At 42.9% G+C, this 142,040-nt stretch overlaps 6 protein-coding genes across 10 annotated transcripts; 3 read left to right on the plus strand and 3 right to left on the minus strand.

The window, feature by feature from the left end:
• The first annotated feature begins 2,952 nt into the window (after positions 1 to 2,952).
• Positions 2,953 to 13,597, plus strand: klc2 (kinesin light chain 2). The gene is made up of 14 exons (XM_070854800.1): positions 2,953 to 3,025; positions 5,861 to 6,106; positions 6,223 to 6,562; positions 7,577 to 7,793; positions 7,883 to 8,072; positions 8,185 to 8,358; positions 8,465 to 8,564; positions 9,162 to 9,211; positions 9,460 to 9,527; positions 10,309 to 10,417; positions 10,710 to 10,886; positions 11,181 to 11,305; positions 11,538 to 11,595; positions 12,434 to 13,597. Exons 2-14 carry the CDS (start codon positions 5,879 to 5,881, stop codon positions 12,515 to 12,517), a joined length of 1,920 nt encoding a protein of 639 aa, XP_070710901.1. The 5' UTR covers positions 2,953 to 3,025; positions 5,861 to 5,878; the 3' UTR covers positions 12,518 to 13,597.
• A 1,943-nt stretch (positions 13,598 to 15,540) lies between these two features.
• On the plus strand, positions 15,541 to 27,026 carry prkd4 (protein kinase D4). Its single transcript, XM_070854793.1, has 19 exons — positions 15,541 to 15,625; positions 15,951 to 16,117; positions 18,613 to 18,751; positions 19,470 to 19,601; positions 19,819 to 19,973; positions 20,180 to 20,375; positions 21,433 to 21,516; positions 22,339 to 22,498; positions 22,829 to 22,952; positions 23,397 to 23,474; positions 23,755 to 23,968; positions 24,359 to 24,384; positions 24,471 to 24,543; positions 24,733 to 24,839; positions 24,940 to 25,101; positions 25,459 to 25,557; positions 25,636 to 25,903; positions 26,247 to 26,332; positions 26,445 to 27,026. Exons 2-19 carry the CDS (start codon positions 15,962 to 15,964, stop codon positions 26,607 to 26,609), a joined length of 2,424 nt encoding a protein of 807 aa, XP_070710894.1. The 5' UTR covers positions 15,541 to 15,625; positions 15,951 to 15,961; the 3' UTR covers positions 26,610 to 27,026.
• On the minus strand, positions 26,921 to 60,544 carry actn3b (actinin alpha 3b). The gene is made up of 21 exons (XM_070854788.1): positions 60,176 to 60,544; positions 40,840 to 40,954; positions 40,027 to 40,146; positions 38,594 to 38,680; positions 37,396 to 37,483; positions 37,027 to 37,105; positions 36,372 to 36,453; positions 35,767 to 35,852; positions 35,456 to 35,548; positions 34,625 to 34,855; positions 33,951 to 34,098; positions 33,289 to 33,439; positions 32,103 to 32,211; positions 31,706 to 31,846; positions 31,003 to 31,185; positions 30,290 to 30,424; positions 30,001 to 30,180; positions 29,751 to 29,897; positions 29,501 to 29,566; positions 29,131 to 29,289; positions 26,921 to 28,496 (listed from the first exon to the last, which is right to left on the minus strand). The coding sequence occupies exons 1-21, from the start codon at positions 60,308 to 60,310 to the stop codon at positions 28,338 to 28,340; spliced, it is 2,694 nt and encodes an 897-aa protein (XP_070710889.1). The 5' UTR covers positions 60,311 to 60,544; the 3' UTR covers positions 26,921 to 28,337.
• Positions 60,545 to 61,147: 603 nt separating this feature from the next.
• On the minus strand, positions 61,148 to 71,188 carry rbm14b (RNA binding motif protein 14b). 5 transcript variants are annotated; one of them, XR_011585943.1, is made up of 5 exons: positions 71,117 to 71,188; positions 69,042 to 69,394; positions 67,627 to 68,698; positions 64,757 to 67,396; positions 61,148 to 64,283 (listed from the first exon to the last, which is right to left on the minus strand). XR_011585943.1 is itself a non-coding variant. In XM_070854796.1 (4 exons), the coding sequence occupies exons 2-4, from the start codon at positions 69,388 to 69,390 to the stop codon at positions 67,084 to 67,086; spliced, it is 1,713 nt and encodes a 570-aa protein (XP_070710897.1). In that variant the 5' UTR covers positions 69,391 to 69,394; positions 71,117 to 71,188; the 3' UTR covers positions 61,148 to 67,083. The 5 variants fall into 5 exon arrangements, 3 of the variants coding, with proteins under 3 accessions (XP_070710897.1, XP_070710895.1, XP_070710896.1); XR_011585942.1 differs by having other exon boundaries at positions 61,148 to 63,455; positions 64,158 to 67,396; XM_070854796.1 differs by having other exon boundaries at positions 61,148 to 67,396; positions 67,627 to 68,677.
• Positions 71,189 to 71,732: 544 nt separating this feature from the next.
• ccs (copper chaperone for superoxide dismutase) lies at positions 71,733 to 78,853 on the minus strand. The gene is made up of 8 exons (XM_070854894.1): positions 78,724 to 78,853; positions 78,400 to 78,472; positions 77,528 to 77,665; positions 75,844 to 76,018; positions 75,108 to 75,168; positions 74,618 to 74,695; positions 74,388 to 74,491; positions 71,733 to 73,404 (listed from the first exon to the last, which is right to left on the minus strand). The coding sequence occupies exons 1-8, from the start codon at positions 78,745 to 78,747 to the stop codon at positions 73,245 to 73,247; spliced, it is 813 nt and encodes a 270-aa protein (XP_070710995.1). The 5' UTR covers positions 78,748 to 78,853; the 3' UTR covers positions 71,733 to 73,244.
• Positions 78,854 to 85,644: 6,791 nt separating this feature from the next.
• Positions 85,645 to 113,859, plus strand: gal3st3 (galactose-3-O-sulfotransferase 3). The gene is made up of 3 exons (XM_070854925.1): positions 85,645 to 85,741; positions 110,551 to 110,653; positions 111,862 to 113,859. The coding sequence occupies exons 2-3, from the start codon at positions 110,571 to 110,573 to the stop codon at positions 113,186 to 113,188; spliced, it is 1,410 nt and encodes a 469-aa protein (XP_070711026.1). The 5' UTR covers positions 85,645 to 85,741; positions 110,551 to 110,570; the 3' UTR covers positions 113,189 to 113,859.
• The last annotated feature ends 28,181 nt before the right edge of the window (positions 113,860 to 142,040 follow it).

Here is a 142,040-nt window from a genome sequence, read left to right on the forward strand (position 1 = left end):
CAGCCTCTTTTCCAGCCATCACAAGCAGACGACTTAATCTAAAAACCGACTACTTCACACAGAGGAGCTGCTGAAGAGCCAGTGAACATTAATGAAGTCATTATGGACAACTTATAACATATTTTAAGTATGGTTTATTATGAAAGGGTACCACAAGTTTAAATCTGAAAAATCAGTGTCCAAACAGAAAAAGTGATGTAATGTTTTGGAATGAAATGCTTGACTTTTTTTTCACTGAAGGGTCGATAATCACGTGTCTGCTGTTAGAGACTCAGAAAGCTCTTTGCCTTGTAGAGTTGTTCGCCTAATTATTGTACTGATGTGAATTGAAACTTTTCCTAAATTGTATCAAGTCGTAGTTTATCGATGCCTCTTTCGCTTGCAGCCTCCGCGGGGAGGTTAAAGGTCAGCTGACTCTCCAGCTCCCTGATTGAACTGAACATGGAGATATTCCACTGAAAGAGAGGCGCTAAAAACAAAATCACTGCCAAAACTGAAATGTGAAGAAATTGTGATTATACTCTGATAGATTTGTTGGGTTTTTTTTGGAGTTGAAAACACATAAACAACAAAGTGATCCTTGTTCTAAAGTCATCATTTCAATGTTTGGAGGAACTGAATGCTTTTTTTTTTCCATTTCTTTTCCTGTCTTTGTCACCTTTAGACCATCTTTCCTCTCATTCTTACCGTTTACATGTTTTTCTAAAGCCTCTTTAAATCGCTGGTTGTACTGTATGTAAGTCTTGAACTTGTTCCTGTGTGTTTTTACCTGTACTTCTGTACTTGTGTCGACCTGTGTTTGTGTAACGATGGTTCCTCTGTCCTTGACTAGTCGTGGTTAGAGATTAGGAGCTGTTTGGTCCACCAATAATCTCTGTCTGTGATCAGCAGTGTCTTTTCTCTCCACCGTCCTCAGATAAATGTCCCTCTGATGATGAGAGAGTCTTTTTCACCAGGCTTCCACAAGCTTAGCTTTCGGAAATCATCTTAAACGATATTGTCCCCATTCCCTCGCAGCTTGTAAATTTGCCATCTGTCCTCACGGGAATGGGATTTGCCTACGAAAGTAGTAGATTTCTGCCCGACAAGGTTCTGCTCTGAGCAGAGCGTCCTAAGCTTGTGGACTTGTGGAGAGTATTTTGCACATGCCATTGTTTCTTCAGCAGCAGTCTTCAGCTTTTTTGCCTTTTGCCTATAATTAACAATAATTATAATAAACTATAATGCTTGTACATATCAGATAGTACTTGTTATATTGTATTCTAGTTCAGTTTTTTTGTTTTTCTTAATTTGACATGTTTTGTAGTACTGCTTTTTCATGATTACGTTTGTCAATCAAACAGATGTGGGATGAAAAGTGGAAGTGTTTATTGTTTCATTTGTTTTTTAAAATAAAAATATTCCTGATTTTTAGCTCCGTCTCTTGTTTTGGAAATATGCAAAGTGAATGCTTCATGTGTGTCTGTGTTTGTAGCTTATAAAGCTTCTTTAAACCACCAAAAAAGGTGGTAAGATTGCCATATATAAACACTAATTTAACGTTTTCCAATTAAAGATATACGAAATAAGCTCAGTTATGGAACAAATAGCTAGGAGTAATGAAAATGAAAATCTATGCTGCAATAAAAATCCACAGACCACAAACATTCCAACAGAGCTGTGACGTATCATGCAAGACAACACATAAATTGATTTTTACCTTTGCAATTATGCCAAGTAATGAGTTATTTTCATTAGGAATTTCCAACTGATAACAGGGATAGAGAACCAAATGTATAAAAGTGCTTTTTATTGGGGATATACTCTATTATCTCAGGAGGTAATATTAAGAGTGACAGTGTAAAAACATAGTGCACGTAATGCCTGTAAAGCAGGTCAGTGGTACACAGCAGGCCTCTCATTACCCTGATGCCCTCACTGCTCCCCTCCCTCAGTGTTTGGATGGGGCCTCCACTGACATCTGAACACAGAGAGCACACACAAAGCAAGAGAGTGCACTTCCATGTACATCCTGTTATGTTAAAAATACAATTATTTCATATATTGGACTAAAAGTTCATCCACACGCTGTCTAAGCCTCGGTAAGGATTTAGTTATTCAATGATAAACAAATAATTAATTTATCTTCATTAAACTGGCAAAAAAAAAAAAAATAGATTACAGAAGATGCTACTTCGTCAGAGGTTGGTTGGGAGCTGCGCTTCGACTACACGCATGCGCAAAACAATTTCCCGCCCCTCTTTGGAAAAATGCGTACATGATTCATCTTGACATTTTGCTCCGTCTTTGGTTGTGGGGTCTGGGAGAACAGCCATTTTCGCCTCCCAGCTGTTACATTTGAAGCACATCCACGTTAGCAACACTGTTTTACTGAATAAGCGTTTTTGGAGGGATGACCAGTCGGTAACGGCCAACACTGTGGACACTTTTAAAGCTTCCTCGCCGTCCTCCGTTGTCAAGTGACAGTGCGGGTAAGTTAAGATGAAGGAGAAGCTCGGCCAAGGCGCCTGATAGTTAGCTACCTTACTGAGTTTAGCGGTGATAGTAATCGTATTAAACTAAACTGAGTGGTGTGAGAGCTATTTCGGTGTACGCTGTGCTGGCCAAATAACGTGAGAAACGTGAACAAGACAGGTAACAGCTAGCTTAACTAACGGTGATGCACAGTAACCTTTACCCTTCAAAGTAAAGTAGAGCTAACGGTAATTTAACAGTTAGCGCCAATTACTATTGACGGTAGCATCCATTGCTTTGCTAAATCATAAAGATAGAAGAACATTTTTTTTTTTTTTTTTTAAGTAAGAGTGATTTCCACATCTGTTATAATCATCATTGCCCCTTTTGGCAGCGTATTTCATCCCCCTTATGCGTCGCTCCAGCGTAAAATGAGATTTTATTTTGAAAAGCCCAACCGGAAGCAGTTTGTTTTGTATTATCAGTCTTGACTGTTCTGTCTGGAGCATCACAACATTATCCTGCTGCTTTGTTCGGGGGGCAGAAAGCATCGCACCTGTCTTCGATGAAGGTAAAAAAAAAACGTAGAATAATAATATTAGATGAGCATGAAATCGCAGTTTTGTATTTAGAATAGATTTTAGCAAGCTGTCAAATTAAACGTTAAGCTACATCATCTGCGAGGTCCGTGAATGTGTCATCTGCAGTCACCTCTATCCGGTGTTTTCACTCATGAAACAGCACTTTCTAAACGTTCCTCATTAGATTCTCATCTTGTGCAGATGACAGATAGTGCCCAGCCGCCTAATGTGAAATGCACCAGTGTGGATTGTGTAACATGTCTCGGCTCGGGCCTGCACTGTTTACAAACAGCTTACATGCAGGAAGCAGACATTTCAACGCATTTGCAGTGAATGCAAATTATTTAATGAATCGTCTGCTGTAGCTTTGTCCCTTTTGGACAGTGCTCGCCATTGTCGGTCACCTTGGTTGATCTGCTGCCAAGCCTAACGCTGCCGCCCCTCCCGGCCACAGGCCTCGACCGTCCACCGGCTCTTTTATTTATTTGTGCCTTAAAATAGCCAAATTACGGACGCGTGAATAAGCGATGAGGTTAAATCCGGGGTGCCGCTTTTTGGAGTTTCATAGTCTCCCTATCTGCGTGTGCAAACGGTGCAAAGGGAAGTGTGAATATTGGTGCATTGCAGTGAGTGTGTGAGGCGGATGGGAGGGGAGGGGAGGGGTGGTGGAGGAGGATGGGTGAGGGAGAGAGCTAGACAGACATGAGAGAGGGAGAGGGAGAGAGGGAGAGGGAGAGGAGGGGGGGAGAACAGGTGCACCTCCACCATCAAAGCAGGAAAAGGGAGAAAGTCACGATGTTGCACAATTGGCTCCTCTGTCCTGCTGCTGCTGCTGTTCAGGATGAATAGTGACTATTTACTGAGCCGGATCCCTCTGCCTGCATCTGTCTGCAACCTGGAGGTGTATGTCGACACACTGATGTGGAACTTTCTGGATACTGTTTTGTTTACAGCTCAATTGTTGTCTTTCCCTATGGTCAACACGAGGAATACACACAGAGCTTATGTGTAGGCTCTAGCTGAAGAAATGACCAGTGAACGCATCATTGCTGAGGATGACTAATGACATGACTAATGATTTCTGTTTAGAAACCACACCACCCACTGATTAGAATAAAGTAGCAATCATCCTAAAGTGTGGATTTGTTGACATTTCTGAATGTCTTTTTTTTTTTTTTTTTTTTACTTTTGCCTTCGACGAAATGATTGATCAAAAAATGAAAGATGACTAGATGAAGACAGTAACTCTCATTCATTGTTTAGCATAAACATATTTGACAAGAATCCATTGCATTTGGTTATTTAAGATTTTTTTTTTTTACCAAGGGATGATATTTACAGTAGACAAACTATGTAATAGTGCCATTTTTCTGTAAATCACTTTAAACAACTCTTCGGTTGACATTTGCACTGATAGTGAGTGACAGCGTCTCATTTTAATTGGCTTTACCGGTCAGTGACAGCTGCTGCGTCAGTTTCAAGCTCTGAGGAATCCTCTTGTAGTAATCTCAGCAGGTTTTAACTATACATACACCCCTCACACACACACACACACACACACACCTTATCGTTATCTACCCAAGGGGGCATGTTATGCAATAATGAAATGGGAGACTATTATTTAGCTGTTGACCTCTTTGAAAGTGTAAGGAAAGACAGAAGGAAGAATTTGCAGCAGCAGCAGCAGCAGCTTACTCTGTGCTCTGAACTAGATACCAGCATTATATTTAATATTTCATATCCTCCATCCATCTATGTAAACTCGATTTAATGAATTCAAATGTGCTGTCATTCAGTAAATATGTCTCAGGATTCTCCGGCCGGGAGTTTCTAATTTCGTGCTCTTCATTGGGTTATTTTCTCTGCAATTTTCCAGTGTTTATGGCAAATCTGGTACTAAAACTGTGCACGGAAACACATTTCTTGTGTGCACAGGTGGATAATGAAACTGTCTCTCTGAAGCACACTCAGTCAGGACATATTGGGTATGAATGCCTCCCTGGAGGGTGTTATATTAAAACAAACAGGTTTTAACTCCTTGCTGTGACAAGATTATATCTCATTTTTAGCATCATAATGAAACCTGTAAAAATAAGTTTGTGTTGTACTTCTTCAGTTCTCCTCTGCTGTCTAACCCCAGTTCTGTATTTTTTTTCCCTCTTATCAGAGAGTATCTCCCCCCACCCCCTTCTCATCTTTAGTGTCTCATCTCTGTTGTCTTTCTTTTTCTGTCCTACTCCACCTTCCTTTCTTTTTCTTCCTTTCTTATCTCATCTGTTCTCTCTTTTGTCTCTTCCGCCTCCACCTGACCTCAGAGACCAACAGATTAAGGATTTGGTTGCACCGAGTTGCTCATGTGTAAATTGTGAGAATGTCAAGCAGGACAGGACAGGGAAAAGACGATGCACACTCAGCAAACACACCTCCCATCCCACTGATGAATTGAAAAAATGCAGCTGTAGCCCCTAAACTCTGGAACAAGTGACCTCTGCAACGTAGTCTGATGCCTACAGGGCGTGTTTTTAAATCTCACCTAAAAACACATTTTTATCTGGCTTTTAAGACAGTAAGAGAGCCTTTCTTTTCTTATTGTGTTGTTTTATCCCTTTGTCTTTTAAACAGTTTAACTCAGAATTAAAATCAGGTTTATTGTCAATAAACCTTTGTTAAATTGTTAAATCTTCACTTTACAAGGAATCTGTCTCGCTATATTGGTGCGTAATCAAGAAACATAAATGTAAATATAAAATAGAGATATTTACAATACAGAAGATGAGAAGAAAAAATATCATCCTTGTGTTGTGTTTCTTTTCTTACCCTCGCAGTGTGTATGAAACCAGGCAATGTCCACCATGGTGTATCCACGTGAAGAAGCCCTGGAGCGACTGAGCCAGGATGAGATTGTCCTCAACACTAAGGCCGTCATGCAGGGTCTGGAGACGCTGCGTGGAGAACACGCCCAGCTCCTCAACTCGCTGCTGGACTGCACCCAGCCACCCGTCGCTCAGGAGAAATCTGGGCTGCTCCGCAAGAGTCTGGAGGCCATCGAGCTCGGCCTGGGGGAGGCGCAGGTGAGAGTCCTACCTTTCTTGATGTGTGGGTCAAACAAGCCATGAAAACATTGTTAAAAGAAACTGCCGTATCTTTAAATTTCAGGTTTAAACATTTTATTTTCCCTGCTTCTCAGGTGATCATCGCCCTGTCGAGCCACCTGAGTGCCGTGGAGTCGGAGAAGCAGAAGCTTCGCGCTCAGGTGCGCCGGCTCTGCCAGGAGAACCAGTGGCTGCGGGACGAGCTGGCGGGAACGCAGCACAAGCTGCAGCGCAGTGAGCAGAGCGTCGCCCAGCTGGAGGAGGAGAAGAAGCACCTGGAGTTCATGAATCAGATCAAGAAGTTCGATGATGACGTCTTGCCCTCGGACGAGAAGAACCAGAGCTCTGGTGGCAGCGGTGGCGGGGGGAGCGGAGGAGACGCTTCAAAGGACAGCCTGGATGACTTGTTCCCCAACGATGATGACCAGGGACCAGGTATGACATCAGCAGCAGGTTTTAGACCTCAGACAGACTTCTGCTTTGGAAGAAAGGTGCTAAATCCTCACACCAGCCTGTGTAAAGCAGTCAGAACCTTAACTAGGGCTGCAAAGTAACATTTATTTGCTGACTGATTAATCTGCTAAATATTGATCATGTCCTTAAATAATTCATAGTGTTCTTTAGGTTAAAATTGTTATATCATAATGTATTGTATTTTATAGAGGGGTGTTAATATTAAGCAAAGTCCAAACGGAATCATTCTTGCCTCCATACAGTCATCTGCAGGATGCATCAGGCTGCAGAGGCCTGAGTACACAGCAGGAGAATCACTGTTTTTATTGGAGTGTCAAAATAAAATCACTCAGAGCTCAATACAGTCAAGCCTTTCACTAACGGAAATGTTTAGGCCTCAACTGCCCTGAAGCCGGAATTTAAGGAATAATTTAATCTCTGAGGCAGGAGTTGTCCTCAAGTGTTCACACAAGCAGCTCCTTGTAGTGGCAAACCTACAGTCTGCAGTATAGATATGATGCTAAATGTATTTAAAGCAAGATCTGTGGTTTGGTTAATGCTGGAGGCCTTAAATCTGGATCTGTCATCAAAGTAAAATCAGATTTCAGATAGAAAAGGTCACTTGTGCAGTTGTACACAAAGTATGGCTTGTTCAGGTTTCTGCCCCATCAGCCAAACCGTGAGAGCTGAAGAGACCAGGAGGCAATTAATAACTGAACACTCATGAACATGAACACACAAGAAAAAAGTGGTAAGAATATATTCCTTTTTAAACCTTTTAAAAGGGAGGAAATGAAAAAGATGAATCAGAGGCGCCTGTGAACGGAGCAGGACTAACAAACAAAAGCATAATGGAGGAGGAGTGATAGTGCTCAAGGAAATGAGATTCAGACTTTGTTCAGTTTCTGGATATCGGCACTCTCATGCGGGTTTGACTGCGTTTATTTCAGCCACTGACCGTTAGCAAGAGACTCTAATACCCCCTCTGTCTCACAGCCCAGCCCAGCGGAGAGGTGGCAGCTCAGCAGGGAGGCTACGAGATCCCGGCCCGCCTCAGGACGCTCCACAACCTGGTGATCCAGTACGCCTCGCAGGGGAGGTACGAGGTGGCCGTGCCGCTGTGCAAACAAGCCCTAGAGGACCTGGAGAAGACGTCTGGACACGACCACCCTGACGTAGCCACCATGCTCAACATCCTGGCCTTGGTGTACAGGTGGGGAGCAGAGAGGAAGTTGTTTGATAAACCTCTACAGTTGGTGTCAAATAAAAAAAACGCTTTAATTGTTCTGCTTTGGCCTCCAGGGATCAGAACAAGTACAAAGAAGCAGCTCACCTCCTGAATGACGCCCTGGCCATCAGAGAAAAGACACTTGGGAAGGATCACCCAGCTGTGGCCGCAACCCTCAACAACCTGGCCGTTCTATACGGCAAGAGGGGCAAGTACAAGGAGGCTGAACCTCTCTGCAAGAGAGCGCTGGAGATCAGAGAGAAGGTAAAACCCTACAGCATCAACTCTGAATGTAGAACACGTTTTCTTAATATATTGGTGGCAGTGGTTTTGTCTGGGTTTGTTCGTAACCACCAAGTCTCCCTGCTGTCTCCAGGTGTTGGGGAAGTACCACCCAGATGTGGCCAAGCAGCTGAACAACCTGGCCCTGCTGTGTCAGAACCAGGGCAAGTACGACGAGGTGGAGTACTACTACAGACGAGCCCTGGAGATCTACGAGTCCAAACTGGGAGCTGATGACCCCAACGTGGCCAAGACCAAAAATAACCTGGTGAGGACATTATGAAGACACAGCAAAGTAGAACACAGTCCGCACATACATTTTTCTACCAGTTTAGACACGTGGATTAAAGATTGCCTACGTTGCTTCTCCTCAGGCCACATGCTACCTGAAGCAGGGGAAGTTCAAGGATGCCGAGTCTCTGTACAAAGAGATCCTGACCCGGGCACACGAGAAGGAGTTTGGATCTGTCAATAGTGAGTATAGTCTACGAGCCATATCATTTAAAGTGCATTTATTGTGCGGTACTGATTGATGAGGCACTTTTATATTAGAAATAGAGAACTTAGCTACAGAACCACCAAGAAGTGAATCTTTACTTTTTAATTAACTTGCGTGGTGTTTTTTAAAATTTTTTCCATCCCACAATGGGAAAATATCCAGGAGTCGATCCATTTCCCATTGCTCTGACACTTCCTGTGTTTTGGGACTCAAGGTTTGAGTTTGCCACACCCTGTTCCCTGCCGCCGCCCCTCGGTACTCTCAGCAGGTCCGAGGATTATTTTGTGCTGTCAAAGCGTGCAGAGCGGCTTAATGTTAATGTTTTCCTCCCTCCACTGCTAAGCCTATCAAACCCTCATGTGCTCACATGCCCAGCATGAGAGAGGGCCTTGGCAGGAATTTGGCATCTCATGAGTTTGCCATATAAAGGTCAGCCATATAAAATCACATTTGTTTTGCGTGGATAGGGCGTAACTCTTTGATTCTTTCTTTGCCTCATTTGTTTGGTCTCTGCTTTCATTCACTCCTGTTATTGTCGACGTTTATCTGATCTCTCTGTTCTCATTGTGCAGACGACAACAAGCCAATCTGGATGCACGCAGAGGAGAGAGAGGAGAGCAAGGTCAGTCATTTAGTTTGACCTTTTCCATTGATGCCATCGGCTAGCAGGCAGCTTATTACGGAAACAGACTGGACAGCAAAATAAGTGATGGCGAACAGCAGACTGTACAAATGACAACAGGACATTTTTTAAAGGCTGCTTAATAGGGCAATGTTTCAGACTGGGCTCCTCCAGCTCTCCGGCTTATTGCATGTTTATCTCCCTCTCCTTCCTGCCTCTGTATCTCTCTCTGTCACTGTCTCACTTAGGGTAAGCGCAAGGACTCTGGCCCATATGTAGAGTATGGAAGCTGGTATAAGGCCTGCAAGGTGGACAGGTGAGTCTGACGTTTGAATTGAATAGAAACATGTAGGAAGCAGATCAAAGTATTTGTAATGAAGCTGTTCCTGTCTTTGGAGTGTGCAGGCGTGCTGCAGCGAGTACTCGTTTTGGCTCAGTACAGATTTACTTAAAAAAAGTTGAATCCCAGTCTTTGGCGATGCATCGTACACACTGTGGCACTGAAACATAAAATATAAAAATCAGTATTTTACTGAAATCTAGTGTCATCTGTGCCTTTTAATCTTGCAGCTAAACCAAGGAGACCATTAAAAATATATAATTCTGTGCCAGTTTAAGGATGCTCACCATAAAGCCATCATTTTCTCCCCGTTTGTCTTGGTAAACAATTAAAACCATGTAAAAGTCACACTGATGAAACAGATGTGTGGGTTATCAGGTTCATAAAGCAACATGAGAGAGCTGATGGTTTGTTCTCACCTCCAGCTGGCTTTGAAAAGTACACACTGGCCAATCTCCAATTCTATTAAAAGACACCAGCTCTGCAAACTGTGATGTATTCGTTCAACTCTGGCCACAGCTTGGCTAAACTATGTATCACAATACTGCTGTAACACTGCGGCAATCCCCAGAAACCATCAGTTCACCTTTGCCTCTTTGAAGGAGGAACAAAGTGAAGTATTAAGTAACTGCGATCACAAAACCCACCAGCTATCATAATATGCAGATGTCTGTTTATTGAGATGAATTCATGTTTAAAAAAAAGCAGCTGGTTACACAGATAATAAATAGTGTGTGTTGCTTGATTTATTTTTCAGCCCCACAGTGAACACAACCCTCAAAAGCTTAGGAGCTTTGTACCGTCGCCAGGGCAAACTGGAGGCAGCAGAAACACTGGAGGAGTGCGCCAGCAAGTCACGTAAACAGGTACTGCACAAAACACACAGACTGCTGCTGGACCGGCTGAATTACTGCCGATAAATGAGTTGTCTGTGCTTTTTTTTTCCCAACAGCTTTGCCAGTGAAAAGGCCTGATTAGTTCAACGGGCATTCCAGCTGTGATTTATGAACTCATAAACTATGCCCAACAGTACATCGTAGTAAAGAAAAGTGTTAGATTGCAGACATGCTGTGTGAGCTATTGTGAAAAAGCTGCTCTAATCTTTGGTTTTCTTTGCCTCTTTGTGTTTCTCTCTTTCTCTTTCTCCCTCTTTTATAGGGCATTGATGCCATTAACCAGAGTAAAGTGGTGGAGCTGCTGAAGGACGGGGGAGCTGGAGGGGGAGACAGACGACACAGCAGGGAAGGAATCAACGGGCCGGGGGGACAGCGGGGGGAGAATGAGGGCGATGACTCTGCTGAGTGGAACGGGGTCAGTTCATGGACACCAGTTCATGTCAATAACACTTAACCACTAATGGAAATATTAATAAGTTCATCATGTACTAGCGTATGGTACAAACTTACACACACGGCTGTTCAAGTCATATTAATAATGTAATGGTTTGACATTAAGAATTATCTCAAAAGTAAACGTAGAGGTGCCCTTCAGTAGGCCAGCTTTGATTCAACCAAAAACTTTAGAAGGAAGGCCAGTCTTTGTAGTCTGACGAGACTTAACAGGAGATCTCCTTAATCTTTAATGTCTCCAGTAAATGCTGACTTGGTTTTATGTTTCATCTTTTGTCAGGATGGTAATGGGTCTCTGCGTCGCAGCGGCTCCTTCGGGAAGATTCGAGATGCCCTGAGGAGGAGCAGCGAGATGCTGGTGAAGAAGCTGCAGGGGAGCGGACCACAAGAAGCCCGCAACCCAGGGTAGGAATACTGAGTGTGTGTAAGCGTCCATGTAAATATGATCATGGTCAGTCACAAGAATAAGGGCGCAGCATAATTATGACAGGAATTGCAGGAATCAGGAGGAGGATGACTCCTAAAAGACTTTAAAAATCATGGAACTAGTTAGTTTCTCTTACAATAAAACGATGGTATGCTGTTAATGAGTCTGTAATGGATTCAGCTCATTGTTTGATGATATTGTTTTTCCCAGAATGAAGAGAGCGAGCTCCCTTAACTTCCTCAACAAGAGCACTGAGGAGACCACACAGGTACGGCTGTTTTACACACACATCATCATACACACTACTCACAAAAAGTTAGAGATATTCGACTTTCAGGTGAAATATATGGAAAATGTAAAAAGTGAATGCTACAGTGATATTATATCATGAAAGTAGGGCATTTAAGTAGAAGCATGCATGTAGTTTTATTCATCTTAAACAATTTATTGAAAGAAAATCTACCAACAGTGGTAGGTATACCACAACAAAACATTTTCAGTGTCTCAATAAATTGGGATGTGGCCAAAGGACGTCCACTCCTCTCCTTTCTGTGACTCTTCCAGTCTCTGTATCACTGTTCCAACCTCCTGATGACACTCTGTGACCCTCTAAGCTCAGTGAACACCTCCGTCTGAGGACTTCCTGTTTGAAGCCTCCAGTGTTGAGATGCTGCTGATCAACTGTTAGGTGTCGTCTTGGTCTCATGATGTCAGAATGTGAACAGCAGGATGAGGAGGACTGTTTAAATACCAATTCTAACTGAAGCAGGAAATGTATTGGTGGATTCATGGATCAAACCTGTTGTGAATGTTGCTGTTAAGCTTCTTGTTAGAGAACAGCAGCTGGTGCAAAAAGTACTGAGACACTGAACAGTTGGACATGTGCATTCAAAGGTTTAGAGAAGGTCACATTAAGTTCACCTGGAAAGGTTAGAATGCATTTTAGGTTCATCCTGAAATTTCACCTGAAAGCTGAATATCCCTAACTTTTTGTGAGTAGTGTATATGTCATATCATATATCATCACACCTGCTGTAGCACGGCCATGATTTCCTCCAGTATCTTTTGTCCAACAGCAGTCTTAACAGTAACTGGTCTGTTTTCAGGACGCCAACTCCGGGTTCTCGGACTGCAGGGGACTAAGCGCCAGCAACGTGGACCTGTCCAGACGCAGCTCCCTGATCGGCTAGACAGAGACGGGAGGTGGGACTCGCGAGACACGGAGCGGCCCGTCGAGGAGAGGCTGTTTGCAGCTCGGTTTGGTCCAACAAACACACCTAAAGCTCAAAGCGAGATCAACCACGTGCACCTGCAGCATCTTTTTTTAAAGAACACTGAGAAAAGCATTACCAAACTAACGTCATCCTCTAAGACACGGTCACTTCTGCTGCTGCTTTGCTGTACAAACCGCTGCCCTCAATCAGAAAAGAGAATATTTAGATACACATTAATCAGCATGCTGCTTACTAGAAAGTGGAATGTCTGCACTTGAACGCCTCGTGATTTTTGACTCATAGCACCGTAGCAAAGCATCGCATCCACGCCGTGGTGAGTCCGTCTCTTCGATCTCCACTGTCACGTGCAGACACTCAACCTTAGGTAGGCTAAATGTCCTCTGGTTTCAGCTCACAGAGAAGCACTGTACATTTCACCAGTAGCATGAAGTATTTGTTGATACTAACTATACAGCGAATGCACATCACAGACGGTAAAAATGGTACAGTCCGCTTCGATTTTATCAGAGAAAGCAGAGGTATAAAGAGAGAATACAAGCAATCTTTGGGGAATTTCAAACATTAGCACTAACCATTTAAACCTCACTTTTTGCCTTCTTGTTTTTTATGTATATAAGTTTTAAATTATTTGATATTTCATTCTTTGTATATATAGTGCACATTGGTTGTTCTTTTTGTTTACACTTTATTGGGTTGAAAGGGGGAGAAAAAAACTACTCGTCTGAAGGGGGTAGACTGGAAAAGAAGAAGGAAGTGAAGGAAGGGAAGATGGAAAGGTTAAAAATGCCGATAGATTTAGTACCTCAATCACTGAAATCTGCTGTTAAAATGCACTTTGAGCGTGACAGTACTGCATATGGTAGTTTACACTGCATTATCTACTCGTCAGGCTTACAGCAACAACAAAAAAAGAAGAAAAAAATCAAATGAACTTGCGAGAAATCTAAATGAAAATGAGTTATTTGTCTTAATCCTCTTAAATACTACCTATTGTAAGTGGTCCACTAGGATGTCTGAATAAAACACTTATAATCATCGCGATCAGGTACCTTTTCCCCACTTCTGCCCCACAGACATAACTGTGAATGTCATTAAATGAAAAATGCTGTGGAAGATATTTAAATGTGGTTTGTTTACAATCGTTCAAGCGGGATACTGAAGGCATAATCAACCCTTATTTAAAACCATGGCCAGCTACCGTCATGATTCCTTTAAAGCTGATGCAGTGCGTCAGCAACAATGTTTACTTTCATTTAACAGGATTCCTTTTGGGAACTCGTTTTGTTTTTCCCTCACTTACTGTTGCTGAATGTGTGTCGCTTTGTACAAAACGATCCTCAGTGTTGCGTTTTTATTGCTGACCTGGACGGACGGACTGACTGACTGATGATCATACGTCCTTCGGTGGATTTTGTGATGCTGTTTCTTTGTTTTGGCTCCGAGCTTTTATGTTGAAGGTACTTAAAAAACGGATTATTTGAATGTTAACTTTCATGTGGATTGTGGGGTCTGGTGGCACATTTTAGTGTTGTGTGCTGTTTGCAAGCCAGGAGCAACCAAAATAAGACCAATACCAAGAGAGCTGTCCACAGAATGTACACGTCTTATTATGTGAAGTGGAAATCAGGCTCAGCAAGCTGTGGCATCACTTCCTCAACTGTGAGCGGATTGTCAAGGAATTTGCTCTTTTTTTTTTTCCCACCTGCAAAAAAAAAATCATTAATTCCTGACAACCTGCATTTGATTTCAAAAACGCGAAGACGCAGGTTTGCCCAGAAGGCATTTTGTCAACGATGGTGCATGCACACCATCGCCACATGCCTAAAAAACAACAAAAACCTGAGGTCGCCCTTCTTGAAATCACCTTTGAAGTCACGTTGCTGAGCCTAAAAAGTGCTAATTATCGTATCAGCTTCTGATTGTGCTAAATGTGCGAGGTGGCGCAGGTTTTGGATCGCAATGTACGAGATGCACAGAGGAGAAAAGTGTGTTGAAGCAGGAGGAAGTCGCTTTTAAAAAAAAAAAAAAGATAGAAAGATGTTGGAGGAAAAGTGCTTTAAGTGTTGTTTCGCAGCAAATAATGTACAGAATTATCCTTTATATGTATGTTTAGATATGTTTAATCACTCACACACAGTTTCAACTCCATTTAGCTGTGCACAAAGTTAGTGTAACACTAATTTGTAGTACAAAGTCTTCAAAAAAAAAAAAGTTCTAGAAGCTCCTTTTCCTGGCTGTGGGTTCCTCTGCACACCGTACTTTAACACCAATACTAATCAATCCTCAACTGTAGTAATGAGCCACTCATCCCCCCCCCAGGTTGGTACAGTGTTGGTGCTCTTCTGCGAATTTCTGGAATTTCTCAAGCATCTCAGACTCTGTATGAATCGCAAACTCCATAAATGCGTGAACATTAACACACCATGTTGCTCAATAAAACAGCTGAGAGAAAACTGAAATATTTATCCTGAATCTCCGTCACAAGCTTCAAAGATAAAACATGTCTTTGTTCGTCCGATGTCCAAATATTTATGGAGATCGGTGCGTTTGCTCAGAGCTGTGGGTACGAGGGTCTTGTCTGTGTATAGTTTCAGCTCCTGTATTGCTGATGCTTTGATGGATCTTATTGTGAAGGGGCCAACCTAATGTGTATTTTATCAAAGGTTCAATAAAAACAAACTTCACTTTTCAAACTGATTCCGTCTCGTACATTTTCGTCCACACCCTGCTGCTGTTGAGATGAATTTGACCAGCATCTTTTGAAATGGTTTTGACCGACTCTGTGTGTGTGTGTGTGTGTGTGTGTAGGTTTTCACAGTTGGGGCTGCAGGTGTTAACCGTGAGTTCCTCTGTCACAGCTCTCACAGAGGTGAGTAGCTCTTCCCCCTGACTTCCTGTCTCATCTGCAGCCAACCCCCCACAGAAAGGAAACCAAAGCCACCGGAGTTCATGTTAAGAATCGGCAGCACGGTCGCAGACTGATCAGCTGTCACGTCGTTCAAATACGATCCTGCGAGTTAGGTGAAAGATCGGAGTTTGAATGAACCAGGAGTAGAAATAAAGGTAACTTCAACTGAGTATCTTCAGATGTTCTATTAAAAGCCTGTTCAGATGTGACTATGTAGCCTAATAATGTCCTGATCATTTGTACTTTAATGTTTTCTCCACTTTTTAAAAAGATGTCAGCTTCTTAAACATGTTACTTGGTAAATTCTACATATTATTCCAAAATGAAAAAAACATCAGCAAACCTTTTAAGCAGACATCTAATAAAATTCACTGTAGCCTGTAATGTAACTTTTTCAAGCAGCTTTTTTCTTTCTATTCTCAGTCTTTCATATTTCTGTGTTCCTGTAACAGACCACAGACTAATCCAGTCTCGCTGCAGGATCTTTCCCCATGTCCGCAGCTACTCCCTCCTGTCCCACCGGTCTGGCGCCGCCCGCTCTGGTCCAGTTCCAGCTGGGTCTGTTCAGGGAGGTGGTTCGAGTCCCTGCTGGCAACCTGAGCTTTCGTCATGCCAAGAGGCTCGCCGCGGAGATCATAGAGCGCAAGGTAACCGAAACCTCCAGCTGGTGGCCGCATGTTGCACTGCTGTATGGAGGCGTTGGGCTGCAGAGCAGGAAGGGTCATAAGAAGAGGAGTCTTAAAGGGACATTTCATAGAATTAACTCAAGATTTGGCTCGAGACTCTTTAAGAATTCTAGAAAGTTTGCATTGCAGCTTGGAGGTGTGGGGTTTGGTAGATGTGGGCATTTCTAAGGCAGGGAAGGTCCAACGAAAGATGCCTTTGAGTTGCATTATGGACGTTGTAGGATTTTTGTCTGACCCAAACAGTAGTAGAAGTTAAAAGTCATGATACCTCTGCTGCATCGCTTTTTACCATTGAAAAAAGTTCTTTACAGAAGTGCAGGGCTTAATATTCATATGGGTGTCTGTTTTAATGTGCGTGGATGAGTTGGCCACAAAAGGAGCATTTAGCTTAGCCTGCTCTGTCCTGTACAACTCATCTGGTTCAAACAAATCACACACACTTTCTAAAAGTTAGTACTGGTTAAAACTGAAGCACTGGATTGTATGTGACCAGAATGTGGCTGATTCACATCCCAGCACCTGCAGGTAATATGTGGCTCTGAAAAATGCAATGACATTGAACATATTGTTGTTAAAAAAAAAAAAAAAAGTGCTTACATTGCACATCTGTGACTGAAAATCTGCTCTAACCCTTAACACAGTCCCACTTGGAAAGTATTCAGATGACGTTTCAAGCCTCTTGTCAGGAAGGGGGATCTGAAAGGTCACCGTTTGCACAAAGGAGGGCTGTGTAGGTTACTATGCAAAGTGCTGCTGTCTCTGCATGATGGTGCAGAGTTTGAAGTTTGTTGTAGAGGTTTAGGTTCACTAATGCATCTAATCTGACCAGTTGGGAGTTTTTTTTTTGGTCAATTTTGAATAAAATCTGCCTATAATGTTACACTGTCCCTATAAAACACAATAAAACCCTCTATTTCATGACCTCCACTCACTGAATTTTATGATACATTTCTAAAGACGTGGAAGAGAATTATGTCACAACATTATTATTATTATTAGGTTTAATCTATCTGAGTACAGCTGAAGTCCACAGTCGGTAGTTTAACGGTTAAATGAAGATGTTCATGAATCTTCACTTACAGACACTGTGTGGTCGACAAGAGTGCAGCAAACTTTCCAACCACAACCCCCCCCTCTTCTCAAACACACACACGCACACGGTCGCTCACAGCAGCTCTCCTTCCATTTTTTAAAAATTTTTTTCCAGACAGCAGGTCACCACGCTCTGAAGAATACGTCTTTGTGTTCGTGCATCTAAGTGCACTCACTGTACACAAAGCTGACAGCAGGAGCGTGCCACTGCAAACAGGTCGCATACTGTATACATATATATATATATATATGTGTGTGTGTGTGTGTGTGTGTCACTGCTGGAGGAAAGCCCCGGATCTTTACCTCTAAAAACCACACGACTGCATTTTTAAGATTCCCCAGTCCAGCCATCCACAGTGTGTGAATTTATCGCTCTCAGAATCTGTTTCCTTCATGTTTAAACTTAAAATTCACCAGAACTGGAGTTGTTTTTAAACTGTGCCAGAGATGAATGTAACTTTATGGTTTTGAGCTGCAGTTTGATTTGCATTATGTGTCTCTTATTAGTCCACCACGCTGTAAGGTCCAGGTAGAATCAAATGTACTATTAAAAAAAGTAGATAATAAATGTAACACTTGGATGGCCGTCATCTATATTTAGATATAGAGGTTATAAACTAGCTGCTTGATTTCTCTTCAGAAAAGCACAGACCCAGCAGACGATGCTGCGTATTGTGGCTCAGATTTGTGTTTCACCGCTGTGCACATGTGAAAACAGCAAAGTGACAGACGGAAGATGCAGTTTTCTTCACTGCGTTCGTTATTTCAGATTGTATCATCTTTGATCTCTTATCAACTGAGTGCATGAGACTGATTTGTTCCCACAGCGTATCTAGGTCATGGTTTGAGATGGTAGAAAGGCTGGTTACAGAATTCTTTGACTTTTACAAAAGCCTCTTTCTGTTCCCGTTGTCCATGTTGTGCTGAATTCATCTCTGAGTATTGGAACTCTGCGCACTCAGCAGTTTAAACACACGCGTCGTATCTTTATTTTGCTTCTTAAGACTCTCTGCCGTTAGGTTGAAATTTTTCCTGTACAGATTATTTGTCTCCAGACTTGAGTTGGTGGATTTACAAATAAAGAAGCATCAAACTGACAAAGCCTCCGTGGAAATGTCAAGGTCAGAAAAAAAGATACTCAGTATTACATGATGGTTTTTATTGGAGAACTTTTGTGGGAAAAGTGATGATAAAGTAATGAAGTTCTGTGTGTATCTATTTTCTGTGTTCACATATAGAGATGAATGTACTGGCCTCCACCCAGCTGCTGGATCGAAGGCATTTTAAATGTAGCTTGTTTCTCTGATGAAGACTCTCTCTCTCTTTTTGCATGCGTGTGTGTGTGTGTGTGTGTGTGTGTTCAGGCTCCAGACTGCAGCGTGGTGGGCACCGGGGAGAAGATTCTGCTGTTCAGACATCAGCCCGCCTCGGTGCAGCTGCTGCTCCGCCTCACCGACCGCGACGAGCTGCAGGATGGAGACCTCATCGAGGTCATCATCGCAGGTCAGAGGTCAAAAAAAGCTTTGTAGGGCTGGTTCTCTGTGGATTAATCAGTCGGCAGTTTGTCCCCTCGTTCCTTTTTCTTATTCCTTAGTTACATTTTGGAGGGAAACTCTTCTTGAATATGAAGACAGAATTTTACACATCGATGGCCATGTGGTTTAATACCTCTTATTACATAAATATTTGTTTTCAATATGGTGCTGGGATTCTTTCAAGTAATCAGTCAGTATTTTGTTGCCCTTATGCCAACAAGCGTATATAGGGCTGCAACTAATATTATTTTCATTGTCGATTATTTTCTTGATTAATCGATTAGCTTCAGAAAATGTCAGAAAATGTTGATCAGTATTTCCCCTCAAATGTCGCATTTTGTCCACAGCGCAAAGATATTCAGTTTCAGAAGTAAGGAAACAAGAAAAAAGTTTGTTGATTGAATTTAACAGTTGACAAGTCATCAGTTGATTGTTGCAGCTCTTCTTCATCAGTCTTATTATGAAACCCACCAGGTTCAGGTTAACCCTCTTGTTTAGGATTTTGACCGACATTTATAGAGCACAGGAAGAACGGCGCTCTCAGCAGCTGACTGCCTCTGATGTGTCGACTTTTAGAATAAGATGAGGTGTTTTTAAACACAACTGGACTTCAAGATGTTTGCCAGGTTGTTTAACTGTTAAACATCAGTGGTGTAAGCGGGCCTCTTTATTTCAATCTGACTCAGAATCAGCGTCAGTGACTGAGATGAGGATCCGCCCACACTCCCTGGTGGTCCAGTCGTACCGGACTCCCACTTTCTGTCACCACTGTGGGGAAATGCTGTGGGGCCTCGTTCGACAGGGATTAAAGTGTGACGGTAAAGCCACTCGCTCACCTGCAGCCTGCCTGAGGGCCATTAAACCTGTTCACAGTGTGAGAAAACGTTTTATTTACCAGCATCTAACGTTGAGTTTACATGATTATAGATATGAAGCCATTGACACACACACAGGGCGCTAAAAAGCTTCCCATTTAAAGTTTTTAGAACTAAAAGCCCAGCCTGACCCATCTCCTCCACCTCTGCTCCCCTTCAGGTTGTGGATTAGACTTCCACAAACGTTGTGCTTTGCAGCTGCCCAACAACTGTAGTCGAGCACGGCGTCAGGTTAGCGCCAGCCTCTCCCTGTTTCCTCCCCGACGACCGCGCACACACTCCCTGTCCAACCAGGCAGGGGGCAGCCTGGAAGAGGTAAGCAAGTAACAGCATCGTAAAAGGTGGAGACAACGTTGAAAGTCTATTTCACAGAGGAGCAAACAATGAAAAAGGCACTGGGATACATTTTCTTCTGTGTTAACCCTCTGAAACCTGTTTTTTAAGGGTTGCCCCGTCTTAAAATGAACCTCTAATCACATATTTACACCACTCACACACTCTCACCATCCGTCTTTCACCAGATCAGCATGTCCAAGCCCTCATCCAGGCCTCCGTCCTGGGCAGAGCCTCCAGTCTGGCTGGGAATCGGTAACGGCAGCAGGAGCAGGGCTCAGGTCCCTCACACCTTCCACATCCACAGCTACACCAAACCCACCGTCTGCCAGTACTGCCACCGGCTGCTCAAAGGGCTCTTCAGACAGGGGCTGCAGTGCTCAGGTGAGACGGCTGGAGGGCTCACTTCTGGTCAGGGTTTGAGTTCTTGGGAATTATCAGATTCTTTAAAGGAATAGTTCACCACTTTGGGGAATATGCTTATTTGAAGAAGATTGATGCCTCTTTTATGTCTATATGCAGCTTAGCTCAGCAGAAAGACTGGAGAAAGGTGGAACTAGCCGACCTACAATCACCTCTAAAGCTCACGAATTAACATGCTGTACATGTTTTTAAGCTAAAAATGTTAACTGGTTTTACTGGGTGTTGTTGTGTGCCGGATTATTTTTGGCATCTTCTTCTTGTCTCTTGGAAAGACATCAAATAAGTGAATCTCCCAAAACGACAGATTTTATTTTCTTCTCTAGTCCACTGTCTGTTTGGGGCTCGGTCCTTTAGGGCATGAGGATGCACCGCGCTCCATCGGCTCCTCCGCAATACACCCGCAGAGTGCGACGCCGATTGGGTGAACAGCTCTCATGACATTCGAAGGACAGCGTCTCGCTTAAATGAGAAATGTAGCTGAACAGCAACCCAGGAATCGGTCATTTCATGAAGAATGATATGATTCATTTTACCCCAAAAAATAATTGGCTTATTTCTGGAGCTCCACGAGGTCGGAAGCTCTCAGAAAAAGCTAGGAAACAGGATGGACCTTGACAAATAACAGCTTCCATCCTTTAAATCTTCAGCTTTTTTAAAAAAAAGGAATGTTTTTAGCCTCCTTTTTAAAACTGCCTTTTTGCAGCGATGAGTCATGTAATATATTAAAACATATTCCTCCTCTGTGGCCATTTTCAGCTGCTCTGTTTCAGCTTTGACTTTGATGAGCCATTTGTGGATCAGAGGTCCAGAAACACAAACCGGGCCCAAAGAGCCTAATGCACATTTGTTGCGTAAGCAGGGAGCTCGTGTTTCCCCACACACTACCGTCAGCAGAACAGACTGAATCTTGCCCGGGTGTGTCGCCGAGCTCAGTCTGACATGAACAATCTGAATTTTAACTAGAAAGTAAACTTTGAATCACATTTAAAAGTCGTCTTTTTTTCTTTTTTTTTTTCAGACTGCAGGTTTAACTGCCATCGGCGCTGTGAGCTGCTGGTCCCCAGAGACTGTCCAGGGGAGAGGAGAGGCATCAACGGGGAGGGTGAGCAGCAGTCCCCGGGCGTCTGCTTTCCATCCTGCGTAACTCTGCTTGGATCATGGTTCTCTGAAAAGACTCCGATGCTCTGATGTTCCCATAATAACCCTGTGATGAGTCAAAGCCGATTCATCCTCCTTCTCAAGAGCATTTGATAGATTCAGGACGCACTGCAGTGATGATGACTCAGTAAAATGTCATCAAAGCCTGATGAGATTCACAGCAATTTTACCAGATAACATTTTTTTGGAGCAGGGTCGTGATGTAGCGTAGGTCCTTTATTTCTACTTTACAAACCTGATAATCAAATAAACCCCCCCCCGCCGACATTTCTGTGTGTTTAAAGCCACGTTAGCTGTTTGTCAACTTCCTGTCTGAGCTAAAACATCTCAACAACTATTTCATTTATGGCAATTAAATTTCTAAGTTACTTCTAAATTAGATTTTTGACAGACATCCACTCTGGACACAGCAATCGAGCTTCACTGCTGGAGGCTGACTTAATAATTAATTACTGATTAATTGGCACGAAACCAATTTTTTTTTTTTTACAACTTCATGTTGACAAAAATTATGATTAAAAACAGATACTAAATTGATTCCATGTACACGCTTTGTTTTACATACATTTTTTAATAGAAATGAATGGCTTTTTTTTTAATAGCTTCCATGTAATCATTACCTTAAAGTGAATATTCTGGTTAATTGAGCAAATAGAGCAATTTCAGGACCTCCCTTTAAGCACTTTTCCCTTCTTTTTATAATTTTTTGAATCCTCAATATCATTTGCAACCCTAATATTGTTTGCATATGATGTCACTTTCCCAGAATGCACAGCAGCGCTTGACAGCTGCCCAGCAGACCCAGAGGACAGTGAGTCAGAGCTCACCAGTACGACAACACCAGAGACCTCTGACGATGAGGCGTCCACTGACGGAGACTCGATGGCCGACGCCAAGCAAGTGGAGCAACAGCGAGAGGCGATGAGGTCAGAGCGTTGTTCATTTATTCGGATGATGTCATCCCGTTGGCACAGGCAGTGACCCGATGATGTCAGAAGTGGCTGTCGTCAGGTGCCACCTACTGAAGCACACACTCATCTTTCCCGTCGTTCATCACCGAATTCATCTGCATGACAAAATCGGTTGTTGCCGGCGAGCGTTGGGCCGTACCGCCACCCAGAGGACACGTTCACAGGACGCATCAGTGCAGAGAAAAATAGCTTTAATTCAGTTTTTACACAGAAATCAGCTTTCTCTTCTTTTTTTCTCTTCTTTTTCATGTCTTGTCATCTTTTGTCTTGCCGTCCCTCCACCAGTCCGTGTTTCAGCAGCTACATCCCTCTGATGAGGGTCGTCCAGACGGTGCATCACACTAAGAGGAGAGCCGGTGGAGTCCTGAGAGAGGGATGGCTGCTGCACCACACCAACACTGACACGCTGGTCAGACACACACACACACACACACACACACACACACACACACAGATTAGAAATGTGGCTAAAAGCAGCTCAGCTCTGTAATCTCTCACTTTGCAGAGCCCAAAAATTTGGTTAATATCCCCTTCATGTACACATGTGGTATTAGAGACATTTCTGCTCTTCAGTTTTACGTGAGCCTGAAGGGTTTGTCCGTACATGAAAGTATGCTCTCCCCTCCCTCAGAAGTTAAAAAGAAAAACACATATCTGTAATAAAAATCATCCTTTTTAACTTATTTCTTTGCATTTTCGCTCCTCTTTGGCACATTTGACAAAAGAAAACAAGCTTTTTGAGTAATACTGACACTTTGCCAGCAGTGTTTATAAATATAAATGTCCCCGTCAAATAAATTAAGAAATAAATACATGAATTGTAATAAATAATTTCTGTTGTTTGTTTTCCCAGAGGAAACGTCATTACTGGATCTTGGACTGGAAGAGCATCACTCTGTACCAGAACGAGAGCAGCATCAAGTACTACAAGGTCATGACCGACAAACCCAGTTATTACTGATGCTTTTGTCCTCTTACAGATGCAGGTGGAAACTTCATACCTGCTTCTCTTATGTTATATTTTTAAAAGCCATTGAACATTTATAGTGAATTATTTCAAGTAACTAAAATAAGAATAAAATAAAGATTTCAAAAGGCAATAAAAATAATATTAGATGTTGTTGTTGAAAATGACACTAAACATTCTGTGATTTACTTCTGAACATAATCGTGTGCCTGTATGAAATAATGAAGCCTCTCCTCTCCCGCAGGAGATCTCGCTGTCTGACGTGCTGCAGGTCCGAGGCCCCGCCCAGCTCTCCGTGCCCTCGTTGCCCGGCAACAAGGCCCACTCCTTCGAGGTGGCGACGGCCTCGCTGGTGTACTGCGTGGAGGCCGGGGAGGACGGGCCGGCCTGGGAGAGCGCCGTCCATCAGGCTCTGATGCCGGTGCAGAGCAGCAGAGGACATGGCGAGGAGGACGGGGGTGAGCCAAAACACAAACCCCCCCCACCCCCAACACCCCCCGGATGATCACGTTATTAGATATTAATGAGAAAAAGCTTTTTAGAGTTTATGTAACCAGCTGGGACTTGTAATGAGCTGCCTTCCTATTAATAACTTATTACACTAAGTTGATGTGGGAGGTGGAACATGAAGCCAAACTAATGAATTTAGATTTTTTTTTTAATTATTTAATGAAAAGTGAAAAATATTGTTTGCAGGGTTATATAATAAAGAAGCTCGTTAATATAATTTCTCATGAGTCAGACAACCTCCAAACAAGCTGGAGTCACAACATTTTAGACCTGCTTAGACAATAAGTGCTGATTTAGTGCTGATCAGTCTGACTGAGTCCGTCCTGCTCTGATTGCAGGTGACGGTGCCCACAGAGACGGCGTGGTAAGTGATCAGCTTTTTACCGCTGACTTTATTCTTCTGAAGAGTCGCCGCCTCAGTGTGTTGCACTCTGTTGATGTGCGTTTCAGGATGTCAGCTCGGTTTACCAGATCGCCACAGACGAGGTGCTGGGCTCGGGACAGTTTGGAGTGGTGTACAGAGGTGAGATGATCCTGACCACATTATTAACAGTATCATGGTCACATGTTGCCAAGAATCAGCTAAGAATGTTTTTGTCTTCTTGGGAGGTTAAGGTTACAGGGTTTCTTTTTCAGGAGGAGGATTTAATTTTTTACACCAGTAAAAGGCACTTTCCTAGTGAAATAAAGTGACTTCTCTCTCATTCTTCAGGTACTCACAGGAAGTCAGGACGGCCAGTCGCCATCAAAGTCATCGACAAGACGCGTTTCCCCAACAAACAAGAGAGACAGCTGAGGAATGAAGTGGCCATCTTGCAGGTACTGATACAAGTTTTACCTCTGAATTCATCCTCAGATTATTTTCTGTAATATCTACTGTACAAGTGTGTGTGTGTGTGTGTGTGTGTGTGTTGCACAGAGTCTGTCCCACCTCGGCGTGGTCCTGTTGGAGGGGATGTTCGAGACGGTGGAGCACGTCTTTGTCGTCATGGAGAAGCTCCACGGAGACATGCTGGAGATGATTCTGTCCAGTGAGAAAGGCCGACTCCCTGAACGCATCACCCGCTTCCTGGTGACGCAGGTTAGATCCCTTTCCCATCATTCCCACCGAGCTTTGAGTGTGTGAAATACTCTAAAAACATCCCACTGGTTAAACTGATCACAGCTCCTAAACATTTGCTTCATATTCCTTCATGTATTTGTTTTGTAATGCCTCTTTACCTTCATCACAGGTAGTTTTTACCACTAATTTGGTAAAAGACTGTTTTTATAGATTTTATCCAGTGTATAAGTGTGTTATCGTGGACCACAACAGTCCAGACTGTTTTAGGATCTCAGCCTCCATTAAAACAGAAACGTTTCAACCTCCTGCATGAATAAAGCTTTTGCACTCGTAGATGTCATGTTTTTGCCCACTCTGTGTGTGTGTGTGTTGTAGATCCTTGAAGCTCTGCGGTATCTGCACTTCAAACATATCGCTCACTGTGACCTGAAGCCTGAGAACGTGCTGCTGGCCTCTGCGGACCCTTTTCCTCAGGTGGGATTCAGTGACTGTTTAATACTTTGTGTTTCAGGACAAGTTGTCACAGCAGTTGGGTTACTCTCTCCGTCACAGGTGAAGCTGTGCGATTTCGGCTTCGCCCGCATCATCGGGGAGAAGTCCTTCCGTCGCTCGGTCGTAGGCACGCCCGCCTACCTGGCGCCCGAGGTGATCAGCAGCTGCGGCTACAACCGCTCTCTGGACATGTGGTCCGTCGGCGTCATCATGTACGTCAGCCTGAGCGGCACGTTCCCCTTCAACGAGGACGAGGACATCAGACAGCAGATCACCAATGCTGCCTTCATGTACCCACAGCAAACCTGGGCCTCCATCTCACTGGAGGGTGAGGACGGATCCTTTGTTTCCTGTCGGTGCATTTAAGGAGTCCGATATGAGTTTCTATTCTAGTCTATATGAAAACATAATCTAGAGCCTCCACATGTTCAATGTTTACTATATTGTATAAATGCAATGGGGATACAGAGCATCTGTTTTAATTTTTCCTCCTCTTCTTCTTAAGTCCAGCCCTCAGCTCTGTGGGTTTGAACGTTGTTTCATTCATGCCCAGCAGATTCCCAGTGTTCTCCTGTTGGCCACTGGGTGACTCCAGTGGACCACTTTTAAGACAGTAACTCCTCTGAGCCTCATCTCTGTGTGTGTGTGTGTGTGTGTCGTTTCCTCTCCAGCTGTGAGTCTCATCGTTAACCTGCTGCAGGTGTCGGTCAGACGGAGGTTCAGTGTGGGCAAAGCGCTGGGACACCTCTGGCTGCAGGTCAGAAACGTTCCCCTTCTTCAGTCCGTCAGCGGGTGAAACTACACGTGAAACTGTGATTTAAAGATGCTTGTTGGTCGTAGAGGTTAGTGATCACTGCTGACTCCTGCAGGACTTCCAGCTGTGGTGTGACCTCAGGGAGTTCGAGCAGAGGATGGGCTGCAGGTATCTGACACACCGTGGGGATGAGGAGCGCTGGATGCGCTACGCCCCCGAGAGCGGCCTGAGCTTCCCACCCCACCTCCTCTGGGACCCCGACGACGCCCCCGACATGTGACCTCGGCACGGAGCTTAAAGGTCGGACAGTTTAAAGTCTGTACAGCTACAACCAGAGATGATCTCCGAAAAATCCTGAATTAGCTGTGAACCAAACTCAGTTTTAATGTTGTTACCCATGTCTGCTAGTATACAGGTCTATCTACATGTCAACAAAATGTAGACTTAAGGTTTTGTAGGAGGATGAGACGGGAAGAAAAACTGAAAGAATAAGCCGTAAACACAGTTATTCCTTTTTGTGTACTGGAGGAAAAAAATTGCAGGTCAATTTTTGTCTAGTAGTAAAAGTAATAAAAACACAAACAACTGCTGTTTAGTAATATGATTTTCCTTTTTTATTCCAAGTTGTGGTTTTTAAAATGTAACTGTTTGAAGGTGAGTTTTTGTGGCATCAGTGATGATGGAGGATGAGGGGAATGGAGCACAGATGAAATCCAAATATCGTCATCATGCACAGGGAGGAGTCCACTCGCACTGATTATCACGGCCGACCTGTCAATGGGACCGAAACCCTATTTGCCTCCTCACTGACGTGGGCCTGCTACGGTCCCACGTTCAGTATCGATTCTTCTCATTTTGTCCGCAACTTTCCTGATGCCCTGTTGTCTCTCGCTGCTCGACACCTCTCTCTCTCTCCGTCTGCGTCCCTCCTCCGTGTGCAGACGTTACACTTAGGAGAGAGGCGTGTGGGATCGTTCTCTCTGGCCATAACAGTTCGTCTTTCTGTCTTCGTTCTTAAATCCAGCCATGGCCCTCTCTGGCTATATTTACCCACAGTGCTTTGCTCTGAGTTGCTCGCTCTGCCTGCTGTCTTCATCTTAATATTCAGTGCTTCAGAGTTTAGGTGCTCCTGTTCGCCCTCCGTTTGTTCCTGAGCTTAAGGCTTTAAGATCTTCGGTTAATGTTCTCTGTGCTAACACTCAGTTTCACAGTGCTGTGGTATTTGTTTTTTTTTTTGTTTTTTTAACAGAGTGAGATGTTCAGTATTAGACTGGCTTTGTCACATCGTAGCACCTGACTTGCTTTTCTCCTCTGCTGACTGAAATGTTAACAGGCTCCTGTTACTGTTTGTGTTTTCGTATGATTAACGAAGAGTCCGAGACTCCACGAAGACAGCGTTTCTAAACTTCAACATAGCATGCATCTGCACAAATACACAACCAACCAAGCCAACTGACCAACCAGCTTTTTCATCACGTTGTCTTTTTTAATTACCCTTCTACAAAAAAATATGTCATCTGAGAGAGAGGGGGAGAGCAGGAGGCTTTGCTCAAAACGACTCGGGTTTATTTTCGTACTGACTCTCTCCCTCTTTGCCTCCTTCTGGTTAACGTCTCCTTAAGGCAGGTATGTTATATGTATGCTGATTACATAAGTTCAGTGCAATAACCAGCACATTCCTAGTTATTAAAGGCACTCTAATAGAAATGAGGGACAAGCTGGCCAGTCCAAACGTCGCTTCGTACATATCTGACATACATACAACATAGCTTGGGCAAAGTCTTCTACTCTCACCCTCTCTGGGCAGTGTTTTTGTGCATGAAAGGAGGGATGGGAGGAGAGGGGGAGAAGGGGAAGAGAGTTAAGATTTGAAAGAGGAAAAAATAATTAAGAACAAAGACTATAGGAGGACAGTGGAAGGGGTTTAAAATCGCTCTCTCCACACAGGAGAAATAGTTGGAGCTGGGAAGAAGGGATGGGAGGAGGAGGTGAAGAGGAGCGGCTGTGTTTATAAGTCGCTCTCTCCGTAGAGGGCGCTGGAGAAGGAGATGTAGTCCAGGGCGCCGGAGGGGCCGTCGGCTCCGATGTACCTGGTCATGCGGCTGATGCAGTACTCGGCCTGCTCGGGAGGCAGCTCCCTGCGCAGCTCATCCACTGTGATGTAGTTCTGGAGGAGAGAGAGGGAGGCAGGATGTGACTGATGGAGGCGAAAGGGAAGATTTGGAGTGTCCCATATAGGCTTCTACTGTTGCCATGGTAACTGATGTCCAAATCAGTAACTGATTATTTTATTTATTTTTTTTTTTTTAAATGTATGCTTCACACCAAAAAGTCCATGAAATACTAATGCAACATTATTCATTATACATCAAAATTAATTATCACAAGAGTGAGCTCCTGATCCTGGTCCCTCAGCGACCCCGTCACAGTGCATTTTTTTCTGGGCTGGCTTTATTGTTAGCATGACTAGAAATTCCTTGTGAGGACATATTGGTCAAAGACCGGCGACTAAATGAATACATGCCGACATACATGAAATTTTAACTGCTAATTAACTGAGTTTCATTCTCAAACCAAAACAGCAACAACCTGAGGAACCATTATTATTATCATCATTATTATTATAGATTAAAAAGGGAAAGTTTGCTCTTGTTTCTGTAGTTTTGGCCTCTACTCCTCTTAACACTTGACACATTTAGTTTAGTTCTAGGAAGTAGGAAGTGGTAAATGATGTGTCTAACAACGGTTCCATGTTTTTGGCTGTGAAGCGAACAGGATGTGAAGCGTTTCCGTCTGCTCACCTTGTCTGAAGCCAGAATCTTGAAGGAGGCCATGACCTGCTCTGCGGTGTCGGTCTCAGCGGTCTCGCGGGTCATGAAGTCGATGAAGGCCTGGAAGGTCACCACGCCCGTGTTGTTGGGGTCCACCAAGGTCATGATGCGAGCAAACTCCACCTCACCCTGTCAGAGGCAAAGGGATTGTATTAGTTTTATATATTGTTTCTAATAATTAGGGAATTTAGGTAAAGCTCTGATCTCTGGCTACTTTTACATCGACTCATTGTGCACAGCAGGAGAACACTGAGATTTCTTAAACAAAATGAAACTAATATCTATTTAAACAATAAGTATTCGAGTCAACATCTTCTGAAAATATTCGTGCTGCACTAACCAGATCGTAACCCATGGAGATGAGGCAGGCGCGGAAGTCGTCTGGGTCCATCATGCCATTTCTCTTCTACAAAGGAAAAACACAACTGTTTTAATTATTGGAACAAATAGATCAGATATAAAATGACAAGTTTCTTCTGTATGATTCTCTTTGTAGACATTAGCTCAGCATTACTGAACAGGCCCGATATATCCAGACAAGAGCCAGGCTAGTTAGACAGGCTAGTTTATAGGGTCAGTGAACGCCTCACCCTGTCGAAGTGGTTGAAGGAGGCCCTGAACTCGTTGAGCTGTTCCTGGCTGATGCCCTTGGCGTCGCGGGTCAGGATCTGGTTCTCCACCTCGTTGATGGTTCTGGCGATGGTGGTGAGCAGCTGCTCCCAGCCCACGCGGACGTGCTGCAGTGGTGGACAGGCAGAGGCAGAGAAAAAGCACTTGAGGCACAGAAACAAGAGGTGGAGGCTCAGCGCGCCATGGTGGCTGCAGTAAAGTCCACCGTACCTCCATGGTGTAGTTGGTGTGCTTGTTGTCGAAGATGAGGGACTCCTGGCTGAGCTGGTGGTCTCCCTCCAGCTTGTCGATGTTGGATTTGTAGTTGATGATGTTCTGCTCGTACTGCTTCAGGCTGTTCATCTGTTCCTCCAGGGAGCCAGCGATGTCCACAGACACGTGGCCGATCTCCTGCGGGCGTACAGAGGCAGGAAACAGGGAGGGGAAGACAAGCATTTCAGTGACATGTGCCATTACCTTATTATAAAGTGGCTCAAATTTCGTTACAGTACCACCGTACCTCCATCTTGGTTTGAATCCAGGGTCCGATGATGTTGGCCTGGGCTGCAAACTGGCGCCTCAGTCTCTCGTTGGCCTGCTGTCTGGCCACCTCCTCCTGGAGCATTTGGTCTCTGAGGGGAACAAGGTGCTTCACCTGCAGGTGGATAAATTAACCACACACAGTCATTAGAAGCTAAAAGCAGACAAATTTGACTTTTTGGTTGATTTAGATGTGAATGAGAGCTCCTTCGTGCTAAAAACACGTAACAAAAGGTACCAAAACAACTCTTCTCTTCAGTGAGTGTAGTTAATTAACATAAATATAGTGATTACAGATTACATCTAGTTGATTCAGTCCAGCTTGTTTAGTTATTTCATGATTCCCACAGAAACAAATCTATTTTTCCAGCACAGTTCTTGCAGTTGCAGTGTGACACACATCTGACTGACAGATTGTGTTCTGCAGTTATTTTGATTTACTCTGGGAGCTTCCAGCCTGCAGTGTTCAGTGTCACTTTAACCTAAATGTACTGTACTATTTCTGACCTGTCGCTATGTATGCAGTGTACTTATTATTAGTCGGATGACCAAATGCAGTGTGAGAGTTTAGGTTGACGTTTCCTGTTTACACAAACCAGAAATAAAAGCAGCTGCTCAGTTGTGGATACATTATAATAACGGTAAATCTATTATTTCTCATGCTCCTCCTCCACGTGGTTTAATCTGACTCACAGTGTCCCACTTATTGCTGATGTCCTGGGGGCTGAGGCTGGTGTAAGGGTTGATTCCGGACAGCTTGATGCCGTAGGTCTGGGCGATCTTCAGGATCTCGTTGTGGATGCCCATGGTGGCCATGCGCTCCTTGTCGGCCTCGGGCAGAGTGGCTTTGAACTGGTCGTGAGCGGTGATCAGACTCTGAAGGAGAACGGAGGAGATTAACAACACCAGCGAAGCATAGACAGACATTTAGAGAATTTATTTTAGGTGGCATCCGAAACATGTTTTACACTATTTCCCTCCATTTGAATGGACAGAAAAAATCTGCCAAAACAGTTCATTCATGTGCAGCTGAATGACTTCCCATGTCAGACATTTGCTCATGAATGTAATCTTGTTTTGCAGCAAACTCTCAAATGTCACATGTCAGAGCTTCCCACTCCCGTCCCATGGGGATCTGCCACAGCATATAAGGTACGGTATCTGCCCGGAGGGACCGCCAGATAAAATAGTCTGTTTTTGAGTGGATTCTGATGTCTGTACCTTGTCATTTATCTATATTTTATGAAGTACATTTTAGTTTTCTGTCAGCCATCAGGCACCTACGATGATTTACTGGATAAATAAAAATGGAACAACTATTTGACACAGGCCTGATTACAAGTATAAGACAACCACATACATATAAAAAAGCCGATCAGTGTGGGGGATGCTGTACCTGGATCTCCTCAATGCTGTGGACGATGAACATGTCCTGCAGGTCCTCCATGGCTCCGTCCATCCAGTTGTTGAAGGGCGCCGCCCTCTTGGCGAACTCAAGGTACAGCTGATCAATAGTCTCCCACAGCTTCTCCACACGCTGCAGACACACACACACACACACACACACACACACACACACACACACACACAGAGTTAAGACTCATATAACAAAAATAAAGGTGTGGACAGAAGCACTGGCTTGTTATGAAAATTAAAGATATTGAAATGAAGTCATTTATTTCTACTGCACTCAGTGGGCGTACTGCATTTCTTCTGTCATCTGATTTTATTTTTAAAAAGCACTTTGGTATCATTTACTGCTGTAACCTCAGCTGTCAGTGTTGAGGTCGTACCTCCAGTGAGTCCCTCCTCTTCTGGGTGAGGGTGCCCAGGTTGTCCCACTGGTCACAGATGCCCTGGCAGCGGGCGTTGACTGTGGCAGCATCGTGGTAGTCCAGCTCACTGGAGGAGAAAACAGAGTGAAACACAGCAACATTAATCATCTTCATCTGATGTACACTCACTGGACACGTCTGTAGGTGCACCAATATCTAATCAGCCGATCATGGGGCAGCAACTCAGTGCATTTAGGCCAAGACGACCTGCTGAACAGGCTGGTTCGACTATTTCACAAACTGCCAATCTGCTGGGATTTTCACATTCAACCATCCGCTGGGTTTACAGAGAATAGTCCAAAGAAAGAGAAAATATCTGGGGAGCGGCAGTGAAAACGACAAAAGAAACTGTGGAACGCACAAGACAGATGTCTAAAGTAATCCAGTATAGTTTCTCACTACCTCATTGTAACAATAAAAACAATGTCGCCAAAACTTTGACTTGCTTTGAGGCATAAAGAAAAAACAGTAAAAATGTCCAAGTTCAGGAAATGTAATGTTCATTCACAAACAACATACCCTCTGACCTTTAAAGGCCCTCAGACAAACTTTTCCCTAAAAGTTTTACTCATTCTCCCCCAAATATCTGGAATCTACATTAAAATATTTAATGCCATGGCATGCAATGGATTTTTATTCTATTCTGCATCTGAGGAGTCATCTGAGAACATTTTGCTTTTCAGTATATAATATCGGCCTTTGAAGTAATAAATGATAAATTATGGGTGGCACGCATACATATTCAGCATTATGGTGCTGAGCAGCTCATATAAGACTGTATATAGCATCAAAGAGATCATCTTAAAACTATCTGGGAAAAGGCCCTGAGGAGTGGTGAGGAATAAGGAAATGATGAGATCAGAGGTTTCAGCTTTTTCACGAACCATCCTTTCATCTTTTTACTCCTCTCATTAATATGCTTTCCACTCATCTGTTGCATCTTTTGTTCTTCGCTGTAATCACGTCCCCGTCTGCTCGCAACATATCCCCCCCATCACGACCATTAGGAGTTAAGAACATGTCAGTCGCTCACTTTCTCCTCTCCCGTCCCTCCTACAGTTTCAGATTAAGCCTCCCTCCCATCTCCATTTCTAGTTTCCCAGCCCATTTACACCGTTTCACCCTCAGTTAGCAGCCTTCTTACTTCAGCTCCTGGGCGATGGCAGCGATCTGTTCCACTCTGTCCTGGTGAGCGGCAAGGTCGCTCTCGAACGCCTCGTGCTTCCTCATCAGAGCTCTGATCTCCATCAGAGAGGCCGACTCGAAGTCCTTCTGGGACAGCAGGTCCTCCTTACCTGAAGCACACAGATGTTTGATCTGCAGTGGAAACATTTCACTACCTGATCCTCACAAGCTCTGAAATTCATTCACTTTGGTCCGTCCTTTGATCCTCTGTCTCCACTCCACTGCTGTTAGCCCTTTTCTCAGACTTACTACCTTTTTGTTATCCCAGGAAATGACTACAGATAGTTCTATCACTATATGACTTTATTGTGTGATGTATCATGATCTTATCAGTTTGTATTGATTATAGTTGGGTATTTGGGTATAAAACAGACATTTTGTATCCAGTAGTTAAACTTTTGAAATGAAAATATTTACATATTCATTGCCTCCATAATTGAGGAGTAGAAGATATCTTTTTAAAACTTTTAAGACTCCAAAATGAATTTATTTGTTTTGATCCCACAATGGGCAAACATAAAATGTCAGGCAATACATTTTGCTTGTATCTCACTCCCTGCAGTCCCTCTGCTCCCCGGCATCCTGGAGATTAGTTTTATCACACCTTTGTGTCGTCCCTACCTCCAGTCCAGGCCTCATGCATAGCGCACTTCTGCTTGAACTTCTCAGCCAGGTGATCGAGTCTCTCCAGGCGGCGGATCTCGGTCAGCAGCCACTCCTCGTAGCCCTTCTCCACCTGCTCCAGACCCTTCCAGGCGTTGGCAATATCCTGGATGAGAGAGAGGTGTTCTCATTACTGTATGCTGAAAGCAAGTTTTCCACCCATGTTTCCGACTTACGTTTGAAGGAACTGAGTGTTCAGGATGTGAATAATGAAATGTATGCCTTGAGAACATTTTAATATCTGTGTAAATGTCTCTGAAATTTGAAATAAGTCCATTATTTGCAAATGAAGAGCAGCTTTGCACTTCAGCTGACTGACAGACTGAAACATGTTCTGTTTAAGTTTCTTTCTTTTCGATACTTGCATGAGCTGCTCTTACATTTTTTCCATCCTTTCCACATATTTTCATTTTAACTCGCCACTGTTGGGAGGACTTTGTTTCTGCAGCTAAGAGAACAATCTTATTTCTGCTGGATCACAAAGCAGAGGGATTTGAAAGGATTCTACTAGCTTTAGGGAATGGAAAACAACATAGGAAGAGGTAATCCATCAACTGATGCAAAGCCTGAAAATCCACAATGACGCTGTGCGGCCGCATTAATACACTGAGCTAAAAATCTGTTGTGCTCACCGACACCATCTTGCCCTCGGAGGGCATGAAGGCGGGCCTGTTGCTGAGCCTCAGCTTGGTTTGCAGGGTGTTGAAGTTGATCTCCAGCTGGCATTTTTCCTGCACACGGGGCGGCTTGTGGATGCGACGGTAGTCACGGAAATCCTCCAGCTTCTGCTGCATGGAGCGCATGGTCTGCTCCGCCACGCGGTTCTCCAGCCAGGGGATGGTGCGGCGGATCCACTCCAGCAGCTACCAAAGGAAGGGAAATGTGCAGATTTATTATTTAATTCTATATTATACATGATCTGTTTCATATCCTGTATACACATATTTTCCCTACTGTCCTACGACTGTAATTCATGTCACAGGTGGTTGATTTCGTCTGTATTAAGACAAAGTTGTCGTTGACTGACTTGAAAAATCTCAACGATTCCCAAGTTTCTTTATGATTGTAAGTATGAAGTATTTTAAAAATAACACAAAGATGTATTTTTATTATATTAGCTGTTCATGTGCTCTTAATCCCAAACACTTTTGCTTTTTTCTGATGTCTAATTAATTGTAAATGAATCTTGGCATTGATACATTTCAGGATTTATGCAGATATTCTGTATATTGTAAATATATATTCTTCTCCACAGTTCTTTAAAGGTTTCTGTAACACTTTGGTCCTTCACTTACATTATTGATTTTGCCCACAGCGGTTTTACAGCCGTGCCGTGTAAAGTCAGTAGGAGGATCAGAAAGTTTAGAGAAAAGTTTAAACTGATGGAGCATTAAAGTGTTATGCAGAGGAGGACGTGCAGCACAGACTGAGCGTGGGAGTATCTGATTGCAGCGGTTTCTCACCTCGCTGGCCAGCTTCTCGTACTCCTCCATCAGTTTCTCATTCTCCTGGTTGACGGCCAACACCTTGCAGATACGGTTGGCAGCTGTCTCGGCCTGAAAGAGGGAGAGAGGAACAATTCATATACGTTTACAATGCATCGTATCGCTCACATTTATTCATTAGTGGCGCTGTTATATTATGCATCATGTGCTTTATTCAATAAAGAGTGATGTGTTAGCATAAACTGTTAAGACACAAAGAAAATAGGTCCAAAGAGCCTTTCAAAATATAAAATATAGTACTACAACATCAACAGAAAATGTCCTCTGACCTGTTCAGCACCAGCGAAGGCGTGGTAGAAGCAGGACACGTAGGTCATGATGGCCTTCTCATCAGGTTTGGGTGTGTTCACAATATCTGAGGGTGGGAAAATAATGATCACAGTTAATATTAAAATACAATAAACTGAAAAAAGCTCCAATAAAGTCAAATTATTATTAGACCAAGTGTAAAAATTACTGTTACCTTAAAGCAGCTTTTTTAGGTTAGATTTTGAAGTATTATGAAAAATAAAATGACTTGAAGATCTATCTATACTTTTGGTTGCTAACATGATCGCTAGCATAAAGTAAAAAACAATGATTTACTGTTGTAATTGTTGTCATTTTAGCCTTTCTGCCGACAAATAAACACAGTTATGGAGGTCAGAACCATCAGTAGTTCAATAGATGCTTTTAAATGTTTCAACATGCATTAATATTTTAATACAAATGGCTGAAAGAACGACCCCTCGTCCCTGTACCATCTGCCATTGTGTACTGTACTTTGCGGCAGTGGAGCTTATTGGTGTGCGGCGGCACTAACACAACAAGTTCCTGCAGAGGTTTGTCATTCGGTTTGGTTTTTTTTTTTCAGGATTTTGTTTCACAGTTTCACCTTCAGCATCAAGCATCTTGGGGATGTCCAGGAACTTCTCAGCCACCTCGAAGGCAGTGTTCAGGTTACCAATAGGGTCATCCTACGGGGAGATAACACTCACTGTAAGACACGCACATGTAGGAGTGCACTGGGTTTGTCAAGAAAGATCACTTTTACTTTGACTCCAGTTAGACAAGAATCATAGTAACAGTATCATGGTCCACGCTGAGAGGAAGAAGACGACGGAAAAGGGGATTCATACACTGTATTAAATCAGTTTTATAAAGCCATGTTGGCTTTATAAAAACAACTTTTGGACAGAATGTGTGAACATTTTCGTGTTCCAAACATGAGCCGCTGGCTTATGTAAAAGACTGTAAGTTTGGACATGTACAGGATACTAAATCGCTTGTATCACATCAACAAAAGATTAGATATAGCTTTCCTGTGTTTGAACTGGGTTATCAGATACTGGTCATGCTGGTCACTGTACTGTGAGTATTTTCACAGCAAAGCAAAAGCAAAGAAACTGGGTGGTGAAATAAAAGATCTATGAACAGGTAAAAGGAGACCGATTGTGATGCTGAGTATCAGTTGTCATAATTCAGTACCAAGAGAACAAATAAAACAAATCAGCAGAGGAAGACAGGAGAAAAAAAGGAAGGAAGGACACCTTTCTCAGTTTGGAGTAGTCAATGAGGTCGGGTCTGTGTCTGTGGATGAGGGCGCACAGAGCCAGGCCGTCCTTCCAACTGAGCCACGAGAACAGGAGGAGGAAAACGAAGAGAGAGACACCAAAGAGGAAGGAGGGAAGATTCATGAGACAGAAGGAGGATGACGAGGGAACAAGAGGGGAAAGAAAAAAGAAAGAAAAGGTAGGTAAGAAAACAGGATGGGGAGAGGTGTTACATGAAAACACAGAGTCACCAACAGATTTGGAAAAGAGAGGAAAAAAACACATGGTAAAACATATAATTTAAGAGAAACAAAAAAGGTGGTTGCAGCTCCCTGTTGATGCCACAGTTCGGCGTTGTAGACCCACCTGATGTGGAAGTTCTGCACGTTGACGTTCCTGTAGGGGGCAGTCTTCCTCTGGCACCACAGCAGCAGACCCTCCTTAGCAGAGGTCTCTAGAGAGAGAAACAGAAGGTTGTAGCACACATTAAATAAAAAGGCATCATTTTATTCAAGCATTATAAATAACAGGAGGGAAAACAGGGGCCACTTTTCAGAAAAATGTCCGAGAAGCAGGATGAAAGGATGATGGGTAAAAGAAATTCGGGCTTGTGAACTAAATGGTGAAAAATAGATAAATTGTAGAAATAAATGCCAACAAAAAAATCAGGATAAAGATTTTGTATGAAAAGGGAGACTCATTTTGTCTGTAACTGATATATCTCTCTTTCCTTTTTAAGTAGAGCTAATGCAGCCGAAGGATGAAAGGTAATTTCCTGCACTAGTGGAGAGAAGAGGCGTTGTGAGACGTTAGGAGGAGGGTGAAGGCGAAGGAAGTCAGGCTATATGACAGCAGAAGATATTGACGAGCAGGGGCAATAAAAGGAGAGGTAGAGAGGATGACTCGAGGAGGAGGGTCAGGCGTGTGTGAGGAAGGACAAGGTGAACAAGAGTCTTTAAAAACAACAATTCATTGTGGGTTTACCTGCCCGACTACATGAAGGTTAAATAAAATGACACGAGGTGCAGATGATGGGCTGAATCCTATATGATGATTTACTGCACACAACTATTCCACAAATCCAACGATGTGGTAAATATACATCAGTAAAATCTGAGCGGATGCAGAATCACATATGTTTAATGTATTTTGTGCGTGTGGTATTCTGTGATGTTTACGTTTGGCCTCTAAAGTGCAAACATTTCTTGACTTTTGTGCTGTTTGAAGACAGAAGACGTACTCAGTGAGAGTTTGAGTGCAAAAACATCAAGTGAGATTGTGATCGTGACGCGACAAACATTTAAAACTGGGTCTGTGTGCTGTGTTCACATCAGTCCTCATTTGGACCAATTTCAAGGAACATTTTGACATTTTGGGAGACATGCTTATTCGCTTTCTTGCCAGCACCACTCTCATATCTGTCGGTTTACATAACTTGTAAACAGCAAGTCAGGCTCTTTCAAAATCCAGAACCTGCAGGTTTAAAGGCCACTAATTAACACGTTATATCTCGTGTTTTTAATTCGTACAAAACCTAAAAACAAAAGCGCGCACACAAACAAACCTTCCACAGAGATGTCCTGGATGGCGAAGCGCAGGATGATGGTCCAGATCATACCAAGGGTCATCTTCACGTTACCGTCAACGATTTCTGTAAAAACAGATGCCCACACATGTAAAACAAACCATGGCAATAGACACAACATAAAAGACTGGCAGCAGGCCTCTCAGTCATGACTCTCTACGAGGGTAGAAGTTCTGCGTCTGCTATTGAAACAAGTTTAATTGTACGCCTTTTGAAGCTATTGCTGTTGAGACAAATTGAATTTCACGCGGCCTGAAGGCTCCAAAGGAATCTTGGCTGCAATTAGAGTGAGAAAAATTGAAGTCAGACAAAAACTCGCTAACTGCTTTTGAAGTGCCGTGATGTGAACATTGCACGAGAAAACGTCTCAGCGTGTTTTCATGAACTCTCGGTCTGAACATTTTCTTACCCTGCTGAGCATTTAGTCAGTTTAACCTCAGAGTCGAGCAGATTTAAAGGGCTTACAGACTGAATCAGAGCAACGAGAACACTTTCACTGTTCAAAACATGCTGTTATTATCCAGACCTTCTGGAAGGACGTAGGAACAATAATTTCAAATATTCTGGGTTTTAGTTTCAGCTCAACCTTTACATTTCTTTACTTTGGTCATATTCCTAAAAAATGGCATTTACCTGTTAAAGATTTTGCTGGCTGCAAGTAAAAAGGCCATTACAAAAAAAAAACAGTCCTACTGCTGGCCTTTTTGTTAATATTGTTAAACATCTACATCTCTTAGAACAGATGACCCACTCCATACGACTCCACAAAGAACTGGGGAAAAAAACGGTGGGAAAAATGTTGTATTTATTTACCTAATGAGACAGATGTTTAACTTTACTGTGTGTGACAGTACATCGTAAAGCTAATGCTAATGCTAAACTTGCATTGACTCACTCTCATCCCATGACCCCATATGTTCGTTCTGTATTGTGTTTGTTTACTCTTGCCAATGCTGTTATTATTCCTGTTTTGGTTGTTGCTTTTCCCTCTAGCTGTTTTTACCTCTTCTGTTCTCACACTGCAGTGTCTGTCCTCTCTCAATTTGTATGATAAACGTTTTAAATGATAACATTAATGGCAGGAAAGGTGGGTTTATACAGTGAGTTAATCCTGGAGAGCTTCGAATATAGAGTTTATGGTCATTTAGAGGTAAATATTGTAGAATAAATCAAAATCACTTAATTCCTCATGTTCGTTCCCAGTTGGATTAGCGGTAGTTTACTTTCCTGTCACTGCCAACTCATCTGAATTCTCCTGACGCTGTGAACTTCACCGGCCATCTGGTGCTCAGAAACACGTCCAAGAAATGCAAATACTGTGTGACCTTGGTATATTAATTAAAAGAGATGAAACCAGGTAGCACAGGGGGGGAAATAATCGAGGGGAAGTTGTTAGTCAAAGCAGGACTCACCCTCAGCACCGATAGACACCAGTTTGACCCCCTTGCTGCAGATGAAGTCCAGGGCTTTATTCACGTTGGCGATCTTGTGGAAACGCATCTTGCCTTTGTCGGGTTTGGGCAGCCTCTCGCCTGAAAGACAAGAAAAATATTTACTATAGCTGGAACGATCAATCAACAGAAGACTAATTTGATTTGATTCTAATGTTCAAGCTAAAATCCTTTCTGCTCTGAAAAATGGTGATGGACATTTTCTGACACTTTATTGACCAAACAAGAAAATAATCTAGATATTAATCAATAATGAAAATAGCCATTACTTAAAGCACTAATAACTATATTTTCATCACTGTTTGTCCTTCAGTATGTTTTGTTTCAGCTCAGGCTCTCAGAAAATCTGCCTTTCATAAAGCAACATGGACAACATTTATGTTGTTTGGCTAACATTGCTATGGGTGACTCAACAGTCAGCTTGTGTCTTTTCACCTTCATTTTTACCTCCAAGTGTGTTTGTTTACTGGTTTAAAAGTCACTCCTCGTCCTTGTATCTTGGAAATGATGCTAACGACTAAAATGTTAGCAGAAGTGAGAAAAATTATGGCTAAAATGGTGAAGGATGAAAGGTGAATGTGACAGATGAGTAAGACTCTACAAAGAAAATGACAAAAACAAGCAGCTGTGACAAAATAGCAAAAATCCAATCTTTTCCAATCTAGAAGACTTTCCAAACAGCATTATATCCTGAAAGAACACAGTACATCAACCACCATGACTCACTAAGTAAACAAATGTGTGTGTGTGTGTGTGTGTGTTGATGAGATGCACCTGATATGACCTCCAGCAGCAGCATGAGTTTGAGGCCATTTCTGAAATCCTCTTCAATGTTCTCGATCTGTGTCCCGGCCTTCCTCAAGTGGGAGTTACACCAAGCCGTGAAGGTCTGAGAGAAGACAGAGAGTGTATCACTGTCACCTTTGGGACTGTGTGACAAATACACTCACCGACACTGACAGCAAGCACCATCGCTTCACCTGCATCACACACACACACACACACACACACACACACACATAGCTTGATGTTTCCCTTTCGAGAGCAGGGTCAAAACTGCTTAGCGAGGCCTGAACTGTCCGCTTCAATCTGTGACCTCGCTATCGCTGTGGCCGCTGCCGTGAGAGAGCACATACACTGCGAGACATTTGTGTCAGTTTGACACGGCGCTGCTGACTCGGCAGTCCTGATGAAGTTGAACCTGACTTCTGGTATATATCATTACTTGGTTGGTTTGTAGGGTTTAAGCATCATTTACTGTCAGGAGTGTGACCTTCGCTGCAGTATGCATGAGGAGGTGTAGTTCAGAAACTTTCAACGATTAGCTGATTTTAAAAAATGAATGAATCATCTTGTTTTTCGACATTATTTTTAATGAATTTCATGATTCTTGTCAAACAAAGTAAAACAACGAACTTAAAAGCACTGATCACATAAGAATAAAAGCACATAAATCAGTTAATTAAAAAAAAGAAGAAGAAAGAACAGAACAAAGTCTGTCATAAAATCTGTTGGGATTCAGAAAGCCTGCAAACTTGAGCTCTGTGAATATTTTAGATTTTTCACTTTTTTCTGACACTTTGAGGACATAACTAACTGATTAAACAAAATGATTTAGAATAGCTTCATCAATAAAGAAAATAAACATTGGGATGAAAATATTATAATGAAGCTTTTTGTATAGCTGCTGGTTTGCTGATTATTTTTTGTATGTAACAGCAGAGTTTTTTTTTCCTTTTTATCAAACACTAGGCTATTAGTAAGACGCGGTTATAGTGTCTCTGACCAGCTGACTTCAGCTTATTTGTCATCAAACTGAAGACAGCAGGACAGATCTGATCTGACCTGAGACACATCAGGCCGGTCTGTTATAAATCTGCCTCTGTGGGAGACATCTGATTACTGGGGTTTATTCATCCTGTGCAACATGACCTCATTTCCAAACTATTTTTTCATTATTCATTTCTGTTGCCATTACAGCTGAAGCAATTAGTCAATATATTAGTCAACAGAAAATTAATCTGCAGCTACTTTGAAAATTTAATCATTGTTTGAGTTAAGAGGAAATCTGCTCTATAAATGTGAGGATTTGCTACTTTTCTCTCTTTTATATCATTGTAAACTTTTTGGTTTTGGACTTTGAAACATTTGGAGACGTCACCTAGAGTTTTGGAAAAATAATCCATAATGAGAGTAATTGTTAGTTGCAGCCATAATTGCCATTGTACTAATTAACTGTACAGAGTAACAGGTTTGGTGTTGGGTTACCTGCTATCGGGTCCCAGATCTGGTCCTAATTCTGTTTCGTGACGAGCATTTGTGCAAGAGTAGGTGCTGCGTCTTTTAAAAGCCAGATTTCTCATTTAGAAACCAAGCTGTTCATTAGGTGCTGGTGCTGTGCGTTATGTGCACAGTGCAGACGGTGATGTAAATGGCTCTTGGCCGCTGAGTGCTTCCTTTTGGTCTGTCTGGAAAATTGCCTAATGGCGTCGGTTAGGCACGTAGGGGACAATTCAATTGGTTCCATCAGGCCATTCAATCAATCGCTGAATGGTATTTTGAGAGGCTTTCATGGCGTTTAGCTTCAAATGTGACTACGGGATGTGTGTGTTCAAAATCAAGAGCAGGAGTGTGTGTTAGGGCTGCTGCTGTGGAGCCAAAACTTTGCCAGGGTTTGGAGGATGTGTGGGTGTAGAAGCAGAATAAGTACATGAGCTGAATAACTAACTACAGATGATAGTGTGGGCGGAGTGAGGACAGAGAGACAGAGCAGAGAGAGAGAGATGTATAAATTAGCAATGAGGCAGGGTTTAATGCTCAGTAGGTGACAGCATAAATTTTCCATTTCAGCAGAGTACATTAAAAAAATCTAGAAATCAAAGTGTATATGTCCTTGTACAGTATGTGGGTGTTTGTTTATATTACGTGTGCTTCCATGTCTATCGCCTGCACTCGAGCGTGACTGTAGGTCCACAGGGGTGGACAGAGAGGCAAAGCACCAGAGACAGACATACATGAGATGGTGACAGGGAGAGGGGGAAGAGAAAGGAAGTGGTGTTTTTAACTGAGAGGGACAAGACGCTAGCAACTGAGAGACACAGTAGAGAAACAGAGTGGAGAAGAAAGTGCGTTGAAAGGAGAAACTACACGTTTCTACAGAGCTGAAACGGTTATTTGATTAGTTGATCATCAGGAAATTCATAGACTCCAAAAATTACACCTCGTTCCAGCTTCTCAATTCTGCAGCTTTTCTGCTTTTTTCCATCCTTTACCATAATTAACTGATCCAGTAATTTATTTGGGTTTGGACTGTAATAATAATAATAAAAATAATAAGATTATTGCTTTTTTGTGAGTTGGATTTGGTGCCAAAATCTAATGGTTTCTTCTTTGACCCGTGCAACAGCTTTCCACCAAGTTTCATAAAAAAAATCACGCCAGACGCTTTTCTGTAATCCTGCTGACAGACAAAAAAAAATCTCTTTAGTGAAGAAAAACTGACACATAAGAGGTACATGGTATATGGAAACACTAAGTTACAGACAAGTCAGTTAAAAGTACCATAAATTGCTCCAGACCAATTATAATTTGGTATAATTTGAGCTCTTTTCATTATGTAATCTTGACTCTATTCGTATTTTGAGGTACTTGTACTTTGCTTGAGTATTTACATCTTATGCTACTTTATACTTTTACTTCACTACATTATCGAGGGAAATATTGTACTTTTTATTCCCCTACATTTATTTGATACCTGTAGTTACACTGAAGAGTATTTTAGAGAGACATAAACTAAATTACCTGCTGGTATTTCTTACTTCTTTCACTACTGGTTGTGGCTTATGAAAACATGCCGAGTTGCATTTTCTTTCACAAGTTTCACTCCAAATTTGCATTTGGACAGAAAAGCACGCTGTCCCGCCTGTGAAACATTATTTGATTCAAAGTGAATATCAGAATTTGAGGGCCAAAGAAAGACACTCGTAGAAAGAGACGGAGAGAGGCAGCCATGTGGAGAAGTGAGAGGAGTGACAGGAATGCCCAGGCCATGGTGTAATTTGAGGTAAGGGTCTGGAGAGGAGAAGAGGCCGCCTGTCCAACCAGCCGGGGTCCCAGCAGGTGCTTGTCTCCTTTGCCATGCATGACCAAATTTAGACAGGCTCCTAATCCAGCACACACAGGCCACCAGGCCAAGGCAGAGGGGAGACGGAGAGGAAGGTGTGTGACGGACGAAGGAGGACGTAGAGAGCAGAAGGAGCACGGAGAAGGGGGTGGGTGGGTGGGTGGGTGGGGGCTAAATTAGGTAGAAGAGGAGGAGAAAAGAAAAGTGGAGGGAGGGTGGCGGAGGGCAAGGAGGAGGACGAGGCGGCGGCGGTGGAGGCTAAATCGGGTTGCTATGAGACACCACCGAACAGCTGAGAAGGCAGGATTCCTGAGGTAAACTGTAAGAGTCCAAGACGGAGAGAGAGAAGAGGAGGAGGAGGAGAGAAAGGGGAGGAAGGAATGGATTGAAGAATATGACGGCACATAAAATAATAACTCGAGAAAGTGTGGGTAAGATGAGAGAGGTGAAACCTCGCCAACATCAAAGGAATGCTGTTAGAGACTAAACTGACGGTAATTGAAATCAAGGATTCACTTAACTTACTGTAATAAATCTGGAAATACAAACATAACTAAATTCAGAGAGCTTAACAGACCACCGCAGGATAAAAAAAAAAAAACTATTATCTGCCATACCTGTGATAAGTAAGCTATTATTTCTATTCCTCTGCATGGATCGCTCTATTATCTCATCCCTTGGGTTTGTTTTAATGCCTGTGGTTGTCTACAGAGTCCACTGGCATGAAGTCACCCTCCATCCTGGCATCACCCCCCTCCCTCCTCTCCTCCCCGCTCTGTCTATCCACACCTGTCGGTCTGGCCTGGTTCAGCTCAGCCGGGGCCTTTTTTTACAGGTCCTTCTTGTAAAATGAGGTCACGGTAGCCCAGTTGAATGCCGGTCATAACTACACTCCCTCTCCAATGGGGAATCAGGGCTGCTGACCCTCAATACAGCTGACACGCACATACACACATGTTCCCACACACACACACACACACCTTCCCATTTGAACAGGCTCAGAGCTCCTAATAATGCCAGCTCGCTTGGCTGTCCATCAAAGAGCTGATGCAACCACAGCGTTGCCTGGAGTTACTGCTGCCGGCCTCAGAGGGGAAGCCATGAGCAAGAATCATTTTTCTGAGGAGACCTGTTCAGTACCAGCACTTCATATTTTATCTCAGCAGAGCTGGGATGTAGTTTGGTTGGAGTGGGAACTAATATCATAAAAAGGTAGAAGGTGGGAGTAAAACACACCAAAGAGCTTCTCCAAAGAGCAAATGTTGCCCCGAGATATGATTTTAAAAAGGGATATTTAGCCCTTTTTCACTATTAGAAAGAATATACATGGAAGATCCATGATGAAGCAAATAGCAGAAAATAAGGGGTAACATGTTTCAGTTTAACAAATCTAGATTAGAGAATTTAAATATCGAACCATAATAATTTATCCTAATATATTTTTCTTCTAATTTGATCTACACAATTAGGCGGGACTAATTACACCAACTAAAACAAACTTTATTTTCATTGTGGACTCAGGACTACGCTGCTCCTTCGTTGCTCTCTCACCTTGGATTATGTTTTGTTTACCTATGACACAACTCTCACCACAGTGTGGAGACGCAAAAATGGCCTCCGCAGCTGACCTGTAGTACCAGTCCAACACACACATACACACATACTCAACCCTTCTGTTGTAGCCGACCTGATTATTAGCCCAGACTGAGTGTTACTCCTGCTATGTCAAGGTGCTCTTTACACCCACAGAGCTCAGGTTCTCCATCTCAGACCATCCTGACACAGAAATAAAGCATCAGACTTCACACTTCTGCCAAGACTGATAATTACTGTACGTGAACCTGTAGGACGGTCTTAATTTACACGTAGCCTCGTAGCAATTTTTTGACATAGTGTGCTGATTTAATTATGCTTGTCTTCAGTAGCTGATTTCCCTAATTAGCACCTTCAATCAGGACGGACGATCTAATTAGGGAAATATGCTGGTGTAGTGTTTGACTGGAATGAAAACTTGCATACCGATCTGGCTTACAGGGGACGCTGCCTGCACATATCCATCTACAGTTCCTCATTATCTCTGCGTTGCTTTATGCTCATGTGTTTAAAGATTTGGTGCACTTTAGACTCGATGACACAAGGCTACTGTAGGGGCCTGTAGTGTCCTGCTCTGAGTGAAAATATGAGGTGTATTATGCAGAAAACAATAAGCAGAGCTTTTAAGAAGGGGCTACTTCTAAAGCACATGGGGCACAAATGCAGTTTAAAAAATCTATAGTCATTGGTTTTACTGTATGAAGCCTATATCAGCTGAGTTAAGTATCTTGGAGAATCATCTTGTGTGCCCATGATGGATTAAGACAGGACACTTTTATTGCAGCTTTGAACATTAAGCCCATAACCTCATTATTTCAAGTCCAGTTAGTTTCAATAAAAGTCCTGATGTAGGACTTAGGATGCACACAGAGGTATTCTGTTTCATTCTCTACTCATTCTTCTATTGGGTTTTTTTTGTTTGGTGTTGGAGCCCTTGAACCCATTCTTATGACGTATTTAGACAATCTAAATATGTCATTTTAATAGTAACAATAACACATTGTATATATACAACTACAACAAGATGTCTACATTGTTGGAATAAAAATATCAATATAAAAATGCAATTTTCAGCACTTAAAATGCAGAAAATCTGATAAAAATCAATTGTTTATTCCCTTCCCTTCCATTTGTAATGCGTCACTATGAATTAATTGCTATGTATAAGTAAAAGGGTTTAGGTTAAATGCATGCAGTTGTTATATATACAGTAACTGTGCTCATCTTAATACAACACAAGTATTTATGTCTCACTGCCAGTGTAAAAATAGTCTGCCTGCAAGGTTAACTCCATTCACACCTGTCCACTACAACTACCTCTGTCACACACCTGTTCACAAGTCATGTCCTGGACTCACTCACGCACACACACATCCACGTGAGCCACATAAACAAATCACAGCCCACTTACAATAATAGCAGCATATAAAAACACTGTGTTCTTTTGTTTATAAGGTCACTATGTTTGTGATGCACGAGGACGCAATTTAACAAAGACCAAGAAAGATCACAAATGCACACACGGAAAAACGTTTTCAAAGGTAGATCGAATGATAACGAAAAGATGTCTTATGACGTGTAGTCTGGGATCTGAGAAAATACTGCAATGAGTATGAACATTATTAAACTATTAATCTACTTTCAACACAAACTATACCCACAAATCTCCCAAACCCAGCCTAAATAGTCCAAGTTGCAGCTTAAAGCCAAACCCTGAGGCCACATTGTAATAATAGCTCAATAATTTTGGACCTTCAGACTACCAGTCTGACACTAATGAGTGTGTGCAAAGAGAAGGAAAATGTGCACCCTTTCTCCACAGCGAATGAAACTGCAGCTCCCACTGTCAACAAATCACAGGTCAGTAGTTATTAAAAACAGACACAAAACACAGAGGAGTCTAGCTTCCCTGTATTGTTATGCCAACTCATCTGAGTTATTGCATTTACAGGCAATAAGAATCTAATTTCATTCCAAAAGGAGACAGCCAAATATCTAAATGAAAGTATTTCAGGTTTATATGACTCTATTAAAATGTTTCTAAAAGTTAAGATACAGTAAATAATTGAAGACCACCGTCTACAAAATACAAACTTCAAGTGTGTGCTCTCCTTTTCAAAATTCAGTTATAATGCTGAAAATTATCTCGCTCTTTCAGTCGTTTAAATTATTGACTGACATGAAACTTCCCATTATTACTGGCCCCTCTGAAAGGCTCAGTGGGGTGCTATGAACTGAACAAAGCTAACAGTGGAAGAAATGTAACAGGCTGTGTTCATCTGTCAGCAGATAACGGGGGAGGAAAAGAGCATAATTTGCTCATCTGTCAGGGCTGATGGAGTGAAACTACTTTACTGCTGAGCTCTACACTTCAACTGCGCTCCTCACATCAGTAAAAACTGGAACATATCAAACTCAAACACACAACAAATCAAACATCAATCCATCTGAGGCCTCCACAAAAAAGGGATGTCAAGAATATTCACGCATGCCGAGAACGTTTCATATTAGGAAAACACTCAAGAACTGCTGACGTGATGATTCTGGATTTTATAGATTTACACACATGAAGGGTTTGTGGAAAAACCAACCCTGTGACAGCACTTACCCAAGTCCTCAACCACAACACTTGTGACAGATTTGAACAGCCACTGTAAATCCATATCAGCTCTGAGTGGACAAACAACACTCCCATTAACACTTCTCAGAACAAGTGTCAATAAAACAAACAGCAGGAAACAGGAAAGTTTGCTGTGTATGTGAATTTTTGGATGATTACAGCCTCGACTTGTCGTGAGGAGATGACTAATGTTCACAAACAAAATCTACAGTGACAAAGGGCTGTTAGAGGAAGGTAATTGCCTAATTTTACAAGAAAAGGTCTTAAGGGACGCCACCTCGATCATGAGACGCTGCATTCTTCATTGATTGACAACTGTAACTTTCGGCATACGTTTACTGCTAACTTGCCAACTTCTCTGCTTCACTTTTCCTCCCGCTCTGAAACACTCATCGTCGTGCTATACTGCTCGCTCTCCCTCCCTCGCTAGCTCAACCACACACTAACCATATACACATACATATACACTGCTCTTACAACAGTTAGATCTTCACATCTTCCTCTAAAATCCAAAATATTGCCAAATTGGTGCTTTTTGCTTTGACACTGTTCATCATCCGCTGTAATGATAACATGTTTAGTATTGTGAATTAGATTTTTGAAAAATGAGCCTTCAATTTTTTTTAAAAGCAAACAAAGAAGCAAAACAAGTGGGGCGGTGGGCAAGTAATGAAACCAGTTCATGCCCAAACACTCAAACACCAACTATCAACTCCGTGAAGTAGGTGTAGAAATCTCAAATACCATGTAGTGGGGAATTTTATACTGTCGAACCTAAACTGGCGATTTTTCTATGCACCTCAAAAAGTGACATCTATGATTAACACAAACAGTAGAAGAGTTATAACAACCAGGAGCTGGGTACATTTATAATCTTTTGATACTCATGCAGATACAATGCCTGAGTTTTGGTACTGATATGACACTTTTTTGATAACTTACTTTAAGAAATACAAACATGTTTTTCTACTTTACAAGAGAAAAGTTGTTAAATGTTTAATGTTGTCTACAAACATAGAATACTCTCATATTGGCATTTTTAAATTCAAATCAGGAACCATCTGATCAAAGGACAAGTAAACAAGATTTCTTGCCCAGACATTCGATGCCAGCTTCCAGTACTCGACAGTTTTTGACACTGACACACTTCAGAAAAAGCACTGAGGTTTGAAACCCAGCAGAGCAGCTAGTTTTCTGTGGCAAAACAAGCTCTGTGACATGGTAACAACACAATTTGTATCGTTCATGTTTCTTATCATGTTTGTTCCCTTAACTGACTTCGTGTCTGACATCACTTTCTTACGTCAGGGGTCTCTTGTCAACGTCAATCGTCCTGAATTTCTCCACCGAGTTTTCACAGCAGATAAAGTGGCACGACCGTCGAGGGGGGACAGAAGTTACAGCACGCAACAGGTGTAGCTGACATTTAGTGCCAACCCCCCCCCCACCCACCCACCCAACTCCTCCTCTTCTTCCCCTTGTGGGCTTTAAATACCCCTCCTCCTCCTCCACCAGACCCCCCCCACACACACAGATCCGGGGACATGAACTTCTAATCCTCCCATAACGTCTAAACAACTATTACGTGACGTCGCATCTGTTGCTGGAGATAATTTTATTACTATTCATTATTATCTGTGGTGAATGCTGACAGAAGTATACTGTGCTTCTTTATCTCTATAAAGTTATAAAGTCAGCTAAGGACAGTGGTTTCCAACCTGGGGGTGAAATAAATCTTTTTAGAGATGATTGCCAAGTTAGGAAAGATGGAAAAAATACCTCTGTGCAACACAATCTTGTGTTTTTATGTTTTGTTTTGTTTTTTTTCTAATCATTCATCACTGTTCTTTTATTGTAAATACTGGCTTGTTTTACCTCTGTGTACCCCTAAACATTATAATTTAAATCAAAGAGAAAATCAGTCAATCAATTTTGATTGGAGTATTTGCAGTTCATAGATGTACAGAAGACTTGACAAGAGGCTGAGAGACAACAATGCTTAATTTAAAAGATAAACCGCAAATGAGCTTCACACAACAGAAAAAAGGTTGTCAGATAAACTGTAAACTCAAATAAGAACATTAGTTGAGCGAAAGCTTGAAAATTACCATTAACTTATTATCATTACTGGGACAATTATTGTTTAAATCTGCTACTGAAAAAGATCCACTTCTCTATCAACAGGAGGAACCACTTGTAATATAAAATATACAAACTGCAAAAGCGTAGCACAGCAGACTGAGCCACACAGGTGGTTATTTATATGTTTATATTCACGTCAGCTGGAAACCAGCAAAAACAGAACAACAAAGAGGAAATCGGGCCACTTTCCCCTGAGTATTGTCACCAGTGAGGGTAATGGTCTTTCAGTTCAGATGATATAGAGGTGAACCAGCGAATATCATTTGAACAGCAGTGTCGAGAGATTTTTAGCAGGTTGGACTGTAAGTGAATCTACCACCAACATCAATTTATCAGCCTTCCTTTCAACCTCTTCTCTGTGAAGGATTAACGGGGTAATATCCCAGAGACCCTTCTGACAACAGGGCCACTGCTGGCCTCCAAAGCAAGGCCCGAGTCCAAACCCATGGATTTATGTCTGTGTTTAGAGGATAAAAGGCCTAGGACACCTCCTCTAGTCTGGGTGTGTGTGTGTGTGTGTGTCATGCCTGTGCCAGATGCCAATGAGATATACTTTGGGCACGAGGGATTTCAGCTGGTGAGAGAACAGGTGGAACAGGTGATGAAAGACAACAGTGCTCCATCCACAAACACAGTGAGAACTATGACAGAGTTTTAAAGACCAACAGAACATGATATTAGGCCCCTTTCTGAAATCTGTATCCACAGTGCCATGCTGTGTTTACACATCAGATATTCCTGCGCATTTCAGTGTGCAACTCCATCTGTAGCATTTCAATGTGAACAACTCTATGAAGATATCGGATTTTCATTCCCAGCACACAGGCAAGCGGAGCGCAAGTTACAAACACACAGAGTTTTCTAAGAAAAAAGGTTATGACAAAAACAAAAACAGCTTGTGCCGCATGGAAACACAGGTACTGTGCTTGCCAATCCTGAACCACATCATCTGCAACCCAGGTACTCCATTTATTTTCTGTCCTCGCCTGAACATCGCAAGGGAACGGATGGCTAACCCGCTTCAGTCAATCACTTGTTGTGACACAACCATCTGTCTGCGTTGTCATATTAATTGCTTCGGCTCAGTGTGGGGAAACATTGTGTCCTGCTCTTCTCCATTATGCTGCCTTACATTGTGATCCACTGCCACATGGTTCCAGGTTGCTGTGCTAACCAGAATGATGATGGCTGCCTGAAATCAGAGCCAAAACTTAACAATGAGCTCCTCCAGCAGTGTCTCTATGCATATGTGCGAGTGTGTGTGTGTGTGTGTGTGTGCCTGTGTTCAGGTGTTTACCAGAAATGCAATTGGATGAGTAAAATGAGTGAAATGAATCGGAGAGTAGGTACATGACAGCAGCACAAGGACGGGAAAGACGGGGCAATGAGGGATTTGGCAATTATGTAAAGAAAACAATTACCCATTTTTTGGTGTCCCAAAGAATGAAGTGGCATTTTGTTTCCTTTAATTGACGTCAGTTCAGCTCACCAAGGATGTTCTGGAGCCTAAATTGGGGGCGGATGATTTAAATCTTTCAGCTCATGGATTAAAAAAGTCTTCAAAAATTTGAGATTCAATTTTTAATGTAAGCTTACTGGTACACCGTGAAGTAAAGGCTTAGAAGACTATGGCTGTGTTCACAATACAAGCGACAAAGTAAAGTCATACAAGTCATTTGTAATGGAAGCCAGTGACAGGAAGCAACAAACTAACGGCCGACACTTGTCACTGCTTGACAGGCATGACGTGCTGCTAATAAAGCTGAGCTGGCCTCAATTTTTTTGTGGGGAGGCATCAACCAATCATACATTTTGGTTTCACCGTTTCCGCTCCTGTTTTCTTGCCTCTAACTTGCTGATGCTATGCTAGCTAACTTTAGCTTCTGTGTACTGCACTGTACAAGGGGATGTAATGGGGCGGCGAAATGTGACGTCCTTAAATTAAAATGATGTAAAGCCCATGATGACATAACCACGTCACGAGAGTCTACAGCCATGCTAGCGGCTCTGTGAGGCTGTGCTTAAGCACAATGGTGCTGTGAGTTAAATGCTAATGTCAGAATGCTCAGAAGGTCAACGCTAACACGCTGAGGGTTAGAAGGTATAATATTTACCATGTCCACCATCTTAGCTTAGCATGCTAAAATTAGCTCCAATGAGCACTAAACACAAACCAGAGCTTAGGTTGACAAGAAACTCATTAGTTTTACAAAAATGCTTAAATTGAAATTTTGAGTTGATGGTGGCTCTAGATGAGGAGTCAGAAGTGACCGATCAACAAACCAGCATTGGCATCCTTTTGAACCATGTTGCTAGCATGGCTAAAAAATGCCATCTCCATGAAAGAAAACACTTTTTTTTTTCCATTTTTGATGAATAGTATTTTTTGATACTGTATAATGACGTCACATTTCATACCGCTGGGAATTTAAAATGTCAATGAGTTTCTGCATGCGCTGCACACACAAATAATCACATACACAGCGTCCTTATCTTTCATTGTTTGCTCAGATACTGCGATCGCCCGCTTTTGTGTTACACAAGTCAACAGATGCGCTGACTGATTGCGTGATCGATGGTGGAGAATAAAGGTGAGTGTGCGGGTTCATGGTTGGCAGCAGCAACACCAAGACTCTTTTGTCGTGTAATGAGCTCTGGACTGCAGAGACTGACACAAGAGACAAACTGGTGTAAGTGGTTGTGGAGGATTTATGACAAGGTGGGTTGGGGGTAGTAGGAGGTGGTGGTGGTGAAGGGTTGTGTCTAATTTCAGAAGGCAAGTAAGAGGCAAGACTGTGCAGGCTGATCTCGAATCAGCTAAAGCCATATTAGCAGGGACCTTGATCATGAGGGCCTATATGTTAAACTGATGTAAGGCTGCCTATAGTGACATGCAGCCCATTTCCCAGCATTCATTGTCAGAAGAAAAGGTTCACTGTCGACCTTATGATTCTACTTCTGCCTCCATTAGAAAGGCACAGAAGGTTATTTACTCTTCTAGTCAGCTGATCTTACAACAAAATGCCATTTTGTTATTTGTACATTGTGAAACTGATGCGACTCCAGATTGACCATGTGACTGTTGCTGTATGTCATTCAGGAAGACCTCATTTAGAAAGCTGCTAGCACAAAGCTGTTAACACCTAGAGCACGTTCGAGGCAACAGCTAATAAACATCTTTGACTCTACGTAACAGCTATAACAATTGCTTTTGTCATTCTTTAATTGTAGGACAACGGTAAGCTTAAACACTTCTTAGATAAAGTCAACGTTTATGGCTCAAAGTTAGACAAGCAGCATTTTAAGCCATTACAATGTACATAACGATATCTTCATTCATGACCTCAGACCTATTATAAGAGATCCATCATCTCAGCAGACTTCCAAATGACGACTGTAACTTCTGCTACCACCTTCCTATAAATATCCTTTGCATGCAGCCAGCATTCAGCCCTCACCTTTTGAGCTTGGCTGATTGGCTCAGAAAGTCAGGTTCAGTATTTTTGTCTCATTACTACAGGAAACTGTGTGGTCGACATAAATGCGGCATTTGAGCGTGACACCATTAGGACCTGAGGTGACATTGTGTGTGTGTGTTCGGCCATGTATCCACTGTGTGTCACTTGTTACAGAGGTCACAGACTTGGCAGCTTGTGGCTTTCGGCTTCCTCATAAACACAAGTCTCCATTTTCAACACTAGCACTTAGACTGAAAAATAGTAACTTAAAGTGGGATGTTGCAAATTCATCTGTTGACAGATTTTTTTTTTTTTTAAGTTTTAGTTCAGTTTTTCTGCACAAACATAAAACTGCAAATATAGCTGTAATGGCAGTAACACCACTGTCAACCATGCAATTTTCTCTAACTAATCCAACCTTTTATTCTATTTACAGACCCTCAGGATTTGCTCTTATCGGATCAAGACGGCTGCTCTCGCAGCTCATCAATCATCATTTCTACTTTTGCCCGGTGGATTCTGGCACCGCGGTTGTATTGTGTGTCTGCTTTCACCATTACAGCACTCTGAAAGAACTTTCCTGTCTTCAAACTGTGTCCCAATCCTCATAAGAACTCACCCACGCGGATACACACTTCCCTGCTAATAAAACACAGCATATGAAGAATATGTCACACGTATGCACGCGCACTCGCACACACACACTCCTCAGCCCTCTCAGGGCTCCTACGCCGGCACTAAAGCAGTTTATAGAAGCCTCCCTACATGGACACAGCTTCTGGAATAGCAACTGCTATTTGATCTGACTGCAAGCTTTCTCACCTCTCCACTTACGTTTAACCCTCATACACCTTCTCTCAACATGTATCACACAACAGATACAGTGCACTGCACTAATTAATGCCATTATTTTAACACAATTCACCAGGAACACACTTTAATAACTTTGGCAAAGCTCAAAGGACTGTTCAGTTTCAGTTGGGACATTTTGAGTTATAGAAAGAATATGCTAACTTTATAATTTAATCATTTATCACAGATAAAGTGGAGGACGAGTAGTGTGCACAGAGGGGGACAAGGAGGACTCCACATCTACTCTTTTTGTCTGGGATGCAAGCGCCCATGACAATTTCTTCTTTTTTTTTTTACCTCAGTTAAACATTTGTGCAAGAAAACATTATTGTGCCTCTGAGTCCTGTCTTTAACATTTATTTACAAATGTTAGATATTAAATATAGAAATCAGAGTATCACTTCTTTCTTGGTGGTCTCATTTGCGCCACACTGCTCTGGTGAAAATATGCTGAGAGGTCCAGAGATCAGCAGGGTAACTGTTCCTGCACTGGGATCACATGACCCTGACAGAGTGAATCATGGGAGGGAATCTAAGATGCCTCCCCCCTCTCTCTCTGCAGGTTGCATCTTGAAATTAGGTACCACAGCGCAGGCAGTGAGCACTATTCAGCGGAGCAAGTCTAATGCGGTGAATTACAAATCAGGTCTCTGCAACGTCTTCACTAGTGGTGCAAATTAAGACGGAGAGGAGGGAAAGTCTCTGAAGTGTCTCCAGCGCTCATTAAAAAAAAAATCCTTCTGTTCCTTTCCCTTCTTTCATAAACATCCATTAATATCATGTAATTTCATCCTGCAAGAAAGGACCCGACACCTGGATGAATACATCCCATCTCAGATAGAAAAGAGCAATTTAGATACTACAAGAGCATGTCCCCACCGAGGGGGAGCACACGGCAAATTCATCATCATCGTTAACAGGATTTCTGCATTTTCAGTTCAACTGTGAGCAAACTAAGGATCACTTTAAATGCAAAGAGGAGATGTTGAAATGTAGCTTTTATGTAGTGCTATGAGTATTAATAGGAAGATGAGACTATTGGGCCTCAAGGCAAAAAATGTCTAGCACTCTGAAAGATTTGTGATGTCGTTTTGATGGCTTTTTCCTAAAATGACACAACATTTATTTAAAAAAAAAACTATCTACTGGCTACGCTTACATACAGCCTTCAAATTGAAGCCGGTGTTTTCATATCGTCTCACAAAACATCAGGTAGTAGGTGAGATGAATGACCCCATCTGGCTGCTGCATCACTGACAGATTTGTTAAAAGCGCAAAATGAGATTAGACAAGAATAGATTCGATTACGCAGCACCCTAAAATCTCTCCTCACCCACACAGACGGACATTACATTAGGTTGAGTGGATAAATATCACATTACTGGATATAACTTTATAACAGTGACGATGATCAGTCTTTTGGACACTTCATTCATTTTACACCCCGTGGAATAGAGAAGAAAAAAAAAGAAGAACTTACTGCAAATCTATTTTTAATCTATTTCTAATTTAGAAAGTGTAAAAAAGAACAGACGTATAACCAAAGCTGTCTAAGAGGATGCAATCAGGATACATGGGGATTACAGTAAATCCTGGGAATTAATAATCATAATTAGGCCTTGTGCAAAAATGACCACTTAATCTGCCCTAAGACTGATGCATTAGTCACATTTGTTGGCACGATTATTCAATTTACATGATACTCCCACATGAGGCTGGGTGGTAATTCCACATTTTATCTCACCATTTGATTGTATCTTGACTTGAAAATTAGCATATCAATTTAAGAGCTTATAGTGTATTTTTTGAAAACTACAGGATTTTCATTGATCAAACAGTAAAAACTTTTTAATTGATGGGATGAACTTGAGTTTTAGATTAAACCATGTGGTTTTGACTAATTCTCACTGTATTGATTTGGCCAATATCCCTACCCCTCCTTTCAAAGTCAAATGTAAAACCAATGTATGACTGGACAGAAACACGGGTGACTATTTTTACACTTTGAACATGAGAGAAGACCCAATTTCTTGTGTGTGTATGTACAGTATATACTGTATATTCACCATGTGTCTAATAGGTGAGCTGAGCCAATAAGGCCGTTGATAACCCTATGTAATAGATATTCATAGGTTATTGCTAGCACAAGCTTCATTAAGCCGCCAGTCATTCACTTAGTTAGCAGCTGAACTCTTAAACTATGTGAAACAGAAGATGACTTCAGTCTCAGTGGTGAACTTTTTTGGCATATTGACATTTTCTATTGACTTTTTATATTTCAATACATTATACAAATGAGGAAGTAGCCAACCTTCAACATATGGATGCAAGTTATTTCATGAAGTATCTACAGAACTGTGCACCACGACATAGCACTCCTTTTTTTAACAACCACGTGCTCAGCAGTACAGATGGTGCAGTCCTCTGTAGTGAGAGTTAATCTTTACACATCTATTGATCCCCTTAAAAAAAAAAAAAACACACTCCACTTTTTGTAGATGTGTTCAAATAAGACTGCTCTGAGTTGCCACTCCAGCGTCTGGGTGAGGCTGACATCAATAAGCTTTGAGAGTTCGTGGAAACATCTACTTCTGTCCCTAACTGGCCTGTTCGCCTCATCTCTTGAATCAACCTGACAACCCAGCCCTTCTTATTTCTAGGATTAGAGCCACTTTGAGGGAAGAATATCTCTGAGACAAGATGAAGCCAAATCTCATTACTCTGTCCTTTCATACTTTATTCCATCTGACATGCAAAATCTAACACCATTTTTGCCAGCTCCTATCAAATAAAGTTCCTGATCCAAACCAAGCTATGAATCATTCAGCAAGCTGTTTCATGATAAATATAAACCAATGTCAAGACGTACAATTCAGACACACACACACACACACAAGCACACACTATTTCTAATGTCCAGTATCAGATTCGGCATCACTGTGTGTTGACAAACACTTTACTACTGCATCAACTGGTGAGCAGCTTTTTCCACTGAAATTTCAAGGATTGAAAAGAGAGCAGGTGGCGCAAGGATTTCCTTTCACATTGCAAAATGATGCACTGGCTATATTTATGGGCTGATATCAGCTCCTTAAGCTTGATTTTACATGCCGCAGAGAGCAATGGAGTACGATGACCTGTTCCCCTGGGAGGTTGAGAGGTGAAGTGTGAGGGTTTTTCAAGGCCTATTATATCATCTTACATTCAAAAGACTGACAGCTGCACAAAACAGTAACTCTCCTAATAGACAAAAGACAAGAAAACTAGACAAAGTGTGCCACTGGGACAGAAAGATTTAAAAAAAAAAAAAAAAAAAACATGGTGGCAAGAGGAAGCGTTTGACCTGACTGGAGAAAAGACAGAAAGAAAGCAAGGGATCAAGGCAGGGAGGGAGGGAAGCTGGAGCCGAGCAAGTTGAAAAGTATTTTTAGGAAGATGTTTATTTGTAGGTCTGTGAAACCAAGCCGGGGTATATATCTACCAGCCCTGCCATCTCTCTCTCTGTTACCATCTGTTGAGGCCTCTCAGCCTGTCACAGGGCTCTGGCTCTGAAGGTGGAGGACATTTTGCACTGACTGAACAATTCTGCAGATTCACTGCGCACTACCTGTTCACAACACGCCTCTTAAAATGCTGCCGTTGTGCTGTAACGCACCACAATAGTGCAGATTAGGTGTTATTAGATTACTGTAGATTAGATCAGATTATCCCTGTGGGGAAATTAAAGCACAAAAATAGAACGCATCCAATAAAAATGGAAACAAATTGGTATAGACTCATTAATGTATCACAATACTTTGACAGAACCTAAAATATCAGTCTGATTATTTCTTCTGCCAACACTGGACCAATTGAGAGATTGTAATTTGTGATGATGGTGACAATTGTGCACATTTCTATTCAACTGGAATAATGACATTTTACACCTCTTTCACATTAACTGACTTTTAACGTCGTCCAACGCGTCAATCTTGTTCAGCCAACCAAAGCTGATACCAGGAAGAGACTGAGATTGTTTCCACTGGTATATTAATTAATACAAATCTAAACTCATGTTATTTAAATTGTTTTAAATGCTCATAACTCAACATTTCTATTACATGACACGAGTTTCCATCTGTGTTTAAAGTCACAACTGTTTTTACTTCATTAAAAGAATAGAAAATAATAAATGTTGTCAAATGACCTGTTCAGGCTACATTTAACTTAGCATTAGCATTAGCAGCTAGTTCGGTGACTCAGATGTAAGGTTAGCTAGCTAGCTAATTAGCTACACTGGAGCTACGTTACAGTTAGTCTGACCTTAATATCAGATGGTGTCACACTCAGTAAAGTTATAACTTAATGTATCCTGTGAACCATAACAAACTATCTATCTGGCAGCTATTTTCAGCCTGAGCTCCACGATTTTCGCCGTTGAAAAGTGCAACTGTGGTCACCTCTCTGAAATTGGTGATCCAACATGGCGACCGCGGCGGGGCAACCGGTAGATCTACTTTGATGGTAATCCGCCAATATCTCTCGATTTAACTGAGACACGGCGACGGCGGGATTATGTGCGTGTAGGCTGAACATTTAGACTGATGGTAAAACAATAGGAACATTTTTAGGGAGCGGTTTCTGTCCCTGTTTGCGGCGGCAGACGTCACCTGTGTCAGCTGACTTTTCCCATTAAACGCACCTGTCGGGCTCGTCCGGCTGGTCGCCTTGGCAACGGCTGGGCTAGTTTAATATGGCTGACAATATTAGAATAAAAAACTAAATGTTTTTTTAGGAATATATATTATTATAAATTAAATATCTCATAAAAAGCTGCTGTTTTGAGTATATTATTAATTCAAATTACAAATAGACCTACTTCTCTTAAAATAGCTGGTAAAGTGAAATTAAATGATCTGTATTTTAACGTTAACACCGCTCAGTGTTGTTTAAAGCCTCATAATAAGGTATGATTCAAATGTATGCGAAAGACTGGGGTGGGTGGTATTATATTTAGACAGTCTTCGCAAGGCAATCGGGGGGTAGTTGAAAGACAACACTGAGATAGTTCCTTGGCCTAAAATATCTGCCCACACAGCGTCCAGCAGGACTGAAGTGCCAGGTGCGAGGACAGCAAAGGCGCAGATGCCCAGTTTGATGTTGGGCTGTTTTAAACGCTTCACAATTAAGGGGTGAGGCAAGTGATTGAGAAACCATGCAGTCTGTCGTGTTAAAATGTATAAAAAGTCAGTGATAGCGAGAAGGCATGGGTCAATCTGTGCGTAATTACGCACGGCGGCACAAGCGTCACCCGCTGCTCAGAGGCTCCAGATCCAAACCTACCTTCCTCTGCTGCTTCTCCCAGGCTGGGTCCAGCAGCAGGTCCCTGTCCCAGTCGTCCTCTTGGGTCATGTACGCCTCCTCATGTTGGATCGTGTAGGAGTTGCTGTATGAAATTTGGGTTTCGACAGCTGTCATCGTGCCGCCTCTGTCAGGACTTCTCACGTCCCCCTCAGCTTATAGTAAGAAAAATTAATCAGCAATAGAAACGACGACGACGCCGTGAGGGCAAGAACCTCCTTGAGACGGGGGGTCTCGTTTTCGGGGGGGAAGAGACAGTTAGGGACTGCAGAGACCAGACTCCACTGGTGCGAGGTGCCTGTGCGGAGGTGGTGCTCCCACTACCAGAAGACCCTGCTGGCCGGTGCTCCTTTCCTGGTCAAAAGTGGCACACGTGACCGCACCCCAATAAGTATGGGAACCGACAGCTTGGGTATCAGGTTCTGACCCAAAAAAGGTGCAAAAGGCGGGGTAGTCTCCCGCGGGCAGGGTTAAGGGGCCTGTGAGTGGTGCGGAGGGCTGTCAATAACGCCCCCTCTAACCACAGAGGTTTTTATGGCCTGTGAAATGCACCTGTTGCTGTTAGTGACCCTCAATGGCAAACCCAGGCCTCTGTAGATTCAGGCTACCTCTCCCAGAATACAGGATCAAAGAAGTGAATCTCATTTTTTTTTATATAAATAGCTGAAAAGCAGATATTTTGTAGAGGTTCCCCCTCTAAATACAGCTCTCTAACACTCCTGGCAAAGTACCCCTGGGCCTGTTTAAATACTGCAAAGACTGACAGCAACTCAAACCATCTAATTCCACACTGCTGAAAACAAGGCTGCAGGTAAATGTTTATAGTTTATACTGCTTTTTTTTTATTATTATTATCATAAACTACACTACAAGTTGTCCAACAGTCTATCAAAATATATTTGTGGTATTCTGTCATCCTTTAAATGAAAATAAACGAAATTCAAGCACTTTTATGAGAAAAATTAATTTATTCATGATTTGCATGCAGAATCAAAAATGCCTCAGAACGCTTTAAGAAATACAGATTAAAAGGCATATATACAGTATATGTATGTATATGCATACACAATCTCACAATATAATTCATGTGTATATCAGGATTTGTCATTCACAGTAAACATGTTGATGCAAAGATTTAATCTAACATTCATCAACTAAAATCCACCTCCCCGTCCCATTCGACTTTGTGCTGGAACAAATTTCCTTAAAATGAGCAAATCCAGATTGCTATCCTCTTGAGGTGACATATTATTCTGTCACCCCTGACGTGTCTTTGGAAACTAGAAAGATTTACATTATAATTAATCAGGCATTTTAATGTAACTACACTCGGCTTGGTCCATTAACCTACTTGAAGAAGCTTAGCTACTGTGTGACTATTTGTGGTTACCATTAGGTACATTACTGTGCTACTACTAAGCTGAGGGAGTTGGATGGGTTCATCAGTGTAAACATAATGTGAGTTTTGATAATCACACAGACCACATAAAGAAAGATCTGACCTCTGGTGGCAATTAAACATACATGGACAGGGGATGGACAAAATAACATGAGCACCTCACAATGAAATGCATGCCATTACACCGCCATCATCACAGCCTGGTGGTGTAAACACATTAAACACACTGAGCTTCTTAATAAATGCAGGGAAACTGATTCTGCAGATGTTCATGCCGTGTCCATCCCCTGTAGATGAAACAATGGCTGAGGTATGTATGACTCTACCGCTTTATCTGAAGATAAAGGATGAGCAGCAGCAGGGTCTCATCTATGGAGCTCACATCTGTGCTAGAAGAGCTAGAACTGTAATGGTGACATTGGTTACTGAATCTCAACCTGCAAACCTAAAGGCAACATGGTCTATGGGTTGTGCCCAAACTACACTGTGCGTTCCAGCTGCACATTTCAGCCGATACCTGCTGCAGGAGAACAGATGTAACCTGTGGGATCCCGTCAGAACAACACAATACAAACGTGTGCATAAAGAGCATCTGGATTAAAGTTCTTCAGCTGTCCAAACCACAGAAGGCAGGGGGGAGTGTGGGTGAGGAAGTGGAAGTGGGGAGGATGCTGCAGCGAGCTTTGGCTGTCAGTACAGCGCGACTGTGAATTCAGAGCAAGGGGGGGGGGTTTAGAGATGCACGGCTGCATTCACCCAAGCACGGGAAGCCCAGACTCGCAAACGCCTGAAGAAGCCTTTAGTGGGGAGTTGGGAGAGTGGGGAGGATGGGTGGCTGGGGGAAAAGAAACTGGAGCACTGAGCACCCTGATCATGGAGGCTGGGGAAAGGAGGCAGCACTTGAGCTACTTATTCAAAAGCTGCATTGTTTTGGGGGGTATTTCTAGTAAATTTGGCTTGAAGATGCAGTGTTGTTGCTGTGAAAAGATTACATTTTCATTCTAAATTTGAGTAAACAAAGAAAATGACACCTCAGAGCCAAAGCTTCATGATCAAGACACCTATGGACAGTAAGTCCAGTGTAAACAGGGCCCTTTTTAGAATAAACTTCTGGTCGTATGTATCTATAATCAACAATAGGGTCCTCCAAGATCAGGAAGGTGAGGTTAGGGAGCAGCTTTGGACAGAGGATCCTTCCATTACCAACTCACCTTATAATCAACTCATCTATTCATTCCTCTCCTTCTTCTTCCCTTTTCTTTCTCTGCTAGGCAGACAGAAGGCAACGCCCTCTTTGTCTCGACTCCATCTTGCAGCTGTCAGAGCAAACGCCAGACAACTCATTTGACACACTGAGAGCCTTGTGAGTGTGCAATCGTGTGTGAGGGTTAAGCTCTCTATCTCAGCACAGGGACAATCTTAGCAGGTAAGAACACATACGAGTCACTCAGAGCACATATCCGGCCAGTCCAGCTGATCCCAGTATTAGATAAATGGAGCTGCCGTACCAGAAAAGTCCTATAGGAACCCTGAGATTGATGAGAATCTACAGGTCAGACTGGCCTCATACCTAGGCCGATCTTATAGGACGTTTCTGATTGGCACACAGGCTGTGAGGGACCCGAAGGTAAGGAAATGGTTTGAGCTTCAATAGTTTGAGGTTGATTTATCACTTAAGATGTAATGGAGCTAAGGTTTTTGAAAAAGAAGCCTTAAAATCCCTTCCACAGCCATGTGGAGCAAACCCAGCATTCAACAGTTTTAGCAAAGCGGCTTGTCCAACATTGAAGTCTCTCTGTGTCATGTTACCGAGTCCGGCGGCAGGCCACCACACATACACTGTCCATTGGCACGGCCAGGCCTCTATGGTAACAAAGGAGGGTGGGAGGTTGGGTCAGGTGGGTGGTTCTGGGAAGTTGAGTCCGAGCCAGAGCCACGAACCCAGATCCAAGGTAGCGACGGCGGTGGCGGCGGAAAAAGCGCTGTGTGTGTGTGTGGGTATGTGTGTGTGAACGGCGGAGAGGAGAGGCGCATAGGGACAGTAGGGTGAGGGTTGAGGGGGAGGTGGGAAGAGGGAAGAGTGATAGGGAGGGAAGGGGGTGAGGGCGGCGAATACGGCGGTGGAGAGGAGTTGACTAGCGGGCAGGGGAAGGGTGTGTCCGCATGTGCCAAGCCTAACCAACCAATGAAACACCACCCAAAAAGTTCTTCACACATCCATCCAATGCTCTCTTTCCATTTAACACACACACACACACACATTTATTCACTAGTTCAGACACCAGCGGGACACAGAGGGCACAGTCAGTCGCCTTGTATGCTGATGCGAGACAAGACTCAGTCTTGTGGAGGGGGTCCTAGCCCAACACCACCCCACCCGCCACCCCCACCGATGGCACTGCCACTGCAGCAGAGGAGGAGTTACGGAGTGGGGAGAGGGGGAGGTGGTGATGGCGGAGGAGAGGAGGGGGAGGAGTGTTTGGTCAAGGCACAGTCAAAGGAGGGGCGGCAGGTGGGGGGAGAAGGGAGGTCAGTGCTTTTGTTTTTGTTTCGTTTTTCATTTACCTTGGTGGTGAAGAGAGAGAGAACAAGTTCCCACTGCGGTGGCGTCACACTAAAAGTCCTCCCCATGGCTCACGCCGCCACGCTCACGCACGGCTGCACGCTGGCCGTTCCAGGTGGCACGGTGACCTAATTCAGTTGAGATAGTTAGTTTAGAGCTGGACTGTCGTGGGGCTGTTTTTTTTTTTTTTTTTTTTTTTTTTTGCGGCAGAGTTACAGATCATCACACATGCAGGTCTGAGAGTAGAGTGGACACAGAGACACACGGAGGGGGAGAATTTTGTGCAGCAGGGAGAGACCAGACCAGACCAGACCAGACCAGACGCACACCCATCAACCCCAGGAACAGGACTGCTCCACAGATCAAAATGCACCCAGGCCATTCTATCTGTGTGCCTCTCCCCAGCTCTTAATATTATTTCACAATGTCTACAATGTCCTTTTCTGGATGAAAATCAATTGAAAAAGGACCACACCAAGCCTTTCTTGCCAGAATTAAATACTGAAGTGCATTTGGTCAAGTGCAAAAACCTTCTCATAAATTTCTGTTTGCACCCCGTTTGAGAGGCTGGAGAGAGAAAGGAGCACCAACCCGCACTTACCCTGACCAAAGAGAGCAAAGCTGGGCCAGCATCTACACCTGTCTCCCCCTGGGTCCCCAGTCAAATGGGTCTGGTGGTCATTTTACACAAGAGAAACAGATAGTGGAGAAGAACAACATAAACAAGAAGGGGAAATGTCCAAACCCTTTGCTTTCTTTTACCACAGTAGTCAGCCAAACATTCTTTATTATAATAATGATTATAGTATACATAATCTCAATAAAAAGCATGCCATTTTTTTTTACTTTTTTTTTTTTGTCTTTTCCTTAAAAAAAAAAGGCAAAATTAAAATACTCCTCTAAAAAAAAAAATACGGTCTCAAACATGGCAAACAAGACATTTCGCAAACCACATTATTCTACAAAGGATGCAACTGGTATGTGTTTGTATATACAACACAGAAAGATTACACTGTGAGATGCAAAAGTCACTTAACCACTAAAAACCACACAGGGAGAGGGGAGAGGGGGGGGAAACAGCGAGGCAGTAAGGTGATATCAAGAGGGTATGGATGTGTGTGCATCAGACCACTGTCAAATAGTATTTGCAAAAAACTCCAAATGATTGTTACAAGTGATTATAGAACTAAATGGATAACATTTGCTACTCAGGACAAGCTGACGAATGTCAAAAAGAACCTGCACTTGCAAGTCAAGCTTTTGTTATCCTGATGCAGCAAATCCCACATATCAGATCTATAACCACATTACAACAGACAATAAAATATTTTTGCAAGTGCAATCTGAAGCAGGTCTGGTATTTGGAAAAAAAATATATAGGATAGTGGGGCAACTGGAAGACACTGTCCCATCTCTTGCTTCATTGGTGCTATCACTGTCGTTCCTGCTTAAAAGCAGCGGCTAGTTATGAGCCTGCGAGGCTCAGTTTGTGGCTTTTTAAAAACCCTGTGATATGAAACAAATCTAATACATGAGTTCAAGTCCAGGAGAGAGCTCCACAATCCCCCCCCCCACCCCCCCCCCCCTCCTTGAAATGATTAAAAAGCACTTAAAATGGGAGATCCCTCCACTTAATGCACTTCATTCAAAGCATATAGGCACATAATTGAGCTGGTCACGTGACATGATTCCTAATGGTATGCACTGTAAAAGATCCTTTGTAAACAGCTCAGTCAGTAGTCACACATGGGTTTTTTCCCCCCATTTATATTTAATTACACCCCAGGTTGTCTTGTATAACATGTAAACTACACTAAAACAAACAAAACACAAAGTATTTTTAAAGGCCTCTGAACATGTAGGAGGACTTAATATGGGGTATCTACAAAAGTCATTGTCACTGAAATCCGGTTTCTCCTTCCCTAAACTGCTGACCCTATACCCTTATGAGGAGCGGGAAATAAACAGCCGACTGGGTGAAAGGTGTGGCATACAATATAGAACAGAAGTGAATAGACTGGACACTGAAATTCACTGTCAGAGGTAGGCAGCTGTAGTTAGAAAGAGAAAGAGAGGTGACACAGTGTCTTCCAGTGTTTGTAGTTAGAGTACAGGAGGGGAAAAAAGGTCAAGGAGAGATCCAAACATACATTACAGTACGTATTATGTGTGCTTTACGTTTGTTTTTTTCCTGCAAGGCGCAGTCATAGCTGCTGCGTTTGTGCGCTGCAAAGTCAGGAGTCCGCACATATCTCTCTCTTGCACTCATTCACACATACATCGCATTCAAGACAACTCCCCCCCCCCCACCTCCAGAGAAAAACACGTCAGTCTTGGTTCTGTTGGACACAATGCAATGCAGCCAGTACACAATATGTGTTTATCTGACTTCCCATCTGACAACTTTACAAATTTAAATTCGTCAACATAAGGCAAAAAAGGTTTCAAATTAGCTGCCCTAACTGATCATCTAGGCCTAAAGAGGATGGCTGAAAGGTTCAAAAACCAATGTCTTTTATCGTAGATTTGGCCTTAGAAAATCATAACTGGGTTGCAGAAATAAAGGCATATGAACAGACTGTCTGGAAACAGTCTAATACTGGCACAAGTGTGAGACTGGCACAATAAAAAAGTAAAAGTGAGAAGCACAAAGAATGCCCGTACAACAGATGAGAGCCTCCCTTTCACGGCTACACTGTGTGTATGCAAACAGGACCAAGGTTAGCTGATCAAGACCCTCGTAAAGCAGGTTAATAACCAAGGAGCCCCCAGTTTCAAACCCCACCCCGCACACTTAGAGGCCCCAGACACACTCACATACACACACATACAACTGCTGTAAGGGGGTCAAGTTTGGGGTGCAGGAGGAGATGGGGGGGTGGGGTTCAGGGCAAAGAGGGAGGGAGGGGGGCAGAGATTTGTGTGCGACTATCGGAAGGGGGGCTCAGGCGTGTGAAGGGAGAGTTCGGGGCGGCGGAGGATGGCCTCCTTGCGCGTGGGCGGCGGCAACGGCGGCTCATACACCCTGGGCGCAGCCATGGCGGCTGCAACTGCCGCAGCGGTGGGGACCACTGGCCTGAGGGCATCCAGCGTGGTGACTGGCTGGGCGGTCATCGTGGGTACTGCAGAGACTGCTGACACTCCCGGCACGCCAGGGATGGCTGTCATTGTGCTCGGCGGTGGGTAGGCGTACTGGAACTGGGGGTACTGCTGCAGCTGCTGGTAGTACTCCGCATAGTACCTAAGAGAGGGGAGGGGTGGGTTAAGGTAGGAAAGGGAGGGTTTGAGTAGTGAAGAGGGACAGAAAAGTGATTTATCATAACACTTGGAGACAGAAATCGTTACAAGAGAGTGGTGAAGCGAGCAAGAAGCATGGAAAATGTAAAAAAAGCATTAGTCAGCCCGAGAAATGTGCCTACACTGGGAATGTTCCAGTGCTGCACAGCAAGAGAATCCAAGATCATGTCCTACCTGGCCATCGGGTCCTCCGCAGCCTCAGCTGCCTCTTCTGCTGCTCGGCCAGCTGGCGTGGGGAGCAGGGGTCGGCGTGGCTTGGCTCTCTGGTACATGAACGGCTTCATCACTGGGTCTGGTAGCAGAGGTATCGACCTCCTTAAGGGACTACGGTCCCTCTCACCAGACTTTGCCACAGCCGCCGCCGCTGCTGCAGCAGCTGCCACTGACTGCTGCTCGGCCATAACCTGCTGGCCCTGGGCAAAGTAATGTGCCTGCCTGGCGGCCTCGAAGATGGCTGTAGTAGGGTCGGCTGCTCCCATGGCGCTTATATGAGCGTAGGCTGGTGTGGCGGCACCATAAATTGCTGGAGATACAGTGTAGGCAGGGTTGACCGCAGCCGCTGCTGTTGGCATTTCTAATCCAGGAGCAGCAGTCAGATAGACAGGAGGGTTGGCCACGGTTGGGGTGTAAACGGGAGTCGTGTAGGCAGCAGCCGCAGCAGCAGCAGCGGCCGCCGCTGGGGTTGCGGCCATCTGGCCATAGATGTTGGGGGTCACTGAGCTGTACATTTGGGTGGCGCTTGATGCAAGAGCTGCCTGATTGGCTACTGTTCCATAAAGCTGATTGGCAACATTGGCACCATACACCTGGCTAGCAAGGGCACCATAAACAGCTGGATTCACCGGGTTTCCATCAGTGCGCGTGCCCGTGGTGATCCCTGTGAGAGCCGCGTATGTGGGATCAAAGGTGGAGGTGTTGTAGACGGAATTGTGCACGCTTTGTTGGACCTGTAAAGGCAGGCCAGCGGCTGCAGCGGCGGCGGCAGCCAGGACCGCTGCCTGACTCTGGTACTGCTCCAGAGAGGGTTTCCCCACTGGGCATTCTCCAGCATAGTGGCCCTGCTTTCCACAGTTAACACAGGGGATTTTTCCTGTAGGTGCCTGCTTGCTGGGCTGGACCTTGGACAGCTCTACAGACAGGGGGCGGCCCTTAAATGAGGTGCCATGCAGGGCCTCGATGGCCTGAAGCGCATCTTCCTTGTTTTCCATGTGGACAAAGGCGTAGCCTGCGGAAGAGGAATGCCTGGCTGTCATTGAGCGCAGGGACAACAGTTAGGATCACAGTGGCTTTGCCACAGGCACTTAACTTATTACTTCTATGGCAAAATATAAATTACAACCAAAGAAAATCACCTTGTTCATCTTCACAACAAGGACATGGGAGTTTATCTTGTTTTGAATCTTGCACTGGTGAATCATAACACACCACGTGGTCAGAGTCTAACTTCATAAGCCTGTCAGACAACCTCTTACCGGCACTACGGCATGACTTCACTCTTACATTAGTTCCTCAACTTTACAAGCATCATAACTTGAGACAGATGTGACTGGGAACATTTTAAACCAAATATTATGAGGGTCTTCGCTCACCTTTGACTTTATCACACTCAAGAACTTTTCCAAAAGTCTGGAACAGCTGCTGTAGGTCTTCAGTGGTGCACATCCCACTCAGATTGCCCACAAAAACCTTCGTGGAGTGCAACGGCCTTCCCCTCGACTCCTCCACCACCAAGTTCCGTCCGCGAAACTCTCGTCCATTGAGCTCCCGGATGGCGCGCTCGGCCGCACCCTCGCCCTGCAGGTGGACGAAGGCAAACTGTCGCAACACGCTGCAGCTGACCACCTGGCCGTAGGGTTCGAAGATGGCTGACAGCTCTTCCTGGGTGGTGTCCAACGCCAGGTTGCCCACGAAGAGCTTCACTGTGTGGCTCTTGTCCATGGCGCTGCAGAGAAACAGAGGAGTGGCGCTCTTGACTGTGGTTTGAGATAAGTGAGGGGGTTATGCTGCACGGTACAACTACCTGCCAGAGACATAACAACTACTGAGTGGCCACAAAGCCACACCTTTGGCTCTATGATAGGCAGGTGAGAGGAAGTAGTAATGGAGTGCAATTGTTTGAATACAGACCCTGCTATTTAGTTTCTTTTTTTAGGGTTTAAAAGTGTCTGACAGGGAGAGGGTGCTGGCGAGAGATTTTTCAGACTTGCTTCAATTCTCTGACATGAAACTTCTGTTTATGACCCATAGATAACGCCAATAAAAGACTGAACATACAGAGATTAAGCCCACAAACGACATTAGAAACTATCCAGCTTTCACTCACATTTGAAAAAAAATCCGACATGAAGATTTGGATGATTTGGATGAATGAGCTGCAGATTTACATTCAAATTAAAAGCCCACACTGACCTCACATTTGCCTGTGAGCTGGCCACTCGGCTCAGATAGAGTCAGATCGGGTAAAAACAGAGCTGGGAACACACTGCGTCCGTGAGCATATTTTCCAACGTGTGAGACTGAGCAAAGGCAATTTGATGGAGATCTTTGAAGGACGTCATTAAAGATCTGACTCACGCTCCTGGGAGGGGGCTGTGATTGTACCCATGCAGCCATGAGTCACACTCACACACACAAGAGAGACATGGAAGCCAAAGGAGCATTTTACACCAATATCTTCACGTGAGAGCATCAGTTCACTCCATAATAAGAACTAAACACACTTGCACGATTCAAAATATCCCATTTGTGTGACAAAAAAGTTGCCTCAATTTCCTTTCCTCGCCTGCTTCTGAATCTACAGGACCTGACCGAACAGTGGTTTTAAGGTTGGCCAACGCTTTTCCTCCTCTTGAAACAACCTTTATAGTAGACTGTAAACCAAAGGGCAAGGTGGAACAAGACACCAGAGAATGGCATTTCTATTTTTTGGTTTAGGCTCCAGTCAGCTGCTGCTGCTCGAACAACACAGACTGCTGCTGCTGCTTCAAGAGAATATGTCCAGATAGATGCAACAAACCAGTGTTTCTATACTGATTGTGTGTGTGTGTGTGTGTGTGTGTGTATCCTCCTGTTACATGGCTGCTGCATTAACACTGGCTTCATTTGAGGCTGAACCAGGGGGAAGCTGGGTTTCTGATGACGCAGCACGACGCTGAGTCAACACATTTGCACAGCTCGGGTCATTTTACAAGCGCAAAAAAATAATAAAAAAACCAATAAATCGACAAAAACACGCAATGTTAAGTTGCTTTTGCAGCTTTGGCGCATTGTCCACGCTCGATGTGGAAATGTGAACGTCCACACGGGATGCTTGGTGGGTTTCCACAGCAAAAACAAGCCTCGAGGCGAAAAACAGGCGCGTGGATCATCATTTTAAACACGCTTAGGTTAGTTTGCGGTGTGTAGGATGATCAACAAATACAGCAGCTGCCTCTCGATAGCCGATCGATGCTACATAACAATCATTTTCCGCACAGGGAAGAATACAGTGTAACACCGTGTGATCTCCGTGCAACAACACGGTCTAAGAGACTCCGTCGCTAAAACATACCAGTCAAAAAACACTTGAGCTTTGACCCGAATCGGAATTAATTACCTCCCATGCGGCTCAGATGACAACAATACAGCAGAAAAGGCGATTAAATAAAAGGATCTACCATCTTACCTAGACGGTGCTGTGTTTCAAAATGGTAGCGCCTGCTTCCGTTTGCATGTCGGGCATACTGCTGCTGGAGAGGCTGCAGAGGGGGAGGAAGGGAAGGGAAGGGGGGAGGGAGGGAGGTCTGCTGCTGCTGCTGCTGCTGCTGCTGTTGCTGCTGCTGCACCCGGAGGATGCTGGATCCTCACAAAAACGCCTCATGAAATCAGTCAAGCACACACACACACACACACATATATAAAGCCAGAATCTGCCTGTTTAATTGATCAGAGCCAGCAGAAGAAGAAAGACCACCTCAGAGCCACAGCGTCCTGCACCGAAGGGGGCAGGAAACAAGTGAGAAAGTTCAATCAAAGAGCTCATTATGTGCTGTGACAGAAATATGACACATCTGCTTGAGCACTGAGGGCAGATCAAGTGCAGAAATGACTGCTGATGTTGGCTTTGTGTTACAAAAGAGGCACACAGATTCGTACATTAAAGCAGTGCTGGATAATTAGTCAGCAAAACCCTTTGATGGGATGGATCGAGCAAAAAGATTCCCTGGTTCCAGCTTCTCTAACGTGAGGATTTGCTGCCTTTCACATCACATTAAATATATTTTTTAAAAAAAAAAGGGTAATTCAAAGACATTAAGTTACATTTATAGACCACACGTCGATAAATAACGGACAATCACTCGTTGCAGGCCAGCATTCACGCTGCATTCAGACAAATGGAAAAGGACACCGGCTGAACATTTGGGGGAAAATTCAATAAGCTTATTCAGGCATCACCGGGACAAGACAGATGCTCAATTTGGAAAATCAATGCAAAACTTGCTACACACACTCTTTTGGCCAATACGGTGCACGAAATACTGATGTTTTCATCAAGAGGAAACACACATGTTCATCCACAAGTGTCAGCAGGTTTTATACATTATTATTTTATACTTCAGTCAAGGACATTTGTCAGTTTCCTGCATCACATGGCTCTAAAGTTGCCTGTGCAGGTGATCAAGAACTGTACTCCATGTTGAAAGAACAGCTGAGCACACAATTCTCCAAGACACCCGCCCCTCTCCAACTTTTACCCCCTCTTGCCCTTTCACTCTGGATGCAATTTGACTCTCTCTCCCAAGCTCTTTCGAATGTCTCTCACCCTGAGTCGCTCACACCACCTCATGGACTTCAAATGAAAATGCTTATGTCCCACTGGTTAGCCCACTGGTCCCCACACTTTTTTGTCATGCACCTGCACATTGTGACGCTTAAATAGAGGGAATTATTCAGCAGAGGATGTTGTGGTGGATCAATAGCCGCACACGTGCACATGTCCATATTTAGGCAACTGCTACCAGCTGGGAGTGGCCAAAGCTGGACATTTCAGCCACATATCCACTACTTTTAGCCGTGTATTTTGATTTTCTGTTGCCCTTTAACTAGCTTTTACACATTTGGATCCTGTGCAGTCATCCTATTTGCAGGCTACTAGTCTTTGTGACAGTAAATACACAAAAATTCAGCACTACACCATTTAATAATCCTATTTGGGTGCTGATTTTCCTCCTGATCGCTGCAGAAGTACCCCGTGGTGTACAAAATAGCCTTAGTTGGGAGATGGGATGACAGCAGGATGTTAGCAGTGTAATGTTTTTATACTATGATTGTTTTTAGGAGGGTAGCTTAATTAACTTTGAGCCTTTAATAGCAATTTATCCCAGCCAGTACACAACTAAAATGGATACTTTAGATTTTACAAGCACATCAATTTAGACGTTGATGAGACAGTTGGGTGAGAGGTGACTGGTTATACAAACATAGAACAGTACTAACAGGCATCTGGCTAATCAGAGGTGAGTTTTACAAACTCTCTGGCTGTTTTAATCTGCTTTAGTGCTTTTTAAATCCTCAGAGGACGGCAGCTGTGGCTGCGAGAGAATTTGATTTTATCTCACAGAAAAAAAAAAGTGTCAAGAAAACAAGGCCATTTTTCTTTGGTCATCTGTCCAGCTGTCTGGAAACACCTCAGCGCTCCGTCTTCCTCCATTCAGCTCTGACCCGCGTCGACAAATGTGCTCCGCATCTCTCTTCGAGGTGCTCTCTCTGTTCAAACACAGGTTACAGCTATGGTCGGTGTCTGCGTCCGAGGTTCAGAGGTGTGCTGCCGGCGTCTCCGTGTTAGACTTGCTTCGACCTTTCCCGGCTATCGGTCTGTCCCTCTCCTCCCACAGCGTGATCCCGTCACAGGCACAGATCTGTTTGGGATTTTCGAAAAGACCAGCTGACCGGGCGATGATCCCACAGGCCAGTCTGTGGAGAAAAACGATTGAGTGTCAAAGCAGCAGCTGGTATTGAGAAGAGAGCCTCAGAATTTGAAGGAGTACAGCTTCCCACTGTTCTCCTGCAGTTTCAATTCCCCCGATTTACTTCCACCCACATGATGAAATTTCAAAAGCCCACCCACTCTATTTATGAGAAATAGGCAAGTATCACTTCTGTTGGTGATTTTGTGTTTTCAAAATGAAAAAAAAAAACTCCACATATATCTGTGTTTGTGTCGTCTCCTTCGCTCTGTTTACACACAACTGACACACACAAGCAGACAGAAACACAGAGAGGTGTGTGTGTGTGTGTGTCTGTCTACGTGTGATTATAAAGGAACAATGGACCAGAATTTCTTGTTGACCAGCTCAGAGAAATGCGCTTCAGCTGCTCATATGTCAAAAAGACATTTCTATAAAAGCTATAGTTTGTGGCTTTAATGGAAACACATGCAGATTTTAAATACAGGTTCATTACAATATAGCTAATAATAGTGTTCATGGCACCAAACTGCATGTCAATGTTAAATCAGGCAGTGGGCAAATTAAAAAGAAACCTCTAACAATATCATGCAATCCAAAATAACTTGGAGTTGTGGATTGCTGGATTTGTGAAATCGTTGTCACATGATTATCGATCCGACAGCGAGAAGCAACAAAACTGGTGACTCCTTAGGAGGTTAGCACAGATGCTGCTACAGGATTAGTTATATCTGAACTGGAGAGTATTTCTTCATTGAAAAACCACACGCTTCAGCCAGAGTTTAAACTATGTGATAGTGTTCGTTGATCTGTTTGGTTGCAGTTAATCTGCAGACTGTGATAGGGAAAGTGTTTTTTTGAGCATGCTTTCTATGTGACAAACCATCTGGCACGTCAGGTTAACATCACCACAATTTTATTTTGTCCACTCCTTGTAATATTGGATGTATTTATGACTGCCCAGCTCACAACTTAAAACCGATGACCCACCTTTCCCCGGAGTTTCCAGTCTGTTTGGAGAGAGGGTGACCACCTTGACCCAGGTCGTCCTCTCCTGCATCCACTACCAGCGATCGGCCAATCACATTCCACACCTACAACAAAGGCACCAAGGCATCAATAAAGGCTAAAACTTTGTAAAGCTCAATGTACTGTAGATGGACTGTGGGCAGGCACCTCATTACCAGTGCAAAATATGGCTATTTACATGTGTGTGTTACCTTTAGCTGACTGTCCTCTAGTCTAAACGAGGCTCTGCCATCTGGTCCAGCCATGATATTTCCCAGATCACCTACATGCTGAACAACAATAGTGCGAGTGAGAACAACTACGCCTAACCACATGACACACAGCGAATAAATAAGAGCACACCACAGACAGGAAACACTGCGTTAGACTGTCTCTCTTATATCACTCTTTATTGAAAATGTAGCACCTGGAGCAGAACCGCTCAAAATGGCACCGGTGGGACAGACTTGGCGGTCTGAGAGCGATATCATATCTTACATTTGGCTTGTGTTGAAGTTTTATTATATCTCAGGAGGGATTTTGTAAGAATTTATGATACGAGGATCCATTATTTACTTTATGCTTTGCTCTTTCATCATCCTCCATCTAAATGTTCTGGCAAGCAGTCTCCAAAATTGATAAAAAAGAATGATGATATGAAAAATTATCTTATAGACCTCGAAGGAAAAGATATGACTGTACCCTCTCAGAGTCCCCTGGTCCCCCGTGTTGTCTTCCAAAGGGGTTATAGTGCTCTCCACAACTGTAAAAGAAAAAGGGCATTAAATTAGTTTGTAGTGAGATTTCATACAACACGTTGTAAGTTTAACTGTAGGTTAACTGTACTGTATTTTATTTTCGGCATAGATCGCAGCTGCTTTGCGCATATGGTTTGAATTTGCTTGTCTGATAAAATTTTCAAGTGGTTTTGGCTCCTAGTTTTAGTAGTTGCTTGTGTCCATCTTGATAAATGGTTGCTGGACAAGGACAGTGATGGAAATGAGTCCAGGTCACTGACTATTTTCTACACACATTAGAATGCTGTCAATGATCTTTTAAAATAGAAAAGTCAAAGTAGAGAGCTGTTGGTCCTGCTGGATAATTAAATAAAAATACTTTAATAATAATAAATCTACAGTATCATTTAACTATCCAGGAGACTCGTGTTTTCATGTTGAGGGCCACTAAATTGAGAACTTTAAATTACAACTTTTTCAGTCATTTGGATCTTGGATCTTCAACTTCAAATACTGTAAACTGCACCACAACCAGAGGGTGACGTTCAGATACTGTAGAAACATTAACAATGGCACTTTAAAATGGACTGTGTTCTCATTCTTGGATGGTTTTTAAGGATGCTCATGTTAACCAGACCAGCCTGTTCGCCCCTCCTTCATGCGTCCAGCCTGATGCAGCTCATTCAATACAGCAGTCCTACCTGAGGCAGTCTTGAGTGAGGTCCCCCAGGGCGTGGACATGGAGGCCGTGGGGTCCGGGCTCCAGCCCGTCAATGGTCCCATCAATCAAGCAGCGGCCCTCAGTCAGCTGCAGGAAACGTACCACCCCCTGGATCTTTTCCCCACCAGCCAGCATGACCACTGCTGCACCCAAGTCTGCCATGAAAATTCAGTTAAAGATCAAAGCAGATGGGAAAGAGAATTACAGATCACCCTCTCAGATGCATTCTGGGAAGAAGCTTTAGAAAGCAGTCAATTCGCCCTCCTCCTGTGCTCAGCTCAGTCTTATCCAATTCAAGGTGCCACATAGAGTGCTCTGTGGCGGGGCTAAGCTTCCTAAGATGTACCCAGACACAGATGAGAAATGTAATAGGTGCTTGCAATCCTCATGAAACTTAACGCATATCTTCTGGTTGTGCCAGAAACTATTCCGGTCATGGGAATCAGTATTTAATGTAGTCTTTGAAGTAATTCCTTGAAGAATCTTGACTGTGTGACATCTTGGCTTTTGGTTTTGCACAACTGATGTGTTTTTTTAAAATTAAATCTGAGTTTAGATATTACTGACACAGACTGGAGTTTACATAAGGAGTGAGAATGCATTACAAATGCGTCTCAAGTGACAGACAGCCTGTGACCAGATTATGTTTCTCAGCTCACATTTGATTTTATCTGAGGAAAAGTGCGAGCTGAACAGAAACATACTGTACATACAGCTGGGGAGGCAGACTGGGGTGGCTATTTTTATATTGGCAAGAATACAGACTTAACATCCTTGTCTGATGTGCTGTGCAGGAGCAAACCAACCATAACCAACTGTATCGGAGAGGTTAGCCGCGCTGAAGCACAGAGCTGTCAGGGATACATTTGCATTCACACTACACTGCACATCAGGTCACATATGCACCACCTTGACCACCTTGGACTGCGGCCTCAGTTATTGCACACCGAACATGTGCAATAACACTTGTATTTAGAGCTGAATTCATCTGTGTGAACACCACCAGTGTCTCAACGACTGAAGCTGCGTTTAAATCCTAAATATGAAGCATCTTTGCTCTGCAGGCAGATCAGTGACAGCACCATTAACAGTTTCAGTAGCCTGTGTTTCTGGAGACTTTTGTCTGCCAATTTATCCATCCAATAAAAGCTAAATTACCATACCATATTGTGCTTAAAGGTTCCCTGCAGAGTTTTTGACCCCTAGTAGTGCTATGGAGCTCTGGAGCTTCTACGAGTGGGCACACACTGCAATAACACGCCAAAGTATTCTGAAATGTGCCAACCGAGGCAGAGAAGAAGATTTCTAAGAGTAAACATGGGTGTTAACAATGTTGGATACCTTAAATAATGGCTTCCTAAGTGTTTTATGAGGAGGGGAATGCATTCAACGTGTTTAATAACAGAAAGACTGTTCTGAAATTCATCCCGACACACACACACACACACACACACACACACACACACACTCACTGTTTAGAGCTGCAGGTGTCAAAATCCTTTTTTTCATATAACAAAAGAAGCCAAAGCCAAATGTTGTTGATGTAAAAGCAGCCGTACAGCAACTTGTACATAATCTAATAAAACAAATATCAGGTAAAAAAATTTGTAGTGTTTAGTAAATGTATTGAGGTTTGATTCACTGACGGTCCTGCGGCTTCTCACCTCGCTCTGATCCTCCGATGCCTTTCAGCACCGCCCTGCGTCCGGTGCTCTCTATCAGAGCCTGCACCTCTGCACTGGTCAGAGCAGATTCCACCAACACCTCCTCCTTACCGACATCGATACTGACAGACTTCACTCCTGCAAGCACATTGACAGCAATGATAATTATTATCTGATGGACACACAAACAGACAGAGAACTGACACACACACACACACACACACACACAGGCAAACGTATTATCATTATTAACTAATTTAAGTCATTCATCAAGCTTTAATGAGTAATATGCAGTAGTGGAAGAAGCTCTCAGATCAGAGTAAAAGCATTAATACCACAATGTGAAAATACTCCTGCATTCAAAACCTCTCTTATTATCAACAAACTGTAATAGAAGTATCAAAAGCAGTCTGTAGAAAAATGTCTGTTATATATGGTGTTTTTGGGTTCATTTTACTGCTGTAGATGTTTAAGTTTCCGCTAATTTTCACTATTTTGGATACGGTTTAGTACTTCTAGTAGTACTTCTGTAATAATCTACAGCGATGCATTATGGTCAATAAGACGATCATTGGTTTGAAGCATCACCGTCCTGTGAGACACACACATGTAGCCTGTTTTCAGCAAAACACAGCCTGTTTTTGACTATGCTGCTTTCCAGCTGTTCAAAAAGGGGGTTTTAAAAAGTTTATTTATGAAATGTATAAAGCAACTAAAGCTGTTAAACAGATGCAGCAGAGTAAATAGGTACAATATTTGCCTGTGAGGTTTGGTGGAGTAGAAAGTAGCATAAACTCTCTTGTAAGACTGCTGTGTCATGGTTAGAAAGAGCTGTCAGCTACAGATGTTACTGTCAGAGGAAGCTTTCTTACCTGGTTGACCCTCCAGAGCAGCTCTGACTTTAACTGCGCAGCTCTCACAGGTCATCTGCACTGCGAACTCCAGCTGTCGAGGAACAAACAGGCATCAGGCACCTGTAGCTGATAACATGTGTATGGACATTATTATGTCTGCAGCTGCTGCGTGTTCACTTTAGTTTAACGTAACACTAACGCCAGGTAATTATTTTAGCTGTAAGAACCAAACAGCAGCAGCTAAATAAGGCTTGTTTTTGTTTTAACAGTACTATTAAAGGTGAAATCGTGTCGTGACGCAGCAAAACATGAGTCTCAAACACGACAAAGTCCCTGTCAAACCTTGGCCTGCCTCTCCGAGTCCATTTCGTGACCGTGCGTCGCCGCCTTGACGATGAAAGCTGAGTTAAACAGATAACTTCCCACTTTTCTAGAAACGGAAACGAACCAACTGTGTTTGCTAAAGGGCGCCGCCATGTTTGTGAGGTCAGAGTGACGTTTGCGCACGTTACCGCCGCCATGTGCCGAGTACCTGCCACTGCAACTTCCTATTCCTGTGTCTGCTGGAGAGGAGTAATACCTGTCAGGGGTATTATTACCAAACAAATTCTAACCAAAAACATCAGCAATAAATGTCTACTCATGCTGCAGAATGAATCCTGCCGGTGTTACATTTTTATACGTTTATATGGACTTTAATACTTAACCCCTTACTGCCTGAATTTATTTATAATTATATAGAAAAATAAATGATTTGTGTTTTTGCATTCAAGCAGATGCTAAATTAAGTGGAGATTGTTAATTTGAATATAGCATAGCAAAGAATAGTACAATATAATAATAGTATAATAAAATATCTATGTACATATGCATAGAATATATATATATATATATTTATGTATCCATGCATCTATGTATATATAATGTATACATAGAATATGCATCAACCAGCATTAGTGGGATACAGAGCCACCTCAGCTGCATCAAGACCGGAAGAGGTTTGAGGCGAATTCGTGACAACAGGCAGCAAGGGGTTAATACTACTCTAATTTAAACAATTTTTTAATGTAACAATGCATCACATTTTATAAGATGATCATATGTTTATGTAAAATCTTAATCTTGCTGGCCAATTGAATATAATAAGACCTGAGAAAAATGAAGGCACTTCATGATGATTGACGTGCAAAATCTCTGGTGATTGACACATTTCTATCATCTTATAGTATATGTGCAGCCTACATTTCACATTAATCAAAGCTGATTCTCATACCAAGGTGAAATGAACAGAAATAGGTTGGGAAACACACTCAAATAGTAGAATGGTAATCGGTAGCAAAGCAGGCTTATAACTGCTGCAAATCATCACACCACAGACATGTGGTAGGTGTAGTGTAGGTGCACAGAGGGACGGTGCAGATATAACTCAATTCAATTCAATTCAGTTTATTTTGTATAGCCCAATGTCACAACAGAGTTGTCTCACAGTGCTTTACACAGTTAAAATAACATGTGATTGGCTTTTTTATCGGGGTCAGGAGACGGAAGATTGTAGCGTATGGATAAAGCACCACAAAGGTTGAAGCCAGTAATAATGATTGCTTCCCACCGTATGTGGAGGCCTCCAATTCAATTTCATAATGTATATAGATTATTGTTACAAAATCAATCTGCAGATTAAAACCCTGTGTTCAGTACGGGAGAAAGCACCACTAAGCTGATGACCGCCTCTCTGGTTTGTAGAGGCTCAGAGGACTGTGTGTGTGAGTGTGTGTGTGTGTGTGTGTGTGTGTTCTCTATACATCCCTATCATACCTCCTGGCATGCTTTTTGATAGAGCCACAGGAGATAGCAGATGACCGTGATGTGGCGTAAAATCTGGGTCGCAAAGTCTAAAATAAAAGCTTCTAAATCAAACCACCTCCAACTAACTTTGGGATGATATCTAGAGAAAGTGACACATATTCACCGAAGCACACGTACGCTCATCCACAGCGTGTGTGGGTCCAGAAACAACGGCTGTCGCTACGTCAGAACAACGGCAAGAGGCCGGTGTTTTACACAGAAGAAAGCCGAGCGGCAGCTCAGTCAGAACACAGCTCCTTCTGTATCTGGTGGCTCATTGGCTTTGACCTCTGACCCCACATTCAGTAATATGACCACAAGCTTTAGGAGGGCTGAGCCAGTGTGCACCAGGCTCAAAACACATAAGCGCCGCCTTTTGTGCGAGTCTTTTCTTTTTTCCTCTCCGTCTCACACACATCGCCCACACAGCAGCAGTTAATTTATTCGGTACATGGGAAACTGTCTAAAACCTTTGCCCTTATGTTGATCCTCAGCGCTGAGCTCTCCGTTCAAAGGAGTGGAGGGAGAGCTGCGGTGACACCTGAGCCCAAGGGAGGGGGATTTCATTAACACACACACACACACACACACACACACACACACACACAAGTATATGTACAGAAACGCACACAAGAGAGACCGCAGAGCTGGAGAGCCGAGTGAAATCTAATCACTGCACGAACTCTGTCCACAGCTGAATCAGAGAGATGAAGAAAGGAGTGACGGAGGGAGAAAATGGGAAAAAGGAAGAAGAGGAAGGAAAATGAGAAAAGACAGGAAAAGAAAGAACTTGACAAAGAGTAGCGTGTGTGTGTGTGTGTGTGTGTGTGTGTGTGTGTGTGTGTGTGTGAGGGCAGTGTGCGGCAGTGCTGACAGGAAGTGTTGACAGGCCTGTGTGGAACAGTAGAGGTTTTATCTGTACTAAATGAGGCACTATTCCCGCCCTCCTCCATCCCCTTTAGCACTGTACTGGAGTCTGCACTGGATATTTTCTCATTAAAAACTTCAAGAAGGTGAAACTGCTCCTGTTTCAAAATCAGTCAAATCCCAAATGCAAACATGAATGCAAGCACACAACAACAGCTGTCGTGTGCTTATGTTGGGGCACTTTTAAGTTGCTCTGTATCCAAGCAGCTATACGACCGTAAAGACCAAACCACTGACTCTGGAACAGCCAGTGAGTGGAATGAGTGTGAATTACTGTGTCCAAGGTCATGAATGAAGTTTGACCTTCAGTCTTTAAAGCTACATAGATGAGACGTCCTTAAATAGTTCAGAAAACCAAAATTTAAATGTAAACATATGCAATTCTGTGACAACTGTCTGCTGAGGAAGATCATGTAATAGGACTGGAAGCTCCAGAACAACTACTAACTTGATCTTGTGGTAAGAAGCTCTCTCTGGTTGACACTCTTCACGCCCACATTATCTGAAATGAAACTGTGTGACATCTATTTATTTGTGTATTTAACATATTAAAGGACAGGTTCAAAATATTCCTGCTGCCCATAATATCCATGGAAAAATCCCTACATCTGCAGTTGTCCTTTTTCTGCAGGAGTTTCCATTGTAAGTTGAATTAACGTTGCAAATTAAATTTGCATTGGTGTTCTTGGCAGTCACACAAGAAATCTGACTTTGTTCTTCCTACACATCAAAACATAAAAATCTGATGCTGGTAATAAACTTCCACAACAAAACAAGTTGTTTAAAAGCAAAGTATTATTGCTTTCAGATCAAAACTTCACACTGCTACCTAAGTTTCTTTGCAGTTTTGAGTTTATCCAACAAGTTTTGTTTCTTTTTCCAAATATATCCCAAAAAGTCCAAGCAGTATATAAAACAAAAATTACATTTAACAAATATGTCTTCGCTGGAACAGATGCCAGAGATGGCAGTAAAATTCAGTGATTTAACTCGGCTGATCCCAAAGGGAATCAAACCATTGGCGCTTGCTGTGCTTCAGCACTGTCCACAACCTCGTGACGCTGAATTATTCAGCTCTCGAGAGGAGGAGTGGTGGGGCCTGTTAGCGGTGTGAGGGACCCCGCAGAGGTCAGAGTAATGTCACAGCCCAGCCAGAGTGCTCTCCATGTCTGCTGATTGCACCCTGACAGCTCAAATGGAAGATGAAGCCAAGCGTGTCCGGGGGACGGCGTCTAGTAGCGGAGCCCCCGCCTCTGCAGCCGCACAGGGAGCAGGGGCCATGTTAGTAAAAATGCACGCTCTGTGACTTTGCCCTGGTTTCACTCCTTTTTAATCTTTAGGAGAAAAAAAACATAGAGGACAGATCTGTAACAGTCGTACATTGGAAAATGATTTGTAAATAATTATTAAACACTTCTAAGAATAAAGAAGCTGCTCTTGCAAATAGCTCATATAAGTAAATGCAGTTCATGATAATAAGAAATGACTGCACTTCCCCTTGTTTCATGTTTGCCTGATTCTGCTGCAGATAACGTCAATAATTCTAGAGAAGGACTGTGGATCTTAACATATTACAGCACTGGTTTTCAGGAACAGGACTTATTAAGAGCTGTCTTTAAAACTGGATTGCGTTTGAGATGAATAACTATCCAGTAATGTCATTTTCATGTGGCAAAGAAAAGATTACTTGCACTGCACAGTATACAGTAAATGCATTACACTGACAGGAAAACCAAAGCATATACTTCATTCTTAGAAGCGTCTGCACACCTGCATCTTCCAGTGAAATCAATCACAGGAGAGGAAACAATGAAAAGCATCCAATCAATCAGAAAACAGCCCCTTAAACAGATATTGTCCATTCAGCACAGGGGTAAGCATTATTGCTGACCCACAAACAAGCTAAAAACTATTAATTATAATACCAGCGGGGTGTTTAACAAGCTATGGACAAACTCTACAGCTCATCACACAGAGGATCAATAGGAAGAAGAGACAGCATTGCCTAATCAAAGACTACTGTTCCTCCCTGGAATAATGATCCATATGCAGGAGGCAATATGCTGCAGTGTTGCTACCAAACACAATACCTCAGTTAATCATTGCACCCCAGAATCCAGATCATTACTCAAACAGTCCGTCTGTCAGGATCCAGCAAGCAAAACATCATTACAGAGAGATGCAACACACATATAACATCAAAAAGTAGTGCAGTTTAATGGGAGGTAAAAGCCAGAAAGCACAAAAAGGTCACCCGCTATAAATTGTCTTTTAAGTAGGCTGCCAGTGACTCATTATTCGTCTCTATTGGAGCCGTGCAAGAATATTATCATTGAAAAAAAAAACAAAACACAAAGTCTTTTAAAACTTGCCTTTAAGTAACAGTGACTCACTATGAAACACGGTGGATGTAGAAATATAGCATATTAAAGTGGTGAAATCAATCTACCACATAGAGTATAGTGGGACTATAAGTATAGTACAGACAAACACAATTTCTGTCCCAATTTAATAAAACTGTGTGTGAGCATCAAACGATGAGCTAGTGCCCAACAAAAAAGGGCACAGCAGCAGGCTGTTTTGATTGCAGCTTTTTTTTTGTCAAAGAACTGACTGGAAACAAGAGGAGATATGAGGTGATGTGCAGCAAGGGACCATTAAAGGGGCACTCAGGGAGACTCGTGTCGCTCTTCCATGAAGTTGGAGGAGTCATAAGAAACTCAAGACTTTCGAGACTCAGCGGGACAAGCAGAGATATCCCAACGTCTTGTCCCATCAAGCTCCCAAAAAACACTGTCTGGATCCTACATTTCCCACAATGCAACTAACAGCATCTCAGCTCCACCTGTGAAACTCTGTTCTCCAAGTTTATGATACAGGGTCTCTGTAAGAACTTTTGAAGTCTTAAGGCTAAACCGAGATGACCAAGATGGCAGCATTTTAGGAGCCTCCAGAAAGCTCCCCCAGGACCACAGAAGACAAAATCCGACTGCTTTCAAGAGATCCAGTAAAAACGGCAGATTATCGGTACACGTGACAAAGCCCTCTAATGGCCGCAGGAGTTGTGACTCTTGCCCATCAGGAGCAAAGATGTATGTTGGCTGATGTTAAACAGCCACAAAGTTCACAAAGGGACAAAGTCAGACTGGCTGGATGACTCAGCAAAATCAGATCACTATTAGCTTCCAACTGCAAACCAACACTGGTTTCTTTTAACGACTGCGGCCGTCCTCTAATGGGAATGTATGGGTCATAATGGAGGGCAGTTCCAAACAACCTATTCTGCCATCACTTCTAGAAGATAACAATCCAGGACCACCTCATGCCCTCATTAATACCAATGAGGTTCTCTGCCAGGAAGGTGAGGATAATGCATGAGGGAGGCCCCATTGGTTTTGCCAAGAGCCCACTAATCACTAAATGCACCCCTGTCTGCCGATCATTTACATATCAGTCAGCTGTCAAGTCCCAGTTCAAATTCAAATGAACTTTACCGGCGTGAGGGATGCTTTTATATTTAGCAGCAGCACAGCAGCAAGAGACAACCAGCTAATAATAAAGAGCACGTGACACAAGAATATCACAGATATTTAGAGATTTATAGAGCTGCGCCATATTATGGGCACAGCTGGGTGACTGTCTGCTAGGACTGTCCAAGCGTGTTAATGTGCCCCTGTGTATGTGTGTGTGTGTGTGTGTGTGTGTACATGTGCATGTGTTTGTTCTTGTACGTGCTACATAGTGAGGACCAGCACCCGATTTTCACCAGCAGATTGAGGACATTTTTGGGAAGTGAGGACATCTTGGCCGGATCCTGACAACTTCAAATGGCCGTTTGAAGGTTAAGATTTGGTGTTAAGGTAAAGGTTAGGATCAGGCTTAAGTTAAGCTTAGGGTGAGTGTAAGGGTGAGGCACGTGGTTGTGTTGGTTAAGGTTAGGGTAAGGGTCCATGCATTATGTTAATGAGTGTCCTCACAAAGATAGAAGCACAAGTATGGGTGTGTGTGTGTGTGTGTGTGTGCGCGCGCGTGTGTGTACACGTGTGTGAGTGAGGACCATATGTGTGCTTACTGTGTGTGTGTGCGTGCACATGCATGCCGACCGCCAGCCCAGCAGCACGCATCTCCGCATCACAGGGACAAACGCGCGCATTGGTTGGAGAGAGAGAGAGAGAGAGAGGGAGAGAGAGAGAGGGGAGAGGGGGGGGGAGGCAACCGTCTCCCGTTTTGTTGCACGAGGAGTCGCGAGGAGACTCTGATGACAGACAGACAGCAGATCTGCCGCCTCACTGACTGCGACACCTGAACAACCACCAACCAGCACCGACACCAAACACATGAAGGAGAGCCAACTGTAGGCGAGGAAGAAGAAGAGGAGGAGGAGGAGGAGGACCGGAGGCTTTCCTGCAAAATAAAGAAGAAACAGAAGAAGAAGAAGTAGAGGGAGAAGAGGAGGAGGAGGAAGAGGAGAGGAAAACGAGGGGAAGGAAGGCAGCACTGAAGCCACTGGCCGGGACACGGAGCCTTTCCAGGGGGAGAAACCACCGCCACGACCGTCACATCACATCCCAGCTCTGAGATGACAAAGGTGGGTGACGGTGCGCTCCCATTGTGTGATATCAGCATCCCTGTCCTACATGGCGACTTTAATCCTCATAGTAGAGTAGTAGTAGACGTGTCTGGTGCGGCGCAAAGAAACAAAACGGGGCCGGTGTGGTACAGGAGCGCATTTAGAGGCGTTTGTGGTTGTTTGTCTCTGTTGTGCCGGCGCTCCTCTCTCCCTCTCTCTCCCTCTCTCTCCCTCTCTGTCTCTCTCCCTCTGAGCTCTGTGGTGGGGACGATTACGCACCGACAGCCGCGCCGTTTTAATAAAAGCGGATTTATGTATGAATGGATGACACTTTGTCTTCAGGAAGATGCACCCACAGCAGACATGTGTGCCATTTGGAGATGCGCGGCGGAGTGATTTCATCCAGCACGACCCCAAAAATCTAATCTGATCTGGCCCACATTTGGCGGCGTGAGACCTCTTGAGGAGATTTTTTTGTTGTTGTTGTTGTTTATGTCCTGTAACAAGCGTCTTGTGAATGTGTGTGTGTGTGTTGAGGGAGGGAAAAGGGGGGTGTTTATCTTGATCGTCTCCTTGAGCGCCCGAGGCTTGTCGGGGTGAGTGATTTCGCCTGTTCAGTCCAGATTAGGAGTGTGTGAACACCTATGCCGGCAAATTAATTACAGATTAAACGTACGAGATCATCGGAGTGAAGCCTGTTTGTGGAGAGGAGGCGACACTTAATGACAAACTATTTATAACTGCGGCTTCACTGGATGTAGTGTGCACTAGTAACCCCAATTGTTGTTCAATATGTTCCATAGCGCAGATTTGATTCCTCTCCATTAGCTGATTGGTTTGGATGCAAGTTGGCTGAAGTTTTTTTTTTTTTTTTCCCCGTCTGCTCCTTTTTGGTGTTACAATATCAATTCAATACTTAGTCAATATGTCATCCGGGTTTGTATTTGCAGCAGTGAAGCGACTGATGATGATGAAGAGCACATGGTTTGACGGTGAAGAGGCTTGTTGATGATAAGTCAGTTTGAGGCAATTTGACAAGTGGCAGGAAATTATGGGCAACAACCGAGTGAAGTTTTTTTTTTTATTAGTACAACACAAATGAATCTGGATTCAGGATCTTCAGACGCTCAGTTTGATGAAAATCTTAAAGGGGGAAAAGAGGTTGGAAAAAAAAAACCCCAGGAGGATGCAAAGCAAGCAGATGTCATAATTGGTGAATAATTGAAGTCATTAAGACAGCTGCTGGTTCCTGCTTTTAAAAATGTGAGGATTTGCGTTCCTCTGTGTCATGTCATTGCAAATTGAGTGTCACTGGGGTTTTTTTTCGACCGTCGGTCGCACACAAAACAAGCAATTTGAAGACGTCACCTACTGTATAAGGCTGCAGGAAGCTGTGATGACACTTTTCAGGATTTAACAAATAACCAAGACGCATGTACGCACACGTCCATGTGTATTCTTCGCAGGTGCTGGGTAACAAGAATGTGCACAAAAGGATGGAATAATAGAGCCACACTGATTATTCTTTGGTTTAGTTACATTTTATAGGCTGAAGAGAAACTCGTCACCTTCCCTCCCTCCTTACATCTGTCCATTCTTGTTCCTGTGCTGCCTCTGTGTCCGTCAGTCTGTCTCCTCTCTATCTGCCTGTCCATCCCTCCTCTCCTCTGTGTTTTCAGGAAGTAGGTTAGGAGAAGGGAGGTGACTTAATAAACCCTTTTTGCGGCAGGTCATTTACAAGCACAGACCTGAAAAGGTTCCTTTTTTTTCTCCCCTGGCGTGTCCACAAGAAAGGCACAAGACCGAGTGATGAATGTGTGCTCTGTTTGGAGAATAGCAATGCAGGGAATAACAATGGAGGCGCGGGGGGGAGAGGACGGTAGAGCAGTGACACACACACACCCACACACACACACTTGTAAACAGGGGCTCACACACACACACACACACATACACACAGCCTCTTGAAAAAAAGTCAATATGATAAAGTGTGTTGTGCTGCCTAAGATTCACTGCATCCTTGTGTTAAACCTCATCACAAGAGTCTTTTTAGACGGAGGGCGCCCTTTAAAGGCTGGCGCTCTGGGAACAGAGTTTATTTATACAGTATCAGACTATGATATACAGCTCTTTGGCTGCTTGCTGTACAGTGTCCCCAAAGATGGTAGTTTTTCGGGCCCCAAGCCAAAACAGCAGCACTGTTTACTGCTGTCCCGGAGGCAAAGGGGCTCAGAAATGTTGGTATGTAGCACGATTTCCTCCATTTGTCTGAGCACTGTCAGGCTGTTCGCAGACGCTGTTCCTCACAGTTGAGAACCTGAAATTTGCGAGTGCTCTTTTCTTGAATATTTAATTGATTATTAAAATGACTGCAATTAATTTTTTTTTGTCAGTGAACTAATCTAGGAGTCAATTAATCATTTCAGCTCTCCAGGCCAAGTAAGCAGTTTTACATCAGGTAACTTTTGTGACAGGATTTAGGCATTGATTTTTCTATTTTACAGGATAAAGTTAATGATAAGTCAATCCATTATTTAACCTTTATTTAAGCAGCCAGGCCAACTAAGACCAAAGTCTTGCATTCGATGACGATTCATGACAAGAAGCCAAAACCCTCCTGATGCAGCACAAAGCACAATAGTGGCAGGGAAGCTTTGAATGACAAGGAAGTAGTGATTTAAAAATAAATCATACAGGAGCCCAGATAAATGGTGACTGGAAGTTCAGAAGGGGCAAACATGTTTAGTGGTTCGGGAGGATGTGATGTTTGCGACGGAGCAGGTCCTCTTGCTGTGTGTCAGTGGAGGCCATGACTGGTGTTTAAGATGGGCCGCGAGTGATTAGAGCGCTTGTGATTAAAAATTTACTTGTGGGCATCTCAGCTCACCACAGAGAACTGAGTGTGTGTGTGTGTGTGTGAATTTATTTTGCAACATGTGGATGTGAGCCCAAGCGAGATTAATGCTGCATGTTAACAAACCTCTTGGCTTGACCCTGGCTAACCTGCAGGCCTGCACACACACACCCACACACACACACACACACACACTGTTGGGTTAATGCTGCCCATGAGTGGCCCTCCTTGCAGAAGCATATACACTCACACACAAACATTGCACACTGGCCAACTTTCAGCCACTTTGATGCATTAGTGCAAAGGTGCATTTTCGCCTCATTGTGGCTTGGGACCAAATTGATTTAGACGTGCAGGCGTGCTGGTGCACACACGAAAACGCTACATTCTGTCAGATTAGAGGTGAGATTAGAGGCGATACGTATATAGAGGGAGTACGTGAGGTAGAAAATGACCTTTCATCCCCTTCGCGGCCGCCTATTGTCGAACCAAATCGATCCCTCACAGATCCCATTAGCCCCCACCTGAATAAGAGCAAGACCTACATCAGCAAGAGTTGTTCTCAAATGTTAATGAGGCGACAGCTTCAAACATGTTTTCAGATGATGGAAAATGGATTCTAACACTCTCCTTATCCCTTGTCAAAAATTAAAAAGGCTTTTATTGTGGTTGCGTGTTAGCCACAGTTCTGACTGCGGCCGCTGGTGCCAGACGAAGACAGATGGACGAGGGTTTTGTCAGGCTCTGGGCCCTGCTCCAGGGAGCTGCCCTTGGTGCGAACGTTTTCATCTACTTGTAGATGTCCGACAGACAGAATCCAGCAGACCCTGGATTAAAATGGTCTGGGCAGGAAGATTATGGAGGCAAAGTCCTGTATCTGGATGGCCATGCTGTTCCGCGTAACACGAAATGCATTATTTATTATTAATACTGAGAGCATCTCAGTTTGGTTGTTGTTGTTGTTGTAGTCGGACAAAGTTCTCTGTGGCAGAGCGTCAGACAAACCAGTCAGACAAAAATTCAAAGCCTGACCCTGATTTTTTTCATTTAGACTGAGTATCTGATCTTTAGTGTTTCAGTGAACGAAAGCCCAGAGGGGTGTGTACATACATGTAGTACTCTGAATAGTCTGAGTGACTTTGATAAAGGTGAAGCAGTGACAGGAGTTTTTTAAATGTTAGTTTCCACAGAAAAAATGTGATGTTGTTAACCAAAACATGCTCTGTGGATGGGAGATCTGTTTCTTTGTATACATTTATATTATTCTGTCAAATAACAAATTATGATGACATCAGCTATTGTGCTTTTCATATTGAAGGTAGGAAATCAGCTCAGATTACTGCTCAGGTGGATTATGAGCATTTAGAGACAAGCACAAGATGATAAGCAGAAAATTGTAGTTTAATTCTTCTTTAGTTTTCATTCTTGATTTTGGCTCATGACAAGGTCCATGCAGTAGCTTTTCTGGAGCTTTCAAGTCACACTCCATGATCTCCATCAGCAGATCAACATGGATGTAAAGTCCTCAATGTGCTTTTTGGAATACCAACAAATCTAATATCTCAATATTGAATATGATAATCAATATTGAGAATGAAAACGGGCATTCGTGCAATAAATGTATGGTTTTACCTGATTAGAGTGAGTTTTTTGATGCCACGTCTTAAAATCACTTCCTTATCTGCGTCATCGGGGTTGTTCTCAGTTTTCTCGATGAAGGCTGAAGTGAAATGAGGGCAGGTACTGTTGGCGTATCCTGGTGTTGATCACAGTTCTGATTGAAAAAGTTGGCCGTTGTATTTACGTCCCGGCGTTGCCCTCTTACTGGAGCTGTTCCCATGAACCCCAAGGAAACAGAAACCTCTCTGAGGAAAGAGAAACAAGGCAAATACAAAAAAAAGCCACATCAAACAAAGCTCAATCATCCAGGAGAACAAATGAGGCTGGTCTGTAAGGACACACTGTGTTGGCGAGCAACTCCAGGGCCTGTAACAACGAGCCATCCAATACGCTATCTATCAAATCCATTGCACAAAATAATCCAGACGCCAGATACCCCGAGCTGAATATCAGGTTTCAGGATTCTGGTTCTGGTTCGGCGAATGCATGACACCACTGACTTTAAAAAAGAAGCATGATAAGAAACCTTTTCATTGTTGTTTGCTCTTTGTCTCCTTTGAATAATGCTTGTAAAATAGATGAGAAAGTTTTCAAACTAAACTACTTTTTTTTTTTTTATTACAATGCATCAGATTACCTTTTATTCAATATCCTGCAAGGTGAAAGCTGAGGCACTCGGACAAGGATTAATACAGGATACCTTCAAGGGCTGGACAGTGCTGACAAATGCATTGCTATTTTTTGTGGAACACTGTAATCTTTAGATGGATTCGGCATAAACACAAGCACATCATTTCTTTCTCGGGATCTCAGGAAAATGCTTTGTGACGAGGTTTAACACAATGTCAAACTCGATGCTAATGCTCAGGATTAGTTCGTACAATGAAAGGATTTTACCTTGAATCTTTTGTGTTGTTTATTTATTCATTTTCTTGACAAGAAAGACAAGAAATGCTTATTTTAAGATACCCATATTGTTTGTTTTCAAGGACTGTAACTATGATTAAGGGGTGCACAAACGCAATTGACTCGTGTTTTTGAATTAGATTTTTGTTCTGTTTCCTCTCGATTCATTTTCTCAGCTCGCTCCACACCCTTTTCATCTTAAAACAATGTGTTGGGTCTAATAAACTGGAGGAACTTAATGAGTGTGTTGAGCTGCTCAGGCAGGCGAGTAAAAGCTGCTGTAAAGTGCTAAAGGAGTTTCCTCCAGAGTCGTACAAACCCTGCCAGTGTTATTTAGAGAAGGACTTTAAACCCGTAGGGGCAGGCAGGAATGTTTTGAACCTTCAGAGTGTGTGTGTGTGTGTTTATCTGTGTGTGTGTGTGTGTGTGTGTGTTCCTGCGGCACACTTACCTGTGAGTATGTGTGAACGTTTGTGATGGGGAGGTTTATTCACACCAAAGTCTACGTGCGAATATAAATATGTGTGTGTGTGTGTGTGTTGGGTGGAGGGTGGGGGGTGGGGGGGTGCAGAGGGCGCTCTCCCCTGGGGGTTCTAGTCTGGCCCCTTAATTAATCCGTTTTCAGGCCAGAGGGTCTGTTATCAGGCCATTACACAGAGCCTGGCTGCGTCCTAACAGCACGCGCCCAGAGAGCCAAACACAGGTACACACACACAGAAACAAAGACACACATTTGTACCTCTATTCTTGAGAGGACACTCACAGGAAAACAATGCGTTTCGTGTTTTTGGTATCGATTTTGATGACAACATTGTTCTCACCAATTTCATTTCTAACATCTGTGAACATCTGTGAGACATTACTAAACAGAAATCACGTAGGGCAAGAAACACCCAGGTGATCAAACAGGTTTAAACTCTCCTTCAACTTATCAAAATTTTTAAGGGAATACAAAGGTGGAAAATTATTTAAAATTCAAACTATCTTTTGCAAATGTCCATCAAGTTTCCAGACTCCATAATTCAATTTTGACCTCCTTTGCTTTCTGTAGTTGGACGTGCACACTTTTTTCCTGGTTTATTGAGGGATTGTTACTGACATTTACTGTCACCTCCTAATAAAGTGTAATTTGAAGCCTGGTTTATTATGTGATCAATTGATTGCATGATTATATTGATATGATGAATTTTATTACGTGAAATATATATGGTGGCCAAAACTACAGAACCCAAATTTCTCTTGTAACCATCACAAGTCTTTACCTTAAACTTAACTTAAATCTAAGATTATCCCATTAGTGATCTTAGCACTCACTACATTACTCTATGATTTGGTCACACAGTGTTTTATAGGTAACCTTTCTAAGTTAAGATTCTTTACTAGTTTTGTCTTCAAAGAGTTCTTTCTGTAATCTCACAAATGTCTACTTTCTGCTCAGCATGATGAGATGTTGAAGTGAGTAGGTGAGATGTCAGTAGGTGAGACAAATAGTTCAGATATAAATTCCTTAATGTAAACCTAAAACCAAATTCTAACGCTCAAATTGGTCCTCAGAGACCGCAGACCAAAATATCCCCATTTCACACAAATATCCTCATTCTCTAGATTTAAAACATGACAGTCCTCACAAAGAGAGAAGAACAAGAACGTGGACACACACACGACAATACACACACATACGCAAATAAAAGCAAGCGTGGCACAGACACTCAGCAAATACAGGTGTGCAAGCAGTTGGATTTACACGTTGGCATGCCTGCACACTAACCGTGCTCACGAACGCACAAACACAAATCATACACCCATGACACAGGCACAGATGCACACACACACACAAACAAGTGCACATAAAAGCAAGTGCCAACCAACTCATATCAACACACACACACACACACTCTTCTTTTACTTTTCCTGTTACACACATCAGTATCATTTAGGCCGGCTGACTGCAAAGGAGTCTGGGATTTGGTTGAGATGCTTGAGCGGCGTGTGAAATCTGATTACAGTCTTACACAGGTCCCCTCAGCGGCGGGAGGGCCATCGCTGTTACCGCCGCCTCACTTGCTCAACGTGGCTGCCCTTCCTTCTTTCCTTTTTTTTCTCTCTGAGAGTCTCTCTGTCAGCATTACTACTTTGTATAATGGTGCTTACAAGCCGGCCCAGTGATTAGATGGAGTCTCTTGTAGCTGAAGGGTCACGTTTGATTCCCGCAATAACACAAACAGTGGCCTCAAAAGGCCGAGATTTAATGCAGCCATGAGACGGGTTGTGTTTTGAGTGACGTGCAGCTTGATTTGTGCAGCTCTTTCTGCCTTTGCTTCAATGTGTCAGATTTAGCGTTAACGGGGTCTTGATTTCAGGCAGAACTGGACAAAAGTGGGATTTTCTTTTCCTGCTGGTGACCATTAAATCTGTTGGCCTGAGTTTGCTAATTAACCTGACGTGGGAGTTGGATTAAAAACGTGGTGTTAAGCTGATTTGTTAATGTGCAGAGCTAGAAGGCTAGTTAGTTGGACATGCTAACATTCGCATAACAAATTAGGGCAAATAAACACCCGATTTAATCCATTCATTCCACTTTTGCTCATTTTTTTCCTTTCCTTGTTTAAGAGAGGGTAAAAAAAGAAACCACCATCCAAACTCTTTATGTACAGATAATCGTCCCTATAGCCACATGAGCTCTGCCTCAGCATGTGAAGAAATCCAAAGCGTGCCACGCTAAGTTATGGTTGAAAGGTCAATTACAATTCAAGTAGAAGATGAGAGGAAGCACAATTAATACTTGTTTTCCTCGGTCATGGTCTAGGCAATGTACCGTATGTTACTACAAAATATGAACCTGTATCCACATGTCTGCGTTCACTGGAGGGGAGCGAATTACTTCAACTTAGATGTAGAGGAGATTTAGCAATGATGAGATAAATGGAGAGATGGGACATTAGCAGTCACAGCAGTTGGCTTCTTGGCTGTCAGACCGGGAAGAGATAGTAGACCTTGTGGGCTGCTGTGTCATGATGTAGAAGTGTTGTCCTTTTGTCCTTCTGTCTGGTGTTCCTGCAGCTTGCCTCCTGATACCCTTCCGTCCACATATTTTCTCTCATTTCAACACATTTTTTCCCTTCGTCTCTTGTGTGTGCCATCACCTGCTGTCCGAACGTCTGTATTTCCACCCCTTTTTGCTCCTTCCATTGTTCCTGTCTGTACTTTATTTCCTGTCTCCGGTGATGCAGTGATGTTTTAAAATAAACACTCTAGCATAGTGTTTAACTCTAAATCTAAGCAATTTTATATTTATAACTCAGTTTGGTCTCACCGCATTTACCTCAATGCATTTAGAGACATTTTTTAATACAGTGTAAGGATTCACAAATAAAACACCAGTCATATCTCCCCTCCTCCCACACCACCCCTTCCTACCCCTGCAAAAAAAAAAAAATCTTTCTTTCTTGCTCCATTCTCGCCTCTCTCTTCGCTCTACACCAAAGTTTGGCCGCAGGCAGCAGGCCATCTGCTTTTGACATTTTTAGAATGAAGAGAACTTGTCAGAACAGCGTGTTTATTGTTCCATTGTGGTTAATTATTCAGTCTCCGGCTCTGTGTTCAGAGCAGTCGGCTATCTGGGGGCATCACCCGACACAAAGTGGGACCGACACTCTGTGAAGAATCTGGAATTTGGAATCCGTCGCTCTTTTCTGCTTCGGTCCGGAAGTGACAGAGTGACAGCAGAACAAGATGCTCTCATTGTCAGTCCGCCAGTTATCCTTTGACCTCTCTGCTGCCAGAAATGAGTATCAAAGCCACTATAGCCACATGGGCGTAAGTGACATATTCACAACAAGCCATCTTGGGACTCTTTACCAGTGGCGGCCGGCCAATAGAGGATGCACATGTGGTCGCCACCAGCCACAAAGCTTAATTCAGAATCAACAATTGAAATTAGTTTTTCAAGTCAGTTAGTTTTTCAATAAACTTTATTGTCATTTTAATTGCGGTGCATGGCAGCACATGGCATAGCATGGCAGTTATGGCGACTCCCTGATAATAAAAACTATATAAAAAAGACCCTACTCACATATTTAGTCTTGTTTATATGAAAATGTAAAATATGTATAAAAACAAGTGGATTGAGGATGTTTGCCATGTCACGGATACTTTTGGTTTTACTGGTCTTATTATTACCAGTTAAACCAGAGTAAGAAAAACTTGCAAAAGTTCAGCTCAAATTGCCATAAATTCTCCCGAATTTCTTCTTTTCCTTGTCTGATTAAATATCAAAGACAATCCTGAGTGAAACACCTCTGTTAGTCTAATAAGAGGTGGGCATCCTCTCAATCTTTACTCCAGACACTATCCTGAAACACTGACCACAATACTAAGGCTTATTTGCTTTTTAATTTCCCAATTATCACCGCAGACGAAAACAGAATCAACTGGGAACCTCTCTTCTATTAGTATGATAAACGTGGTGATTTGCTTGCTTCATAATCAACACACCAGACACCCAATTAAGCCCATTTGACCCTGTCATAATTGGGTATGAATGAGGATGCCGCCTTCTCAAGTGCTATCTAATTGCTTGCAGGGATTTCCACTATCAGAGAGATGTTATATTGATCCAGTATATATTGACCTTGCTTATTGCGGCTTGCATGGGGACTTATAGGCTCATTAGCCTATGTTGTGTTTATAAATGCTGTAATATGGCTGTAAAGCCGGTGAGGGTTAGCGTTTAGTGTCAGGGGTAATGGCATCCGTTTTCAAGATCAGATCTATTGAATGTTGTTTCCCTGCCCAATCACTGTTGGTTCCTGCTGTAAGCTGACTGGCTTCAGTCACCTTATGGCTGTTCTTGTAAGGTTGTCATTTTTAGGAGCACTGAATCTTCACTCAGATGAATAATTAAATACCCTCATTAGTGTCCATTGTCTTCAAAAGTAATAATTAATAGATGACTGGCCAGAAAACAAGACTCTACACAACAGTGGCTGCAGTGTGCGAACTACACCGTGGCATTTATGCATGACTTACAATGACTGTTATTGTAAAGAAACGCTCACAGCTGCCTGCATACCGGCCTGCTTGCTTTATGTCAGCACATCTGGTAGGTAATAATCAGTTAATGACCACCTCAAACCTCCACACAGGTATCAAAACCAACCATCACAGTATGATACAATGCGGCAAACCAGAGATCTAAAGCAGGCTGCTATACACTCTGCAGAGTGGCATACTATATTCTATTGTTCGGCTGCACAAATAACACATGGATAAAATGGGTGATACGCTTCAGTGATGATGGCAAGAACAACATGCATGCTTTTGTCGTTTCCTTACTTAAGTGAATTAGTGATGAATCATCGTCGTATGAATCACACGGCTATATTAGCCTAATTGTACACATGTTCCTCGATGATGATACAGAAAAATAGAAATGCATGGCAAGAATAGAATATGTTGTCAATATGTTAGAGGGCCTGACAACCATGTTTTCAGGAGTGCTCATGTCTTATTATATCTCCCCCTAATAGGCTGCATGGGTTCGTGCATTAAAACAGTCTAGTTATACCCAAGAGAACAAGGTTGCAAATAAAGGCCTGTATAGCACCTCTGAGCTATGTTGTCAACAACAGTCCAAGAAGAACAAAAGTCCAACAAGAGTCCAAGTCTCCATCAGGTACACAAAGCCAGCCTCAGTTAAGCATGACAATGTCCAAAAACGTCTCCCACAAACCTTCTACAGTAGACCGTTAGGGTCAGTTATGGAGTCTACACGAACCTGTTTAAACCCCTTTAGTCTGGTCATCTAAAATGAGCTCACATGTACACTTGTTAATGTATCCAAACTGTAATCAGAACCAGCGCCGTAGTAGTGAGGGAAACACTGTCACTAAGTACCCAGGGCCCCATCATGGGAAGCCAGGGAGTGAAAAAGTCTGATGCAGAGGACTTCAGGTGAAGCAGTCATGTCTTATTAAAAAAAAAGTAAGAACTAGGAAAAGAAACACAGAAGCCAGAAAGAGAATCAGGAAGCAGCTTCAGTGTTTCTGAATGGTTTGATACAGCCTGGGGCAGAAGAGGCCTAAGAGGGATGGAGATTTGTTTTTGGCCACTTTTTAACAGTCACTGAATATTACAATCAGTTAAATTGTTCAAAAACACAGTGCAGACACAAAAAGTATGCTTACTGATTCATAGAACAAGTGGAACACTAGTTTACACTTCAATCCCTGTATAATATTACTAATAAAATGATATTCCTATTGTATCTTTATCAGAACATATGTAGAACAGTTTGACATACAGGACTAAAAATAGCACATTCATGAATGTCATTTCTAATATCACTTTAAAATATTCATACCTTGTGATTTTCCCCATCCTAATTGCACCTTGTGGTGTACCCAGCATTATCTTAGCATTAATATATCATGTAACATTTTTATGGTGACTTAACGGTGAGTTTATTATATTTTATCATAAGAGAAACAAGACGACATGTAAGGCGATAATCCACACGGGAAGTAATCTGCTAAAACATCAACACGTGACACGAGTCTGAATTAAAGATTTTCTGTAAAACCAGCAAAAGAAATACAATCCTTACTATCAACAGGTCAATATGTAACAACAGAAACAGTGCTGGTTATTTTTTTTTTCCTTTTATTGCAAAACAAAAGACAGAACAGAAACAGAACAAATGGCAGAAACAAAACAATGAATTTGAACAATGTTGATTTGATGTTGGTGTATGTGTCTGGAGGAAGTCTAAGAGGGTAGAGAATGAAAAGGGGTGGGGAGCTAAGGAAAGACACGGGAAACAAAGAAAATAAATGTATGCAGTGAAGCGGGATCGGGGAGCTCCAGACCGGGTCAGCAGGGACAGGCCCGCTGGCTCAGTGTTCTTATTGATGGCCAATCCTTTAAAATAAGATAAGATAACAATAAGATCATTAATTATTCTGTTTACAACAAACTCAATACAACTTGATGTCCAGCTTTACGTGTTCATCAGTGCCCTTGGAGCACAGTGGAAACATCTATTCCCGAAGAAAAATCCTGCCGACGACGATTCAAAATGGGATGCAGATCCACCTCAGATATATTCTGCAACTTATGTAACTCACTGATTAATTTATGTCAGACTAAATGAGACAGACAACAGTGTAGGACCACAACGTATTTTATGTTTACATTCCTGAAATTTAATTTATGGTTTTAGGAAATGAAAGAAAGTAGGGTGTGAATTTATGGGCTCCTAAATGGGGCCCCATTAAGGTGAGTGTGGACCCTGTGTTGCCCCCCTACCCCCGTATTGATACTGAATCAGTGTTTTGTGTGCTCATATTTAGGGTTTTATTTTAGTTTATCAAGTTGGATGAACACTTTTGGGAAAATATTCCAGTTATAGAGAAATGGGTCAGATGGCTTTGTCCAGGGGACAGTGACCTCGTACAAACCTGTGATAAGAAATCAGCATGTTGAGAGAAGAGGGCTGAGATTTCAGCATTCAGACTTTCTTGAATGCATTATATAAACAACTAATTACTGGTTGCCCATAACCACAGGAGCATGTGTTTACTAGCTGATACTGCTATATGTAAAGGCATGATAATGGATGTATTGAAAGAGGACAGGAGCCCTCTGAGGCTGCACGTGTGAGAGTATTGCAGCATGACATGATAGCATGATACGTTTTTGAAATTCTGTGTAAAATGCATTTTGGCGATATTATTAACAGGGTTATTGATACAGTGATGAGTCCACCCTTAATTCCTCCGTGTCACTGATAGAGTTCGTGCCTCATCCACAGCTTTCTATGCCTAACTAATCACCACAGACCACCCTGACTGTCTGTCCATCTCAGAAGCATTTGCAGCTCACTGATGAAAGCCGACAAGGTTTTTATACTGGCTTGTACATATTCCACTGTGGTGCCGAGGAGCCTTTAATGTTCCTCCAGTCTCCAATCGTGACAGCGTCTCTGCTTAATTGCAGCGCACAGGCAGCTCTTTTGGTTTTCTGCTCCGGTGCTGGCAGAATCAAATCTCTCCAGTGTTGAGATACTCCCAGTGGAGGGGGGTGGGGGGGTATGGTAAGGGGTTACTCCTGAAAATACAGTGACTCCTAGAGAAGCTGGCATGTTTGGATTCATAAATCTAGTTCATTCGGCATGCTGACGAAGTGCGGCCTTCTCTTTTATCTTAGCGAGAAGGGGAAAAAAAAATCTTCACTGCAGCAGAATGAACTGTCATCCAATAAAAGCAGGAACACAAAATAGGCTGCGGTCCAAACGAACCTGCTGGATGGCTCAGCTCCCTCAGCTCTGCACTAGTAATTGGCGCTGAGCTTAAGTACAGAGCAGCGGCACAAGGAGCTTTGTGAAAAACCCACAACTGAAGTTTTGTAAAAGGAGCAACAAAAACAAAGTGTGCAGGACACCCCCGGTTCGCTCAGGTGGTGTGAACTCCGCAGGCCGGGCCCGTCACAGCGGCAGGAAGCAGCGATTTTGTCTGGCGGTTTAGGGGCCTCGCCTCAGAACATCAAATTAATTTGGCAAGGAGGAAGCCTGCGTCTTATGTAAATGAACAGCTGAGTTGCAAAAGCACATTGAGTTCCCTGAGCAGAATATGAATGCAGATAAATAAAGAGGAGGGAGTGATATTTTGAAGGAGCGCTTCCCCCTGAACACACACACACACACACACACACACACACACACACACACACACACACACACACACACACACACACACACACACACACACACACATCACCCCCCTGCTGGATTGAACTGTACACATAAACAAAACCACTCACCGCTCGCTCGAATTAAAGAAGCGTAACGACAACCTTTCGAGTGTTATGGAGTGCTTATGATCCAAATTGGTTTTTAGTTTTCAGAGGCGATTGAAGCGTTCTGTATTAGCTCACATGGGCAACAAAGCGTAGAGGCCTGCTACAATAATTAAAAACCTCTCGGCTGTTCTTTTCTGGCCGAGGCCTGGAGAAAATTGAAGCTGTTGTTTGGACATCGCTTTCAAAGGTGAGAGGATTCTTTCTTGCGGAAAACGAAGCCTTCGTCTTATTCCACAACTACAAGTTCAGGTGATTTCAGCACTAGTGTTGTTTTTAGCCGAGGTAGCTGCACCTTTTGCTACAGGTATTCAATTCCTTTTGACTTTAGTGACCCCCTGACTTGCCCTCCTGCACCACCATGAGGCTGGTGTTTCTGTTTGTTATTGAAATATATCAACAACCATCTGACAGGCACAGATGAAGCATCATGGCAGCTTTAGTCCCGTGAAAAAATACACTCTCCCTGCTGCTGGCGTCCTTTTCGGGCACTGTCTAGCTTCCCTTCAACCTAAGCCGCTGTTATTATTCAGACATTATCGCGAAAATGTTGTTGAAGCAAAGCACAACACATCCCAGTGTGGGTATTAAGCTGTAGACATGTGGAGTGTGTTTATATGCAAAGAGAAAGAACAGAAGACGTACTTGTCAACTGACTTCACCAAAAGGATCATTGTCTCGCTGCTGTTTTCTGTCTCTCTCTCTCTCGCTCGCTGCCTGGATTTGGCTTAAGGCGCTTGCCGGTAAGAAATTATCTAAAAGGCTTTCATCAATAAGCGCACAAGTACAAGGCCTGATGTTGATTCTGCCCACTCAATCAGTCTCAGACCGCTTTCATTTTCTCCTTCCATGTTCTCTTGTTTGTCTTTCGTCAAATCTCATCTTTCACTCTCCTCCCTCCCCTTCCCCCGTTCACCCACTCTCATCCCGCCCTCCTCTCACCCTGTCCTTCACCCCACTTGTACCCCCCCCTGTTCTCCCCCTCCCCGCCGCTCTCTCATCACTCTCTCTGGGGGGTCATTTAGGGTGAGATAAAGCCTGTATCTCACGGCCTGCAGGGATTCTACCCTGCAGACAAGTAATGATCCAGACACGCTCCCAGGTGCACTCGTGCACAAGCGCACACGCACAGACACACATGCGAGCGAACGAACACGGCCGCGTACACACACACACACACACATTAACATACATGTAGGAGCGCAGACATGCACTCGATTCGATGTTCTCTTTCTCTACGTCTCTAACTGGTCCAGGAACAGGGTGGGGCAGATGCTCAAAAAGCACCATAGGGACACCGGTCAGAGAGCCCTGGCTGCCTTTACTGTTAAGATAAAGGGTGAGAGGGTGGAGTGATGGAGAGAGGAAAAGCCCAGTGGAGGAGGAGGAGGAGGAGGAGGAGGAGGAGGAGGAGAGGAGGGGGGAGTCAGTGAGGTACAGTTCAGATTAAAGTAATGAGGATTGGAGGGAGACTGTGGGGAGACGTCGATAAGAGAAAGAATCTTTGCTCGGCTGCAGACAGAAGCTGTGATGTTCTTCACCTCGTGGCTCCTACAAAATAAGAAGCGCTTGATTCATCGGCTCATCGGCTGCTCTTATTGAGCGGCAATCTCCAAAGTCGTAAACTCTGCTTATCGCACGCCCAATAGCGGTCGGTCATAAATAACAACAAATTGGACCTTGTAAAAATTAATATCGTTCTTTGAAATTATGCAGCTACTTTGTGCTGCACAGACAGAAAAAGCATCTTACAGAGCATTAAAATACACTGAATGTTAATGAAACTATTTTTAGGTTCAATGATCAAAAAGGCAAGCAAAGTAAAACAGTTTAGTGATTTCACTAAAGCATATTTGCCTGTAAATAAAGTAGGCCTACAGCACTGTTTAGATATTAAAGGATCAAGGAAGTCCATTTTGAATAGATTCAATAGTTTGAAGTTTATCAGACACCAACATAATGCACAGCGGTTCATAATACTGTGAAAGGATTCTGGAAAGCTATCAGAGGCCTCTCTGTCAGTACCACTGCTGTACTAATGCATCGTCTCAATGAAATGAATGAGGTGGTTACTTTTTGGGGGCAGTTCTTAACAATTGTGAACGCGGCTTTAGCTCTTTTACTGCCAAGGCCTCTGTGTAATAAAGTGATTGATGGAGTGTCTGACGGTGCCTGAAAGCTCCTTTCTGACAGAACAGAGTCAGGGCTTGTGTCACACACTTTTTGTTTCTAAAATGGAGAATCTGGCAATCACACCCACCTTACACAGCGAGTCTCTCTCACTCACAGTTTTTCATTACTTTTCACGTGTACAGCTGCAACAGTGCCACACCATGAACACCTTCGAGGAAGTAGTCGTAAAGTGTACCATGTGTGAACGTTATCCACATTCGCGCAAATCGACGTACGTCAGCCCTCTAAGACGACGTGGCCGTTCAGGTTTTTTGACATTGAATGACATGTCACACGACCTGGTTCACCTGCAGCATACTGAGATCTTAAACTGCTCTTTATAGCACCTAAAAAAGTCTGAACTATCTCTTCCCTCATAAGTATGTGTCACTAAATGTGAGTAACAACAAAAGGAAAACACAAATATCCTCAGTTATATATTGATAAGTTGAACGCTCAGATTTGATTGAACGAATGTCGTCAGATTTTGTGATCACATAGATAGATAGATAGATAGATTGATAGATACTTTATTCATCCCTTTACAATCACAGTAAAAATGGCTTCAATGAGATGGACAAAGTTGCTGAATAACTCTTAAACTCTTAAACTTGACATATTCTCTGGCGACCACTGTTGGCTACAGATTATGCTGCAGATCGGAATCAATCAAACAGGAATCAGTGGGCATGAACACAAGATCAGACTGATGAATGAGGCGGCGAAACAAATTGGCAACTTGGTCTGACCGATTGACTGATATCATCATTTTCCAGCAAAGCCTGAGTTAAGCCAGAGTTAAAAGATTCAGGCCTTTTAACTCTGTGTTACTCTCATCACTGCAGGGCATGCAGAACTTTCATCTTATTGTCTGTGGATGTACCCGTTTAACCCTCGTATGAAATAGGTTTAAAAATGCCTCGGCTCTCGGGGATCTTTGGCTTCACCAAATGGCATAGAGTGGAAATAGAGTGGAAGTTGGAGCAGCAGAGAGGAGGCACAACTGTGGAAAATAATTTCAAGCCTCATATCTCAGATTGATTTTGAGGATTCCAGAGATAAAGCCTCAGACGTAAGCAAACAGCCTTCCTGGAAAATGAATGTGTTTCTTAGGTTGTCCAGTACAGCCGTTGAGGATTTCTTAGAACTCAAGCAGCGCCTTTTATTCCCCCCTCCCCCCACACACACACCATTCATGATTTATACAGCAGCTCTCCGCCGTGTGTTTCGTGAAAAGGTCTCAGTGTTCCACTGTCACACTCTTGAGTAAATCCTCAAATCATTAAAAAAATCAAGTCTTTGTCCTTGAGCTGTAACTTGATGGCAGCTGCAGATGTGAATGGCAAGACAAATTTCAGTATCACGCTTCAGCTGCTACCAGCACAGTCTCTGCTCGACCGCCTGTCCAGTTGTTGTTTCCTTTTTTTCTCCAACAAGGTCACCCTCATGAAATTCTACACCTTTAAAAGAAAGTCAAGCCCGACCCAGTGCACCTTGTAAATAGCAATAATCAGATGTGATACCTATTGATCCCTGCGGGGCAGATTATTTCTGGACGCCACTGGGAGGGCAGACCTCAGGGTCAGAGTCTTACTCAAGGACTTTTCAGCAGGATGGCTGTTTGATCGCTGCCACACGGGCTGTAAAACTTACCTCTAGTTTTACAGTATTCAGACATGCAGATATCTTTGGGTTGGCGTCGAGATAACCGACTCTGGGTTTTCATTTGTGGCCCTAAGATCATTAAAGGAATTCAGCATCAGTGTGTCCATACAGAAACAGTGTCCACGCTACTTTGAATTATCTATGGGCTGTTTCATGTTCACCCCAGCCTTTCTCAGCAGGTGGGGGTTTATCAGAGTTTAAAGTGCCGGCAGAGACAGTTCAGCACCTTTTCATTGGATTCATCCACTACAGTGTGAGATGTAGTGGGCCACAGGGAGCGTAGGAGTAGGAGTAGTAGTCTTGAAATGCTTGACTTTCAACTTAATCTGGTGCTTCTTCTACACAATCACTACACAGACCAAAACTCTGTTATTATTCAAGTTGAAAAGATCCCGTCATCCTATTTGTTATCTCCTCCAACTAGAGATGGTGGAGCATCAGATAAATGTGAAAGTAAAAGAAGTGAATGAGTGACCATCAGCACTAAACTATTCTAATGTGATTATGTGGACATTCTCTAATGCACATATGTAGATATTTAATCTAATTATGTAAGTAGATGAGAAAAAGGTTTTGATGGTCTGGACATTTTTGGCTTAGGTACCTTGAAAGTGCTTGAAAAGTGCTTGAACTTGACTCTTTAAAAGCCGGACCAACCCTATAATAGTAGTAGAGGTAGTTCATTTGCTTTGTTTTGATTTCCACTCATTGTTACTGGAAAGACACGTTGCTGTTGAATTTTCTAAAGGGGCACTCCACCAATTTTCTACGCAGAGAGTACTTACTCAGCCTGTGAAAACAGTTGCATGATGACTCTCGAGTAGCTTTGTAAAGTTTGAGAAAATTGCTCAAGTGATATCACAGCTTATGTGACAATCCAGCAGCACAGAGTTTAAAAACAGCTTTCTGCAGTCGGGAATGAACTAATGCTGTATTCATGTTGTGTGGAATGGATGGTAGACATGGAAATATGTCCATGTTTATGACTTGCAAGCAGATAAATGAAGTGTGAGGATTGCAAACACTGTGCATTGACATTATAACAACACATCCATTCAACTTGGGTTGAATAGACATGAGACATGTTTGCTTGGTATTCAGTAACTCTTAAATTATGAAGTTATGTCAGAGCTTTGGGAAATACTCAATATGTACTATGTATCACCAGAGGTAGCAGTAGTTTGTGTGAACTGACCCTTTAACATCTCATTGAATATTGGGATTGGAGCTTCAGAAATGATCGGTGGAACATGTTTTTGCTTGTGGTAGCTTAGGTATCCTGTCAGGATCACTCACTTGCTAGCATCACATGAACTAGCACTGTCCACAGTTCTGTTGAAGGGCAGCGCTAATGCTAATGTACCCCTTGGGTCTGAAAGCTGACTGTGTGTGTTGGTGTGTGTTGGTGTGTGTTGGTGTGTGTTAGTGTGTGTTGGTGTGTGTTGGTGTGCATCTACTCACAGAGTTAGATGGTACGTCGGGCTGTGCCCTTGGTCTCCCGCGGCAACAGTCATCCTGTTACTGATGGCCGGACTGTGGGTCATCTCCCTGGTGGCTGGGCCCTGAACAGCTGTATGTGTGTGTGTGTGTGTGTGTGTGTGTGTGTGTAAGAGGGAAAAGGGGGGACGAGCTGACATATGTGCAGAAGCTATCATTTATCATAGCTTGGTATGTTGGCTGGTTTGGGGGTAGGAAATAATAGATCACTAATTTCACTTTTATAAAGCACGGGGGGTCACAGTCTGAAGTGTGTGTGTGTGTGTGTGTTATTTTTCTGAAACTGTACAGATTATTTGAGGGATAAAAAGTCCCTTAGGAGAGGTGAAAGGTCATCATATGAGATCAGTACAGATGACGGGATCATGGAGCAAAGCAGCTGCTGTTGCCCTGGAGGACTGAGCATGAATCTACCTTCATACGCTCATTAGGTTGTAGTCAGCTGCGTGTGTGTGTGTGTGAGAGAGAGAGAGAGAGAGAGAGTCTGGGGGAAAATGTGTGTGTGGTGAACATCTGTGTGTATGCCGGCACTATAGCTGTTATTTTTCTTCCTGTGTCATGTATTACAATGTTGGTTTGTCTCCATCGCTCATCTGTGTGTTCTTTTCTGCTTTACGTGCTTTTGAATTGTAATTCTCTATTTGCTTGTCTCACTGCCGTATTTCTGCAGAGCCAGGGAGTCTGATCCTCACTGTGGGCTCAAACTTAGCAGGAGACAAAACTCTCTCAAAACTTCTTCCATTCGTTTTGATTGATTCATAACAGCTGACATTTTGGAGAGACCACATTTTCACATGGCTGCAGCAGCAGCAGCAGCAGCAGCGACGTAAAAAAGAAAAAAAAGAAAAAGAAAGACCTCGGGGAGAGATGGAGGTGAACTGACAGAAAGATTGAAGAGAAAGAAAGAAAATAAGTGCAGGGAAAAGAGAAGAAATAAAGTCTGAAGCACCTGCAGGGAGAATTGAAGGAATATGTGAGAATAATTCCTTCACACATCTCCATCTGAAGGCGCACTGTGTTTGTAAGCAGGTGCAGCCTCACACAGACTGATCCACGCTCACAACCAAGCTCAATTTATCCTCGTATACGAATGCAAACTCAGATTTAGATTAATTGCCATTTATCGGCAAAGGTTATGTGGCGTTAAAAATAAGCTGTTCATAAATATTGTAGTTATTTTACCATGATGAAATTTGATTTCCAATTAGCTCAGAGTGTGTCTTTAATAAAGCATGACCGCCAGCGTTATCAGCTGGTGTTGGCTTATCGCAGATACAACAGGATCCTTGACGTAATCATTGTTTTGTCAAACTACTTGGTTGGTGATGAACTTTCAAGCTGAAATTCACTAAAATCACATTTTTTTATGTAATGCAAAATATCTATAAGATACATTTGGTATCCTCAAATATCGATGCGAGTATCAGCCTCAAACCCCACTATTGGTTGGACTCTAGTCTTAAAACACTTAAATGCACATGTGATCCGGCTAATCATCCTACACTGTTTCCATGACTTATTTTTGCCTCCAAACCTTTTACCTCAGAGTCCAAAACATTCATGAATAAACCAGCGAATGCTCTTATTTAAAATCTTTGGCGAGTGACCACGATGCCAAACGGATTATCCACTCTGAGGTCTGCATTAAAGGATTAGTTAAAGTCCTCCACTGAGGACGCTTCACATCAGGTGGTTCTTTACCTCCATGTCATGTGGTGAAATCCTTTAAAACACACACCTCCTTGTGGATTATCCCTCATTTAATCGTTAAATCAATACACAAATAAGATGGGTATCTTTTCTCTTGTCTGTCTTCTAAATCATTGTCCACTAACAGGGGGATCGAGTGTCCTCTTCAGTGTGCTTTCATATCTGCAGCGGTTGTACGAGAAACCTAATCAGACTATTATAATTAAAGAGGCCGGAGTGTTGGTGCAGAAGGAAGAGAGAGGAGGAGGTGAAGGGAGGAGAGGACGGCAGCAGATGAGGTTGGATGAAGGCGAGAGGTCGGGTCTGTCTGCTGAAAGCCACTTAAATCCCTTTCTTATTAACTTTCTGCGACACATGATCTACCTCCATCCCCTCACACACACACACACACACACTACGAACCAGCTCCTCTTACCACACCAAACAGCCCCAGCATCTCTGCTGCATAGTTTCATTGTGCTAACGATGTCGTATCAGCGCCTACCATCAGCTGCAGCGCTGAATTTTACTGCATCGCATTACTCATTACTGAATCAGGGGGGATCAGTCTGTGCTTCGTTTCATTCATGCCTCATTCAAAACAGGTATTAAGGTGACATTTTCCTATGCTAATGGGCCTGGAGGAGGGCAGCGTAACTAAATGTAATTGACCAACCTGGAAAAGGTAACACATCTTAGCTTGGTAATGAAAAGTTCATCCTGCTCCATGTTGGGGCTCGGAGTGTAGCTGTGGTAGAATCATAATTCTCTCAAGAATAACGACAACATCAGTTTCAGCCCCAAAAAGATGGATGTTTACTCTGTCAAAGTCAAATCAAGAGCTATTTATTGGCATATGAAATTGACAATGATCAGTTTTCTGATTTCTTGACTCTAAGATTTACTTTTCCCCCTTCAACTGCTACTTGGCTGCTGTTTAGCAAAAAAAAAGTTATATAGGTTTGTCATACAGTGCATTAAGATTGAACGCCAAGTCAGTTTTCAGTCCAGCACTTTGCTCCTGACTGAGATATCTCAACAACTGAAGGATGGATTGACACAAAATTTTCATGCTTCACAGAGAATGAGTCCAAATAACTTTGACGATCCCCTGACTTCTCCTCTATCACCACCTCTGTGAACACCTGCAAAACTACTTTGTGTTTTGTGTTAATTAACAAATGTTAATGTCTAATATTCACTTCAGTTTGAATTCGCCATTAGGGGTTTCTTTGCTGCATTCAAAATCCAAGCTCCTGCCCCGTCCTGTGTTAAATACAAAGAAGGATCCGACAGTAAAGTTGCTGAGGAGAAATGTTTTTCAGAACACACATCCTGGCAGAGGCTTCAATCTCCTCCTGTCTGTGTGAGGTGATTAACAGTACGGAGAGGATGATGTGACAAGGGAGGAGATATGGAAACCCTTGACTGAGGCATGTTATAAAGAAATAATACAGAAACTGTGGCAGAACAACATCAAGGTGTCATATTCAATGCGAGGGATTACCCAGCTCAGGGAATTTTCAAGTCACTGGAGGTTGTTTTTCACGTCGTACAAAACACAATGGCAGCAAACGGCTTCTTCTGAAGGGAGGAAAACACGAACACAAACGTCTCTGACAACTCAGGCTGTGTTCAGAGAATACGGGAACAATGTAAAGGAGAGAGGAAGCATGTTTTGAAAAAGAACATTTTATTTATTAAACAGTACCATGTGACTAAAGTGCCTTTAGTTGTGCTGAATCTTTAACCTTCTCTAAAAGCGGGTGTGTGCTTGTAGAAGGAAACAATTTGGGGCTTGCAGGGTGTGCTGTATCATATATGTTTGAAATATGATGGCCAGTTTGTTTTCTTGTCCTCTTGCAAATTAAAAACATAAATAGGCTTTTAGGCTCTCGGTCAGACAACTGTTGCCCTTCCAGAGTCTTCGCATCCCTTCGTGTTTGATCAATGTGGAAGATACCAACACCCAAACAGACTTTTCTTGAGAATGATCAGAAAAAAAAGAAGCACACAAGATGCATTTGTGGTCAGCTTAGTCAGATTATTGGGCCTTCGGAGGACACGCTGTGTTGACGCTGGCAAAAGATTAACTAGCCACAAACAAACCAAACTGTGTCCACAACAATCTGTGCATTAATTAGTGTGAGAGCATTAGCACGTGTTTCTCTCTTAATCCTCCACAATGAGGTCAGCTGTCAGTGCTGCACTGAATGCTTAATTACTATTTGGGAAACGCATCTTGATGCCTCGTAGAACCTGGGGTTCACTTTTCTCCAAAACTGATGGAATGATGCCCCATCCCATGCCTATTTATGAACTTCATTTCATTTCATTTCCATTTGAAAACAGAAAACATGATTCTAAATCAAAATATCAGTATGTCTGGGCAGATTTAACACTTATTTTAAAGCTACAGAGTTTCTTCAAACAGTGACTTTAGTAGCCTTTATTTACCTCAGCTGCAGAGGGCTTGTATTTGAGGTTTGTATTAGAGACAGGCCTTTATTTTTAATTCCCTCTGTTTGATATTTCAGAATGAAGCCTCCTTGTTTTCTGACCTGGTCCCGTTTCCCCCGTTAAAGTTCTGTACACTTCATTTGTTCATTTCAACCACACCCCAGACCATTCTTAGTGACCTCGCTTTTATTTCAATATTGGCTTTTATTTGAGGAAATATGGTGTACCAAAATCCCCCTCTGTGCAGTAAACCCTGTAATGAATCTGTTTATCTGTGTGGGCAGCAGTACTCTGCCATGGTAAGTACTTCCCTGCTTGGGCCGTCCATGCTCAAAATTGATATACTCATGCTCCTCCACCAAATGGTGTATGTGGTGTAAAATTCTGCTGCTTCGAGTAACAAGAGCGGGCTTTCATGACTATTGGCATGTGTGTGGACGGTAACAGGACAGTGTAATCAAGGAGAGAGACGTCCGCCTTTGTTATGCAAGTGAGATGCCGTGGAGAGAGGTTTGGACTGATTCCCAGGTTCCAGTGCCGCTGTGACGTTTTGGCGACGTGGGTCAAGTGACACGGCCCGTTTCTGCCACGGTGCACTTTTACTGTGAAGTGCTGGTTTTTCACATATGCATGTCCCTCGTTACGGACAGCACCTAATGTGTGGGGCCATCTGTCCAGGGTTTGAGCCAAGAGAGTATAAAAGGGTGTAACAGTGAGTGTGACTATTACAGCTGTGCAAGGTAATGAAGGTATCATTCCCTGTATAATTACAGAGTGACAAAAGCCAAGCCTCACTAACATCTCCTGCTAATGGATCTCAGCCATTATTTGCTGAATAAATCCTTCTCACTGTCTCCTCCTCTTGGTCTTCCCTTTTCTTCCTGTCCTTCCACCTCTCATTTATGCTTCCTTTCATCTTTTCTCCCACTGAACCTCCCTCTCATGCCTAATTTCCCGTCACCCATTTTCACCGTCGTTCTCCTTCCATCTAATCCTCATTTTCGCTTTTCCATTGCACCTCCACCTGCCCTCGTTCCCCTGCTTTCCTGCTCTACCCTCACTTATGTTCTCTGCTCGCCTCACTCTCTTTCTTCCTCTCTACCTCCCACAGTCCCAGTGAAGCAGAGAGAGATGTCGCAGAAGAAGATATTCCTGGTCTTCGTTGCCATCAGTACTGTCAGTCTCCTGCTGCACCATGGGGGCCACTTGAGCTGGTGAGTGATTGAAACACAGCCCACATATATGCAAACAGACAGTTACACACATTATAGACCCTCTAATTCTCTATAAGTCCATATGGTGCTAATTATTATGAAAATGTGACAATGGCAGCTCCTGTCTTTTTCCTTTAAAGTCAAATTAATAGTGCGACTGGCTTATTATAATACTCAGTTACGGAGACTTTGAGTGCTGATGCACTGCCAAGTTTGTCGAGGGACCAATTATAAAAGTAGAGGGATCGTAGATCTTTGGCAACCCTGTATTCTGTTCTCGTATCCTTTTCAACACAACGTTCTGCTCCCAAAACCTTTTCCCCGTTCTTGTCGTTACTGTTCGCGTTTGTTGAACGTTAGTGCTTTGCCCGTCGTCTCTCTACTTTTCACACAGTTTGCCCTCCTTTTCAATGCCTCTCTAGACCCTCTAGTTCAGTCTGCAGTGAACACTGTACGTTGTAATACTGCATAGAATTCATTATGTATTCACACCATACCACGTATGACTTGAGCTTTTCTGTGGCTTTATATTTAGCTCTTTTTCTATGGTAAAATTGTATAATGAATATTCATCTTAATTCAGTCTTAATTTTGCTGCACTGATGCTCCCAATGCACTCGTCTCATTAGTTATCTTATTTTGAAACAAGATGTTATGTCCTACTTACATCCTTACAGGCATCATCATGTTTTATATTTTTTGTTTATGTTGTATGCATCCTTAAAATGTTTTACTTGTGTTAAGTGTTAATTTATAGCTTTACATATCACAGTAAATAAAGGAATTTAAAATACACAAGAAACCTCTTGACACATATTACACAAAAACAGATTTTTGATTACTCTCCACTGAAAGTCAGTAAAAGATTGATTGATTGATCGATTGATTTAGCACCCAGCCATAATACGCAGTTCAAACAATTCAGACAAGCCCTATATCATCTTGCACTTTTCATTGGCCTTTCCCAACTTTATTTGCCCCAATTTTTCTGTCTCTTATCATTTCAATTCCACCATTGAAGACTGATATTTACTTAACTGTTATATTTGCTACCTCTGTCCTGTCCTACGCTTCAGTACCTTTCTTTATCTGTCCAGTGTCTGTGCAATTATGTTCCTAATGTCACCATTTTATCTGGGTAGATGCTCCTTTTTCTGGAACTAATGGAGCTTCAAATACATGATTACACTTTCTTTTTCTTTCTCCAGGACCATGGAGGCCTTCCACCTCAGTTGTCCTGCCCTCCGTTCCCACCCTGCCCCAGGTCTGAAACCTAAGCACACCAATGTGGCCTTCCTCAAGACCCACAAAACAGCAAGCACCACCATGCAGAATCTGTTTTTCCGCTTCGCAGAGCGCAACAACCTCACGGTGGCGTTGCCCGTGCAGGCCTGCAGCCACCAGTTCTGCTACCCCCGCTCCTTCACCTCTCACTTTGTCCACCCGCACACGCTACCGCCGAACATCATCACCAGCCACATGCGCTTCAGCAAGGCGGAGCTGTACCGCCTGATGCCCAACGACACAATATATATCACAATCCTGAGAGAGCCGGGCTCCATGTTTGAATCCTTGTTCAGTTACTACAACCAGTACTGTCAGAGCTTCAAGAGGGTCCCCAACGGCTCCCTGGAGGCTTTCTTAGAGGAGCCCTGGCGCTACTATCGACCAGATGAGAAAGACTCCATGTATGCACGCAACACCTTGACTTTCGACTTAGGAGGAGACAAAGATCGCCCAGCAACAGATGTGGCGTATGCACGGGCCTTTCTAGCAGAGGTGGAGCGTGTTTTCTCCCTGGTAATGATTGCTGAGTACTTTGATGAATCTCTGGTTCTTCTTCGTCATCTTCTCTCCTGGGATCTGGATGACATTCTGTATGTTAAGCTCAACATGCGGACACCAAGCTCAAAGCGGAGCCTGACACCAGGCCTTCCTGATAAGATCCGTGGCTGGAATTCCTTAGATGCACGTCTCTACGACCACTTCAATGCCTCACTTTGGCGCCAGCTGTCAGCTCTGGGTCCAGCATGTGTGGCAAGGGAGGTGCGACTCCTTCGGCGAGCCCAGGAGAGGCTAATGAGAAGCTGCTTTGGTGGGCGGATGCCACTTCTCCGCTCAGCCGCACAGATCAAAAACAAAGATCTCCGCCCCTGGCAGCCTAGTGGGAAAGTTGACATTGTAGGCTACGATCTCCCAGTAAATCTCAGCCATGGGTTTTCGAGCCAGGCCCAGGAGCTCTGCCTCAAGCTCATCATGCCAGAGGTCCAGTACACACGGGTGCTCCTACGTTCCCAGTCACTGCGCTACCGTCGAGGCTACCAGCTACGGCCTCCACAGCAGTCGCATCCCCTCCAGCAGCCCATACGCACAGTCCTGCCTCGACATCCTCAAGTGCAACGCAGCCAACCGCCCCCTGCAGCCCCAGGCCCTGCATCAGGAACAGGGTCCACCTCCACCTCAAAGCCTGCTGCAGGAACTCAAGGTCGGACCACAAAGTTAGGGCCTAAATCCTCACAAGCCCAGGCCTCATAGACTGAAAAATCGAGACTTGAATATAATCTGAGTGCCCAACAGACTGCATTGTTCTACCCATCCTGCCCCTTGAGACAATGATGCTTGGTTGGGGTGGGGTGTTAGGGGAAAAGTCTGGGTTGTTCTTCAATCAAAGTCTCTCCAATCCCTTCCAGAAGGAGTTTAAAAATAAATGAGGAAAAAGGGAAAGTGGGTTAGAAATATTTGTACTTGAACTTGAATATCCCTCCTTTCTGGTCCATGAAACAGTATAAGGGTTGGCAAACACAAGAGCAGGAGAAATCCACACTAGGACTCAGCTCAATTGCACGCCTCTGTACGTCCAACCACAGCGGATGGGAGAGGGTTTTAGGTGAAAGTGGTTCTTTGAAGCAAATCTGTTATGTGCAACCAGGACTCAATAGGGAAGTGGCGATATCGGGCCTATTGTGAGGCACAGAGTGGGCTTTGTGTGTATCACACTGGTATAGTATCATGTTACTTGCTTTCATTCTCTGATTCTCGAGCTCTCTTTAGCTCTCTCTCCCTAACATATGCCATTTAAAGTCCTTGAGAGAGACTTAATGACATAAAGAGATCAGCTGTCAGGCTTCCAAAGAGTCTCCTAAGAGGCCAGACAGACATCGAGATCACCTCCAACCATTAATACAGCAGCACAATCAACAACTCCTCTCCTCTTCATCTTATTCTCTTACAAACTCTAGAGCCTAAAGCAGTGGATGGGGGGGGGGGGGGGGGGGCTAAAAAGCCAGACAGACAGAGAGAAGAAAGAGAATGTATCCAGAGGGTGAGCTTAAAGACTGCTGGATACTCAATTTGGCCATTATCGTCATGACTCACGCAGAGACTGAACACACACGTAAAGCATGTGTCCCTTCAGCTTCCAACCCCTCTGGCTCCCTCCCTGCACCCTTTGCTCCATCCTTCATCATCTCATCCCTGCTGCTACCCTCCGGTCAGGCTCTCAGCCCAGAGAGCACCACTGACGTCTTGCTTTCCTCAACACGGTCCACCCCTGATTGCGGTCTCCCTCGGACCACCAGCTGAGCTCACATCTTGCGTTGCAGAGACTGTACGTTGAAGGGGAGGTTTCTAGATGTGGGGATTGGTTTTAATCTTGGCCGTTACTGCAATAAGATCTCCGAGCCTTCGTTCTGTGTGAAAGGCGTGGATATAATAACCCACCAGCAACCCCATACCGCACACACTGGCACAAACAAAAACGTAAAACAACTTGACAGGACAAAGACCTGAAGCCTGTGGGTCGCAGCGTTTCAATATTTAATTGTCCACTCTCATGGCCCTCCTATGGCCCGTGATCTTGGGTTACACGACCGTACGTTTTCATTAAGAATTCAAGGACCAGGCGAAAGCTTCTCATTCTCAACGTGGAAGCGCAGGACGACAAAGGGAGAGCGTCGACGTAAGGATGCTCAAAGCCTCACAAAGCTGGTGGGCCGGCTGGGTTGGCTGGGATCTTCAAATGTCATCACTTATCTCAGCTGTGATCCATTTTTAATGCATTCTGCTCATATTTAATGTGTCATTTATGTTCTTTTATTCCTCCGGTGATCAGCAGGGTACTGCTAAGTAACTGAGGAGCGGAGGGAGGATGTTTGTGTGTATCTGTGAGAGTGTGTGAATGCGTGTGTGTGTGTGTGTGTGTGTGTGAGAGCCAGGAAGTGGCTCTCTCTGCTTCATGTTGTATTTTCTTTCCATGGCCATCCAAGTTGGCATGGCAACAAAGTGAAGTAATGTGTGTGAGATTTATTAAAACTATGTATTATTTATTATCGGACTTGAGGAGTCCCATCACTGTATTTTAATCTGTCATTTTTCATGAATCACTGGGTAAAAACTGTTCTTTGCCATCGAGGTAGTGGACCCTTATATGTTCAACGTACTACTTCAGGCAACAGAGCAGGAACAAGGCATGTGGCAATGAAAAATTCATTCTATACATGTTTTACATAATTAAAAACTATAAAGACCACTTCTGAAAACCGCACATTGAAACAAGTGTAGTCGCTTTAAAATTAATCTTTCATTCAGCAGTGCTTAAGTGCTCAACCACACAGTGCTTTTGTGGCTGGAGTCTGTCGTACTGTAGGTTACAATAATGAAAAACACACAAACCGCTGCTGCTCTGACAGGAATAAGAAGTGGAGCGGATGGAAAACAGACTGGAGGAGACGATACACAGTTTTATGAAGTGGCGGTGAACATGTCACCTCATAAGTGTGCTTGTCTGAACTTACTGGGGAACCTCAGCTTTGAGAGTACGAGATGCACAGCAGTTTTTATTTACAAGTATTTTAAATGTGTTCAGATATGTGTTTATGATATTTCTTCAAGGTACACTGGAAAAACAGTCGGGCTCAACTGACTTTAAAGGATAAGGCTGCTGTTTTTCTATATTTTTCTTTCTGCCAACAAATCCCACAATGAGACCCGAACCAGCAACGTGTAAGTGCATCCGCCACCCTGTTTGTGGGATTTAATAACATATTTAATTCACTTTGTGGCTGTTTCCTGCATTTGGTGACTCAAAGGAAGCCACAGTGCTCCTGTTTATTGTAATGATGGGACACCCAGTCTACCAGTGGGACACACTGATGTGTTTTTAATAGTTTTTTATAACAATGGCGGTCACTGGCACAGAGGACTAAGCTATTTCATGCTTCGACTAGACAGCCACTACTTGTTAGCCGGATCAGTTCATTGTTGGATCTGATCTTTTCATGGGATTTGTTGACAATAGAAATATAAGATATCACCACTCTTATCCTTCATATTAGTTTACTGACGATGCTGATTCTCAACTAAATTTTAATTAGTTTGAAATCAGCTGCTGTGTGTAAAAAAAAAGAAGCATTTTGGCTTTGAAAGAAACTCTTGAATTGCTTCAACCTGCTGTAAAATAACAATAAAACACTGAATTCATGTGTTTGTCTGTCAACCAAAGTGCTCAATATTAAATAGATACACAAATAAGACTATGAAATATACAATCATGTGAATACAGTCCAAATATCTAATTGTAAAGTTGCAGAATAATCCCATAATCTTTTATGAGAAGACACATTTTACAATAAAGAGCTGAGTTTTAACATTTTGTTTGATTATTTCACAATTTCATGGTTATATTACAGATTTTGTCTATATTTTTTTGTAAATGACAGTTTGTTTTAAAATGTCTTATATATTAATTTAATTTTGAACACTTTGGGTCTCCATAAGCATCGACATAAAACTTGATTTAACCTTGAAGTGAAGTTCAGGTACTGTCAGTACTCGCATAAAGGGTATAATAAACTAAACGGTACCGTCAAAATGGGTATCTGAAAATGTTTTTCCTCCCATGTTTGTGTCTGACTGTTTGCCAGCTGAAGAATATTCTTTTATTTCCCGTCAGCTGTCCATTTATGATCCATTTCTCTGTGGCTGTGAGTCTCTCTAAGTGCTCTTTTGATTGTAAGAGTCGTTCGCCCGGCTGTTCTGCTTCTTGTGAGAGAGTTTCAGTGACGGTCACGCTGTTGCTTCTGAAGTGTCGGCTATTCTTCTTTGAAAATGCCAGAGGGGCTTTAAAAACAGGCCGCTAAGATCTCATCATCTTCACATTAGCAGCCCCTCGTTCTTTTTTTAGAATGACATCGCAAAAGCTGTTGTTTTTTATTTTCATTCAATCAACTAGAAAATGAAATGGGCTTCTTCATTGTGGTGTCAGAGCAACTTTTTGGGTCTCTGCTGAGCTTTTATGTCGCAGGGAGGTAAAATAGAAACAGTTCATTACATCGGGTGAAAGTGTCGTACTTGATAAGTCTCTGACCTATTTTCCTACATTGCCTCTTTGATCTGCTAATCATTTATTTCCATCCTCTGTTTATGGACTTATCTGTGAACTGAGAAGAATGAGACATTTCTTTCATTTTGGTGACTGTGTGGAAGAATTTGGGTGGGTGATGGGGCTCTGAGCAAATGGCTAGCGACAATCAGAGCTAGGGGCCCCAAAGCTTTGTAATGATGAAGGTGAAACGTGACGAATAAAGTTTGAATGATTTCAACTCATAGCTCCGAGAGATCACGTTTTTTTTTTGTGTGTCTGCCGTTCCTCTGTTCAGTGCAGATTTATTCAGATATGCACGGACTTGAATTATTCTGAATATTAGAGCAATGCACACACACACACGCATACACACTCTTCATCAGCAGTGATACATAACACACAGCGACAGTTGCTCAATTAAAATTCAGATTCTAAATGGTTTCTATTTCCCTGAAGACCCAAACCAGACATTTCAGCCTGCAATCAGTCGTTTGAAATTACCTCCATCCAGCACGCCTGCCTAAATGAATGAACAAATTGCTTCTCACAGGGACAAAAACAAAATGCAAAGCGGTGTGCTTGAGATGACTGTGATTGAAGCAATCATGATACTGTGTCCCCCTCTGCCTGTCTATCATTATGGCCGGCTGTTGCCATGGCGCCGCCTGCTGTGAGGTGGCCCACCGGACCGACTGCATTGGCACCTCTTTTGTCCTCCCTCTCACATCTTTGCTGACTTCTTTTTGTTCCTCTTTCTTTTCATGCATTCATAGTTTTAATCATAAACATGATTAGAATAATTACAGCAACTTATAATAATGTAATGAAAAGGGTGAAAAGAAGAAGAAAACATACCAGGTTGTCAACAAACTCCCTTTTTCGCTTTCCTTTCCCCTTAAAACAGACTCAGTGTGAGTCAGGAGCAGGTGCCCTCTCTTAATAACAAGGAAATGACAAATACTAAACAACAATGGAGAGAAAATTAAAAAGATTGATAACCAATCTGTGAGATTTCAATATAACCCCCAATGTCCATGCTGATATCTTTATGCATATGGTCTATTCTATGTTATTGAAATTCACTTATGACTGCATATCAATGCCCAAACGTATTGACAGTTTACATTACTTTAATATTTAATGAATCATTTTATTAGTCATTGATCTTCATCCATGCTAATGCCGGAGTGCCGTGGCTCAAGACTTCCCAATGTAGGTCCGTCGTTCTGTCCGCCACTAAGGTCGGGACGCAAACCTCTCACCAAATATTGGATTGATTACCATTACATTTGGAGCTGACATTCATGGTCCCCAGAGGATGAATGCTCCTGACTTTTCTAATTCCTTGATTTATCCTCTAGCATCATCAGCTGATTGACATGAAAACTGGTGCACACATTCGTCTCTGTAATCACATCGGTGAATGAATGGGTCAAAAACTTTGGCTCATGACAAAAACAACCCTGCAAAACTGATGACACTCTCATCCGTTTCTGCTGTGCTTCGTGGTAATTAGCTTAGCATCTGACATGGCACTACATAAAAGACAGTTGTCTGAAAAGCATCTAGCAAATCCCCTTATTGAAGATAATTAAACCAACATCATGTATTCCCTTGGTTACTCTGATTATTAGTAACACTGATCCACTATCTTGAGTTGTTTAGTGGTTTGGACACTTGCCGTCCATCCTCCATTAGGTGAAGGCAGCATCAGAGAGAAAGTAAACTCTCCCTGTGCAGAAAACAGCTAACAGGAATGTCAGAGAGAGCGATAGGTTGGGTAACAAAATGACCCCTCATTCGGGATATCAGGCTACACGCACTCACAAGATCATGTTTAACTCCCTAATAACACACAAACAAATGCACGGCTGTTTACTGGGTATCATGCACTCAAATGCATTAAATCTCTTGTTAATGTATAAACAGGCTTTTACACAAGCGCACAAGGGCCTCTCTGGCACAAACAATCAAATTCCCTTGCGACACAACACCAAAATGAGACCGCAGACAACAACAATGCAGCAAACACACAGAAACTTCCAGCGAGATAAATAAAGCCCAAACACTCAACTACAATGGATTTCATTAATTCCATAGCCCCAAATTTATGTGTTGTGCACATGCTGTTTGGTGCAGCAATGTATAAGATTATTCATTTGAAAGCACACAAGTGGAACACTGGGTAAATTGAAGGCTGTGTATTGTTATCCTGCCTCAAGAGCTTTGCCTTGATTGCACTATGATTGGCCTAAAATGTCAGGCACCAGTTTATCACTGAGGGGAAAGTGCATTTTCAGCCTTTGTGTGTTCCAGCTCTGTGACTCGCGTTGCGGTAATCACAAAAGGAAATCCTGGCACTTGTGTGAAATATGTTTACACTTGAACATCAGTTCTGATAACAGACAAAGAGGCGAAACATTTTATCCTCTCTTTTGAGTCTACTGATTGAATTAAAACAAAGTCGAGAAAAAGTCAGCTGCTCTTTGATCAATATATCAAACAAGCACAGATGTGGACTCAAGACTTGGACTTATGTCTGATTTAAATCATAAAAATTAGGATTTTTGACTTGACCATCATTTCCATCTTATTCAGAGACCTGAAAGACTTGCATCTTGACTTTGCTCACTAAGAATAGTGACTTGGACCTGGACCCAATGACTTGACACTTGCTGTAATAGATTTTAGACTCAAAAATGAGGACCTTAAAGATTTTCATCTTGATCTTACTTGTGAAGTCACCACAACTTAATTACACAACTATTTCTATATAAATACGGCCCGTTTAACATTTACCTACTTGACTTGAATCTGACCTTAACGACTCGACTTGAGGTTCAGCAGAGCAACAAATTTCAGGCTGGGACTCAAGTTTGATTAAAACCAAAGGCCAAAAAACATTCATGTCTTGACACAGACTTGCACCAAACAGCTGGTAAGTTTGGTGTGATGGTTCATGTAATGACGCCTGAGGCAGCTCAACTCACTGACGCCCATTCCTCCGGGTATCACGATAGGTGGTTTGCAGAAAGCATAGCGTAGCAATCTTAGGAAATATGGAGTCTGAAACTGATTTTCAAAAAGCTGCACATCCATCATAAGAAATAATTTCTAAATATTGATACTCTACCAACACCCAGGATCAATCTCATGAATTGTAATCAAACCAAACCCGCCACTGATCCCCTCAAATCAAATTCCTATGGTGCCTCTTCATAATGTCATGTGTCTTTTCATATTTTGAATGTTTGCCTCAGTTATAAAACCTCCTTTTTATGCACTGATTTAACATTTCAGCTTTAACAGCAGCAGGAGGATGCATGCAGCTCTTTTGTCAGGATGTGTTGGCGACGGATGTTGCAGGCTAAATGTAGTCCAGCTTTGTGAGTCACAGAGAGCAAGGAGGCATCGCAGCATCGAGGTTTCAATATATTTTTGCCTTTTGTGAGTCAGAGCGTGCTGGAACAATGCGGAGCGCAGGAGGCTGGCTGGGTGGGCTGTTAGCGCAGCTTATCCCTGATAATGTGCGCTCATCCCCTCTCTGAATAACCACTCCGCTGGGCTCAGAGGTGCCACTGACATTGAATCTACCTATTGTTCTTGCCTTCACTCTCTCCGCTTCAGAGAAGGAATTTATAGTTTTACATGTGTTTCTCTGAGGCAGGAATTATATAATCAAGTGAGTTAAGCCTGAAGTTTTCCAAGATGAATTAAAAAGAGTTATGGAGCCAGGATAGCGTCTTTAAATTTTGAAAATAAAATCTGGCATTGAAAACAAACCCTGAGCTGAGAAAGTAAACACTGGCATTGAAATACTTGTAATGTAAAAAGTTGTATTCGCACTGAAGCAAGTTTCACTGAAAAATAAAACACATTTTGATTTCTTAGAGTTTTTCAAGGACGATTTTCTTTTTTTTTCTTCTATAAGTCACTCTTTATCAGCGGCAGCCGTTTTTTACAATGACAATTTTTTAAAATTTGTTTTCAGATGACGCTGGTTTTCAGTTTCAACGTTCTTTCACTGTTTTGGTGTGGAGGGGGCGTTTGAGGGCAGGGGTAGGGGAGAGTGCTTTTCTGTGCCTCGGTAGATTTGCCAAACCAGCAGATGATGCAGAAGGTTAAAACACTTTAAATAAAAGCTCTGTAAAAGCTTTGAAGCATTTTGTTGTGGACATTAAAAGATAGCAATTTCCTTAAAAAGTGCACTCTTTCCTGTCTTATGAGGCCAGTTCACAGGTCCCATTTAAGCTTATGGTCGAGCACAATGCTGAGATACTGTAACAGATTGTTTTTGGCTCCCCAGTGATAAAAGTAGGGTTAGAGCTTTCTAAAATAAATCAAGTTTTCTTTTGTATTAGAGGTATTTAGGAGAAATATTGACTTCTCACATCAATTTAGGAGGTAGTGGAGGAATGGCCCATGCTCCCCATTATATAGGAGGCTCACTAAAGCTGTATCATCTGCTTCATCTGCATGAAGTGCCTATTACAAAAAGTGCTAGTGCAGGGGTTAGTGCATAAGATAAACAATGAAGATAATGAAATTCATCCCTGGCGGGAGTCTGTGCAAGTGGTCATTTTCTCAGAGAGTGACGTACTTGCTCTGACCTGCAGCTATGAAAACAATCAATGAAATCAAGCTGGCTTCAAGTGCAAATTTTGTAGCCAAAACATCTGCTAAGATACTGGGTTGAATTAGTTAAAAGAGGGTGAAAAGTCCACAAATAAAATCACAGCATGAGTTTCTCAAGGTGAGTGTACAATAGAGTCAGACTTGCATCTTCCACTCTTCTAGAGGCTTGATTGCAGCAGATCCTTGAGAGGCTGTGTTTGTGATACAGTGCGCTTCTTCACCTGACACTGAAAAACACTTCATGACCAGTGACGTCAGTGCTGTGGGATGAAAGTTGATGAGCATTGCAGGTCTGGGAAGGTAATTTTTTGCACAGGCTGAGACGGATCTACGCACAGTCATTCTAGGCACATGCATAAGGGCTCCTTGTCAGACAGAGGGGTAAGAAGCATCAACTGCCTACACTAAATAATGTTTAACATTTATTTTAGAGTATTATAGTTATATATATTTGTATTCTCTTCAAATATACATAATGTTAGTGCCAGTGTGTGGGGAAAAGTATTTGTGGCTCAGTAGAGATGCTCATATGTTAGTAGCAGCGATGGTTGGCTCACTAGCTTGTGTCAGGCCCTTCGAAGCCCACAAACCTCAATTACTGGAGGCTCTGCAGAAGAAGACAAGGCAGCAAAGGTTCGGGATTTCCTCCTCAAAGTTACATTAGCTGAAGAGCGGCAGTGGGTCACAACTTTGACAGATACCGAGTATGATTCCTCCACAGTGACACAAAACACCACCACAAGCAGCAAGGTTGGACAATAGGTGAAGACAACACATCAACAACAACAGTAACGACAAAATCAAATGTGAAATACTAAATTAAATGTATTATATAGAACAGATTATGTATGAATTGTATGTATTGAGTTTTCAATGGACAGTCGGCCTGCTGAGGGGCTGGAGAAGGTCACATGATCAACAGATCCCCCTATGACATCATAAGGAGAGCCAAATCTAAACGGAGCATTTTCACACATATTTGCTGACAGATGGAGAAAAGGAGAAAGAGAGAGAAGACGTAGACGTGTTTTCTCGTAGTTTGACAATCTCTAGTCCAGACTCACCAGAGACACATATTTATGTTGAAAAGACATTTAAAAGTGCATTTTGCATAATATAGGACCTTTAATCCAGCTCTGGGCATGGGCAGGGACTTTGTGAAGATTAAAAGAAGACCTAAAAATGTCAGTAAACGCTGGTGCTGTGCTAGCTGTTCAGCACAGAACTTTAAAACACTTCAACAGATATTGTCAGGGCCTGGGATTTTCTGTGGGGGGGCAGCATCACAGTGGCAGCCTCAGCACTGTTGTCACTCTCAAAGCAACAAAAGAAGGTGCTGAGCTGGTTTGTCATTTCCCAACTGTGCAAGACAAGGGGAGGTTTTCTCCTGCCCTCGCGTGGAACATTGGTGGTGGTTTTAATTCCCTGCCAAGCTTCGCTGAGACTGCCGGCTGTCAGAGAGGCTTCTATGTTCTGCTTGTAGCAGTACTTGTCCAACTGTATTTGTCTTTTTATTTGTCTCAAATGTATCTTTGTTATTGCACCTGTTCCCCTAAAACTTTTATAAAGGGCATGATGTCTGAAATGCAAACATGTTTTTCAAGCAATATATAAAAAATGTGAGATAAATGTGTTTCTGAACCCTCAAAGACTTTTGTGAAGAAACAAGTGTGTGATTAGGTGAAACACTGTAGTGCTTGGAGGTCAATTGCTGGTGTGATAAATGATTCTGTAAAAAGTGTTTTCTACACGGTGTAAGGTTTGTTGTTAAAGGGAAACATTCCCACTTTACGAGAATGTCTAATCAGTATTTCTGGTAAATGTGGGCAGTTGAAGTTATTTATTTAATAGCTCCATGTGTGCCATATTGACCAAGAAAAATGTTCTCCTGCTGTAAAATCTGCTGTACTTCCTGATCATTTGAGTCATCGGTAACCAGGAAGAACTACAGGCTCCGTCAGCTCAGCCAATCAGCCTGTTCTGCTGCACTGTATGTCAGCGTGGGCAGATTTTGTCTAGGCTTTTCGTTTTCGAGCTGTCTGTGGCCGACGTTAAACCAGAAAGAACGGAGCAGAGAGGTTTTTCAGGTTGGGAATCAGAAGCTCACACACAATGCATCATGGTAAATGTAGGCACTGCCTGAACGGCTCTGCATGGCAGATAACTCAGCTTGCAGTGAGGTATTTATTACTTCAATGGACTACATTTACCACCAACACTGATTGGACATCCACAGAAGGTGTGCAACTATGGTCTTGTCCTAAACTTAACCAAGTGTTTTATTTGCCCACCATTAACCATATCTTAACCATAGTTTATTTGCCATGACCACTTTTTCTATATATCACTGTAGCTAATAATAGGGCTAATAAATAATAGAGCTCTCTCCACTGTTACTAGGCTACAACCAGCTGCTGCCGAGGCCGATTGAGACATCTGTGATGTTATGACTAAAGCCATGGGATGATATAGCTTTGGCCTCTGCAGTCACTATTATAGTGGCTGAATTGCTGTGGCTTAGTTGTTATGATAATGGAGGCACATTAATGAGGGTTAACGCTGAGCACATTCAGGGGTTGTGTGTGCAGAGAACTGACGTGGTTGTATTTGTTTGAGTATTGTATGGAAGCTACTGTAGTTCCTGAAGTCCTGTGATGTATTGGTAACACATATGTCATGTCTAATATAAGTGCTGTGCGTTCACATCCCACGCATATACTCAACAAGGCTTTCTCGGCTAATGGTCACAGTGTAGTGAGGTCACAGTGCAGCCATAGATCATCATAGACCCGACCACAAAGGCAGCCGTGATCCAAGCACTAACTACATGATCAGTGACAGCTTCAGCCACCACAGCCAGTGGCTCAAACAGTAGCTCAGCCTTTTGGAAGCAATAAATGCTTGATATGAAGTGTCACATCATCACTGTAGTTTCTGCCAGTGCATTATAACCAACCCAGATCCCTGGTGAATAGATAGTTTTGGCTTGTAAAGTTGTATTTCTTCTAAATGTGATGAAGTAATGAGCTCTGCACAGTGTTGTAAGTCCTTTGGAAACAGACATTTCTTAAGTTTAACCTTTTGATGCATTTGCGTCCACAGACTTAATCTGTTTCAAAGTTTCTGCACCTTTTGCAAAATTTCATGACGCCATGCTGGGTTATTTCTGTCTCTACTATAATTTCACCATCAGGCCCTCATATTTCTGTCCCTCTGTGAACATGATGCAGCCTTTCACACGGACAGATGTTCAGAGAGGGGGTGGACAGATGAAGTAATGACACGATGGAGTGATGAGGGATCTGGCATGAGAGGAAGGCCTGACTCTGTGTTTTCAGAGGACTTCTGTCAGCTCTGATCACCCACAGCAGATGACAGGGACTGTGATCCAGCTTTAGCCAGAGGGACAGATGGATGGACAGCCATCAGCCATTTTTGTTGTTGTTTTTCTGTTCACATGAGCCAGTGAAGGGACGGAGGTTAGGTTTCATTTCTGTGACCGACTTAATTAGTCTCCATCCCTCTTGCTCTTGTGTGTATGTGTGTGTGTGTTTGTGATATGGAGGCAAGCCTGCGGCAAAAAGAGACAAGCTAAATCGGCTCTGCATAAACATGAAATAAACAAATACTTCAGCGCAAGCACACACTTGTAAAGCCGTCAGCTGCCAGGAAAACACAGTTCTCGCATGCGCGTGCCTTGACTCTCAAAGTGACATGTACAGACACACAGAATCACAAAGGCCTCAATTAAACAACATCACAGGGGGGTCTGGCTACCTTCAAAGCTGTCTGTGTATGCAAATGAGGTGGCCAGAAGTGGAGAAAGGTTTAAAATGATACAGAGGAAGCAGCGGGAAGACAGACTATGGACAGTGTGAGGAGGAGGGGAGTGGGCTTCTCTTCCACCGCAGACACTTAACAAAACTACACACGACAACGACATAGCATGAAGCTGTGGCTTGTATTCACTTCTCTGTGCATCAGCTAAGGTTATTTAACAAGTTCAAGTGCATGTGAAAATGTGTCAGAAAACTGGGGAAACCTCACACACATTAGCATGGTTCAAAAGACCCAAATGCAGAATCACGGGGTAGAGACAGTAGTTAGGACACACAGACATTTCACTGATGGTTTAAGCAGAGTAACGAACAGTCTGCTCCAAGGGCCAAAAACCAAAAAATCCAGACAATCAGGCAGAGTCACAAAAGTGTTGGGCAGAGATGCAAGTCAGGAAACAGAACAGGCACCAGTCAAAAACCCGAGATGAGAAACAAACAGACTGTCTGGAAACGAAGCAGACAGGAGCTCAAACTACAAGAACAAAGACAAACTGACTGATATAAGTCCTGAAGGCTTAATGAGCAAACCAGCAACAGGTGTGTGACGGAATCAGCAGGCTGGCAGCTGACGGAGGCGGAGTGGCAGTGGGTGTAGATGATGTGCTGGCTCACAAAACCTTAGCAGACAAATATGCTTACTTAGTTCCTCTGTAAGCGATTGATGTCTAAATATTTAACTGTTGCCGACAAGTTTGCTGCATCAACTATAGAAGGTGTTTTCTTTGCCCCCAAGTCACTAAAAAAGCATTTGCAGGTTGAATACCAGTGCAGCATGTATGGTGCAATGAAAGACAAGACATGATAGAAATTAGTTTGGTGAAACAGATGATCTTTGGCAGATTTATTCAGTATGTCTCACTATCCATGGGGGCATGCAAGTTAAGGTTTAAATAACTTAGATAACTTTATTTTATTCATTATTTTGTGCGAAATCCTCTGTTAGCATGTCATAATGAAGGTTAAATGTTATCTAAATTGTGCTGGATCACTGAATGGGAATGATTCATTGAACTTATGATACAGTGATTCATGCCCCCTTCCCTATTTCCTACCCCTCCATGTGTGGCGCCCTTGCTCGGACTGCAACCATCGCGGTTCATTGTGGTCTCAGCTGCACACGTGGAAACTTTCATGACTGCACCTTGCACAGTTGTGACACTATTGCTCCTGCAGTAGTTCCTGCTACACTAAGTGTCTCGGAACTACATTTTCCCACGAAGACACAAACATAGAAACAGACTCACAATGTGAAAACAATAAACTGAAATGTAAAACTGACATTTTGTGGTTTTACAACGAGTTGCATACCAGAACTATTCCTCTGAGGGCGGAGTGACTTCCTGCAACAACACAGTGTGATGACAAGACGTCAGGAACTGGTGAGTTGGTCCCACGATTTTTCCCAAAATGTCAAAATATTTCTCCATAAAGATCAAGATCCACAAAGTAAGCCGCAAAGCAAACAGCAAAACAGCACACAGTGAGGGGTTCTCTGGGCCGCAAACAACCTCGTATTCCTGATGTGTGTGAAATATGATGGAACTGCAGACAGCAGTTTTTCGCCAAAGCTTTACAAGCTTAAAACGGTTAAAAACTATGAATATGAAGTAGTTATCATGGATGATGAGTTGCACGGAAAAGATCAGAAATGAGACAAAAAAATCATATGCTATCAAGTCAGTTGTGTGTTGTGTGCGGGATCCTGTGCTGATTGCTAATAACACCCCCCCACTGTGAACACAGTCAATCATACGCCAGCACAGACATCCTCCCCGACCCTGTTTGCACTCTACGCTTTTCTAACCAAATCCAGTCTTTTTAAACTTTATAGATGGAGGTAAGCACATGCAGCCGTTGCATCCCACATTCACACACTGATATGCCAGAAATCACACAGATTCGCGGGCGTCCGCATGCCAAAACACACATTAAAAAACAGACACCCCTCGTCTTTTTAAGCCTGCAGCGGCTCCAGCAGATGAATCGACTGCAGACTTAAAGCCTCCACCTACAGCCCTGTTGTTTACTAAGACTCCCATGACCGCAGCTCAAAGCGCGCCTCATACTTCCCTCTGCAGTGCACCACTCTCTGACCCCGTGCCCACACAGGAGCTGTGATCTAAAATAAAACAAACAAACACTTTCTTCTCTGCAGGGTGAAGCCCGCTCAATATCCAAGAGAGGGAAAGGAGTTGAAACCTCCCAGGGAAATGTGTGTTTTTTTCAGTTGGAGATGAGTTGGACAAATGTGTGTGTGTGTGTGTGTGTGTGCATGTGAGTGAGTGTGTGTCAGAGACTTGAAGCCATGCAGCATGCAAAGGGAATATGTGTTGCCATGCTGAAGGTAGTGAATGTATATGGTAGCTTGAAAGCAGCGAACTGCGCGGCCATGTGTGTATATTTCTGTGTACATGCACATACTACACATCCCTATATGTGTTCCACTGCTGTGTAAGTGTACAACTGAGGTAGTGTGTGTGTCTTTTTTCCTGTGAATTTTGTGTGTTTATAGCTGCATGCACGTGTGTGCCAATCTGTCAGGTTTGTATTTTTATTATGGGCTGGCTTCTGGAAACTGCTTTAACATTCATCAGCTCCAAACATCAAGCGAAAAAAAAAAGGACCAGGGCTGTGAACTGTGTGTGTAGGTGTGCAGAACTACAAAGAGCATAAGAAATGCCACAGACTGAAGTTGGGGAAAAATAAACTTTACTTTTCATTTCAATCACCTAAAGCACAAACAGGGAGATGCCACGATTCAATAGTGTTAGCGGCAAGTAATTTACAATATTGTAGGTAAACCATATTGAATACAATTTAATGTGAAATTGAAGAATGTAGGTCTAACTAAGGACCTGCTGGCACATCTGAGAATTTAAAAATTCACACTTAGGGTAGAAAAACCCTTTTTGTTCAGAAATACTAAAAATGTTCCTGTTTGATGTTTTTCGCCCGACATAAACAGTCTGTGGTTGGTCCGTCAACGATGAATTTAATTTGGCTTAGATCTCACAAATAAACTTAGATATCCACGTTTGACTGTTGCTCAAATCCAGCTTGTTTTTCCCTTTAAATTGGTTCCATGTTTCTATGTATTCTTGGTTAATTAAGGGTCTTTCTGAAACGAACGCATGGCTGAATGAGCCACAGATCCAAGCTGCTCAGCTTTTTACTTTTTCGCAATGGAGTTCGGTAATGAGTCGAGCAACATCAGCAAAAAAAAAGCTTCTTTTTCCGAGGGATTTGTGCTGTGTCTAAAACCTTTTCCCCATCCCTATATCAGCAACTCAGTCTCCAAACAGCAGCACACCACAAACCGAGTGTTTTTCTCATTATGGGTGCAATCAGCAGGTGATGCTGATGTTAAATGTTTTAGGTTTTAAGTGCCTGTAATCTCAGTGCCGCCCACACAGGTGTTTTCACTTATCTTTGGTGATTAGATCTCTTTTGTTACTCTCATGTTAGTTTTGCTTCACCTGGTAGGTGTGAGACAAATTGTCCCTTCATCTTTCTTAATTAGTGCGGATAGTTTAATTAATTTATGTCATTCATTTCTGGCGTAAATCGACCAAACTGAAAGTCTGACTTTTTTTGTAAGGGACTGTAAACTACAGTCACAATTGCATAGTTGCTTCAGGGATCCCAAAATCCATCTGCTGCTTGGTCCACCAGACTGTAATATATTTTCATTCAATTATTTATTCATAAATGCATTTTGTACAGATGTCCATGAGCCTCAGGGGCCAAATAATCTCCAAAATCTGTTATTTCGGTTGCACTTTGGATTAAACTCTGATCTGAAAATTGGGTGCTTCAAAGCAGATCCAAAGACGAAATGCTGCGTTTAGATATTTAAAAATTTAAGGCAGAGATCTGAATCAATATGATGCCAAAATTCAGGATCATTTGGATCCAACCTCAGAGGTGGATGCGTTTTAGCTTGACAAATAGCGGAGGCTTCACTTCTCCCAGATATTTTTACCCAAGACGTTCATTACATTTAAACTCTATATTGAATGAGCCCTTCAAATGTGAATGTGTTATAGTTGTAGAAGAATGAAGTAATTGAAGAAATGTAATGCCCAGCACACTTCTTCCTGAAATAATGTGTAAACACAAGCATAACAAACACAGACATGGTAGGTTAGCTGAGAAAACAGGAATGCCGGTTTTAATTTTGCTTTCTAGTCTTTAATTAGGCAACAGTGCCAACAAAGATAGTTGGCCATTAATAAAGCAAAGACAATTCAGACAATTGGACAGTTTCAATAGCAATTAACAGAACTCAGCTGACAGGGAGCTTCTTCTCCAACATCTGGACTCTCAGACGTGTTACAGTGTGTCCATGTCACCCCCTAATTCACACATGCACAGCACCATACCTCATACATGTACATGATTGAGGGTAAAGTCACAGCTCAGTCATTTTCTGCAGATTGCTGGTAAAAGGGTGTGCATCTAATAAGTAATCTTACTGTAGGGGTCCAGTTTAGCAGTGTTTCCTGATGATGTGGTTTGTGTTCTGTGGTGTCTTTATTAGCAGTGGCATTGCTGAGTGGGGACTGAAGGAGGGAGAGTACGTTCATAGTGATCACGTTTATAGTGACAGAACTGGGACAGAATTATTCCTATACACATGCTGTTTAAATAATTTACATATAATAATCAAGTAGTCCGCTTGCAGTTTTCACTTTGGGTCTAAATTTTACTCCCATGATACTTTGCCTCTAGCCAGTGACACGGAAATAATAGCAGGAAAATTAAAGTTATTTTCTCTCAATGAAAAACCTCAAAGCGTGTGACAAACTGCCAAAAACAAGGCAATGAGATGCAGCAGCAAAGCAACATTATGTAGTCTGCTTTCACAAGGGGAAACGGTCATGGCTGCTAGTGATGGAGACAGGAAACACACGTGAATGGGCAGCGGATAAATTGGGATTTGTGATGTGGGGGGAGGCTGTGGGCTCCATCCATCTGTTTTATTACTCAATGATCATGCAATAAATATGTTCCAATTAGATGATAGAAGATAGAAGAAAAAGATACGAATGCTGTTATAATAATCATCTATTGATGTTTTCCACTGTAGATGGTGAGAGGGTATGACATCAGCTTATCTTTGTGACAAGCAGTAATCCACAATAGCCACAGAAATACAAAGTTTTTATGTATGCAAAAGAATGACGTTATCATTGACAAACCGTAGCCCAATGAAACTCAACTGTGACATTACCTCACGTCACAAGTAGTGAATTAACTGCAGTATTCGTACTATATAAGGTCTTTTCACATGCAGCAACTCAGTCTCACAGAGGTTCATGAAGCAGTCACAAAGTATAATGTATTATTTCATGTCTGTGGACACAGATTTTCCATTTCTTTTCGCGTCCTTCAGCATTATAGAGGAACATTTATATAATGTATTGTAATGTATTTCAGAGGGATTATCCCTTTGTTTTTCATCTGTGTGTGGTGCTCCGGCTTCCCCCCACAGTCCAAAGACAAACAGGTTAATTGGTGACTCTCAGTAGCCTATAGTGTGTGTGAGTGTTAGTGGTTGTCTGTCTCTATATGTTGTGCTGTGATTTACTGAGGGTTACTGAGTCCAGGGTGTATCTCCGCCTCTCGCCCAAAGTCAGCTGGGATTGATTCCAGCCCCCCCTGAAGGATAAGCGGTATAGACAAAGGATGGATGGAGTATGTCTTGGGAGCACAGAAGCTGTGCTGTTATTTCTGTTTTGTCAGCCACAAGATTTTATCCTTGTTTTCTTCTCTTTATCCTATGAGTGTGCGGCGGGCTAACGTGCTTGATAGGTCAACAATACCATCAGTTAATGCTATAACCATCGATTTTAATTTCTCCTTTGCTCCTGAAAAATCACCTGGTACCTACACCACTGAAATGAGATTGCCTTTGGGCAAAACAAAAAGCTTAAATAACTAAACTGAACTCACTGTTACTTTCCTATTTGCTTTATCTCAAAGCCTGACTATCCTCTGGCCCCCTGCTTTCATATAAATGCTTAGTCGTTGGAAAATGGGCTTTCTTTTCCACACACAGCGCATGCAGTTGCACCAAATTCCTCCACATGTGTGTGATTAAATGTATCATATTTATACAGCATGTTATGTACAGTCTGTGTCTATATCATTCCACTTCCACACACTACACCCACGGCCTCACACAAGCCCTTTTGTTTTGTTCCTTTTCGCCGTAATAGCGCAATGAGAAAGAGACAGCAGGCAGTGTCAGAGAGATGACAGAGCCTGTCTCACTTTCATGGAACCTCACACAGACCTGTCTTCACCTGCAGATAAAAGAGCAGAGGAGGAAGACAGGAGGATAATTGGAACGGCAGCATATGCAAATATTTAGCCATTTAGAGGGTTCAGGGCTTTCTGTGTGTGTATGTGTGGGAGTGATGCTGGCGAGGCTTGTGTGTGTTTTGTGTAGTGTTTTAAGTGTGTGTTTTAATGTGCATGGAAGTTTTTTTTTGTCTGTGTGTGTGTGTGTGTGTGTGTGTGTGTGTGTGTGTCTTCTCCCCAAGCGGCTGATGTCACTCAGTAGCCGAGCGGAGGAGCATCTCTGGTTTCCTCGGCTCACAAAGAAAATAACGGCCGCTCTGTTGCATTGCTCCATTCTTCCAGCAGTCTGTGGAGACCTGGTGGGATCTCTTGCCCCGCTCATTATCAGCCCTTCGTTTTGTCTCTTTTTCAATGTCTTTCTCACACACACACACACACACACACACACACACACATACAATTATCTCGTTCTTCTTCTCCATCTCTCACCTACAATTCCCACATTCCCGGTTTCTCTTGACTCCCCTGGCCTCCACTGGAAGGAATTTGCTTCTTCTTCAAAGAAGCTTAAAAACTGTTCAAAAAAACATAGTTGTTGGCGAAGGAAAACCATCAAAGGGTGACACCAGGAAAGATCAAAGTGTAAATACATCACCTTTTCTCTCACACCATCTCTCTAGGATTGCTCTGACACCTCTGTCTTTGACAAAACACAGGTGAATTATGCATCTCACCTGCATGATTCTGTATTTTCTTTTGAAATTATGTTTCCTGTGTTTCAAAACAAGAAGACGTGTTGCTGGCTGAATGCGAGAGGGGCTGCGTCTTTCATCCAGGCCGGGGCATGTGTGGTTTTTTTCTTTTTCTTTCTGTTGTCTTGTTTCAATAATGCAGCAGCACAAAGAATCCATCCATACATCATTCAGAGGATCCATCTCCACTTTCCTTTGGCCTGCTTCCTCAACTCTGTAAACAAAGCTCAAGGTTTTGATTTTTATCGATTTTCACTGAAAAATACACAGATTTTGTTGGGGTTTTTAATACAACAGGAGCAGATCCGTTTAAATGGATTTTCACTTGTCCAAAAGCAGAGTTTGTTGTTGCAAGACGATGCTCATAAATTTACACAAAAAGCAAGCATGTGATACAGAACAGGTCTGCTGTGTTCAGCACGCCTAAAAGAAAGATTCTCAAAGGGTGCAGTCAAAAGTTTGTAATGAAAACACCTTGACTTTGGGGCTGAGGCTGTGCTGGGTAACATGAGGGGGCTTCTGTCCCCCTCAACTCAAAAAAACCCATAGTCGCATTAAAGGCATTACATTAAAACATGCCCAATTTTCAGAACACACATAACAAAATGTCATTTGAATGAAACTGAAACTACGCTGCAACAAAGTTTCAATAAACTGAGATAAAGTTACACACAAGCTGTCATTTTTAAAGACCAGAGTGGACCCGCACGGACAACATTTTTACAATATTTAACATTATGGGTGCTCTTAGAGCCTCCAAGAAAAAAAAATGCTATATCAACCATTAACACCGCCATTGCATTTTTCCTCTTGTGCATCATCAACGGGCTGCTTGTGCACTCCCAAGGGTGCACGCACCACACTTTGAGAATCGCTGCACTATGGCATGGCATCAGAGTTGAGCATTTTGGTGCAGGCTGGACCAAATGATAGCTGCACACAGCGTCTTCTCCCTGATGGCAGCGGTTTGTATTCAGAGAAGAGGGGATCTTGAGAGTCTGTAATGATTTTTGTTGCCGGTTTCATGACTGCTTGTTCGTACAGACTCTGTATGGGCTCATAATCTCTCTTCCCTGTAGCCTTCATAGCCGTTTTGTGCTATGTGCTAGCTTGCCAAACCATGCTGTAACTCTATATCTAGTTATGCTCTCTAGGACTGTAGAATCTCAGCATGAAGGAAATAAGATTGTCCATGTGGGAATGTGGGAAAATTTGTTGCTGGAAATTTGTAAAATGACACCTGAAAATGTATGGATGACTTTTCTCTAAATGAGTCAAGAGGTTTCTCTGGTGCCAGAAGTTGTTCTTCAGTTGCTGCAGTCAAAACAGCAGGATTCCCATTTTAGTAATTTTCAAAGATAAATTGGTTGGTGCCTGAAAACGTGCCTCCGACTGATGGTTTCAGCAGAAAGTAGGGTACACACATCCAAACAACCTCTACAGGTGCTGAGTGAAAACACTGAAGGTAAAAAAATCGGGCAAAAGATTCTCACAGTGTACTGACAGCTCCCAGAAAAATGTAATTTAACAGAGATCTTCATCAGGCGTTAATCCGGCAACCATCATATCATACAGACACAAACACATTCATTCCTCAGGTGGTTGTGATCATCGTTTTAGGAATCTACTCTCAGAGTGGACCAAACGGAGCAGAGCTGGACAACACTGTCTAACAATCCATGCAGGAGATAAGGAGTGCTGCTGTGGAGGGGGGGGGGGCAAAAACAGAAAAGACATGTACAGGAACATAAGAAGAATAATGACAACACATTAGATAGTTGTTGGAAAAGTTTAGTTTAATAAAGTTTGACTAATGTGTCCCTTGAAGTCTGTTGCTGAAGATGAACAGTGTTTCTTCTCTCTTTCTCCCTTTTGAGTCTTTTTCTCCGTCGCGTTCAGGGTCCCAGAGAGCGAAAGCATGAAACCCGAGCCTCAGATAAAAGCACTTGGTTATTGGGTTATCGAACTGAAGGAGAGCTGGTTTTGGTGATGGCGGTGAAGGAGGAGAAGGAGGCGTGTGTGGGGGGGTGAAGTGGTCCTATCTGTTGGCTGTGGCCCCCCCCCATCCCCCCTGAGAGCGGGAGTCATGGATTTAAAAAACAAATGAACGGTTACAAGAGGAGAGAGAAGGGGAGTAATCTGACCCCTCCCCTGCTTTGCATTCACATTAAAGAACTACTCTCGGCTACTTCTACACCCCCCCCCTCACCCCCCCACCCAACGCACACACACACACACACACACACACACAAACTGGCCTGCATATACACACACTCTCCCGTGCACACACACACACACTCCTTCTCTTCTGAAAGACAGCTTTCAGAATTGGATTACCAGCTCTGAATGGGGTCGGTTCCCCTCCGCTGGGTTTCGTCTCCATCCCCTGCCGGGACTAGTGGTCCACACACACACACGCACACACACACACACACACACACACACACACACACACACACACACACACACACACCAGTCCTCCTTAATTGGTGGGCTGTGCTCTCATTACATGTCCAAATATATGCATGTGCTGCTATTGTCTCTCCCCAAAGACTCCCTCTTTGAATGCGGATTGAAAGCACACACCATGCTGTGTGTGTGTGTGTGTGTGTGTGTGTGTGTGTGTGTGTGTGTCCACGGATGTGTCCTTGATGTCAGTGAACTTGAATCTCAATCTGACCCTCTATTCTTCTCTGCTCTGGCGAGGCATTAGGAGACAAAGCTTCATACTGTCTATGGGGACACCCTGAGCACACACACACACACACACACACACACAGGTGAGCTCAGTAAGGGAGCTCGGAGGAAGAGATCTGGTGTCTTGTTGTCTGCTGCAGGCTGGTACTCTCTCTGCTTCTCGCTGATAAATACCTCGGAGTAATTACCATAAAATATTCAAGCAGAAGTGAGTAAAATGGGAGAAACTCTTCAGCAAGAACCACAATTATCTCCCATCCAAACCACACACTGCAGCTGTAAGGGAACCAAAACACCACCTGAGCTTATTCTGGGTCACCTAAAATCCAGACCTATAGCTTGCTGCTGAATTTTTTGGTGAATTTACAATGTACTTTTAGACATGAATCCGTAGCTACTGTATGTAAGCCAGCTTTTCTGTGTGACTTTCCACTGTACTGGCAGGCTTTTAGTTTGTAATGCTAACAGGTATAAAGTCAACAAGCATTAGATGTATTGCAGAAACGTCAAACCTGATTTTACGTATTTTTAAAATATCCTACAGGATATAAAGACACTGTGAGTGTCCACTTTCTTACCAGCTTACTTTGCATTGATGCATCTGTCAAAGTGCTGGTTTTGTTTGCACTGATTAGTAATCGGTAGCAATGTTTAAAACAGCACGATTGAATATAAAGTTCTGCTTTATCTCTATGATCTCCAACTTCTGTACTTCTGCTCATAATATGGGGGAAAGATCAGAAGTAAGGGTCTTTGCACACTTACCTTGTTTGGTCAGGACTTTTTGACTTTTTGTTTTAATCCAAGCTAAAGTAACACTAACGGACCCCATGTGAATGTATACAAAATAAAGAACGTAATTATTATGCGCAGTGTTTTTGTGTCACAGTCACTGTTGCGTTGTGCTGCCGAGCTTTTAACAGCATAGTTTTCAGCAGGCAGCTGCTTTTAGCAAAAATGCTCAGATAAACCCACTCTGCACGACCAAAAGCACCAAACAGCCAGCCGACACAGTTCGTGAGTAGCAGGTGAACATGGTGGAGCATTTAGCTGCTAATAAGCCAAACGCTTCCCTGAGGAGTTGGTAGAGACCAAAGAGAGAGAATATCAGACTCACTTTCATCAGGTGGTCAGAAACAAGACTACAAACGTTGATAATGTTGATCACAGTTGCCTTGATGTATAAACAAGAAAATGTTTAACACGTTCGCCACATCGGCTTATAAAGTTGTATGTCAGTGCTGTGTTTATAGGTTTGCTGTCTGAAAGTGGCCAAAAATCACTTTCTGTTTTGTTAGATGTCTTTTTGAATGCAGAAACATGTTCCAGTGTGAAGCGATTAGAAATACATACACATACACATCACTTTCTCCCTTTTTGCATATTTCTGCTGTTACTTTTGTTCTTCCAGTTCCTGCAAGCACCCATCCATCTGTCAATCATCCAGGCCTCTCATCGTTTAACAGATTAATTCTCCGACAGTGGAGGAAGGATTAATCAGCCAGAGGTGCGATCCTGTCATCCCTCACTTTACACATCCCTCGCCTCACCCCCCACTCAATAAAACAGACACTTAACCATATTCTCCCTCACATTCTCACCTCCACACACACATCTCCATCACTCCCTCCCCACTTTCACACTCATCCCCTCCCTCTATCCGTGTCTCTGTCTAGAAGGTTTTCTGCAAGATGATCTGATGGATCTGGAGACATGCTTATGCAATACAAGCGAGAGCTCCTGGTGACACGCAGACAAAGAGGAGAAGACTGGAGGTGGAGTGTGATGTGCATGTATGTGCAGGAGAAAGGCAGACACTGATTTTCACTGTATGTGTGTGTGTGTGTGTGTGTGTGTGTGTGTGGGGGGGGGGGGGGGTGTTAGTGTGAGAGAGAGCAGCTCTGGATGATTTTCATATCGGTGACTGTTTCTCCTCAGAATTAAAATGTGACCCACTGACAGCAACTGACAGCATGAGAAATGTGAAAAACAGTATATTTTTACTCTTTTTCTCTCTTTAATTTCAGTGCTGGATGATTTAAAGGCAAAATGTTCCATTTTATTAAAATATTCCTGGTTTTACATGTTTATAGAACTACCACATAACACATGACAACCATGAAATGTTAATTATTGCACTCACCTCTGAGATTTCTGAGATTAGATCCAACAAACTTCCATATCAGAGCAACAGAAAAGGTTGTGCACAATACCTGCTGAATCCGTTTAAAGCTGCACTAAAGATTATTTCCGTGTTAAAGGATAACATCGGTAAACACTGCCCTATTTCTACATGTTTCGAGTGCAGAATGGTGGACTGTAATGGCTGAAAGTGTCTGATACCGTTATGGAAAGTGCCCTGTAAGATCCTTTTTGTTTAATCAGAAACAGCCATTGTATTACACTATTCAAACCCACCAGACTCCACTGACAAAAACAATAATTTTACCTTGCAGGCCTGGTTAGTTGCTGCTGCCCCGACAATCTAGTTTGTTTAAAGTAACAACAAAAACCCAAAAACTATAGTTAGTCCAAATGATATGTTCAAAATGGGTTGTCACAAACTAAAACCAACATAAGTTGTGCTTGATTATACTTTTAATGTATTTTTGGATAATTTTGGCCTCCAAAATAGTACAGAAATCTAAGGTATACTTCTAATGTAACTTTGCTTCAAATACTTTAATTCATTGTAAGTTAAGTTAAGATGAGATCCGGTAAGAGGACATGTTTTGATCCCCAGGGGGGACACACAGACAAGAGAGAGATGCAAAGAGGATAAAAACAGTGCGTGATGGAAATGTACAGAAAATCAGTAGAACTACTCCATAAATAGAAACTAAATTAAAGCACAATATATGCACATAGAATGTATTTCAACTTGACAATCAGTCAAAAAACTAATTAATACGTTTATAATTTGTCTCGGCTGGTGAGGCTGTGATGGGCTCCTTTATGTACAACTGTGTGATTTCACTATTTTGACATATATTTCAGAGAAAAGGCAGAAAGACGGCATCTTTTCATACAAAGGGAGTTTAAGTCATCCAGATGATTAATTTGCTTCCTTTCTCCTGACAGTCACTGCAGGATGAGGGACATCAGCTGCGTCACCTGAGCAGAGTTTCCAGTTTGGAGCTGGAGTGTGTGGTTTCACCTCAGCCTCTGCGTTTCAGACGCAGTGAAACTGTGACGACGGTGGTGCGAGCGTGACAACAGCTGCGGGAGATCAGGGGACGTCAGCTGACGCGCGGCGTCTCGAACAGATGTTGGTGTCAAAACATTTTTATATGAAGTGTCTGTTCCAGTGGATGGGCTCTGATCTGGGAGTTCTCTCTGTCCCTTTCTACTCGTTCCCCTTCTGTCTTTCTTTAACACACACACACACACACAGAACAAACCCTCCTGTTAGTCAACTTGCCTCCATCCTGCTGTACATTAAATTGGATGCATGTTGCCACCTATTGGCATTTAAATAAAACTAAACCTTCAATTATTGACATTAACAGTTTTTAATCCATTTTGCTCTTAAAATTATGAACCTTCCTGAACAACATTAATCAATAACATTACATTTGGGTTGGTGGCTTTTTAACAAATGTTGGCACAAGAGCGCACGTGTGACACGCATTAACAGTTCGATTAGAGTATTCTGTAAGTGCCATTTTGATTGCAGGTTTTACAGACTAATTTATGTGCTGGTGGACAGACGAAGAACCTTCATCGTATTAAAAGTGGATGATGTAACCTGTCGACGTCCGGCCTTTAATAACTGGCCTGATACAAAAGCTCTGCATGTTTCAGCCCTTCATCAGGGGGCTGCTTTTCCCGCAGCCATCAAGGGAATTCAAAGTGCTTTACATGAGACATAAAATCGCAGTAAGGCGAGATATAAAAGAAACACAAGGCAATATTCGAATCTCAGAAACTCATTTTGCTGCTGTTCTTGCATGAACTGAATCAAACGGCAGCCTGGAAAGAAGGATATCAATTTAAAACTCAGTATAAGCTTTGACAGAGTTTGCAGCGATGTTAAGTGTGCATTATTTATAGTTAATGGACAGCTCACCATTTGAGGGTGCACTAATATCCAGTCTGACATCATGGTTTGGTTACTCGGAGTTCGGGCTAAGATTGAAAAGCTGTTAGAAAGGCTGAGCAGCTAATGTATGACTGATAGATGAGTTTATATGATTTGCGACAGGAGCAAAAGATATGCACATCCTGGTTAACAGTGTGCTTCCTTTTTTTTTCACTCAGTTTGAGGCTTTGAACTCTAGGAGGTGCTAAAGGCTGAGTGTGACAGCAAGAGTATTCTCAGCAAGTCTTTTCAAACTCATTACGTCAGGTGCAGAGATCTCTGACTTGACTGAACTGTTCTTTCAAGACAGCTAAAATGTTTTCACATCGGTCTATACAAATCTGCTCCACAGTATTTAATGTTGTGTCTGTGTTTTTCTAATATTTCTTCTGTATGTTGTGTTTTTTGCATTTGCATCACACTTCAAACATCTATATATATCATCTGTTCATACCCACATGACTAAAAAGAATGCTGTTCTGCCTGAGCAAAATAAATCATGTCCATGTTTTTCTATAGTTCTCAACTGATTTTGATTTTTTTCCAGCTGGAGAAAACTCTTTGTATTGGTTCTTTGTATTAATGCACAAGCCAGAAGACTATAAATACAGAGTCAGTCAGATGCACAAAAAGACTGGACCAGAAACGTATGAGCATGTCTTGCTGAGCTAAAGACTGAGTTTTCTACCCTGATGGACAATAAAGTCTCATACAGTCTTTCACAGTCTGACAATTAGCTGGGTGAAATTCCTTGCGTATTTCCTGTCCACTTGGCAAACACCCTCACTTCTCACTCTGCACGCTGCTTTTTGACTGGACTGACAAACTCAGCCTGGTGTAACTCTTTCAGTTCATTCTGGTCCAGTGCAAACTACTGTACTCCTGTGTCAGTTATTTGGCCTCTGCGGTTGTTATCCGGCCACAGAGTGCTGACTTGGTGACTCAGCCGTCAGCTTCTGAGCCCGGGAGATGCAAACGAGGTGTCAGCTGCGTCACTGAGCCATGCACAGAGGACTGATCGGTGATGGAGGCAGGCAGTCAGGCAGACAGGCAGACAGACAGGCAGACAGACAGGGTGCAGAGGATGTGAGTGACCAAGTCAGCTCTTCTGCCTGTTGTCATATGCTGCTTGGCCCTTGGGCATTGTGGAAAATATGCATGTGAGAGTCTAGGGCACGTGGGTTTGGCATGTCTGTGTGTGCAGCATCTCATACTCTGACTGTTTTTTATTGATTTAATAGAGACATGAAGGGCATCATTTGGTTTAACCCCGTAATATTTAGATTTGCCCTTTGCCTTGAGGTTGCTTTAAGTTTGGGGAAATCATTTTATTCCACACTGCCAAAGTCTTATCACAAGTCTTATCACACACTGTACATTCAAACCAAAGACTCTCTTTTTTATGTCTGCACCATTTTCTCAGATTTGAATATTCAACATGTCTTGAGCATCATTTTTTTTTTTACATATTTCTCCAAAATCTTGCCTGAGATATTTGGTGTTTATGGCAACTTTTCCCGCTAAAATTCAAAATAAAGTCATGTGGGTCTGAACAATGTTTGGCCGAACAGCTTGAGCTCGTATTGACTGGCTCGCGAGAGGGTCTGCAGAGTTTAAGAGCATAAAAGTGCAATCATGCAGCAAACACACTGCAGTGGAATAAATTGTGATTATACATATTTGCATAGGAAACCCATAGCCTCACACTCTGTACAGTATGTCCCCAGTGAATCTGCATGCCCACAAGCATTTTAATGTAGATTAATTCTTGACCTCGGAAAGCGCTTGACAAGGTCCATTTAGTCGCTGTTCTGGAGCTTTTCATACAGTCTTCTTCAGCAGATAGAGCTTGTAAGTCCTGTTTCCAGTGTCAAAAATGAACCTTTAGCACTTAAAACGTCTCTGAAACAGTTTGAACAAATTCTACCTTCATGAAGTCCGGATTTATTGCAGGACTGTTGTATTAGACTACATTTGTGTTACTTAGCTGTACCTAATGAACTGGCAGCAGGTTGTAGTTGTGATGTCACAAAGACTTGCTCATATGTACCTTTAGTGTGCTTACGAGTGAAAAAACTTTCCCCCTTCAGCAGATGAGCCTGAAAACAGTCTTGTGTGGTGTGAAACTCTGCATCTACATCGTTCTGCACAGTGAAGTGGAAACATTCAACTGGAGCAACGGGGAGCAAAACAAATTTTTTGAGTAGAAGGGGACTTTAAACATCTACTGTAATGAAGGTGGAAGCAACAATGGATGAGCGCACACTCACAAAACCACAAAATACACAATATTTCCGAGCTGAACGCGCTGCCACTTCTTTCTGTGGCGCTACCTGTCTTCCATCCATTATCTTAGCGTCCGTGAAGAGCTCTTGAGTTGACACGAAGAGGTCTGAACAGCAACACACCCGCTTGTCTCCATAACCGCCCCACAGCATATGATATGAGCCCACACACACGGCATTTGACATGAGTGTAACATGATGACACTCCACACACACACTGACAGTATCTTACATGAGCAGTGTCCGTGTCTCTGCTCATTTCTCTCCCTGTGAGTCAGAGATGCTTTGTGCAGCGTTGAGAACACAACACATCACTTCCATTTTAGTTCACACTCTGAAGGGCTGTGGGCGGTATGAGTGAGTGTGTGTGTGTGTGTGTGTGTGTGTGTGTGTGTGCAGAGAGAGAGAGAGAGGGAGAGAGAGAGCAAGAG

Source organism: Pempheris klunzingeri, chromosome 23, assembly GCF_042242105.1.
Source record: "Pempheris klunzingeri isolate RE-2024b chromosome 23, fPemKlu1.hap1, whole genome shotgun sequence".
Classification (NCBI taxonomy): Eukaryota; Metazoa; Chordata; class Actinopteri; order Acropomatiformes; family Pempheridae; genus Pempheris; species Pempheris klunzingeri.

Excerpts from the sequence above, each read along its gene's own strand:
- actn3b (XM_070854788.1), bottom strand. The coding sequence starts at position 60,310 with ATGACAGCTGTCGAAACCCAAATTTCATACAGCAACTCCTACACGATC. Across the intron at positions 36,454-37,026 it reads ACTACTCCAAACTGAGAAAG|GATGACCCTATTGGTAACCT; the intron begins GTGTCCTTCCTT and ends ATCTCCCCGTAG. Across the intron at positions 30,181-30,289 it reads GGATTCAAACCAAGATGGAG|GAGATCGGCCACGTGTCTGT; the intron begins GTACGGTGGTAC and ends GTACGCCCGCAG.
- klc2 (XM_070854800.1), top strand. The coding sequence starts at position 5,879 with ATGTCCACCATGGTGTATCCACGTGAAGAAGCCCTGGAGCGACTGAGC. Across the intron at positions 8,565-9,161 it reads GGAGTTTGGATCTGTCAATA|ACGACAACAAGCCAATCTGG; the intron begins GTGAGTATAGTC and ends CTCATTGTGCAG. Across the intron at positions 11,306-11,537 it reads CAAGAAGCCCGCAACCCAGG|AATGAAGAGAGCGAGCTCCC; the intron begins GTAGGAATACTG and ends TGTTTTTCCCAG.
- prkd4 (XM_070854793.1), top strand. The coding sequence starts at position 15,962 with ATGTCCGCAGCTACTCCCTCCTGTCCCACCGGTCTGGCGCCGCCCGCT. Across the intron at positions 19,974-20,179 it reads CAGGGGGCAGCCTGGAAGAG|ATCAGCATGTCCAAGCCCTC; the intron begins GTAAGCAAGTAA and ends GTCTTTCACCAG. Across the intron at positions 22,499-22,828 it reads CAACAGCGAGAGGCGATGAG|TCCGTGTTTCAGCAGCTACA; the intron begins GTCAGAGCGTTG and ends TCCCTCCACCAG.
- ccs (XM_070854894.1), bottom strand. The coding sequence starts at position 78,747 with ATGGACTCGGAGAGGCAGGCCAAG. Across the intron at positions 78,473-78,723 it reads ACTCGGAGAGGCAGGCCAAG|CTGGAGTTCGCAGTGCAGAT; the intron begins GTTTGACAGGGA and ends GTTCCTCGACAG. Across the intron at positions 74,492-74,617 it reads TAGAGGACAGTCAGCTAAAG|GTGTGGAATGTGATTGGCCG; the intron begins GTAACACACACA and ends CCTTTGTTGTAG.
- rbm14b (XM_070854794.1), bottom strand. The coding sequence starts at position 69,390 with ATGGACAAGAGCCACACAGTGAAGCTCTTCGTGGGCAACCTGGCGTTG. Across the intron at positions 68,699-69,041 it reads TGAGTGTGATAAAGTCAAAG|CCAGGCATTCCTCTTCCGCA; the intron begins GTGAGCGAAGAC and ends GCTCAATGACAG. Across the intron at positions 67,397-67,626 it reads GCGGAGGACCCGATGGCCAG|GTACTATGCGGAGTACTACC; the intron begins GTAGGACATGAT and ends CCCCTCTCTTAG.
- gal3st3 (XM_070854925.1), top strand. The coding sequence starts at position 110,571 with ATGTCGCAGAAGAAGATATTCCTGGTCTTCGTTGCCATCAGTACTGTC. Across the intron at positions 110,654-111,861 it reads CATGGGGGCCACTTGAGCTG|GACCATGGAGGCCTTCCACC; the intron begins GTGAGTGATTGA and ends TTCTTTCTCCAG.